At 44.1% G+C, this 126,702-nt stretch overlaps 1 protein-coding gene across 1 annotated transcript; it reads right to left on the bottom strand.

Annotated features, from left to right (window-relative positions):
* Positions 1–5,162: 5,162 nt before the first annotated feature.
* Positions 5,163–94,671, bottom strand: LOC120023998 (solute carrier family 35 member F1-like). Its single transcript, XM_038968088.1, has 7 exons — positions 94,467–94,671; positions 60,389–60,516; positions 35,452–35,611; positions 34,294–34,450; positions 32,732–32,784; positions 26,315–26,469; positions 5,163–5,387 (listed from the first exon to the last, which is right to left on the bottom strand). The coding sequence occupies exons 1-7, from the start codon at positions 94,669–94,671 to the stop codon at positions 5,163–5,165; spliced, it is 1,083 nt and encodes a 360-aa protein (XP_038824016.1).
* Between the last annotated feature and the right edge of the window lie 32,031 nt (positions 94,672–126,702).

The raw sequence follows: 126,702 nt of genomic DNA, 5'->3' as shown, positions 1-126,702 counted from the left end.
TGCTTTTTCAGTTCTGCCCACAAATTTTCAATGGGATTGAGGTCAGGGTTTTGTGATGGCCACTCCAATACCTTGACTTTGTTGTCCTTAAGCCATTTTGCCACAACTTTGGAAGTATGCTTGGGGTCATTGTCCATTTTGAAGACCCATTTGCGACCAAGCTTTAACTTCCTGACTGATGTCTTGAGATGTTGCTTCAATATATCCACATAATTTTCCTACCTCATGATGCAATCTATTTTGTGAAGTGCACCAGTCCCTCCTGCATCAAAGCACCGCCACAACATGATGCTTCACAGTTGGGATGTTGTTCTTCGGCTTGCAAGCCTCCCCCATTTTCCTCCAAACATAACGATGGTTATTATTGTCACGTCTGCTCCTGCCCCCTCCCCCTCCCCCTGGCGCTTCAGGGCGCCAGGCTGCCCTGCTTCACTCACTCCTATCATCTATTACGCACACCTGCCTTCCCTCGTCATGCGCATCAGCGATATTGGACTCACCTGGACTCACTCATCATCTGTTTATTTCCTCCCATATATTTGTCAGTTCCCTTGCTCTGTTCCCTGCTGATGCATTGATTGTTTTTTGTCTTTGTTTTCTTGTATGCTTATGCTATTCCTGTCTCGTTCCATGTCCGTTCCTTATTAAATGTTTGTCTCCCTGTACCTGCTTCGTCTCTCCAGCGTCAACTCATGTGACAGAATGCATCAGCCATCATACGAAGCATCGGGGAGTACTGGCGTTCCACGGATGGAACCGGGGGTGCCTAGCCAGCTCGTCAGGCTTCCACACCCTAGCTGGCTCGAGAGGTTTCCTTGCCCCGGTTGGCACCCATCCCACATCGGGCCTCAGCCGGATCGTCAGTTCTTGTTCGCCCAGCCGGTCCAGGAGGTTTTGTTTTGTTGGTGACATCGGGGTGGATTCCGCCGCCGATGGAACCAAGGGTGCCTAAGCCAGCTCGTCGGGCTTTCACGCCCTGGCTGGCTCGAGAGGTTTCCTTGCCTCGGTTGGCTCGGTGGCTTCCCATCCCACGTCACACTCCACCGGATCTTCGGGCTCCCTCTCTGCAGCGCGATCGACAGGCGTCTTGCCTCAGCCGGATCGTCGGGCTTCCATGCCTCAGCCGGCTCGCCAGGCTCACACTCCTGCCGGTTCGTTGGGCTCCCACGCACCAACCGGCTTGCCCAGCGCCCATGTCTCGGCCGGTTCACCCAGGTGGCGCCCCTAGAGGGGGGGGGGGGGGGGGGGTACTGTCACATCTGCTCCCGCTCTCCCCCCCCTGGCACTTGACGGCGCCAGGCTGCCCTGCTTCACTCACTCCTATCATCTATTACGCACACCTGCCTTCCCTCGTCATGCGCATCAGCGATATTGGACTCACCTGGACTCACTCATCATCTGTTTATTTCCTCCCATATATTTGTCAGTTCCCTTGCTCTGTTCCCTGCTGATGCATTGATTGTTTTTTGTCTTTGTTTTCTTGTATACTGACGCTGTTCTTGTTTCATTCAATATTACATGTTTGACTCCCCGTACCTGCTTCGTCAAATCATGTGACAATTATGGCCAAACAGTTCTATTTTTGTTTCATCAGACCAGAGGACATTTCTCCAAAAAGTACGATCTTTGTCCCCACGATCTTTGTCCCTGGCTTTTTTATGGCGGTTTTGGAGCAGTGGCTTCTTCCTTGCTGAGCGGCCTTTCAGATTATGTCGATATAGGACTCGTTTTACTGTGGACATAAATACTGTTGTACCTGTTTCCTCCAGCATCTTCAGAAGGTCCTTCCTGTTGTTCTGGGATTGATTTGCACTTTTCGCACCAAAGTACGGTCATCTCTAGGAGACACGCGTCTCTTTCCTGAGCGGTATGACGGCTGCGTGGTCCCATGGTGTTTATACTTGCGTACTATTGTTTTTACAGATGAACGTGGTACCTTCAGGCGTTTCGAAATTGCTCCCAAGGATGAACCAGACTTGTGGAGGTCTACAATTTTCTTTCTGAGGTCTTGGCTGATTTCTTTTGATTTTCCCATGATGTCAAGCAAAGAGGCACTGAGTTAGAAGGTAGGCCTTGAAATGCATCCACAGGTACACCTCCAATTGACTCAAATGATGTCAATTAGCCTATCAGAAGCTTCTAAAGCCATGACATAATTTTCTGAAATTTTCTAAGCTGTTTAAAGGCACAGTCAACTTAGTGTATGTAAACTTCTGACCCACTGGAATTATGATTAAGTGAAATAATCTGTCTAAACAATTGTTGGAAAAAGTACTTGTGTCATGCACAAAGTAGATGTCCTAACCGACTTGCCAAAACTATAGTTTGTTAACAAGAAATTTGTGGAGTGGTTGAAAATAGAGTTAAATTTTCTCCAACCTAGTGTATGTAAACTTCCGACTTCAACTGTAAATGCTTCACAAAGTTCAAGTAACAGACACATCTCAACATCAACTGTTCAGAGGAGGCTGCGTGAACCAGGTCTTCATGGTCGAATTTCTGCAGAAACCACTACTAAAGGACACCAATAAGAAGAGGCTTGCTTGGTCCAAGAAACACGAGAAATGGACATTAGACCGGTGGAAATCTGGTTCAAACCAGCGTGTCTTTGTGAGATGCAGAGTAGGTGAAGGGATGATCTCCACATCTGGGGTTCACATTGTGAAGCATGGAGAAGGAGGTGTGATGGTGTGGGGGTGCTTTGCTGGTGACACTGTCAGTGATTTATTTAGAATTCAAGGCACACTTAGCAGCTTGGCTACCACAGCATTCCGCAGCGATACGCCATCCCATCTGATTTGCGCTTAGTGGGACTATCATTTGTTTTTCAACAGGACAATGAACCAAAACACACCTCCAGGCTGTGTAAGGGCTATTTTACCAAGGATAGTGATGGAGTGCTGCATCAGATTGCCTCCACAATCACCTGACCTCAACCCAATTGAGATGGCGAGGGGTGAGTTGGACCACAGAGTGAAGGAAAAGCAGCCAACAAGTTCTCTAACAAGTGCTGATATGTGGGAACTCCTTCCTCATGAAGCTAGTTGAGAGAATGCCAAGTGTGTGCAAAGCTGTCATCAAGGCAAAGTGTGGCTACTTTGAAGAATCTAAAATCTAAAATATATTTTGATTTGTTTAACACTTGTTTTTTACTACATGATTCCATGTGTTATTTCATAGTTTTGATGTCTTCACTATTATTCTCCAATGTAAAAAATAGTAAAAATATAGAAAAAACCTTGAATGAGTAGGTGCCCAAACTTTTGACTGGTACTGTATATAAAAAAATATTGCAATCTGAATTCCCTATGACCAAAGCGCATTTGCTCGTACTGCCAAAATGAATGTTACAATGTTCTACATACTGTATTCCAGAATATAATCAAAATGAATGTTACAATGTTCTACATACTGTATTCCAGAATATAATCAAAATGAACAACTAAATGAACAGTTGACTTTCAACATGACCTGCTCTTCTGCTGTTTTAGTTGTGGACCTGCACAGTGACGAGCTTCATCGTGAATTGTGGATATCTGTATCTGTCCAACCATTCACTCAACAATATTCAGTTGCAAATAGTGCTCATGTTTCTGTGTTTCTTTGCGCGAATCTTCACCGAAACCCCAAATTGCTATGAAAATACTTTGACAAATTTTGTGAGTGTTCCTGGTAACATGTTTTGAGTGGTGTGATTTTTCTTAAAACCGAATTCTCAGCGTTTCAGACAAAGATACTTTATTTTAGGTAACGTTTCTGACAGCAAGTGCTCCAGTACACCAAAATCAAATATAATACAATAAACAGGGAATAATAATACTTTGAAAGAAATCTGTTCCAAATAATTTCATTAATGTGCTTTGGATAAAATCCAGCAGGGAATAAAAAGCAACACACTTAAAATACAGTCCAACAGCTGGACAATCAATAAAAGAGAACAGCACAATTCTGGAATGACAAGTGCATTGTAATCATCACATTTTTACAATCAGTTCTTATTTTTCTATCAACTAGAGTTTAGTGTACAGTACATATGAACAATGAACCAAATGTACAATAATCACTTCACTCCATTAGCAATCCTGATATATTTGTCTTTATACACATTTGCCTCAAGAGATAATGGTTCCAACATGGAAAGTTGTCATATCTGTGGGTAAGTAGTTGTAAGGTCAGACTAGATGTACTGCAGAGAAGCAATCCACAGTGTTCTAAGTATAGTTTATTTAAGCATTTTATTTAACTAGGCAAGTCAGTTAAGAACAAAGTCTTATTTACAATGACGGCCTACCTGGGCCAAACCCTAACCCGGACAACGCTGGGCTAATTGTGCGCCACCCTATGCAATAAGGCACAAGGAGGTACGGTATATGGCCAATATACTATGGCTAAGGACTGTTCTAATGCACGACACAACGCAGAGTGCCTGGATACAGCCCTTAGCCATGGTATATTGGCCATATACCACAAACCCCCGAGGTGCCTTATTGCGATTATAAACTGGTTACTAACATAATTAGAGCAGTAAAAATAAACGTTTTGTCATACCCGTGGTATACGTCTGATATACCACGGCTGTCAGCCAATCAGCATTCAGGGCTCGAATCACCCAGTCTATAAATGAATATAACTGGAGGGGCTGCATCAGTATCCAATGTCCTCAGACAATGCTGGACAGGGAAGGGGCCATTTATAATGTGCAGCTCTAACACACAACAGTAATACATAGTAAGGCACTGACTCATGTTAAGTCTGTGTATTACTTTATCGTACCTCTGGACATGATACTTTAACTGGGTAGTTTTACAAAAAGAGATCGATTTGAAGGAACAATTAAACACTGAAATAACCCACAGCGCAAACTCAAAGCTTAAAATGCAATAACGTTTTGTGCTCATGTAAAAAAGGAAACAGTCACAATTGAGCATTTACACAAGTCTTAAGCACAAAACCTTCTAAACATGTCAAATGTACAGTACGAGGGAACGTGATGGGGTAACAGTATATTTCTATACATGAAACAAATCTTCAAAATCAGAAATAGCCACTGCTATCTATTCACAGTTTGCGATCACAGTGTACTTTTGCGTGTTTGCTACATGTTTTCGATCATTTTTTTAATCATTCAGTGATCCTTCTTTCTGTACAGAATCTGGGGACTCTCAGGCCACCCTGATGCGAGGCTCCTCCTCTATCTCCTGCCTTAGGCTGGTATAGGTCACCGAGGGTTCCAGGGGCCCCAGAGTGGGCGTGTCCGTGATGGGATGGCCGGCGTTGCGGAAATGCTTGTAGACGCGCGGGTCCTGTGCCACGTAGGTGGAGGAGGAGGTGTAGAACACCAGACCCAGGATGATGATGACGAAGGACAGGAGGTAGAGCCCTGAAAACTGGAACAGACACACAAACACTCTCCGTAAACTAAGAAATAGTGAAATATCTCTGTCTGATGAGATGTAACACAGAGGGCATTGTAATAGCAGACCAAGCAGAGTTTCCAAGAGGCTGCCTTGTGGGCTACTCATGGCACAATTCTAGAATGCATTCTCCAAATGCATCAAGTTGAAGCAGTGAGTTTGCATAGTGATGACTATGTCTAGAAACTGAAGTTAGGAAATAGGAAAGTAATGAAATGCACTAGGTAATGAGCATTTTTAGAACAGAATGTCTACATTTGTCTTTCTATTTTTAGTGAACATCTATTACGAGTCACACTGACGTCACATCCTTGGCAAAGCGGGAACCTATCATGTGACAAGTTAAAAACTAGAATCCCGAAAGACAGGGTGATAATCAAAATCAAATCCAATTGTATTGGTCACATGCGCCGAATACAACAGGTGTAGACTCTACAGTGACACGCTTACTTACGAGATCTTTCCCAACAATTCAGTTAAAAAGTTTTTAAAATATAAACAATTAGCAAAAGGGGGAAAAAAGGAAATAGTAACACAATAACAATAAGGAGGCTATATACAAGGAGTACCAGTATCCAGTCAATGTGCAGGGGTACGAGGTAATACCATCTTGTGATTGAGTTGATTGAATGAGGACAAACGACCATATTTCAAAACAGCTATTTTTTGAGAGAAATACACGGTAAAAATGTCTTCCTCGACAGGATTGATGGGGTAAATAAACATAAATGTTTTTTCTGCGCTAAGTATGAGAGTAAAACAGATATTCTGGAATAATCCCTGTTATGATACATACAAAACCAAGCAATATGCTACAAACATGGCTTCACAGACATGGATTTACAGACAAACATGGGTATTGACCCTAGAACTTGTGAGAGACGGAAAGTGTCACTCAAGTACCAACCAGTCATGTGTGTTGACACAGCAAATAGGAAAATATAGGCCAAATGCACACAGTACATCTAAGAATGTAAAGGCCCAAAGCTCCAATGAGAATGTTACATTACTCAGTCTGCATGTCAATTGAGCTTTATGTGATTCATACGTTCTATTCACACACATCGGTATGATAACACGACACATCAGGTCATAGTACAGTGTCCCAATGAGAATTAGTGGCACAAGCTCAAAACAGGCCCTTGACGGTGTGTTCTGATTGGTGTATTGAAGGGGGCTGTTGTTGAAATCAACTAATAACTCAACTGTAACTTTGAACGGGCAATGTTTTGAGGTATTATAATGAGACATGGTCTACTGTAGTAGTCTCCTTGATTATATGCCACTCACTCTGTGGACTGTTGCAAGGGTACTCAAATACTAGCCTTGAAGTTTGCACCACAGTACAGCTGGTTCTCTTTACTTTTTCCTTGGAAGTGAATTGATTGATTACTGGTAATGTATTGTAACTTCTAATGTAATGATTGACCAATGATTCTATTGGCCTGTTTCCCAGGTCTAAATCCCTGATTAGAGATTAAAGTTAGAGCTACTGTACGATTGCTGCAGTGCAATAATAAACAATAGTATGACGCAACATCCTAAATCTAAAACTTCCCAGCTGTAAACATTATTTGTTTAAAATCATAAGAAGAACCTGCTAACATCAAAAGGTAACGCACTGGTTGACATTTAAAATCCAATGCCACTGGGATAACAGGAGTCTGTGTTTTGCTGCAATTTAGGCTGAGTTTTATGTTTGACCCCAGGGGGTGGATATGGGGCCTTCTTAAATATGCTAAGAGGCTGAGACTCATGGAAGTAGCAGGAATAACATCTCCAGTGCCTCTGGTCATAACAGCCTCGTTATCACTATCAGTCTTCTTATCTCAAAACAAACATATTATGTATTATTAAACGTCTGTTTAAGATTTGCATGCTTTTGAGTTGTAAGATGGTTTTTGGCACACAGACCACTGCAGAGATACAGAACAGACATACGGTAGATTCCTTTCCTCTCAGGGCGGCCCCTCAGGACACAAAAGCAGGGTGCCGAAGTAGGCACAATGTCAGTCTCCAGTGCCTGGGCGTTCATGATGCCCATGTCGGTCCCCTATCACTGGGCAGCGTGCAGTGGGTGGCATCTCCTCCCCTGGGTTAACACGATTACCACACCGTTACCAAATTACACATGTCCCTGGGTGCTGAAGCTAGCTGCCATCAGGGATGTGGGACGGCAGGGATGTTGTGAGACGGAGCAGGGAGACATGGTGTTATGGGATGTTAATTATTTCTGCTCCCCTTATTGGTGGGCTGAGCTACAGGTGGACACCCTCTGAGACTGTGTCTCTGTGACTGTCTATCTGACAATGTCCTAGCTGTAGCAGAGGCAGGCCATGCAGAGAGAGAGAGATGGAAAGAGATGCAGAGAGAGAAATAGTGAGTGAGTGAGTGAGGGAGGGAGAGAGGAGGGGAGAGAGAGACAAGCAGGGAGAGAGGAGGGGAGAGAGAGACAAGCAGGGAGAGAGGAGCAAGAGAGAAGCAGGGAGAGAGGAGCAAGAGAGACAAGCAGGGAGAGAGGAGCAAGAGAAGGAGCGAGAGAAGGAGCGAGAGAAGCAGGGAGAGAGGAGAGAGAAGCAGGGAGAGAGAAGCAGAGAGAGGAGAGAGAGAAGCAGGGAGAGAGAAGCAGGGAGAGAGGAGCGAGAGAAGGAGCGAGATAAGGAGCGAGAGAAGCAGGGAGAGGAGGGAAAGGAGTTCGAGAAGCAGGGAGAGAGAAGCAGAAAGAGGAGAGAGGAGAGAGAGAAGCAGGGAGTGTAGAGAGAGAGAAGCAGGGAGAGGAGGGAAATGAGTTCGAGAAGCAGGGAGAGAAGCAGAAAGAGGAGAGAGGAGAGAGAGAAGCAGGGAGAGAGGAGAGAGAGAAGCAGGGAGAGAGGAGAGAGAGAAGCAGGGAGTGTAGAGAGAGAGAAGCAGGGAGAGTGAGGGAGCCCTCTACTCTCTCACGCCACCGCCGCTCGGTGGATGTGTTCCAAGCTTTTGAGGAATGTGTATTAATTAGTAAAGCCCATGCAGGTTTTATTAAGCCTCTCTGTTGCCGTTGGCCTGAAGATGTCTAGATGTGCCTTATGCTGCAGCAATACGGAGCAATCGGTCCGGTGACCAGAAAATAAAACAACTAGAAAAGATAGTCAAAGTACAGTCAATCAAGGAACAAAACAGTTTCTGTCTCGGCACACTAACAGGACTACACAGAGAACATATCAACAATAAAGCTTGAATTTTGACCATGCATTTACAGAAACAACACAAAATACCTGCAGGTAACACCAACATAAACTGTCTTAATAGGGCATTGGGCCACCACAAGCCGCCAGAACAGCTTCAATGTGCCTTGGCATAGATTCTACAAGTGTTAGGAACTCTATTGTAGGGATGTGACACCATTCTTCCACGAGAAATTCCATAATTTGGTGTTTTGTTGAGGGTGGAAAACGCCGTCTCAGGCATCACTCGAGGATCTCCCATATGTTTTCAATTGGGTTGAGATCTAGTGACTGAGACACACACACACCTTTAAACCCCCTATGCTCATTTGAGACCTACAGTATCTTTCAAAGTCACTGAGATCTCTTCTTCTAGCCATGGTAGCCAAAATAATGGGCAACTGGGCAATTTATACATGACCCTAAGCATGATGAGGATGTTAATTGCTTAATTAACTCCAGAACCACAACTGCTTTCAATATACAGAACTTTGTAATCCTCACTTACAAACATTTACTAGCATACCACCGTCCACATCGACGGGGCTGTAGTGGAGCGGGTCGAGAGCTTCAAGTTCCTCGGTGTCCACATCACTAAGGAACTAACATGGTCCACACACACAGTTGTGAAGAGGGCACGACCGTGCCTCTTCCCCCTCAGGAAGCTGAAAAGATTTGACATGGGCCCTCAGATCCTCAACAAGTTCAACAGCTGCACCATTGAGAGCATCTTGAATGGCTGCATCACCGCTCGGTACGGCAACTGCAAGGCATTTTTCAAAGACTCCAGCCACCTAAATCATAGACTGTTCTCTCTGCTACTGCACAGCAAGCGGTACCTTTGCACCAAGTCTGGAACCAGCGGACCCTGAACAGCTTCTACACCCAAGCCATAAGACTGCACAACAAGACTGCTAAATAGCTAATCAAATGGCTAACCGCTCCTGCTACGGTCTATTATATATCCTGTTGCCTAGTCACTTTAATCCTACCTACAGTATATGTACATAGCTACCTCATTTACCTAGTACACATGCATATCGACTCAGTACTGGTACTTTCTGTATATAGCCATGTTATTTTTACTCGTCATTGTTATTCGTTATTCACTGTGTATTTATTCCTCGTGTCACTATTTCTAATTGATTTTTTAAATCATCTTTCACTGTGCATTGAAAAAATTTCCGTAAGTAAGCATTTCACTGTTAGTCTACACCTGTTTACGAAGTATGTGACAAATACAACTGTATTTTAACATTTGATTTGATTCTTTACTCAATGTTTCCTTTTATTTTTTGGCAGTTACCTGTACATCACATAACACATGAATGTCACATGGATATCACAGTCACAGGGATAAAGGGATTACAAAAAAAATACTGGGCATATATGAAACTTCGCATTTCGTCCCACTGAGATATGAATCATTGACCTGACAACCAGGTATTCTCTCTCTCTGGAGGCACATACACAAGCCCCTATTGTAGAGCTGCAATACCTCACACGCAGTGTTTCAATTTAGCGTTTGCTAAAGTAAACACTCCTGAGAGCAATATCAATGTAGAACACGGGAAACAAATTAGGCAGATAGCTCTGTCAAGAAGACTTTTATTAACATGTGGAGTAATGGGCCGAAGAAAGTGCTATTGCAGCGAGGGAGAACATGAGAGGAAAAAGCAATAACTGGGAAACTGAGAGGAATACATTCTACTTAGCATGGTGACATCTCCACATACTCATTTACAGTCTCTACAGCAGCCATGGCTAGAGCCCTGCAAACCGTGATAGAATGTCAGCCGCCTCAGAAGGAGACTTTCACCACCACTGTTCCTAATCTACTGTAGGAAAACCTTTGAGGAGAATGAAAATGTAGCCGTTTTCTTTTAAGCAGATGGTGTGCTATGGCTTGTTGCTCTGTTCTGATTAGATTCCTATCAGGTCATGGTTTCCTTCTACTGTGGTCACGGCAGGTAGAGATAGCATTACATTACATCAGCTACAGCTCATTTGAATGAGCTATAATGGCGCCGGAGAGGATGGCTGCCGTTTCATCGGCTCTTAACCAACCATACTATTTTTTGTTTTTTTGCTTTTTTTTTTACAAGCTAAATGCACGTATATCCTACCAACGGGACATTAAAAACTGTAATATCTTATGCTTCACCGAGTCGTGGCTGAACGACGACATGATTAACATACAGCTGGTGGGTTCCACACTGCATTGGCAGGATAGAACAGCAGCCTCTGGTAAGACTAGGGATGGTGGTCTATGTATATTTATAAACAACTGCTGGTGCACGATATCTAAGGAAGTCTCTAGGTTTTGCTCGCCTGAGGTAGAGTATCTCATGATAAGCTGTAGACCACACTATATACCTTGAGAGTTTTCATCTGTATCTTCGTAGCTGTCTACATACCACCACAGTGGCCGGGGACTTTAATGCAGGGAAATTTAATTCTGTTTTACCTAATTTATATCAGCATGTTAAACGTGCAACCAGAGGGAAAACAAAACTCAAGATCTCCTTTACTCCACATACAGAGACGCGTAAAAAAGCTCTCCCTCACCCTCCATTTGGCAAATCTGACCATAATTCTATCCTCCCGATTCCTGCTTACAAGCAAAAATTAAAGCAGGAAGCACCAGTGACTCGGTCAATAAAAAAGTGGTCAGATGAAGCAGATGCTAAGCTACAGGACTGTTATTCCAGCACAAACTGGAATATGTTCCGGGATTCTTCCGATGGCATTGAGGTGTACACCACATTGTCACTGGCTTCATCAATAAGTGGATCGATGGCTTCGTCCCCACAGTGACTGTACGTACATACCCCAACCAGAAGCCATGGATTACAGGCAACATCCGCACTGAGCTAAAGGGTAGAGCTGCTGCTTTCAAGGAGCGGGACACTAATCCGGAAGCGTATAAGATATTCTGCTATGCCCTCCGACGAACCATCAAACAGACAATGCATCAATACAGGACTAAGATCGAATCATACTACACCGGCTCCGACGCTCGTCAGATGTGGCAGTGCTTGCAAACTATTACAGACTACAAAGGGAAGCACAGCAGAGAGCTGCCCAGTGACACAAGCCTACCAGACAAGCTAAATTACTTCTATGATCGCTTCAAGGCAAGTAACACTGAAACATGCATGAGAGCACCAGGTGTTCCGGACGACTGTGTGATCACGCTCTCCGCAGCCGATGTGAGTAAGACCTTTAAACAGGTCAACATTCACAAGGCCGCAGGGCCAGACGGATTACCAGGACATGTACTCTGAGCATGCGCTGACCAACTGGCAAGTGTCTTCACTGACCTTTTACAACCTCTCCTTGTCTTAGTCTGTAATACCAACATGTTTCAAGCAGACCACCATAGTCTCTGTGCCCAAGAACATTAAGGTAACCTGCCTAAATGACTACCGACCCGTAGCACTCACGTCTGTAGCCATGAAGTGCATTGAAAGGCTGGTCATGGCTCACATCAACACCATTATCCCAGAAACCTTAGACCCACTCCAACTTGCATACCACCCCAACAGATCCACAGATGATGCAATCTCTATTGCACCCCACACTGCCCTTTCACACCTGAACAAAAGGAACACATATGTGAGAATGCTATTTATTGACTACAGTTTAGCGTTCAACAGCATAGTACCCTGGCCATGTGGTTCCAGGACAAATCAAATCAAATGTATTTATATAGCCCTTCTTACATCAGCTGATATCTCAAAGTGCTGTACAGAAACCCAGCCTAAAACCCCAAACAGCAAGTCATGCAGGTGTAGAAGCACGGTGGCTAGGAAAAACTTCCTAGAAAGGCCAAAACCTAGGAAGAAACCTAGAGAGGAACAACCTCTCCCTCAACGTGATCAAGATTAAGGAGACGATTGTGGACTACAGGAAAAGGAGGACCGAGCATGCCCCCATTCTTATCATCAGGGCTTTAGTGGAGCAGGTTGAGAGCTTCAAGTTCCTTGGTATCCACATCACCAACAAACTAACATGGTCCAAGCACACCAAGAGAGTCGTGAAGAGGGCACGACAAAACCTATTCCCCGTCAGGAAACTGAAAAGATTTCGAATGGGTCCTCAGATCCTCAAAAGGTTCTACAGCTGCACCATCGAGAGCATCCTGACCGGTTGCATCACTGCCTGGTATGGTAACTGCTCGGCCTCCGAGCGCAAGGCACTACAGAGGGTAGTGTGTATGGCCCAGTACATCACTGGGGCCAAGCTTCTTGCCATCCAGGACCTCTATACCAGGCGGTGCCAGAGGAAGGGCCAAAAAATTGTCAAAGATTCCAGCCACCCTAGTCATAGACTGTTCCTCTCTGCTACCGCACGTCAAGCGGTACCGGAGCACCAAGTCTAGGTCCAAGAGGCTTCTAAACAGCTTCTGCCCCCAAGCCATAAGACTCCTGAACATCTAGTCAAATGGCTACCCAGACTACTTGGATTGCCCTCTTTTACGCTGCTGCTACTCTCTGTTATTATCTATGCATAAGTCACTTTACTAACTCTACCCACATGTATATATTACCTAAATTACCTTGACTAACTGGTGCCCCCTCACATTGACTCGGTACCGATACACCCCTGTATATAGCCTCACTATTGTTATTTTACTGCTGCTCTTTAATTATTTGTTACTTTATTTATATTTTCTTTGGTATGTTTCTTAAAACTGCATTGTTGGTTAAGGGCTTGTAAGTAAGTTAGCACTGCATGCTTAGTATTAGGACTTTGTCATGATTGATGATTTTAACCCAAGACAAATCACTGATCACTAAGGAAAGATCATTTAAGCTGTGGGGTTTGTACTATTGATGTGATTTGTTCTGAGGACAAACATAGCTTTTCTAAAAGTAATTCCAGGATACCACTATCATTTCAACATTGGACAGCATGCGCTACTGAGAATGGTATTGTAAGCACATGTACCATAAAGTACATACTGTGTTGTGAACTGCAGACACAGCCATTCAGATGCATTCCTCATGCTGGTCTGGTTGGAGACAAAGAGTACAGTTGTAGTAATAGTGGTCAGGGAGCTAAGACCGAGTACAAAGTCAACAACTTCCCTGTTCCCTCACCTTTCCTAGCAGTGGATTTAAAACTACAGCATTGGTAAACTAACCAACCATTAGATAGTATAGCTGTTGTTAATATCTGGGAGGAGAATGATATGGCATATTCATTCAACGTGGCTCAGCTAAACGCTGCAAAGGTTTTAGCCAAAATACCAGCCAAGGCATTGTGAAAGATCTTATTTTAGAATATTCTATCAATACTAATACTATCAATACAATACTAATACAACTGTCAATAAAAGTACACAACTCCCTGCATCTCCCCTTAGGAGTTCAAAAGCAATTAGTTCTAGTGAGGAAAATAAATGTTTGTGTTGTTCCTAGGCAGTGGCGACCCATCATTCAGGGCAGAACTGTTTTGAGCCCCCCCTGTTCAGCAAAAAATAAAATGTTATTTTGGCATTCATTCGTGTCACTTCAATTTGCAAATATTTGCAAATAAATACAAATAAATCCTTGAGTTAATAAAGCTGCATACAAACATGGTTTCTTTCTTGAGTAAGGCAGTTCCAAAATGCAGGTGTGTCAGCCTAGCTCAGGGCTTTCTGTGGTGGTGGCGCAGCCAGCGAAAATACAGAGCATAAGCGTTGGTAATCTTCTCTAGTTGTGCCGTGATCTGCTCAGTGTTCTGTCACTCATGGTGACACTACGTCACCGCAAAATGTACAGGGAGAGCTAGGCAGTTCAAGCCCCATTGGGTGCTGCCATATATTTACATTAGAAGTATCGGCCACAGATACAATTACATCAAATCATGTTATATCTACCGTAGCTTTGATTGGACTGATCATGTCAATATCATACTTTCAAAGTATTTCATACTTTCAAAGCAAGCTAGCTGACTAGACAAGCAGTCATCATCATGGATCACATCAACAATATACTTGCAAATCCTTTTCAATCCTTGAAGGTACCATACATCCAGAGAATGCCAGACCTTGATGACAAAGATTTATGACGAAGTTTGCCCACAAGACGGACCGCCAAGCCACCTTCCTGTTCAAGTGAACACAGCACAACAGTGAGTCTAAAAATATGTCTTGTATGCTGCTGCATAAATGATGTAATATGCCAGGGAGATACAGTGCATTCAGAAAGTATTCAGACCCCTTACCTTTTTCCACATTTTGCTACATTACTGCCTTATTCTCAAACGGATTAAATAAAAAATGTTCCTCAATCTACACACACTACCCCATAATAAAAAAGCGAAAACAGCTTTCGAGAAACTATTCAGACCCTTTGCTTTGAGACTCGAAAGTGAGCTCAGGTGTATCCTGTTTCCATTGGTCATCCTTGTTTCTACAACTTGATTGGACTCCACCTGTGGTAAATTCAATTGATTGGACATGATTTGGAAAGGCACACACCTGTCTATATAAGGTCCCACAGTTGACAGTGCATTTCAGAGAAAAAAACCAAGCCATGAGGTCGAAGGAATTGTCCGTAGAGCTCCAAGACAGGATTGTGTCGAGGCACAGCTCTGTGAAAGGGTACCAAAAAATGTCTGAGGCACTGAAGGTCCTCAAGAACACAGTGGCCTCCATCATTCTTAAATTGAAGAAGTTTGTAATTACCAAGACTCTTCCTGGAGCTGGCCGTCCAGCCAAACTGAGCAATCGGGGGAGAAGAGAAGGGCCTTGGTCAGGGAGGTGAGTGAGGGAGGAGAGTTCCTCTGTGGAGATTGGATAACCTTCCAGAAGGACAACAATCTCTGCAGCACTCCACCAATCAGGCCTTTATGGTGGAGTGGCTAAACGGAAGCCACTCCTCAGTAAAAGGCCCATGACAGCCCGCTTGGAGTTTGCCAAAAAGCACCTAAAGACACTCACACCATGAGGAAAGAGATTCTCTGGTCTGATGAAACCAAGATTGTACTCTTTGGCCTGAATGCCAAGCGTCATGTCTGGAGGAAACCTGGCACCATCCCTAAAGTGAAGCATGGTAGTGGCAGCATGTGGGGATGTTTTTCAGCGGCAGGGACTGGGAGACTAGTCAGGATCGAGGGAAAGATGAACGGAGCAAAGTACAGAGAGATCCTTGATGAAAACCTGCTCCAGAGCGCTCAGGACCTCAGACTGGGGTGAAGGTTCATCTTCCAACAGGACAATGACCCTAAGCACACAGCCAAGACAATGCAGGAGTGTCTTCTGAATGTCCTTGAATGTCCTTGAGTGACCCAGCCAGAGCCCGGACTTGAACCCGATCAAACATATCTGGAGAGACCTGAAAATAGCTATGCAGCGACGCACCCCATCGAACCTGACAGAGCTTGAGAGGATCTGCAGAGAAGAATGTGAGAAACTCCCCAAAGACATGTGTGCCAAGCTTGTAGCGTCAAACCCAAGAAGACTCGAGGCTGTAATGGCAACTAAAAGTGTGTCAACAAAGTACTGAGTAAAGGGTCTGAATACTTATGTAAATGTAACATTTCTATTTTGTTCTTTGTAAAAATGCAAAAATGTTTGCAAAAATTTCCAAAAACCTGTTTTTGCTTTGTCATTATGGGGTATTGTGTGTAGATTGATGAAGAAAAAAAACTATTAAATCAATTTTAGAATAAGGCTGTAACGTAACAAAATGTGGATCTGAATACTTTCCGATTAAACTGTATGAATACTGTAGCTAAAAAAGTAATACTAAATGTATGTTGTGTAGTAAGCTGTTAGTAGCTTACTACACTTAGTAGTAAGCCTAAGAATTTGGTCCCTCTCCCCCTAAGAACTTAGCCTACTCTTCTGTAAAAAATAAAAGTAACAAATAATTAAAGAGCTGCAGTAAAATAACAATAGCAAGGCTATATACAGAGGTTACTGGTACAGAGTCAATGTGCGGGGGGCACCGGTTAGTCGAGGTGATTGGGGGGGCAATACAAATAGTCTGGGTAGCCATTCTATTAGCTGTTCAGCAGTCTTATGGCTTGAGGGTAGAAGCTGTTAACTTCTTGACGCTAGGGGTCAGATTATTTTTTTTTTTTTAAACGTTCCCAAGGTAAACAGACTATTTCTCAGGTCCAGATCGTAGAATATGCATATAATTTACAGATTAGGATAGAAAACACTCCAAAGTTTCCAAAACTGTTAAACTATTGTCTGTGAGTATAACAAAACTGATTCTGCAGGCGAAAACCTGAGAAAATATAACCCAGAAGTGATATTTTTAAAACAAAATCTGTGTTTCCTGGCCAGTCTTTCTTCCATTTAAAGGGGTATCAACCAGATTCCTTTTCCAATGGCTTCCTCAGGCTGTGACCAGGCTTTAGACATAGTTTCAGGCTTTTATTTTGAAAAATGAACGAGATTTTTCAAAAGTAGTCAGGTGTTCTCTGAATAGTTCCTGCGCGCCAGAGGGGAGCTCTCCATTTTCCTTTTCTCTCTTATTGAATAGGTTACGGTCCGGTTGAAATATTATCGATTATGTTTGTTAACTTCTTTGGGATAGGGGGGCGCTGTTTTCACTTTGTAAAAAATCGTTCCCAAATTAAACTGCCTCGTACTCAATTCTTGCTCGTACAATATGCATATTATTATTACTATTGGATAGAAAACACTCAAGTTTCTAAAACCGTTTGAATTATATCTGTGAGTAAAACAGAACTCATTTTGCAGCAAACATCCTGTCAGGAAGTGAAAAATCTGAAATCGAGGCTCTGTTCCAGGGCCTTCCTATTCATTTGCTTCAAATCTATGGATATACATGCACTTCATACGCCTTCCACTAGATGTCAACAGGCAGTGAGAGGTGAAATGGGGTGTATAGCTTGATCTGAGGTCAAAAGAGAGCTCTTGGAATGACATGACCCCAATTTCCTTTGTTCAGCAAGGCGCGGGAAGGAACTCTGGATTGCCTTCTGAAAAGCTTTCGTTATAGACGGCTAATATCTCCGGCTTTGATTTTATTTGATAAATGTGATAATATCATCGTAAAGTATGTTTTTTCAATATAGTTTTATCAGATTATTGAAAGTTTATCGGGAGTTTTGGCGTGTTCCGTTCTCTGCGTTTGGTGGAGATGGACAGCTTCGAGCCACTTGGCTAGCTTTGGTTGCTAATTCGACAGGAAAAAAGGACATTCTAAAACCAAACAACGATTGTTCTGGACAAAGGACCCCTTGTACAAGATTCTGATGGAAGCTCAGCAAAAGTAGGAACCATTTATGATGTTATTTCGTATTTCTGTCGAAAATGTTTAGTATTATTTTCCGCCCTGATTTTGGGCGCTGTCTCGCTATAACGTAAGCTGTATGTCGTACTAAAGTTATTTTTAGAATTCTAACACGGCGATTGCATTAAGAACTAGTGTATCTTTCATTTGCTATCCAACATGTATTTTCTAGTAAAGTTTATGATGAGTTATTTGGTCAGATTAGGTGAGTGTCAGAAATATATCCGGAGATTCTGGAAAAAAGTTGCTACGTTTTCACAATGTATAACCACGGATTTCAGCTCTAAATATGCACATTTTCGAACAAACCATATATGTATTGTGTAATATGATGTTATAGGACTGTCATCTGATGAAGATTGTGAAGGTTAGTGAATAGATTTATATCTTTTGCTGTTTTTTTCGCTATCGCTACCGTTGCGTTGAATGAATGCGGTTGTGTGGCTGGCTACTGTAGTAAGCTAATATAATGCTATATTGTGTTTTCGCTGTAAAACACTTAAAAAATCTGAAATATTGGCTGGATTCACAAGATGTTTGTCTTTCATTTGCTGTACACCATGTATTTTTCATAAATGTTTTATGATGAGTATTTAGGTATTTCACGTTGGTCTCTGTAATTGTTCTAGCTGCTTCGGTGCTATTTGTGATTGTAGCTGCAATGTAAAACTATGATTTATACCTGAAATATGCACATTTTTCGAACAAAACATAGATTTATTGTATAACATGTTATAAGACTGTCATCTGATGAAGTTGTTTCTTGGTTAGTGACTAATTCTATCTCTATTTGGTCGGTTTTGTGCAAGCTACCTGTGCTGTGAAAGAAATGTCTGTGCTTTTTTGTATTTGGTGGTGAGCTAACATAAATATACGTGGTGTTTTCGTTGTAAAACATTTTAAAAAATCGGACATGTTGGCTGGATTCACAAGATGTTTATCTTTCATTTGCTGTATTGGACTTGTTAATGTGTGAAAGTTAAATATTTCAAAAAAATATTTTTTGAATTTCGCGCGCTGCCTTTTCAGTGGAATGTGGGCGGGGTTCCGCTAGGATTGATTATAAAAACCATTTGACATGTTTTTACGACCATTACGGATACTTTTTGGAATTTTCGTCGAACGGAACGAGGCTGTAGTTTTCTCAACATAACGCGCAACCCAAATGGCGTTTTTTTTGTTATAAAAGTAATATTTATCGAACAAAAATAACATTTGTTGTGTAACTGGGAGTCTCGTGAATGTAAACATCCGAAGATTATCAAAGGTAAGCGATTAATTTTATTGCTTTTCTGACTGTCGTGACCATGCTAATTTGGGGCTAGCTGTTGTAGCATTGATTGATACACTCACAAAAGCTTGGATTTCTTTCTCTGTAAATCATGTTTTCAGAATCTGACATGATAGGTGGATTAACAACAAGCTAAGCTGTGTTTTGGTATATTTCACTTGTGATTGCATGATTATAAATATTTTTAGTAAGATTTTTGAATTTGGCGCCCTGCAATTCAGCGGTTGTTTAGGGAAATGATCCCGTAATCGGGATCTGTGCGCAGAAAGGTTAAGAAGCCTTTTGGACCTAGACTTGGTGCTCCGGTACCGCTTGCCATGCGGTAGCAGAGAGAACAGTCTTTGACTAGGGTGGCTGGAGTCTTTGACAATTTTTTGCGCCTTCCTCTGACACCTCCTGGTATAGAGGTCCTGGATGGGAGGAAGCTTGCCCCCAGTGATGTACTGGGCCGTGCGCATTACCCTCTGTAGTGCCTTGTGGTCGGAGGCCGAGCAATTGCCATACCAGACAGCGATGCAACCAGTTAGGATGCTCTCAATGTTGCAGCTGTAGAACTTTTTGAGGATCTGAGGACCCATGCCAAATCTTTTCAGTCTCCTGAGGGGGAATAGGTTTTGTCGTGCCCTCTTCACGACTGTCTTGGTGTACATATTTGTCCATCTTATCTTAATTTCTTAATTGAAATTATGGCTTGCCTCTTATCCGTTCATCGTTCCCTTATGCCATAGTTTGTACATCTCAATTGTTATATTGCTTATATAGGTCTCTCTCATTAGTATCTTATTCATCATTTCAGGCAATGTTGGAATGATACATTCCATATTTTTTATTAATTTGTGTATTATAAATTAGCTCATGTGCCTTTCTTCACGAGGAGGGGATACTATAATGTTGATGGGTCTGTAACCATGTTTTTTTCAACAAAAAGTTCAGTAGACCCATGTACACTGAACAAAATATAAATGCGACATGTAAAGTGTTGGTCCCATGTTTCATGAGCTGAAATTAAAAAAAACAGAAATTGTCCATATGCACAAAAAGCTTCTTTTTTCTAAAATGTTGTGTACCAATTTTTTTACGTCGCTGTTAGTGAGCATTTCTCCTTTGCCAAGATAATCCACCCACCTGACAGGTGTGGCATATCAAGAAGCTGATTAAACAGCATGATCATTACACAGGCGCTCCATGTGCTGGGGACAATAAAAGGCCACTAAAATGTGCAGTTTTGTCACACAACACAATGCCACAAGTGTCAAATTGAGGGAGTGTGCAATTGGCATGCTGACTGCAGGAATGTCCACCAGAGCCGTTTCCAGATTATTTAATGTTAATTTCTCTACTATAACCTCACTAGGGTAGGGGGCAGCCTTCGGAATTTTGGATGAAAAGCATTCCCAAAGTAAACTGCCTGCTACTCAGGTCCAGAAGCTTGTATATGCATATAATTGGTAGATTTGGATAGAAAACATTCTAAAGTTTCCAAAACTGTTACAATAATGTCTGTGAGTATAACAGAACTGATATGTGTCACGCCCTGACCTTAGAGAGCCTTTTTATTTCTCTATTTGGTTAGGCCAGGGTGTGATTTGGGTGGGCATTCTAGTTTTCTATTTCTTTGTTGGCCGGGTATGGTTCCCAATCAGAGGCAGCTGTCTATCGTTGTCTCTGATTGGGAATCATACTTAGGCAGCCTGTTTTCCATCCTAGTTTGTGGGATCTTGTTTTTGCACAGTAGCTGTTTAGCCCTGCAGAACTTTACGTTCGTTTATCCTTTGTTGTTTTTTTTGGTGTTCATCTAAATAAAGTAAGATGTACACTTTCCACGCTGTGCTTTGGTCTCATTCCGACGACGGACGTAACAGAAGATCCCACCACCAAGTGACCAAGCAGTGTGCCCAGGAGTGGAGGACATCCTGGACCTGGGAGGAGGTAATGGCAGGGGACAAGACCCTGCCATGGAAGCAGGCGGAGGCAGCGAGAGAGGAACGGCGACGAGACCAGGAATCAAGGACACGACGCAAGCACGAGAGGCAATCCCCCCAAAATTTGGGTGAACCAGAGCCAGGGGTGGGGTGAACCTGAGCCAGTCAGGGAGTCGAGTGAGGAGCTCGACGCAAGATTCCGGAGAGAGGTGCTGGCGTTGAGAGCGCTGCAGAGCGGGCGTGCTGAGGAGCGTGACATCAGTCCGGTGTCATGTGCACCGGTTTCACGCATCTGGCCTCCGGTGTGCCTACCCAGTCCGGTGCGTCCTGTGTCTCCTCCGCGCACTCGACCTGGGGTGTGTGTCACCGTTCAGGCACCATGTTATGCGGTTCTACGCACTGTGTCTCCAGTGCACCTTCACAGCCCAGTACGTCCTATGCCTCCTCCCCTCACTCGCCCTGAGGTGCGTGTCATCAGCCCGGTGCCACCTGTACCGGGCCCACGCATCAGGCCTCCAGTGCGCCTCCACAGTCCAGTACGTCCTGTGCCTCCTCCCCGCACTCGCCCTGAGGTGCGTGTCATCAGCCCGGTGCCACCTATATCGGTCCCACGCACCAGGCCTCCAGTGCGCCTCCACAGTCCAGAGCTTCCGGCGACAGTTCCCAGTCCAGAGCTTCCTGAGATGGTCCACAGTCCGGAACCTCCTGAGACGGTCCGCAGTCCGGAACTTCCGAGCCCTATGGCTTCACCTACATTTCGCCAGTCTTTAGGCATTGTTTCAGGCTTTTACTCTGAAAAATTAGGGAGATACAGCATTTTCAATGAGAGGACAGTGGAAATTACCAGACATGAGTCCAGCGCATGACCGGGAGTGCGCCTTTCTTGTTTCTCCTTTTCTATTGAAGAAGCTATTGTCCGGTTGAAATATGATCGATTATTTATGACAAAAACAACCTGAGGGTTGATTTTAACCATCGTTTGACATGTTTCTACAAACTTTTCTGGTACTTTTTAGATTTTTCGTCTGTCTGTTGTGACCGTGCTTTGTTCCAATGGATTACTGAACTAAAACGCACCAACAAAACTGAGGTTTTTGGACATAAAGAGGAACATTATCGAAGTCTTCGGAGTGCAACCATATGAAGATCGTCAAAGGTAAGTGATACATTTTATCGCTATTTCTGACTTTTGTTACTCCTCTTGGCTGCTAACGGTTTGTAATGATTTGTCTGCTGGGCGCTGTTCTCAGACAATCGCATGGTTTGCTTTCTCCGTAAAGCCTTTTTGAAATCTGACATAGTGGTTGGATTAACAAGAAGTTTATCTTTAATCTGGTGTATAACATTTGTATATTTTATGTAGGTTAATTATGAGAATTTCTGTTTTGTTGAGTTTCACGCTCTGCAATTTCACCGGATGTTGTTTGAGACAGTGAATTACTGAACAAAACGCACTAACAAAACTGAGGTTTTTGGATATAAAGAGGGACTTGATTGAACAAAATGAACATTTATTGGGTAACTGGGAGTTTTGTGAGTGTAACCATATGAAGACCATCAAAGGTAAGTGATTAATTTTATCGCTATTTCTGACGTTTGTTACTCGTCTACTTGGCTGGTTACTGTTTGTAATGATTTGTCTGCTGGGCGCTGTTCTCAGATAATCGCATGGTTTGCTTTCGCCGTAAAGTCTTTTTGAAATCTGACACCATGGTTGGATTAACAAGAAGTTAATCTTTAAAAAGATGTGTAACACTTGTATGTTTCATGAATTTTTATAATGAGGATTTCTGTTTTTGAATTTGGCGCTCTGCAATTTCACTGGATGTTGGCCAGGTGGGACGGTAGTGTCCCACACCCCCTAAAATGGCTCCAACGTCATTTTAGAGAATTTGGCAGTATGTCCAACCGCCCTCACAACCAGACTACATGTAACCATGCCAGCCGAGGAGCTCCACATCCGGCTTCTTCACCTGCGGGATTGTCTGAGGCGATGCAGAGGAGTATTTCTGTCTGTAATAAATCCCTTTGTGGGGGAAAAAACTAATTCTGATTGGCAGGGACAGCTTTATGTAGGCCCTAACAGCTTATGGGCACCATTTCTCACCGTTAAAGTGTAATTAATGTATTGTTTACTGTTGTGTTGTGGCTTTGCTGGCATGCATCTAAAAAAAAGGCAATTTCATTTGAACAAGTATTAATGCTGACTGTCACGTGTGCGCCCTCTCTGGCCTCTAGGTCACCAGGCTGCTCATTATGGCGCACACCTGTCACCTTTTTTACGCGCACCTGTGGACTCCATCACTTCCCTGATTACCTTCCCTATATATGTCAATGTCTTTGGTTCCTTCCCCAGGTGTTAAAATTTCTGTTTCAGTTTCATGTCGGTGCGTTGTTCGTGTTTTGTATTATGTTGCGTTTATTTAGTAAAACACTCACTCCCAGAACTTTCTTCCCGACTCTCAGTGCACCTCGTTACACTGACTCACTGCAGCTACAATAAGGACATCAGATGAGTATGAATCTGTGTTTCAAACAAATTCTGAAAACTGCTATGATTCATCTTTGAATAATGGCCATATACATTGGGTTAGTACAGTTGTCTCAGATGTTGAATGGAATGCTTTCTTCTCTACAAAGACTGGCTACCTTGAGATATTTACTCTTTCAGTGCAGCCAGGACAGACATATTGTCCAAAGTACAACTCAATCACTTTCTTATTCTTTGTAGATTGGTTCTGTCTGGTCTGTAATAGCTCTTGCCTTCAAAGCAGCACAGACATTGTAAAAATGCATCCAGAGGCCAAGACAATCTGAAGTTCACTTCTCTTTCGTCCCACAATAACTGCCTGCAGGGCCAGATTACCGAACAGGCACGCATGGCATGTGCCCCAGGGTCCATGACCTCCAGGGGGCCACCAACCCCCCCAGAATAAAAACATATTTTTAGGTCAGGGGCCCCCCAAATAGCATATTAACACGTTATAAGCAATAGCCAAATGTGTAGAATAACAGGAATTTAGCTATAAAACTGCCACATTTTCTCTCTGCCTTATGACAAAATGTGTAGAATAGCGTTATAAAATTGCAAATTTTTCTCTCTGGCCCATGGAAATATGTGTTGAAATGCAATGGATTACAGGTGCAGAAGAAGTCATCCATGCACAGTGGGTAGGGGAACATGTATTATAGAGAGGGATCACAATGGGCTGTTTGGGGTGGTGGTCTGCAGTAGACATGGCTATTTGTCAACGCAGGACCAACTTGAGGAAGCTTACAGAGAGAGGGAGGGGGGAGAGAGAAGGGAAAGCGAGACAGAAAAATAGAGACAGAGGTGTGAGACAGAAAAAGAGAGGGAGAGATTTGAAAAAAATACTGTGTATCTGTTCTCTCACGCTGCATGTCGCCACAAAGATAAAGTACAATGGGTGTGTGGACTGCTTATACTTCTCCATTGCACTGTCTGCTGCTGGCCCAACATAACATATATGACAAGGTAGAGAGAAGGCCTAATTATATTAGGAATGGTTTAAGCGTTAATTTCATGTACAGACCATAATGGATACTTCCTGAATTCTGCTACCACTCGTAGCATTTGGTAATAATCTCTCCAGCCTTTCTGAGCACGGCACAATGAAGCTGTTTTACCCAAAACATGGACAAGAATATAATTCATTATTCTCAGGGTCAGTAATACCCCATAGAATCCGGCATGGGGGCGAGCTAACACAAAGGAACTCACAACAGGTTTAAACTCCATTTGTACAATTAAAATGATCGGAGTGAATGATTTAGCCAAGTACACCACAGAACGTTCCATTGAATACTCCGTTTTCCTCTTGGATTGGTAACCTACATTAGACAATAGCCCACAAAACCTGTTTAATCACAACTTTCCCACTAAATTGCTAGAACAAAAAAAGCCTCTCCCTGCGATTTCATAGATAAATATTGCAAGGTCGACTCCCTCTTGTCTTACCCCTTCAGAGTGATGATACAACAACCTTTACCAACGTCATCTGCTCATCTCAGAGCTACCCTGGTCATGTCCAACTGTGTGAGTTGGCCACCCGATCAGCAGACAGCATCTCTTGAGTGTGATTGGGGCAAAGTGATTGTGGTGAGGATGGAAACGAGGCCCCTTAGTGACAGCACAAGGGCCTGATTAAAACAGAGGAGAGGGAACAGCCTTGAGCTGCCGAGAGTGCTAGCTACTATAGACCCTGCGCTCCACTTCACATTCTCCAATCACAGGGCAGGCTGGATACCGTGACACAGACCCCAGGGCTTAATGGCATTTCTGGGCTGAAGGAGGCTGTCTCACACCCCGCCATGCTCATTGTACTGTATTTATTCAGGGGATTGCCACCCGAAGGAGCACAGTAGAAATAAAAGCAGTGGTGGGTTTCTTTTGAAGAAAGGACCTTATTCATGTTGGTATCGGACTCCCTTCTAGGTTACTTACAGACCTAACATGGACATATACAGTAGTAACCTTAAAATAAAGTGTGATCTGCCAGCGTTGTTGACTGCAATCTGCCAGCCATTGTCGATGGCATTATAAACCATGATTCACTTTGAAAAAGCTGCATTTTAAAAGGTAACAAAGACAGGGGTGACTAAGACATACCAGTAAAATATTAGCAATGCCCAAATTCCCTCTTCAATTAGAGTCAACAAGTTAAGGTTTGCTGGGGTGGGAGAGAGAATGCAGAGGTTTGCAGATGTGCAGTTACAAGATTACACGGCATAAGGTCATCCAATTTAATCTCTCTCTTTCTTTTGCAGCAGGCGGTAATCTGCACTACATGAGTCATCTGGGTAAGTGATTAGAGGGCTTTATTTATTGTAAGGCATGACTATTGGGCAGTATTTGGTGGTCTAGCTGCTTTAACAGTAATGATTGTGGTCTGCGTGCTCGCCCACCCGCCCAGTCGGGACGGAGGAAGATGAAGGCCCGCATGGTGTCTGTGGCCTGCAGAAATACAGCCTACTCCGCTCCGAGGTAACTGAAGAGCCTTTCAGAGCAGCGTGAAAGCTGCGATCGATCACTAGCACGCAGCATGCAGGAAGAAAACGCAAAATAATAGGCAGAAAAACTAAAAGGCAATATGTGGAATAGGATTGTCTGAGGTAATAGCGATGTACAATCTCTTACAATCTGAATCATTATGATAGATGAAAGTGCTTAAGGATGAGGGTGTGTGTCTGTGGTACTCACGTTGTACTGGAACAGAAAGAGGCCGCAGAACAGGCTGTAGAGGTCAGCGGTCAGCAGAGAGAGATTGACCGACGTGGCGCTGGTCCTTCTAATGACCACGGGCATGAAGCTGTACAGGCCAAACATGCAGGCACTGAAGCCGATATACAACAACCCTGGTGAAAGACATATACACACACACACACACACACACACACACACACACACACACACACACACACACACACACACACACACGATGAGTGACAGAGCTGCAGGGGCAGACTGGACCTAATTAACAGCAGAGTGCTCCGCAGAATACCAACTAGCCAGCAAAAAAAATCATTCACCTGCCTGTCTATCAATGCTTATATAGGATAGTTTTCTTCTTGTGTCCATGTAAAGATAGAAGGACCTTGATGACAGAGTAGGGAAGGGCTCATCTTCTCCATTCATCAACACATTTGCCTATTACAGGTGGTGGATCTTAATTTGATCACCTTGTTGCAGGAGAACTTTCCAGGAGAACATTCCACTTTTCAGACTTGATTTTCACTTTTGAAAAATGTATCAAATGTCCATTACTTATAATCCACATTTCCTGTTGCTGCAAGATTATTTTTCTGCAGTAGCAAACTGACTCAAATTAATATCCTACATCTGTACATGTGCATTGATTTGTCCAATGACCTAATATTTTGTTGGATCCTGTGACATTCTTCCTGCACACCAAACTGATATAAATGGGAACATAGTCATGGCAGCATTTCCTCCTTCACCTTTAACCAAAAATGGTTCTTTAACCAAAAAAGGGAGAGGAGGATGCAAATATCATTAAATATATGCCATATAAGGTCACTGTAAAGTGGGCGACAGACAGAAAATCATGACATAATGATGGGCATTTCAGAGAGATAGTTGTCATGTATGGACTAGGGACATTCTGATTATATTTTGTCATGCAGAAACACAGTAATGGGATTTAGTGTTACTATGAAATTAAATTACCTGCTCATCTAGTTTCAGGTTCATTTAAAAAAAGAAAAATGTATTTATGAAGGACACGACTTTTACGGCCTCAGATTAAATGACAACACAGACAGATATTGGTAATTTGTCTCAAAACAAAACGTAAACAGCACTTATCTGGCAGATTCTGCTCTCAGAGATGTTATGAATGCTGCCAGGGCCATTTCCGTCTCCCTCATTCCACTAAAAGCAATCAGGATCCTATTCAATCGCTTTTCATTGTCATAGATACATTACATATCAGGGGAGTTGTCCTCAGGAGAGAAGGCAAAAATATCCACCTGCTTCTCTGCAGTGAGAAAGTACTGAAGGACAGCTGACAAGTGATAGGTGAAGAGTGGATACGTTCAAACACTGTTTAAATACATTGTAAATCACCAATCCCAATTCATAGTAGTCTCTTCACTGCTCCAGTTCACTGCTCCAGTTCACTGCTCCAGTTATCGCTGAGCAACTATTTTCAATTACTCCCGTTACGGCCGGTATGTACTTCCAAAAAAGGTCTAAATAAAAATGTACAAGCATTTATAATACAGCATAAAATAAAACAAACAAATAAAACCCAGAAGAAATTACTCATTACTGTCATGGATAGGTCAGAAGTGAACAACAGCGCAATACATTGGCTTGCCGGAGAGTAATTCTTTCACAAGTACATTCCGGCCGTAACGGGAGAAAATGAAGATAGTTGCTCAGTGAAACTCCATATTTGGTGAGTAATTAACGCATTTTGACATTATGATGCTTGCAGAGCTGTCTAAAGGGAGTTTGAATCATCATATATAATGAGGCAGCACTCACCATGACAGTCCCAAGCCATTGCATATATCAGAATCTGACTACCGAAGATGTACTATGCAATATTAAAACCTCAAATATTGAAGATCTGAGCCCTACACTATAAATCAGGTTTGAGGAGTTAGCGACGTAACTTTGGTCAACTCTGAGTTCAACTCGGGATAACCAGTACCATGAAAGTGGTACTCAGCCTGGAGGTGTGTTGGGTCATTGACCAAGAAGGAGAGTGATGGAGTGCTGCATCAGATGACCTGGCCTCCACAATCACCCAACCTCAACCCAACTGAGATGGTTTTGGATGAGTTGGACCACAGAGTGAAGGAAAAGCAGCCAACAAGTGCTCAGCATATGTGGGAACTCCTTCAAGACTGCTGGAAAAGCATTCCAGGTGAAGCTGGTTGAGAGAATGAGTGTGCAAAGCTGTCATCAAGGCAAAGGGTGGCTACTTTGAAGAATCTCAAATATACACTTATTTTGATTGGTTTAACACTTAGTTGGTTACTACATGGTTCCATGTGTTATTTCATAGTTTTGATGTCTTCACTATTATTCTACAAAGTTGAAAATAGTAAAAATAAAGAAAACCCTGAAATGAGTAGGTGCATCCAAACTTTTGACTGGTACTTTATGTGTAATATTAGTTTGATTTAGAATGGACCATTATCATGCACCGGTCTCGGAACAGAGGCAAGGAAGAAAAAAAAACAACGTCATCTATGCACTTAAATAGCGAATGGAGGATGCTTTTCCCATGGTTCCTTTTCACGCCAGCCAGGTAGGCTATACTCCTGTTGTAAAGAGAAGCAATGTGCTTAATATTAGAAAGTTGATAAATAAATAGAGTAGACCTAGCCTATAGAAAGCTGATGGGATCCTCCTCTTTTTCACTTTTTAATAGGATGACATTAAATCTCTGTTTTATCATACAGTTGCATAGCATATAGAAATGTTGCGCAACATGAGCTCCTGGGCTCTCGAAGTGTTTTCGATCACAATTGCATTGATGTCAGAGTGATGAGAGGAACAATAGAGTGCTGAGTACCAGGCAGTTAGCAAGTTTGGTAGACTACTAATGACCATCAGCAGTATCAGAGCTTGGAGAAGCCTAGTTACTGTGACTAAACGGTCACATGCAACTGAACTGCAGACCATGACTCGTGACCGCCGGTGTGGCGGTAATACGGTCACTGTAACAGCCCTAAGCACAGCGCTACATTCTGGAGGTTGGTTACAATGCACTCACTGTATTCAGTATGCTTTTATGAATCCGATCCTCTCAACAAACATAGTAAAAAAAAATTGCAATGGGCAAGCACACAGAATTGCTAACCCTTGAAGTTTCACTTGACTTCCTCACAGGCTCACATGGTTTTCTCCAGACACTGTTGGTAGTCGGTTGGATAGCTGAACAGAGGGCCTCATGCGTTATTCAAATGCCTTGTTTACTATGTCTGGCAGCATACACACCAGAGAGAAATATGACCATCACCTGCTTTTCTTAACTAAGTTGAAGTGTATCTCCAGGCTACGTTTTAATGGTGTAGTAGGATGATGATTTTAGAAACACATCAGCAATCTGAACCCATGAATATTGAAATCCCTGTTATTAGGAAGGATGAGCTATACTTGTATGGGAGTCAATGATTACCACCCCAAGAGCATTATTCCCAGATACAGTACAGTGCCTTCAGAAAGTATTCACACCCCTTGACGTTTTCCAATTTTCTTTGTTACTGCCTGATTTTAAAATAATTACATTAAGATTCTGTCATTAGCCTACACAATATTAACAATAATGTCAAAGTGGAATAATGTTTTTCTAAACTTTTACAAATTAATAAAAATGAAAAGCTGAGTCAATAAATATTCAACCCCTTTGTTACGGCAAGCCTAAATACGTTCAAGAGTAGAAATGTGCTTAACAAGTCACATAAGTTCCATGGACTCACTCTGTGTTCAATAGTAGTGTTTAACATGATTATTGAATGACTACCTCATCTCTGTATCCCACACATACAGATAATTGTAAGGTCCCTCAGTCGAGCAGGGAATTTCAAACACAGATTCAACCACAAACACTTTCCAATGCCTCACAAAGAAGGGCACCTATTGGTAGCTGGGTAAAAAAAGCATACATTATATATCCCTTTTGAGCATTACACTTTGGATGGTGTATCAAAACACCCAGTCACTACAAAGATACAGGCGTCCTTCCTAACTCAGTTGCCGGTGAGGAAGGAGACTGCTAAGGGATTTCACCATGAGGCCAATGGTGACTTCAAAACAGTTACAGAGTTTAATGGCTGTGATACGAGAAAACTGAGGATAGATCAACAACATTGTAGTTACTCCACAATACTAACCTATTTGACCGAGTGAAAAGAAGGAAGCCTGTACAGAATAAAAATATTCCAAAACCTGAATCCTGTTTGCAACAAGACATTAAAGTAATACTGCAAAAAATGTGGCAAAGCAATTCACTTGTTGTCCTGAATACAGAGTGTTATGTTAGGGGCAAATCCAATACAACACATTACCGAGTACCACTCTCCATATTTTGAAGTATAGTGGTGGCTGTATCATGTTATGCGTATGCTTGTAATCGTTAAGGACTGGGGAGTTTTTCAGGATAAAAAATAAAGAGAATGGAGATAAGCACAGGCAAAATCCACCAGACACTGGGAGATGAATTCACCTTTCAGCAGGACTATAACCTAAAACAAGGCCAAATCTACACTGGAGTTGCTTAAATCTACTTGAAAATCTATGGCAAAACCTGAAAATGGTTGTCTAGCAATGATCAACAACCAACTTGACAGAGCCTGAAGCATTTTTAAAAGAATAACTGGGAAAATGTTGCACAATCCAGGTGTGGAAAAGCCTTAGAGACTTACCCAGAAAGACTCACAGTTGTAATCACTGCCAAAAGGTTATTCTACAAAAAATGGACTCAGGGGTTGTTGAATACTTATGTAAATTAGATATTTCTGTATTTCCTTTTCAAAAAATTTGCTACATTTTCTAAAAACATGTTTTCACTTTGCCATTATGGGGTATTGTGTGTAGATGGGTGAGGGAAAAAATATATTTAATCAATTTTGAATTCATGCTGTAACACAACATGAGGAATAAGTCAAGGGGTATGAATACTTTCTGAAGGCACTGTAAATGACCCTTTGTTTTCACCTTCCTTATGACCAATAAGTGATTATTAAAACACACAACTCTCCATGTGGTAAGCTTCAGGATGGAAGAAACAATATGATCACACCAAGTCTTTGGAGGACGCACACATTCCTCCAATACATTTTACATGACCAAGTCCTCCTCATTTTTATAGGGTAGCACAATCTTAGCTGAGCAGATCTCTCTCCTTCTGGCACCTGCTGTGTTGCCCACCATGGCAGTGACAGTTAATGACGTGCACCTCAAGCCACCACAGACTGGCTAATGCATCTGTGACAAGCTAGCATCTCCTGGGACGCTACCCAAACCCCACTATTGGCATCAGCACACGCCCTCGCTTGCTCAATCAAAAGAAATGGGTGAATTGGAGTGAATTAAGGACCTAGTCACTTGCATTGCTTTTGGAGAGCGGCGAATTGCACGTCATAGATTTGGTTCCTAAGAAAGTAATTGAAAATTGGGCATCTTCATGGGCTACTATATATCATGTTGTCATGATAGTTTATTGTATTTGAAATATTCTTTAACCAATTAACTGAAACTTAGACAACTTCAAGGGAAGATTCTAGAATTAGGTTGCTGTTAAATATTCTGATTTGTGTCTGAACTAAAAGTCCCAATACGACATATCACTTTGACAGAAGTCATGTCAGAAAAGCATTGGGAAAAAGTGACGTACAGAGGAGCACTACAGGAGTGAAGCCACTGTCCACATAAGACGGTACAGACCCACATCAATCCGAATCCTATTGTTTTTGAAAAAATATTTTGGCACTCTGAATAAAGTCAACTTATCATCTGACCATATCTTGTGATTTCTTTAGTCTTTATCAGCCCCAAATGTTTTAATCACTTCTACAGCGGGCAGACTTTTAGCATAGCCCCTTGTACACCCCTGCTGGCTTACTCCTACTAGCTAACCAACAGCTGCTGTATGCTGTACAATAGCACCCTGTCTGGCTTGTTTGTTGCAAATCAAATATTAAGTGAACCGTTGATGTTATAAGTAAATAAAGTGCATCCATATATCAGTTAGACACCTTCATCTCCTACCTGTAATTCATGCAGCACAACAAGACCTTCGTAAAGGTTGACACCACCCCTTAGCCGGCCTGTACACTTTTACTGTACAGCAGTGGCCCATCCATCTTAGCTCAGGGCCCCATCTCTGTCACCACCACTTCATTTGCAGAGTGATCTTCCAGTGACACCCCTTACAGCCTAACTGATTGTGTGAGGAGGATCTGACACCGCAGTGGAGGGGAGGAGGAGGTGTGGGAGGGCATCTCCGCTAGACAGGACAATCAATTCCCCCTTTGCCAATGTTTAATCATCCCTGTTTCACCCACTGCCACTTACTTCCTTCCCACATGCACGCACTTCCCTTCCTCACACAAATACACACCCACAGTAACAGTAGCTTACCAATCTGCCAGTCCCACTGCACCTTTAACAGCTCCTTGTGTTCCATGATGGCCCTGAAACAGAAAGAAAATTACACAATTCCTGTCAGGCACAGGTGAGATTTGTGAGATGGGGGGATAAACAGTGTGAGTGATGGAGGGAGGAAAGTAAGATAGGAGGATCAAAAGTCTCTTGACAGGAAGCTCAGTTTTGACAACTCAGCACCTGTGATTCTGACGAGGGACAAGTCCGTCCTATCAGAGCGAGGTGGGGGTACAACCCACTGACCCTACGGAATGGATCTTGGGAATTCTATTGACGGAATCATCTGACTCCAGAGGGGCACTTACAATAGAAACAACATGGCAGACCATTCACCCCCCCCCCCCCCCCCCCCCCGGTCTAAAAAGAACACCAGCAAGAGACAGAGACAGGTCCCCATGCACCCACTGGCATGGGCGATGTCTCATAACCAGGGGGTTTCATCATTCCTCTTTAAGCCTCATAATGAGCTTATTAAAAAGTTAAAGAGTCACAATCTGATCTGGAGAGAGAGAGAGGCGTAATACTATAGAACCTGCTGGTGGGAGTATATGTTGAATATGGGGCATGTCTGTAGATATGTAGCTGGCATCAACGGCTGTATAAGATCAGATGGCAAATGCTACAGAACGTATACACTAAGTATTCAAAACATTAGGAACACCTGCTCTTTCCATGACAGACTGAACAGGTGAATCCAGGTGAAAGCTATCATCCCTTATTGATGTCACTTGTTAAATCCACTTCAATCAGTGTAGATGAAGGAGAGGAGACAGGTTAAAGAATGATTTTCAAGCCTTGAGACAATTGAGACATGAATTGTGTATGTGTGCCATTCAGAGGGTGAGTGGGCAAGACAAAAAATGTAAGTGCCTTTGAACAGGGTATGGTAGTAGGTGCCAGGTGCACCAGTTTGTGTCAAGAACTGTAATGCTGCTAGGTTTCTCACGCTCAACAGTTTCCTTTGTGTATCAAGAATGATCCACCACCAAAAGGACATCCAGCCAACTTTACACAACTGTAGGAAGCTTTGGGGTCAACATGGCCAGCATCTCTGTGGAATGCCTTCGACACCTTGTAGAGTCCGTGCCCCAGCAAATTGAAGCTGTTCTGAAGGCAAACTCAATATTAGGAAGGTGTTCCTAATGTTTAGTATACTCAGTGTAGATGAGGTTAATTTAAGGGTTCCAGCTTGCTAATGTTAGTGTTGGAGTGTTAAATATAGATATAGCTATAAATATAGATATAGCACTACAGTTCTGAGTTTCTACTGGCTGCTCTTGTGGTATTGGTGAAGAGGGATGCTCTGTCCAGTATAGTATCAGTGAGGAATGACACACTAGACCTGAGTTCAAATACAGTTTGAATCTTTGAAAGACTTTGACCGTTTGCCTGCCTTGAGTGACAGATTTTCAGAGTTTGCCATTTTGGGACTATTCTATTGGTTCCATTGTACCAGACAAGCTCAAACAAGCTAAATATATTTGAAATGATTTCAAACAGTATTTGAAGCCAGGTCTGACACACACAAACACACTCACAGCTGAATGCCGCTGAAGAAAGAGCCGAACAGTCCCATCATGCCCAGGAACTCCACCCTGCTCAGGTTCTTAACGATGAACTCCTCACACACGTTAGAGATTCCATAGAGCATGGCCCCTCCCAGAACCAGCAGGTCCCCCAGGAGCTTATGTTCCCCTAGGCAGACAGAGTGCGAGAGCGAGGAGGAAATTACTAGAGCACAACATTACAATAGCCTATCATATGAAAGAGCTATCCTTGAGTTATCCATGACAAATAGGTTATCATATGAAACGCTCTTCAGTAATATCAGACTAAGTGGCTAGCCTATAAAAACCCATTAGTAATGGATGACAACAAGGCAGTGAAAGACATTGGCTGATAAGAGAGGTACAGACAGCAACTGGGCTGCAGCAACTTTTCTTAATTGGAGTTAATAAACTAAGGAAATTTCAGATACTGTTCACTTTATTGGGTTTGAAATAACGCTCTTCTTAGTAACACTACTGTGTAGCTGGTAAGACAAATGGCCATTATTGATTGTAACCTGATACCAAAGTATTGCATTATCCCATTATCCCTTTATGAATAGTCATGTAGGGATCAACCGTGCCCGATCAAACAAAGATCTTACAGATACTCAGCACACATTTGAGATATAATATAACTATTCTGTCAATTCTGAGACAGAAATGAAACTCTAGCAGTTTGTTTGTAATGAAACTCTAAACTCCTCGGATCCAGAACATGTAATATGATTTGGATTGGAACATTTATTATTCATAGTGAACCAAAAGTCTGTCTACTGGAAATCCAGGGGGTAATTAATGCAATAATGAGAGGGGGAGGCTGTCCATAGATGTGAAAGGCCCACCGCACCAGGGATAACACCGGGGAGCTGACTGTGTTGTTGCTAAAGGTACTGAGGTTTAAACACAATGAGACAGTGATGGTGAACTGCACAGTGAGGACACTGTGTGTTGGGGTGATCGGGGTATTTGCGTGAAGGACACAGCAGACTGAAGGTCTCCAATGAGTCAGAGCAGTACACATTTATTATGAGTCTTTGTAAATGCTTAATTAAATGGTTATTCAATAACACTGTGTTATTGGCCCTTGGGGCAGTAAGGGTATTGTTTGTGTGTGTGTGTGTGTGTGTGTGTGTGTGTGTGTCTTACCTAGGCCCTGCTGTCTTCCCACCAGGACATCTGCCCCCACCATGCAGCCGATGCCCAGCAGACACACCCCAACGCCCACAAAATGCACGGCCTTGTACCTCACCAGCAGGAAGAACCAGGACAGCAGCAGCACCACGGGGATGGTGAAACAGTCTAAGAGCTGAGAGGCAGAGGAGAGACATACAGGGTTAGAACGGACACAATGAACTGTGGTTAATAAAGACACAACAGAACGAACATGGTTAAAAATCAGGGATGGGCAACTGGCCGCCCTTTGTAGGCCCCCGGATCAATGTCCCCCTCCCCCAACATAATTTTTTAGGAACTCAGTCGGGGTCTCAACTTAATGTTGAGAGTTAGAATATCCAAGGTGCAATTTTGAAATTTGGTTGTGCATCATCAGTTTCTTTCTTGTTATTAAGTCACTCACAGTCAGTCACTCAATAACCTCATGTCAAGTAAGTAAGTAAGTCTAGACAGCTATCTAAACTTGTAGTAATCATGGTAGAATTACCGACCAGGAGGCCCCATTGATTTTATTAGTCACTCTCACTCAGATATCACCCCCGTCAAAGTTGCCCATCCCTGGTTTAAATGGAGTTCCAAGATACTGTACGCCACATAGACAAGAGAGACACACGTAGGGGGATGGTATCACAGTAGAGCTAAAAACCACCCCCACACAGAGGCAAGGGGCTGACACATAGGACACACACTGTACTAGAGGACAAGGTCAGAGGACAGTCCAACACTAATGGTGATGAGAAAGAATGAGGATGGAGAATTAGGGGTGGAGGATTTTGCGTCAGGCAGGAGAAAGGGTCATACCGGAGGGAGGAGAGGTAAGGTTTACGATTGCCTAGGGGACCATCAGGCCTCCATTCCGGGAAGCCTTTCTGGCACTTAGTGGTAGAAGTATGGGCTCACCCTCGGGGACAAGTAGTGCACAGGAGAACAAAGTGCTAAATTCAACCGTAGGACAGCAAAATGCCCCCCCATCACAGGCAGAGTACACAGAGGAGAAGAGAAGAGGTGGTGGAGTGGCTCTCCTGACAGCTCACAACATTGATGTGCGCAATTAACGTTTTGACACCTAGGACAACCCTGGCATAATAATGTGTGGTTTAATCGATTTGTCTAAACACCAGCCCAGTATGTCTCAGTCTCTCCTCACACCAGTATGTCTCAGTCTCTCATCAGACCAGTATGTCTCAGTCTCTCCTCAGACCAGTATGTCTCAGTCTCTCTCATCAGACCAGTATGTCTCAGTCTCTCTCATCAGACCAGTATGTCTCAGTCTCTCTCATCAGACCAGTATGTCTCAGTCTCTCATCAGACCAGTATGTCTCAGTCTCTCATCAGACCAGTATGTCTCAGTCTCTCATCAGACCAGTATGTCTCAGTCTCTCCTCAGACCAGTGTGTCTCAGTCTCTCATCAGACCAGTGTGTCTCAGTCTCTCATCAGACCAGTATGTCTCAGTCTCTCAACAGACCAGTATGTCTCAGTCTCTCTCATCAGGCCAGTATGTCTCAGTCTCTCTCATCAGACCAGTATGTCTCAGTCTCTCATCAGACCAGTATGTCTCAGTCTCTCATCAGTCCAGTATGTCTCAGTCTCTCTCATCAGACCAGTATGTCTCAGTCTCTCATCAGACCAGTATGTCTCAGTCTCTCATCAGACCAGTATGTCTCAGTCTCTCCTCAGACCAGTGTGTCTCAGTCTCTCCTCAGACCAGTGTGTCTCAGTCTCTCATCAGACCAGTATGTCTCAGTCTCTCAACAGACCAGTATGTCTCAGTCTCTCTCATCAGACCAGTATGTCCCAGTCTCTCCTCAGACCAGTGTGTCTCAGTCTCTCATCAGACCAGTATGTCTCAGTCTCTCAACAGACCAGTATGTCTCAGTCTCTCATCAGACCAGTATGTCTCAGTCTCTCCTCAGACCAGTGTGTCTCAGTCTCTCATCAGACCAGTATGTCTCAGTCTCTCAACAGACCAGTATGTCTCAGTCTCTCATCAGACCAGTATGTCTCAGTCTCTCATCAGACCAGTATGTCTCAGTCTCTCATCAGACCAATATGTCTCAGTCTCTCATCAGGCCAGTATGTCTCAGTCTCTCCTCAGACCAGTGTGTCTCAGTCTCTCCTCAGACCAGTGTGTCTCAGTCTCTCATCAGACCAGTATGTCTCAGTCTCTCAACAGACCAGTATGTCTCAGTCTCTCAACAGACCAGTATGTCTCAGTCTCTCATCAGACCAGTATGTCTCAGTCTCTCCTCAGACCAGTGTGTCTCAGTCTCTCTCATCAGCCCAGTATGTCTTAGTCTCTCATCAGACCAATATGTCTCAGTCTCTCATCAGGCCAGTATGTCTCAGTCTCTCAACAGACCAGTATGTCTCAGTCTCTCAACAGACCAGTATGTCTCAGTCTCTCAACAGACCAGTATGTCTCAGTCTCTCCTCACTCATCAGGCCAGTATGTATCAGTCTTTCCTCTCTCATCAGGCCAGTATGTCTCAGTCTCTCCTCAGACCAGTATGTCTCAGTCTCTCTCATCAGCCCAGTATGTCTTAGTCTCTCATCAGACCAATATGTCTCAGTCTCTCATCAGGCCAGTATGTCTCAGTCTCTCCTCTCTCATCAGGCCAGCATGTCTGAGGTCTCTCCTCTCTCATCAGGCCAGCATGTCTCAGTCTCTCCTCTATCATCAGGCCAGCATGTCTCAGTCTCTCCTCTCTCATCAGACCAGTATGTCTCAGTCTCTCATCAGACCAGTATGTCTCAGTCTCTCTCATCAGACCAGCATGTCTCAGTCTCTCCTCTCTCATCAGGCCAGCATGTCTCAGTCTCTCCTCTCTCATCAGGCCAGCATGTCTCAGTCTCTCCTCTCTCATCAGGCCAGCATGTCTCAGTCTCTCCTCTATCATCAGACCAGCATGTCTCAGTCTCTCCTCTCTCATCAGACCAGTATGTCTCAGTCTCTCATCAGACCAGTATGTCTCAGTCTCTCCTCTATCATCAGACCAGCATGTCTCAGTCTCTCCTCTCTCATCAGACCAGTATGTCTCAGTCTCTCATCAGACCAGTATGTCTCAGTCTCTCCTCTCTCATCAGACCAGTATGTCTCAGTCTCTCTCATCAGACCAGTATGTATCAGTCTCTCATCAGACCAGTATGTCTCAGTCTCTCCTCTCATCAGACCAGCATGTCTCAGTCTCTCCTCTCTCATCAGACCAGTATGTCTCAGTCTCTCTCATCAGACCAGCATGTCTCAGTCTCTCCTCTCTCATCAGACCAGTATGTCTCAGTCTCTCTCATCAGACCAGCATGTCTCAGTCTCTCCTCTCTCATCAGACCAGTATGTCTCAGTCTCTCTCATCAGACCAGTATGTCTCAGTCTCTCCTTTCTCATCAGGCCAGTGTGTTTCTAATGGAAGGCTTTTTCACCGCTTGGTTATATTAACCGGTCTGTTCCTGTAGCATGCCCTTGAGAGAGAGGGAGAGAAGGATAGAAAGATAGAAGTAACAGAGCAGGAGAGAGAAAAATATAGAAAAATAAAGAAAGAGGGAACAAGGGAGAGAGGAAAAGGAGCACAGAGGAGAGGGAGCGAGAAAGAGAAGGAGAGAAAGGGAAAAGTGACAGGAAACGAGATGGAGAGAGATAAACAGTGTAGGCCAGGGATTTTTCTTGAGCGGATGGTCGGGTGGACTGGCATGCAAACTGACCGCAAGAAGCCCAAAGATTTGACTAAAACAATAAATACTGTTTCTCAGAAAACTTGGGGGGGGGGGGGGCCAAATAAAACCGTGGGTCAAATTCGGGCCCCAGGCCACCAGTTGGGGAACCCTGATGTAGGGTAACAATAACCATGAGAGAACCCTGAAAGTGAGTGAATGATTGAGGTTGAGTTCTGTTACTCTCATCTGTTCTCTCAGTGCTATCTGTGTAACAGCTATGGCAGGAAACTGACAACTTCTACAGTGAGTTATTGGCAAAATAATAGACATGACTTGGTAATGAAATTATCTGCTCCTCTTTACAAATACCAGCCAACAAATGAAACCCCTGGCTATTTAGTCAGTCCCAATAAGACTCTCTGCTTAACTCTACCGAATAAATCTTCATTTAATTCCTCAGTTTTAAAGTGTTATGTCCCCAGGCTGGCTACCTGCATATCTCTAACTGGAAGAGTGTGAATAGCAGTGAAGATAATGTCCCTAGCCAGCTGTTATAATGAGTTGATGAAGAGGCGTTTTCTCCAGATGTACCCACTGATCTCCTCATACTGGAGCCTAGCCAGACTCCATGACCATTCATAACAACTAATCATTTCCCCCTTAATGGGAAAGTCCTTTATAGCACTGTTTTATGCCTTGTTCTCTCCATGACGGAAATATTAATATTGATGAGGCATTGTCTAACCTCGTTATAGTTTATAAAAAACTGTTGAGAATTGTTGTGCCTATTTCTTTCCTCCACCCTCCCTAAAGAATCAGTGGGAGAGCCAATTCAATTAAATACCAACATCCCCTGCACAGAGGAACAAGAGAAGTGTCTGACTTGGCCTTAGAGTGAGAGGGTCCATTGATCAAGTCTCCAACTAACACCAAACTTACTTCATTTGAGATCACTTGACCTGAGCTGCTCTCTTTTTCAGTGTTTCCCCTATATTCATTTAGCCTCTGCTTAACGCCATTTTATTTATTATATTACAATATGATAATATATATTTTATTTATGATAGTTGCCGCCACTCCCCCCAAAAATAACTTAAACGACTAAAACCAGTTAAAAAGTATGTAGAAATGATAATGGAGCTATACACTCAGTGTTCAGTTTATTAGGTACACCCATCTAGTACTGGGTTGGACCCCCCTTTGTCTCCAGAACAACCTGAATTCTTCAGGGCATGGACACGTTGCTCAATTAGTAACATGTGCCAGGAAAACATTCCCCACAACACTACACCACCACCACCCAGTACCGTTGACACCAGGCAGGATGGACTGCTTATGCCAAATCCAGACTTTGCCATCAGCATGATGCAACAGGAACTGGGATTCGTCGGACCAGGCTATATTTTTTGCCCACTGGGGCCGCTTCTTGTTTTTAGCTGATAGGAGTGGAACCCGGTGTGTTCGTCTGCTGCAATAGCATATCTGTGACAAGGACCGAAGAGTTGTGCTTTCCAAGATCCCATTCTGCACACCACTGTTGTACTGTGCTGTTATTTGCCTGTTTGTGGCCCGCCTGTTAGCTTGCAAGATTCTTGCCATTCTCCTTAGACCTCTCATCATCGAGCTGTCATGGGGGCCTCATTGATTTTGTTATAATGTTTGAGTCATTCAGATGGCTTATGTCGTGTTCATATGCTATGACGAAACGTGTAGAATTGAAGAAAACTATTATACTGTTATCTCCACCCCTTAGCAAAATTTGTAGAATTACAGGAAATTTGCATTAAAACAAAGATATTGTCTCTGCAACAAAGACGAGGTCCTCAAAAAATGTCCGGTCCGAGACTGCGCCAATAGCCCCGCCCACTACCAGGCAACCCCTCCCACGCTGACTTTGCCACCACTGCGGAAAGAAAATCGCAGGGGAAACACTGCTCATTATCAAACCAACTTGCACAGCAGATCTGGAAAAAAATCTATTTATTTCAAAATATTTGTACCAGTTTGAGTTATAGCTGTTTACTGAGTCAATATTTACAGTGATTCCTTGAGCACACCTTCCTCTGAATGTTTAATCACTTTCACAATATCCTCAGACTGGGTTTACTTTGAAGAGAGAGCTACTGCTGTAGTCTGCTACTCTCAAATATCCGTCTCTTCACTGTGGAAGAGAGTCACCCTATCACTCTCCTCACCTTCCAGCCTAGTCACTCAGTGACAGTCACACCATGCGGATAGATAGATCCATCCATGTGTGAACGGTTGCTGCAGGCCACCCGTATGCTTGTCACATCAGTACGTTGGGCTGACTCTGGGTCAGCAAGGCATGGAGGTACTGATCAACTCGTCCATGCATCCTCCAGTCTGTCTGTCTGTCACAGGGCCAGACCACCAATGAGGGGATTATGTTACCGTTTACACTCGACTTCCACCACTTCACTTCAGCAGAACAATCAGTGCTCCACACCACTGGCCCTGACACTCTGTGAGACCGAGGTTCCGGGCTTGTCATCGATTGCCCTTCTTGAAACAACGATGAAGCGGAGTGGTCTCGAGTGGCAGACGGGGGATGATGTAAGCAGAGCGGTACCTGATGGAGATAGACCCTGACACTCCATCTGTTTTCTGTCTGGCTGAGTAGAGGTGGGGGCAGTGACAGAGGAAGAGACAAAGACAGAATCCCACGATGTCACAGATCCCTCTGGAACTTTCATTGCGCACACCTGGCCCCTATTCCCACTGATTGTGTTTATATATATGTGCCCTTTGTTCACCATGGTGCTGTCCATTATTGTTGCTATGTCCGTTGGTGCGTGTGAGTACCTGTGCTGTGTGTGTTTTGGGCTTTCGTGCCTTTGTGGATCGCGCAGATGATTACGGGTCTCGTCCCGTGTGATAATCATTGTGCGCTAGTGTTATTTATTCAAGGTACTCCTTGGTCTTTTGTTTGGGTTTCAACTCTGTGTTTTTGTTACGTGTTTGTTTGGTCTTCGTCCCCGTGCCCTGACATGGCACGCCGTAATTTGGGGTATAATAAAAAAAACTATTACGCATTCCTGAACCTGTCTCCTGAATCATTCATGCCAACGTGACACACGAGCCGATAATAGACACATTTAAATATGTTTTTCTTCCAACTTCTTTCCACATGGCTCCCTCTGTCTCGATACTAGGAAATTGAAAATGCTGGATCTGCACTTCTAGGATCTGAAGAAAGAATCAATCTATATTTATTCAGATTGTTGCTGATACCTTATATTCTCAGGCTATCATAGACTAGGGTAAATCTATTTGAGATAAACGGTTGAGATTGATATAATTTAACAGGGTTGTCAAATTATTTAATAATTTCTTTGAAAAAAAATATTTTTATAAAACGTTTTTTTTTTTAAACCTTAAAAGTAAATTATAAACGCATAAATTGTAGCTTAGACAAATTTTACATTATCTGAGGTGTTTGTGTTGTGCCCGTCATCGGCTGAGACATAACATGCTCTTGAATACATATGAAAAATATTAATAACATTCCAGCCATGAGGTCAAATAGGGGGCTTTTGGTCATTGACTGTAGGGAAGGACTACTGAATGACAATGACACCACCACACGCTGTATAGCCTATTTGACTGATATGGCTGTATACACAAGCTATACCCATTATCACAACTTTGCAGTTGGCACTGATCTCATTTCTCCGCTCTCATCTCAAATCAAATTTTATTTGTCACATGCGCAGAATACAACAGGTATACAACAACCTTACTGTGAAATGCTTACTTACAAGCCCTTAACCAACAGCGCAGTTCAAGAAATAGATTTAAGAAAATATTTACTAAATAAAATAAAGTCAAAATATAAAGTAACACAGTAGAATTACATAACAATAACAAGGCTACATACAGGGGGCCCGGTACCGAGTAAATGTGCGGGGGTACAGGTTAGTCGAGGTAATTTGTACATGTAGGTAGGGGTAAAGTGATAGTCTGGGTGTTCAATTGATTAATTGTTCAGCAGTCTTATTGCTTGGGGGTAGAAGCTGTTAAGGAGCCTTTTGGACCTAGACTTGGCGCTCCGGTACCGCTTGCCGTGCGGTAGCAAAGAGAACAGTCTATGACTTGGGTGACTGGAGTCTGACAATTTTGTGGGCCTTCCTCTAAGTGTCAGGACTACTAATAAAAAACAAATAGAAATAAAAACTAACATAAAAAAGCAAAACTATAATAACCTGTGTGAGCAGGAAGTACCATAAAAGTCCAGGTAAGCCAGTGAAGTACTAATGGAAGTGTCTGTTCCCGTTCAGCCCTGACTACTGAGAGAGGAGAGTGTTTAGGTGCCTGATTTAAGACTACAGAGGGGATACCAACACACTCCTCACTGTCTGTCTCCCCAAATCACTCAGCCCTGAGGCCCCTGGATGGATCCTGAGTCCTGGCTGGGCTCCGGAGGGGTGGAGGGAAATGCCAGATTTAGCTGAGATTAGAGGAAATGAAGAGGGGGAGAAAAAAAAATCTATCCTGCTCTCAGCAGGACTCTCCTATAATCTTCCCTCTCTCCATCCCTCCCTCCACTAGCAAACTGATGCCTTTCGGGTGGATATGAGTAAGGCTCCTTTGGCACTAACCACATTTTAATGAAGATAAACTGACACATGGAACGAGAGTCAGCCAGTGCACCTTTAATTAGCCCCCTTATCATGTAGTCTCAACCAAAAGTGGATTCACGGCAGGGCCAGGCCGGGCAGAGGGCCAGCCAATCAAGATGGCTTTATTTATATATATTACAAACAACAAATCAAATTCATTTATTTCATTTTATATATACACATAACATTAAGTACATGAATTTGATTTGTAGTTTGTATTTTCTCCTGACTAAACAGAAATGTTGAAAAATGCAGTAGGAGGCTAATTTGTTTTATCGCAATCATATGGTACCACTACCCACCCCCCCACCCATGTACCTACTAGCATGCTAAGTGTGGGAAAATTGTTTAGACCCTCTGCAATTCTTTGCTAATGCAAACTAGCGCTAGCAGCAAAAAGCCACAGATGGAGGATGAAGACAACACCTGCTCCACTACCTCCATTGGCTTAACCAAATCTGTCAGAGTCATCATCAGCCCATGAGGTTAGCTACTGCTTTGACTTCCACAGCCTAGCTCAACATCGCCCAGCCCGGCCTTGTCATGATGAGCATGTCATCACGAGGCCACCTGCGCATTTGTCTGAACTGTAGTTGACGAACCACCCACACAACCAAAAATATGAGTCTTCCTCGTTTTGGAATACATTTTTTAAAAACCTTTATTTAACTAGGCAAGTCAGTTAAGAACAAATTCTTATTTACAATGACGGCCTACCCCGGCCAAGCCCTAACCCGGACGACGCTGGGGCAATTGTGCGCTGCCCTACGGGACTCCCAATCACGGCCGGTTGTGATACAGCCTGAAATTGAACCAGGTCTGTAGTGACGCCTCAAGCACTGAGATGCAGAGCCTTAGACCGCTGCACCACTCGGTATGGACAGTTTTATTGGCTGGCATACAGTTCGACAAAGCACGCTGTAACGGCGGCCTTCCCTCTCTTCACTAGAAGAGGGGGTGAAACAGGGATCGGACCAACACGCAGCGTAGCCAGTGCTCAACATGTTTAATTAACAAAAACTACTGTGAACACTAAACAAATACAAAATAACAAAAGTGGCAAACCGATACAGACCTATCTGGCGCAGAATACAAACACAGAGACAGGAAACAAACACCCACAAAACACACGTGAAACCCAGGCTGCCTAAGTATGATTCTCAATCAGGGACAACGATTGACAGCTGTCTCTGATTGAGAATCATACCCGGCCGAACACAAACATCCCAACATAGAAAATCACACATAGACAAACCCACCCAACTCACGCCAGGACCAACTAAATAAATACAAGAAAAAGGAAAACAGGTCAGGAACGTGACATAACCCCCCCCTTAAGGTGCGAACTCCGGGCGCACCCGCATAAACTCTAGGGGAGGGTCTGGGTGGGCGTCTGTCCACGGTGGCGGCTCTGGCGCTGGTCGTGGTCCCCAACCCACCATAGTCAAACCCCGCTTCCGTGGTCTCCTCCCAATGGCCACCCTCCATGTCAAACCCACTCTACCAAAGGGCAGCACCGGACTGAGGGGCAGCTCCTGACTGAGGGGCGAATCCTGGCTGGCTGGCTCTGGCGGATCCTGGCTGGCTGGCTCTGGCAGCTCCTGGCTGGCTGGCTCTGGCAGCTCCTGGCTGGCTGGCTCTGGCAGCTCCTGGCTGGACGGCTCTGGCAGCTCCTGGCTGGACGGCTCTGGCAGCTCCTGGCTGGACGGCTCTGGCAGCTCCTGGCTGGACGGCTCTGGCAGCTCCTGGCTGGACGGCTCTGGCAGCTCCTGGCTGGACGGCTCTGGCAGCTCCTGGCTGGACGGCTCTGGCAGCTCCTGGCTGGACGGCTCTGGCTGGTCCTGGCTGGACGGCTCTGGCTGGTCCTGGCTGGACGGCTCTGGCTGGTCCTGGCTGGACGGCTCTGGCTGGTCCTGGCTGGACGGCTCTGGCTGGTCCTGGCTGGACGGCTCTGGCTGGTCCTGGCTGGACGGCTCTGGCTGGTCCTGGCTGGACGGCTCTGGCTGGTCCTGGCTGGACGGCTCTGGCTGGACGGCTCTGGCCATACGGACAGCGCTGGGCAGGCAGACAGGTCGGACAGCGCTGGGAAGGCAGGCAGTTCAGACAGCGCTGGGAAGGCAGGCAGTTCAGACAGCGCTGGGAAGGCAGGCAGTTCAGACAGCGCTGGGAAGGCAGGCAGTTCAGACAGCGCTGGGAAGGCAGGCAGTTCAGACAGCGCTGGGAAGGCAGGCAGTTCAGACAGCGCTGGGAAGGCAGGCAGTTCAGACTCAGGCTGCGCTGGAGAGGAGGAAGGCTCTGACAGCGCTGGACAGGTGGGAGCAGCTGGAGAGAGAACCCGGAGAGACAGCCTGGTGCGGGGGGCTGCCACCGGAGGACTGGTACGTGGAGGTGGCACCGGGTATACCGGACCGTGAAGGAGGACACGCGCTCTTGAGCACCGAGCCTCCCCAACCCTACCAGGTTGAATGGTCCCCGTAGCCCTGCCAGTGCGGCGAGGTGGAATAGCCCGCACTGGGCTATGCTGGCGAACCGGGGACACCATCTGTAAGGCTGGTGCCATGTACGCCGGCCCGAGGAGACGTACTGGAGGCCAGATATGTTGGGCCGGCTTCATGGCACCCGGCAAGATTGCCCAACCTAGCCCTACCAGTGCGGCGAGGTGGAATAGCCCGCACTGGGCTAAGCACGCGTACTGGGGACACCGTGCGCTTTACCGCATAACACGGTGTCTGACCAGTACGACACCCTCTCACTCCACGGTAAGCACGGGGAGTTGGCTCAGGTATCCTACCCGGCTTTGCCACACTCCGCGTGTGCCCCCCCCCCAATAAATTTTTGGGTCTGACTCTCGGGCTCCCAACCGCGTCGCCGCGCTGCCTCCTCATACCAGCGCCTCTCTGCCTTCGCTGCCTCCAACTCCGCCTTGGGACGGCGATATTCCCCTGGCTGAGCCCAGGGTCCTTTGCCGTCCAGGATCTCCTCCCAAGTCCACGAGTCCTGGGTCTTTTTCCGCTGCTGTTGCCGCCCTTCTCCACTCCGCTTGGTCCCTTGGTGGTGGGTGTTTCTGTTACGGCTATCGTCATATTATTCCTCCTCCTCGGACGAGGAGAGGCGAGACGGATCGGACCAATACGCAGAGTGGTTAGTGTTCATAATGATTTATTAAAACGAAACTGAATACTGAATTACAAAACAAATAAACAAAGTGCATAAACCGATACAGTACCGTGTGGTGCAACAAACACAGAGACAGGAAACAAACACCCACAAAACACACGTGAAACCCAGGCTGCCTAAGTATGATTCTCAATCAGGGACAACGATTGACAGCTGTCTCTGATTGAGAATCATACCCGGCCGAACACAAACATCCCAACATAGAAAATCACACATAGACACACCCACCCAACTCACGCCAGGACCAACTAAATAAATACAAGAAAAAGGAAAACAGGTCAGGAACGTGACACACGCTCTTTTCTGTAAAACTGTGTACACATTTCTCCGAGGCCACTATGGAAGGCTCATTTGTTAGAGACATATATCAAGATTGGAAGCATCTTTGCGAGGCATGCTTCAACACCAGGCTAGCAAACCCCACTCTTTTGCACTGGATAAATGTGAAGGCTATAGTGCAAAGCCATCACAATCAATGCCAGGGTAATGTTTTAAATCAACTTAACCGCGAGTTCATAGCACTACATAGACATAGAGAATAGTGAAGAGGCCCTTAAAAAGTGCAACTTTTTGAACATTTCTACGTAATTAACCAAATATGACAAAAGAAATCGAAATCGTCTCTAACAGCTGCCCAAAAATGCTAGACTCATCGTCCGGAACAGACAGCTGACTGAGCTGCATACTCGGTTCCAGGAGGATCAACATGGAATAATGAGAGTAGGGCTGTCCCCGACAAAAAAAAATCTTAGACGACCGAAAGTCGTCTGTTCTTTCGACCAATAGATGGGTTGGCGCCCCCCCCCCCTTGGGTTGTGCCGTGGCGGAGATCTTTGTGGGCTATACTCGGCCTTGTCTCAGGATGGTAAGTTGGTGGTTGAAGATATCCCTCGAGTGGTGTGGGGGCTGTGCTTTGGCAAAGTGGGTGGGGTTATATCCTGCCTGTTTGGCCCTGTCCGGGGGTATCATCGGATGGGGCCACAGTGTCTCCTGACCCCTCCTGTCTCAGCCTCCAGTATTTATGCTGCAGTAGTTTATGTGTTGGGGGGCTAGGGTCAGTCTGTTATATCTGGAGTATTTCTCCTGTCTTATCCGGTGTCCTGTGTGAATTTAAGTATGCTCTCTCTAATTCTCTCTCTTTCTTTCTCTCTCTCGGAGGATCTGAGCCCTAGGACCATGCCTCAGGACTACCTGGCATGATGACTCCTTGCTGTCCCCAGTCCACCTGGCCGTGCTGCTGCTCCAGTTTCAACTGTTCTGCTTGCGGCTATGGAACCCTGACCTGTTCACCGGACGTGCTACCTGTCCCAGACCTGCTGTTTTCAACTCTCTAGAGACAGCAGGAGCGGTAGAGATACTCTCAATGATCGGCTATGAAAAGCCAACTGACATTTACTCCTGAGGTGCTGACTTGTTGCACCCTCGACAACTACTGTGATTATTATTATTTGACCATGCTGGTCATTTATGAACATTTGAACATCTTGGCCATGTTCTGTTATAATCTCCACCCGGCACAGCCAGAAGAGGACTGGCCACCCCTCATAGCCTGGTTCCTCTCTAGGTTTCTTCCTAGGTTTTGGCCTTTCTAGGGAGTTTTTCTTAGCCACCGTGCTTCTACACCTGCATTGCTTGCTGTTTGGGGTTTTAGGCTGGGTTTCTGTACAGCACTTTGATATATCAGCTGATGTAAGAAGGGCTATATAAATACATTTGATTTGATTGGTCTAAATTTGTTAACCTGTATTTTTCCATATATAGACACACCCTATGTGTTTTAATAAAATAATTTACAGTGGCAAGACAAAGTATGTGAACCCTTTGGAAATACCTGGATTTCTGCATTAATTAGTCATACAATTTGATCTGATCTTCGTCTAGGTCACAACAATAGACAAACACAGTCTGCTTAAACTAATAACACACAAACAATTATACGTTTTCATGTGTTTATTGAACACACCGTGTAAACATTCACAGTGCAGGGTGGGAAAAGTATGTGAACCCTTGGATTTAATAACTTGTTGACCCTCCTTTGGCAGCAATAATCTCAACCAAACGTTTTCTGTAGTTGCGGATCAGACTTCCTCTTTACAAAACTGTTTCAGTTCAGCAATATACTTGGGATGTCTGGTGTGAACTGTTCTCTTGCGGTCATGCCACATCATCTCAAATTGGGTTGAGGTCAGGACTCTGACGGGCCACTCCAGAAGGCGTATTTTCTTCTGTTGAAGCCATTCTGTCGTTGATTTACTTCTGTGTTTTGGGTGGTTGTCCTGTTGCGTCACCCAACTTCTGTTGAGCTTCAATTGGCGGACAGATAGCCTAACATTCTCATGCAAAATGTCTTGACAAACTTGGGAATTCATTTTTCCGTCGATGATAGCAAGCTGTCCAGGCCCTGAGGCAGCAAAGCAGCCCCAAACCATGATGCTCCCTCCACAATACTTTACAGTTGGGATGAGGTTTTGATGTTGGTGTGCTGTGCCTTTTTTTTCTCCACACATAGTGTTGTGTGTTCCTTCCAAACAACTCAACTGTAGTTTCATCTGTCCACAGAATATTTTGCCAGTAGCGCTGTGGAACATCTAGGTGCACTTAGTTTATTTGGACAGCAGTGGCTTCTTCTGTGGTGTCCTCCCATGAACACCATTCGTGTTTAGTGTTTTATGTATCGTAGACTCGTCAACAGAGATGTTTGCATGTTCCAGAGATTTCTGAAAGTCTTTGGCTGACACTCTAGGATTCTTCTTAACCTCATTAAGCATTCTGCGCTGTGCTCTTACAGTCATCTTTGCAGGACGGCCACTCCTATGGAGAGTAGCAATTGTGCTGAACTTACTCCATTTATAGACAATTTGTCTTACCGTGAACTGATGAACATCAAGGCTTTTAGAGATATCTTTGTAACCCTTTCCGAATTCATGCAAGTCAACAATTCTTAATCTTAGATCTTCTGAGATCTCTTTTGTCCGAGGCATGGTTCACATCAGGCAAGCTTCTTGTGAATAGCAAACACACATTTTGTGAATGTTTTTTATAGGGCAAGGCAGCTCTAACCAACATCTCCAAATCTCGTCTCATTGATTGGACTCCAGGTTAGCTGACTCCTGACACCAATTCGCTTTTGGAGTAGTCATTAGCCTAGGGGTTCACATACTTTTTCCAACCTACACTGTGAATGTTTAAATTATGTTTTCAATATAGACAGGAAAATTCAATAATTTGTGCGTTATTAGTTTAAGCACACAATGTTTGTCTATTGTTGTGATCTGATGAAGATCAGATCAAATTTGATGAGCAATTTATGCAGAAATCCAGATAATTCAAAAAGGGTTCACATACTTTTTCCTGCCACTGTATGTATGGAGCTTGTCTGATGCTTAAAGCTTACGGTTTGATGAAATAAGACAAATGCCTCAAGAGAGAGATCTAGATTACCAGAATAAAAAACCTGACCTAACTATTCACCTCTCGCAGATTCTGCAATTACTATCCTGAAGTTGCCAATAATAGGCTACACGAGGAGTCTGCAACCTTTCTCATGTGGAATGCCAATTTATCTTACCATTTCTACCGATCTGCATGCCAGTTTTGTACATTTTCATGAAACGGTTCTGTTTAATTTATAATATAATAATGTCTTCATATCTCAAAAATTGTGTTGCGGTTCATCAAAATTCTATCCAAATCTAAATGAAAATTATACAAACCTAAAAAGTAACTTCTATAGCCTACTATGTAAAATTAGCCTACAGACAGCCAACACATAACATTGCAGCCTGCAGGTAGAAAATATCAAAATAAAAATAAATATCCTATAAATCACATTGGCAACTGTCACGACTTCCGCCGAAGTCGGTCCCTCTCCATGTTCGGGCGGCGTTCGAAGTCACCGGCCTTCTAGCCATCGCCGATCCACTTTTCATTTTCCATTTGTTTTGTCTTCGTCTTACACACCTGGTTTCAATTCCCCAATTATTTGTTCATTATTTAACCCTTTGTTCCCCCCTTTGTTTGTTTGTGAGTAATTGTTTGTATGTAAATCAGTCCGTTATGTGGGCTCGCTTTATTGTATTATATTTGTCTATTTTGAGTAAATTACGTTATTTACTCATATCTGCTGTCCTGCGCATGACTCCTCTACACAAGCTACACACAGACCACATTACAGAATTACTCACCAAGAATGGAGTCAGCAGGAGCAGACAAAATGCAGAATAGTTTACCTTTGTTGTACCACAATTATAGAATATGCTATTTGTTTATACAAAATGCATAATAGGCCTATATAAAGCACTTATGATAGCTTGGTTCTCGTAACTAAACGTTTTTTTTGGTACCCGTTTCTCCTACGGACCTGTAAGTTTCACTAATGCACAATCATTGCGAGCTATCGCAAACATGACAGTTTCTCTGTGGCAATAGAGGCCCACTACAGCAGGCCCCACTGTCCTCCCATCCTTCACCCGGTCCCAGCGGGATTCGGCTCGCGCTCCCGAGGGAGTATGACGGGACGGCTGCCGGATGCCAGGGGTTCCTACTCCAGCTTGAACTCTACCTGGCGACCGTCCACCCGGCTAGTTTGGGACGTGAGAGCGTGTCCGCCCTCGTCTCCTGCCTCTCAGGCAAAGCCCTGGAGTGGGCCAACGCCGTATGGAATGAAGGAGACGCGGCGTTGGACCATTACGCAGAGTTCACCCTCCGCTTTCGGGCAGTTTTCGACCACCCGCCTGAGGGTCGAGCGGCGGCTGAACGTCTGTTCCACCTGAGGCAGGGGACGAGGAGCGCGCAGGATTTCGCTTTGGACTTCCGGACCCTGGCCGCCAGCGCGGGATGGAACGACAGGGCCCTGATCGATCACTACCGGTGCAGTCTGCGCGAGGACGTCCGTCGGGAGTTGGCCTGCTGAGACACCACCCTCACGTTGGACCAGCTGGTGGACCTGTCCATCCGGCTGGACAACCTGCTGGCTACCCGCGGACGTCCGGATCGGGGCCTGTCAGTTCCGTCCCCCAGCACCTCCGCTTCGATGGAGCTGGGAGGTGCTGCACTTAGGGCGACCGGAGGAGGGGCCATTCCCTGCACCATCTGTGGCCGCAGAGGGCACACTGCTGGTCGGTGCTGGGGGGGTTCCTCAGGGAGTCGAGGCAGCAGGCAGGGCACTATCGTGTCACCCCAGGTGAGTCGGCACCAGGCTCACCCAGAGCCCCCTGTTGCTCACATGTATGTGTTTATTAAATTTGCTGAGTTTTCCCCGCATTCCCAGCATAAGGCACTCGTAGATTCAGGCGCAGCTGGGAATTTTATCGACCATTCATTTGCCCATAGTTTAGGGATTCCCCTTGTTCCTGTGGATATGCCGTTCCCTGTGCACGCCCTAGATAGTAAACCATTAGTGTCAGGTGCTGATTAGGGAGGCCACCGTTCCACTAAGCATGGTTACGCAGGAGGGTCACAAGGAGAGAATCAGTCTCTTCCTTATTGATTCTCCTGCGTTTCCCGTGGTGCTGGGCCTACCCTGGTTGGCCTGTCAAGACCCCACTATTTCGTGGCAACAGAGGGCTCTCAAGGGGTGGTCATGAGAGTACTCAGGGAGGTGTGTAGGGGTTTCCATCGGTGCGACTACGGTGGAATGGTCCAGACCAGGTCTCCACCGTGCGCATCCCCTCAGAATATGCCGATTTGGCTCTCGCCTTCTGTAAGAAGAAGGCGACTCAATTACCACCCCATCGACGGGGGGATTGTGCAATACATCTCCTGGTAGACGCAGCACTTCCCAGGAGTCACGTGTATCCTCTGTCACAGGAGGTGACGGCGGCTATGGAAACATATGTCTCCGAATCCCTGGGGCAGGGATACATTCGGCCCTCCACTTCACCTGCCTCCTCGAGTTTATTTTTTGTGAAGAAGAAGGATGGAGGTCTGCGCCCGTGTATTGACTATCGGGGTATCAAATCAGATCACTGTGAGGTACAGCTCTAATCGCCAGTGTGATCGAGTCAATGCACGGGGCATGCTTCTTCACAAAATTGGATCTCAGGAGCGCTTACAACCTGGTGCGTATCCGGGAGGGGGTCGAGTGGAAGAAGGCATTTAGTACCACCTCAGGGCACTATGAGTACCTCGTCATGCCGTACGGGTTGATGAATTCTCCATCAGTCTTCCAGGCCTTTGTTGACGAGATTTTCCGGGACCTGCACGGGCAGGGTGTAGTAGTGTATATCGACGACATTCTGATATACTCCGCTACACGCGCCGAGCATGTGCCCTGGTGCGCAGGGTGCTTGGTCGACTGTTGGAGCATGACCTATACGTCAAGGCTGAGAAATGTCTGTTCTTCCAACAGTCCGTCTCCTTCCTAGGGTACCGCATTTCCACTTCAGGGGTGGAGCTGGAGAGTGACCGCATTTCAGCCGTGCGTAATTGGCCGACTCCCACCACGGTGAAGGAAGTGCAGCGGTTTCTATGGTTTGCCAACTACTACCGGAGGTTTATCCGGGGTTTTGGTCAGGTAGCAGCTCCCATTACCTCACTGCTGAAGGGGGGACCGGTGCGGCTGCAGTGGTCGGCTGAGGCGGACAGGGCTTTTGGTCACCTGAAGGCTCTGTTTACCTCGGCTCCCGTGATGGCTCATCCGGATCCCTCTTTGGCGTTCATAGTGGAGGTGGACGCGTCCGAGGCTGGGATAGGAGCCGTGCTCTCTCAGCGCTCGGGCACGCCACCAAAGCTCCGCCCCTGTGCTTTCTTTTCGAAGAAGCTCAGCCTGGCGGAGCGAAACTATGATGTGGGGGACCGGGAGCTGTTGGCTGTCGTCAAGGCTTTGAAGGCGTGGAGACATTGGCTCGAGGGGGCTAAACACCCTTTTCTCATCTGGACTGACCACCACAATCTGGAGTACATCCGGGCGGTGAGGAGACTGAACCCTCGCCAGGCAAGGTGGGCCATGTTCTTTACCCGTTTTGTTTTCACTCTGTCCTACAGACCAGGTTCCCAGAACGCTAAGGCAGACACACTGTCCCGGATGTATGACACAGAGGAGCGGTCCATGGATCACACTCCCATACTTCCGGCCTCTTGCCTGGTGGCGCCTGTGGTGTGGGAGCTGGACGCGGACATCGAGCGGGCGTTACGCACAGAGCCCAGTCCCCCCCAGTGTCCAGCTGGGCGCATGTATGTTCCTTCTGCTGTCTGCGACCGTTTGATCTATTGGGCCCACACGTCACCCTCCTCTGGTCATCCTGGCATCGGTCGGACGGTGCGTTGCCTTAGTGGGAAGTACTGGTGGTCCACCTTGGCCAAGGACGTGAGGGTTTATGTGTCCTCCTGCTCGGTGTGCGCCCAGTGCAAGGCTCCCAGGCACCTGCCCAGAGGGATGTTACAACCTCTACCCGTTCCACAACGGCCCACCTGTCGGTGGACTTCCTGACGGATCTTCCTCCCTCACAGGGCAACACCACGATCCTGGTCGTTGTGGATTGGTTTTCTAAGTCCTGCCGTCTCCTCCCTTTGCCTGGTCTCCCTACGGCCCTACAGACTGCGGAGGCCCTGTTCACTCACGTCTTCCGGCACTACGGGGTGCCTGAGGACAGTCTCTCTGATCGGGGTCCCCAGTTCACGTCCAGGGTCTGGAGAGCGTTCATGGAACGTCTGGGGGTCTCGGTCAGCCTTACCTCAGGTTTTCACCCCGAGAGAAACGGGCAGGTGGAGAGAGTAAACCAGGATGTGGGTAGGTTTCTGCGGTCATATTGCCAGGAGCGGCCGGGGGAGTGGGCGGCGTTCATCCCCTGGGCAGAGATGGCCCAAAACTCACTCCGCCACTCCACCACTAACCTCTCTCCCTTCCAGTGCGTACTGGGGTATCAGCCGGTTCTGGCACCTTGGCATCAGAGCCAGATCGAAGCTCCTGCGGTGGAAGAATGATTTAAGCGCTCGGAGGAGACCTGGGACGCCGCCCATGTGCACCTGCAAAGGGCTGTGAGGCGGCAGAAGGCGAGCACCGACGGCCACCGCAGTGAGGCCCCGGGGGACCGGGTCTGGCTCTCGACCCGAAACCTGCCCCTCCACCTGCCCTGCCGGAAGCTGGGTCCGCGGTTTGTGGTGCCATTCAAAGTCCTGAGGACACTGAACGAGGTATGCTACAGGTTACAGCTTCCCCCAGATTACCGTATTAATCCCTCGTTCCATGTGTCTCTCCTCAGGCCGGTGGTGGCTGGTCCACTCCAGGAGTCTGAGGTCGAGGGGGCCCCGGTGTATACTGTTCGAGCCATCCTGGACTCGAGGCGTCGGGCGAGGGGCCTTCAGTACCTCGTGGAGTGGGAGGGGTACGGTCCGGAGGAGAGATGCTGGGTGCCGGTGGAGGACGTCTTGGACCCTTCGTTGCTGCGGGGGTTCCACCGTCTCCATCCGGATCGCCCTGCGCCTCGTCCTCCGGGTCGTCCCCGAGGTCGGTGTCGGCGCACTGCTGGAGCCGTGCGTCAAGCGGGGGGGTACTGTCACGACTTCCGCCGAAGTCGGTCCCTCTCCTTGTTCGGGCGGCGTTCGGCGGTCGACGTCACCGGCCTTCTAGCCATCGCCAATCCACTTTTCATTTTCCATTTGTTTTGTCTTTGTCTTACACACCTAGTTTCAATTCCCCAATTACAATTATTTAACCCTTTGTTCCCCCCTTTGTTTGTGAGTAATTGATTGTATGTAAATCGGTCCGTTATGTGAGCTCACTTTATTGTATTATATTTGTCTATTTTGAGTAAATTACGTTTATTTACTCATATCTGCTGTCCTGCGCCGGACTCCTCTACACAAGCTACACACAGACCACATCACAGCTACACATGGCCTGTCTGCAACTTACTTGAAACATTGCATCAACTATTAACTAGGGACCGGCCCGAAGCTTGCGCTAGCATTGTATAAAATATTCTGGGCCGTTAGAATTTCCAGCGCCAGTGAGCTCAGGACAGACACAGTTGTAGGCTATTTGCGCAAGAGATAAGAAACATACCGGAGCTGAGTACCAGCACCTCAAATTTTCTACTGCTTGAGCTCATGTTCCTCTTATAGAATATTAGCTCAACAGTATTGTGGAGCTCCTACACCTAAATATGAACAGTACCAGCACCCAAAATGAGTATATATTTCAGTCCAAGTCAAGCACCGATAAGCATTTATGAGGTAGGCCTATTTTATGACGTTTCCACTGGATCAGAGCATCACATTTTTCCCTTTCACGCTGAGTGGTTATCGAAAGGGAGAGAGCTGGAAAGATTTTTCAAATACATTGCGGGACTATTGTTATTCTCAATGGATGTAAAAACAGACTTTGCTTGCTGTTTGAGGTGAAGAAAATATGACTTTGAGAAGCTCCATAGGTCATTAATGGCGGTGCGTTAAGCCAATCAGAAATACTATCCGATCCCCAAATGAGCACATTTATATGCCTACATTTGTGCGCAGGCCAGGTGGCCTATAGGCCTACTTCTATGCGTGCGCGTCCTTACTCAACATTGACAGCAGGCTCCAAACAAAAGACCAAGACTAAATTGACACCTCGTAAATGGAATGAAATAAACCAAAACTTGTTTCTCACAAGTGTAGCATTGGTTATGCATCCTGCAAAAAAAAAAGGGTCCACTCAGACAATGAGAACGGGAATACTTGAATAATAATATTGAATGCATTAAAATAAATTACCATAACCAAATTAACAACATTGTAGATTATAAATTATGGGAATTAACGGTAAATGTACTAATGGCGATATATGTAATGGGGAATTGATCTACACTAACAAGCAAAGCAAACAATTCACACAATGAAGTTATGAAACAATGAATGTGCACAAATTGGCTGGAGTGAGAAGTGCATTGTGCATCTGGGCGCATGATCAATCCCACGTCTGCATTGGCCATGTGGCATTTATGGTGATATGGCCTCAGCAGAAGTCAAGGCATTCATACTTATTGCGCTTCGCTGAGCAGTGCAGAGCTGTTTTCAAGGTAGTGAGCTACTGCCCCAACCTACCGTCAACTAATTATGCCAATGCGGAGCTATACAGAGCCCTCCGCATTGTTACAAAATTTGGTAGGGCAAGGTGCTTGATTTGGCCTCTGCATGCCTCTGAAGGCTCCGCATTTGCGTCACACCATCCCTATTGAGCATCCGATTACATTTTTTTTCGGATCAAACATAAATTGGCTTTTAGTCTAGGCCTCCACAATGGATTAGTTCACTGAGATGGACACAAATATATATATATTTGTTACTGCACGACGACAACAATCAAGGTCGACCAACAGCCTTATGACCAAACAATTTGCCAGTCACCTAATTGGGGTCAGACCTAGATGAAAGCAGCAGCGCCCTGTCTGGCAGGGTCTAGGACTTTTCCACTGAAATAATCACTGCTGGCCCCATGTGGTCACTACCATATCTCTGCTGAAGATGCTGAATGAAGCATGTTTATGAGGTCAGGAATTCCCATCCCTTATTGAAGGTTTAGACAGCTGTAGCCCTGACATTTCTCCTAATATCAATAGACAACTAAGAGCCATCATCACACTTCCTATGACTTACTGTTGAGAGAGACTTCTCCACTTGCCTGGCTATGTAGACTCCTTGCTCCGGCCAAATGCCACACCAATAAACTTAGTTTCTTCTCCACAATGAGTCTGGATCATTCGGGGCAGTCTGATTGGTCCAGAAACCGATGGGTTGGGCCAGAGCCAGAACACATGTGGGTAAAGTGGCAGTTTAAAAATGTGTCATTAGCTTTGATATTCTGATTGGTTAGAGACGATCCAATCACTGATGACTTCATTTTGTACAACACCCCTCCTGCCCCTCTTCACCACAAACGACTTCAATGACGGCAGTCTCAGACTAAAGTATGTAGCAAACGAAAGAGCAGTGGAAGAATTTTGTGCAAGTGGTCAGGCCATTTTTTCACTACAGGCCGTATCAAAACATCCATCAGATCTTGCATGCTGACTGCACGTCTCAACAATTATAGCCTGGTTGTCCTTTGAAACGGAACTCAGGGACTTTTTGGACTATGATGATATAATCTCCACCTTCAACACCATGCCTAGGCATCTACACTTGTGCTGTAAAATGTGAAACACAAGAAAGTTAAGTCTGGATACTGTTTATTTTCAATTTAGCCTAATGTTTTCATGCCTGCCTTGGTAGGTCAGGCCTATGTGTTTGATTCAAAGTGAGCTACTGTATTCATACCCACCGTGATATTAGTCTATGTATGATGAGTTCATGTTTTAATGCCTGCCTTGGTAGGCCATGGTTTATGTTTGCGGATTCAAGTGAGCTGTTGTACTCATACCCGCTGTGGTATTATGCATAATGATTTCATGTCTGAATGCCTATAGAGTAGTGTTTGTTTATTCAAAGTGAGCTATTCATTTCATACCCATACGTTTCATAGCCGTACAGTTCAAGATATAGGCCTAAAGTGTTTGTATTGTGTTGTGTGTGGCTGTTTTCATATGGCAAAAAGTGGGCACTTTTGGGCTATTGAGCACCACACGGGCAGGTAAAGCTGAGCCTGCGAAAGTCAAATCAAATATTTCAGCACCAGACAGCTCCGCCCTCCGCTCTGTTCTCTGACTCCTGATATTCGCATTCACAATGAGAATGATTCGCATTCACAATGAGAATGATTCGCATTCACAATGAGAATGATTCGCATTCACAATGAGAATGATTCGCATTCACAATGAGAAGTTCTACAGTTTAGCCTCTTTATTTTGCTTCTCGATAGAAGAACTTTAGGGACAGGTTATGAGGTTCAGGCCAGAGGATCAGACTCGATCCGGTAGCGATCATCAGTTCCCCTATACACGAAATAGCCTAGGCCTACAGAAATCAGGTGGCAAAGACTAAAGCATAAAACAGTTATACAAAAATAGTAATATTAGGGTAGGAATATGTGGAAACCATGGTTGGCGCCCCCCTTGGGTTGTGCCGTGGCGGAAATCTTTGTGGGCTATACTCGGCCTTGTCCCAGGATGGTAAGTTTGTGGTTGAAGATATCCCTCGAGTGGTGTGGGGGCTGTGCTTTGGCAAAGTGAGTGGGGTTATATCCTGCCTGTTTGGCCCTGTCCGGGGGTATCATCGGATGGGGCTACAGTGTCTCCTGACCCCTCCTGTCTCAGCCTCCAGTATTTATGCTGCAGTAGTTTATGTGTCGGGGGGCTAGGGTCAGTCTGTTATATCTGGAGTACTTCTCCTGTCTTATCCGGTGTCCTGTGTGAATTTAAGTATGCTCTCTCTAATTCTCTCTCTCTCTCTCTCAGAGGACCTGAGCCCTAGGACCATGCCTCAGGACTACCTGGCATGATGACTCCTTGCTGTCCCCAGTCCACCTGGCCGTGCTGCTGCTCCAGTTTCAACTGTTCTGCCTGCGGCTATGGAACCCTGACCTGTTCACCGGACGTGCTACCTGTCCCAGATCTGCTGTTTTCAACTCTCTAGAGACAGCAGGAGCAGTAGAGATACTCTCAATGATCGGCTATGAAAAGCGAACTGACATTTACTCCTGAGGTGCTGACTTGTTGCACCCTCGACAACTACTATGTTTATTATTACTTGACCATGCTGGTCATTTATGAACATTTGAACATCTTGGCCATGTTCTGTTATAATCTCCACCCGGCACAGCCAGAAGAGGACTGGCCACCCCTCATAGCCTGGTTCCTCTCTAGGTTTCTTCCTAGGTTTTGGCCTTTCTAGGAAGTTTTTCTTAGCCACCGTGCTTCTACACCTGCATTGCTTGCTGTTTGGGGTTTTAGGCTGGGTTTCTGTACAGCACTTTGATATATCAGCTGATGTAAGGAATGGAATTTAATGTAGCCTAAGCCTTTTTTTGTAATCCATAAATGTCCTCCAGCAAAACATACAATACAGAGATGAATCAGTAACAACTAGCATCCTCTTATCTGGCCCCTTAGCCTAACATATCAGCCATAAGGGCCTTTTATTTCATTCTGGATATCATGCTGGATGTATTTTGCATTGCCATGACTTTAGGTCATTCAGAGTAGCATCTGTTTTTCATAGATTTCTTTTACACAGGGTGCCTATTCATTCACCAGGCAGGCCGTTTGGGAAATGTTTGGAAAATGTTTTCCATGCACCACTTTTCCATGCACCACGACTACACCACTGATGTCTGTGTATTGTTGCTGGAAAATGTTGGCCCAGTCACTTTTACTCAGGCCCAGCCACACGGCAATTTCTGCCTACGCCTCTGGACTCAAAGGCCATTGCTGTCTTACCGTCTTATGGCTGACCAGTCAGGGGGATGTCTAGGGACCGGCAGAATAATATAGTAGACACACAAACACCTACACACATGTTTGTACCCACACACCCATTGCACACACACACACCTATGGGTTCAGATGTGATAGATGTAAACAGACTCACCTGTACGCTGGTTAGTGTGGTGTATTGGTAGGCTTTGATAACCAGGTAGTTAGCCTCGATGTCTATTAATCCCAGAATCATATACTTCCACCATCGCCTCTTCAGTATAGCCAGCAGATTCTCCTCACCTGTGAAGAGAATAAGAGAGACATGTTATAACAACGTCTGTTCGCACAGGGAATATAACTGTACGCTCATGAGATATTGTGGGTTGATATACACTATATATCCAAAGGTATGTGGACACCCCTTCAAATTAGTGGATTTGGCTATTTCAGGCACACCCGTTGCTGACAGGTGTATAAAGTCGAGCACACAACCATGCAATCTCCATAGACAAACATTGGCAGTAGAATGGCTTTACTGAAAAGCTCATTGACTTTCAACGTAGCACCGTCATAGGATGACACCTTTCCAACAAGTTAGTTCGGCAGATTTCTGCCCTGTTATAGCTGCCCGATCAATTGTAAGTGCTATTATTGTGAAGTGGAAACGTCTAGGAGCAACAACATTTTTCTGTCCTCGGTTGCAACACTCACTACCAAGTTCCAAACTGCCTCTGGAAGCAAGTCAGCACAAAAACTGTTAGTCGGGAGCTTCATGAAATGGGTTTCCATGGCCGAGCAGCCGCACACAAGCCTAAGATCACCATGTGCAATGTCAAGTGTCGGCTGGAGTGATGATAAGATCGCCACCATTGAACTTTGAAGCAGTGGAAACGCGTTCACTGGAGTGATGAATCACGCTTCACCATCTGGCAGTCCGACGAGTCTGAGTTTGGCGACTGTCAGGAGAACGCTACCTCGTTGAACTACCGTATATAAGATTTCCCTTTCAGCTTCAGTGCATGGCTAACATTTCCAAATTAATTACAAGACAGATACAACAAGGGAAGCAATTAACATGACAAAACAAACAGATAAACAAAACCACCCTTGAGAGAAGTCAGCCTCTTCCCAAGGATCATGGGAGGGGAAAAAACTCCTGCAATCTCAATAGAACAATGCGGCTAGCTAGTTATTTGTTTTCAGTTATTATAGCTAGCACTGTGTGCAGTAATCTCTTAGCACAACAAGCCCAACATGAGAGCATTCTAAAATGTCAGCTTTTTTAATGATCATAATTGCCAAAAGAAAGCTCTCTGGGATCAGAGTGTGGGTAGAGTGAGAGAGAAAGAGAGTCAGGCCAAAGAGGAGGAATAATTGGAGACAACAAAGAAGCGAGTTCAGACCTTCAGCACAACACTATTTACAGAGGAGCAGGTAGGAGGCATCCAAAAGCTAATTATTCATTCATGCTCAAAAACATCAAACTGTCAAACAGGTCGGTGGGGTTATTACTACGGTAGCTACAGTATAGTCTTGTACACTCATACCATTAGAGCACTGATAAATGTGCTGGTACTTTATGAGAAATCTAAGCTAATACTGTAGCTATGAGCGAAGAGTCTGTGTTTGTAAAACAGTTGATGTAACCCATTTAGCAGTGCTTGAATAATTACATAAACTTGTAACAGATGCACTGAATTAAATTGTCTAATTACTATGCATTTGCATATATTGACAGTCTTTCTAAGCACACAGAGATATGCCACCAGTTGTACAGATTCCTGGAGTTAAACATTTGTAGGGAAAAGGTTCAAAATGGCTTCCTTTCCTTGACTGGCGGGATTGCAGAGTGCAGTGCTGTGATGGGGAGCTGTTTCCTTTCCCAGATTCTGGATGGTTCTGTGCTCTACTATAAGTCATTACAATCACCGGGTAACGGTCACACAGCACAAAAAACAGCCAGCCTGCCACTGTTCACGGAGAAAGGTTGTTTCCTAAAAGTACAGGTGTATTTACCTAGTTTTATGTCCGTAGCTTAGCGTCCAGCTTCAAGAGAGGTTATCTGTTAGGTTAAACAGGGATGTCACTGTGTGTTCTTTCTCTATACATACCTCTAAGGACCAGGGAAGTCACCAGGATCTGGCTTTCGGGGCTTTAGTCCTACATGATTTTGGGTCATTCCCAAATCTTTTGTCGTGCTGCGATGATGTAAAAAGTGGTTTGAGATAAAACTCCCAGAAGTCAGCCAACCGTTATAAATCAGGGGTGTAGTGCCACTTCCATGCTCCGCCACTTCCAGAATGGTGCCATGTCTTGCAAGATCACTTTATATTTCATTTGTATTCTACATAACAAACCAAATATAATAGCATAGATAATGTTAGGCTACTGTCATACCAAAAACACCACATCATTTCTGATGAAAATTTAGATGATTGTGCTGAAATGTTTTTTTTCTCATGTGGACAGACCTCAACAGCAGGTGCCATAGGCTAAAATATGCTTTGACTAAAATGAGATTAAACAGCTATGCTACTTAGCCTACTGTCACGCCCTGACTTTAGAGAGCCTTTTTATGTCTCTATTTGGTTTGGTCAGGGTGTGATTTGGGGTGGGCATTCTATGTTTTGTTTTCTATGATTTTGTGTTTCTATGTTTTGGCCGGGTATGGTTCTCAATCAGGGACAGCTGTCTATCGTTGTCTCTGATTGGGAACCATACTTAGGTATCCCTTTTTCCTCCTTTCGTTGTGGGTAGTTGTCTTTGTTTGGGGTACTATAGCCCTCTTAAGCTTTGCGGTCGTTTTGTATTGTTTATTGTTTTTGTTGGCGACATTATCCAAATAAAAAGTAATGTACGCTCACCACGCTGCACTTTGGTCCACTTCTTTTGACGGCCGTGACACCTACGTCATTTAAGAAGATCGAAATGCATATTACCATGAAACTGAAATCAAATGGTTGGCATGCAGGCAACATGGATGCTTCACCTGTAAAACGTGAAGAATTATCATTCACAATTGACAGTGATGATGGCCTAATTTCTAATAAAGGTAGGCCTAATTTATAATAAATGTAGGCCTAATTTATAACAAGGCAGGTCTAATTTGGTGTTTTAGGATTTTAAACATAGAACATTTTCAATGAGACACTTGTGTAAGCATAGGCAATCATGCAACTTGGATGATATAGGCCTATTGTATGTACAGTGGCAAGAAAAAGTATGTGAACCCTTGGTCATAAATTGGTCATAACATTTTATCTGATCTTCATCTGGGAATACATTTTTTCATCAATGATAGCAAGCTGTCCAAGCCCCGAGGCAGCAAAGTAGCCCCAAACCATGATGCTCCCTCCACCATACTTTACAGTTGGGATGAGGTTTTGATGTTAGTGTGCTGTGCCTTTTTTTCTCCAAACATAGTGTTGTGTGTTTCTTCCAAACAACTCAACTGTAGTTTCATCTGTCCACAGAATATTTAGCCAGTAGCGCTGTGGAACATCCAGGTGCACTTTTGGTGCACTTTTGCCTACTACAGATGTGCAGCAATGTTTTTTTTGGACAGCAGTAGCTTCTTCTGTGGTGTCCTCCCATGAACACCATTCTTGTTTAGTATTTTACGTATCGTAGACTCATCAACAGAGATGTTAGCATGTTCCAGAGATTTCTGTAAGTCTTTAGCTGACACTCTAGGATTCTTCTTAACCTCATTGAGCATTCTGCGCTGTGCTCTTGCAGTCATCTTTGCAGGACGGCCACTCCTAGGGAGATTGGCAACAGTGCTGAACTTTCTCCATTTGTCTTACCTTGGACTGATGAAAATTAAGGCTTTTAGAGATACTTTTGTAACCCTTTCCAGCTTTATGCAAGTCAAAAATTCTTTAATCTTAGGTCTTCTGAGATCTCTTTTGTTCGAGACATGGTTCACATCAGGCAATGTGTGAATAGCAAACTCAAATTTTATACCCTCTCTGTGTGTTAGTTCAGCCTGGGCGTGACATTATACCCTCTCTGTGTGTTAGTTCAGCCTGGGCGTGACATTATACCCTCTCTGTGTGTTAGTTCAGCCTGGGCGTGACATTATACCCTCTCTGTGTGTTAGTTCAGCCTGGGCGTGACATTATACCTTCTCTGTGTGTTAGTTCAGCCTGGGCGTGACATTATACCCTCTCTGTGTGTTAGTTCAGCCTGGGTGTGACATTATACCCTCTCTGTGTGTTAGTTCAGCCTGGGCGTAACATTATACCCTCTCTGTGTGTTAGTTCAGCCTGGGTGTGTGTGTGTGTGTATCACCACTAGGCCATATATTAATCTTAGAGGTGTGGGGGTACGGCGAGCGGGCGGGGTGTCATAATCAGATTATTTATTAGCTTGGCCGACACGTCTGTTTGACTTTCACTGGATTGTCTCACATACTGTGTGACTGTGTTGTAACTGAGGTAGTTCAGGTGAAATGGGAATCCTCAAGGGCACTCACTGTGTGTGTGTCCCAGCCTTCTTCCTCCATTTACCTTCTGATCTGTGTCTGTTAGACTAGAGACAACAAACATCACATCAGACACAAGGCAAACAGAAGGCCAGGTGATTGGACGCCAATGATCTGTGTGACTTTGATGGGCTCTCTCCCTCCTATGGCTCTGTGCGTAAGCAATGAGAGTTTATTTGCACACCTCGGGCAAAGAGCTGCGCCTTCATTAAGTGGGACTTCCAGTGTTTGAAATGACAGCATGGGCGGCCCAATCTCTCTCCTCTGTTTTGAGACAGTCAGCGGTTCACCGGGGCAACCCTCTTCACGATGATAAATCACACTAACACTAAGCAGAAAGAAACCTCTCTAATCTTGGATGATGTCGAAGTGTTTGAGTTTGCAAGGCAAGATTTGTTCGTTTTCTTTAACACTTGAGCTAGTACTAGAAGTTCCTTCTATTCTAAGTATCCTTGGCAGGGGGGAGGGGCCTGAAAGAAACAATAACATCCAATGGTCTCGTTATTCCTCATCCAATTATAGGACTGGCAGTGCTTTAAGTGGTAGAGTAAGTTAAATGCAGAGCACTGCAGGATCTATTCCTATAGTAGCATTATTCATTGTTTTTACATGGCCAATCAGTGTGTGCGTACCCAGAAGCTCCAGGGGACCTGTGCTAGCTAGCTTCATTTGCACTCTGTCACTACCCAGACAGGCTAATGTTCTCTTATTCTGTCCTTGTTAAAAGCTGCTGACTGCTACATATCCTGCCTCATATACTTATCTCCTCTGCATCTCTAATCAGGTCTGGAGATGTTTTCTGATTTCCCCGGATACATTTAAATTGCTTTTCAGTGTCTGAAATGGGGAAAGGGAAAGGGGGATACCTAGTCAGTTGTACAACTGAATGCATTCAACTGAAATGTGTCTTCTGCATTTAACCCAACCCCTCTGAATCAGAGAGGTGTGGAGGGTAACTGCCTTGCTCAGGGGCAGAACAACATATTTCTACCTTGTCAGCTCTGGGATTTGATCTAGCAAACTTTCGGTTAATGGCTCAACGCTCCTACCCGCCAGGCTACCTGCCACCCCTATTCAATACCACTCGATCCAGACTTAATGGAATCATTGATTTCATTGGTGTAGAGCTTTCTTCATAGGCCTAATTCTAAATCAAGACTCCTATTTTCTTTACAGCCTCATAGCTCTCAAAAGTCTCTCAATATAGCCACGTGTGTGGTTAGATAGGCGAGGGTAGGCTAGTTGCTCTCCGCCTCCCCTACCTGCTCCCTCAACCCTAGTATAGACATACCTTATTATATTATTGATTATGTGCCTATTGGGACAGAAGCACAATCCAACGCATGTACATCAGCGGTAAGAATTATGTTGTGACCATCCCTGCAGCAAGGTCCTGTAGCTCAGTGAGTCTCCTCTGCTGTCAATAGGCTGGGATGGGCAGAGCCTCCCTCCTAAAAAACAATAAAAGAGCTCTCAGAGGCAATCACCAACTGGGAGGACAAAGGTATTGACCTGACTATGTACCTGCAGGCTCCTGAAGGAAAATACCACAGGAGATATTGAAGAGTACTGACTCGAGACAACTTCACCAAACTGTCACCAAAACACACACACGCACACAGTACCAGTCAAAAGTTTGCACACACCTACTCATTCAAGGGTTTTTCTTTATTTTGACTATTTTCTACATTGTAGAATAATAGTGAAGACATCAAAACTATGAAATAACACATATGTAGTAACCAAAAAAGTGTTAAACAAATCAAAATATATTTTAGATTCTTCAGAGTAGCCACCCTTTGCCTTGACAGCTTTGCACACTCTTGGCATTCTCTGAACCAGCTTCATGAGATAGTCACCTGGAATGCATTTTTAATTAACAGGTGTGCCTTGTTAAAAGTTCATTTGTGGTATTTCTTTCCTCCTTCATACGTTTGAGCCAATCAGTTGTGTTGTGACAAGGTAGGGGTGGTATACAGAAGATAGCCCTATTTGGTAAACTACCAAGTCTATATTCTGGCAAAGAACCGCTCAAATAAGTAAATGGAAACGACAGTCCATCATTACTTTAAGACATGAAGGTCAGTCAACACGGAAAATATCAATCATTTAGAAATCTTCAACCGCAGTCACAAAAACCATCAAGCGCTATGATCAAAATGGCTCTCATGAGGACCGCCACCGGAATGGAAGACCCAGAGATACCTCTGCTGCAGAGGATAAGTTAATTTGTGTTACCAGCCTCAGAAATTGGAGTCCAAATAAATGCTTCACAGAGTTCAAGTAACAGCCACATCTCAACATCAACTGTTCAGATGAGACTGTGTGAATCTGGCCTTCATGGTCAAATTGCTGCAAAGAAACCACTACTAAAAAGGACACCAATAAGAAGAAGAGACTTGTTTGGGCCAAGAGACACGAGCAATGGACAATAGACCAGTGTAAATTTGTCCTTTGGTCTGGAGTCCAAATTGGAGATTCTTGGTTTCAGCCGCTGTGTCTTTGTGAGACGCGTTGTGGGTGAATGGATGATCTCCGCATGTGTAGTTCCCACCGTAAAGCATGTAGGAGGTGATGTTATGGTGTGGGGGTGCTTTGCTGGCGACACTGTGATTTATTTAGAATTCAAGGCACACTTAACCAGCATGGCTAGCACTGCATTCTGAAGAGATATGCCATCCCATCTGGTTTGGGCTTAGAAGGACTATCATTTGTTTTTCAACAGGACAATGACCCAACACACCTCCAGGCTGTGAAAGGGCTATTTTACCAAGAAGGAGAGTGAAGGAATGCTGCATCAGATGACCTGGTCTCCACAATCCCCAACCAAATTGAGATGGTTTGGGATGAGTCGGACCGCAGATTGAAGGAAAAGCAGCCAATAAGTGCTCAGCATATGTGGGAACTCCTTCAAGACTGTTGGAAAAGCCTTCCAGGTGAAGCTTGTTGAGAAAATGCAGAGAGTTTGCAAAGCTGTCATCAAGGCAAAGGGTGGCTACTTTGAAGAATCTCAAATATAAAATATATTTCGATTTGTTGAACACCTTTTTGGTTACTACGTGATTCCATATGTGTTATGTCATAGTTTTGATGTCTTCACTATTATTATACAATGTAGAAAATAGTAAAAATAAAGAAAAACCCTTGAACGAGTAGGTGTTCTGAAACTTTTGACCGGTAGAGTGTGTGTGTGTGTATATATATATATATACACTGCTCAAAAAAATAAAGGGAACACTTAAACAACACAATGTAACTCCAAGTCAATCACACTTCTGTGAAATCAAACTGTCCACTTAGGAAGCAACACTGATTGACAATAAATGTCACATGCTGTTGTGCAAATGGAATAGAAAAAAGGTGGAAATTATAGGCAATTAGCAAGACACCCCCAATAAAGGAGTGATTCTGCAGGTGGTGACCACAGACCACTTCTCAGTTCCTATGCTTCCTGGCTGATGTTTTGGTCACTTTTGAATGCTGGCGGTGCTTTCACTCTAGTGGTAGCATGAGACGGAGTCTACAACCCACACAAGTGGCTCAGGTAGTGCAGCTCATCCAGGATGGCACATCAATGCGAGCTGTGGCAAGAAGGTTTGCTGTGTCTGTCAGCGTAGTGTCCAGAGCATGGAGGCGCTACCAGGAGACAGGCCAGTACATCAGGAGACGTGGAGGAGGCCGTAGGAGGGCAACAACCCAGCAGCAGGACCGCTACCTCCGCCTTTGTGCAAGGAGGAGCACTGCCAGAGCCCTGCAAAATGACTTCCAGCAGGCCACAAATGTGCATGTGTCAGCATATGGTCTCACAAGGGCTCTGAGGATCTCATCTCGGTACCCAATGGCAGTCAGGCTACCTCTGGCGAGCACATGGAGGGCTGTGCGGCCCCACAAAGAAATGCCACCCCACACCATGACTGACCCACCGCCAAACCGGTCATGCTGGAGGATGTTGCAGGCAGCAGAACGTTCTCCACAGCGTCTCCAGACTCTGTCACGTCTGTCACATGTGCTCATGTGCTCAGTGTGAACCTGCTTTCATCTATGAAGAGCACAGGGCGCCAGTGGCGAATTTGCCAATCTTGGTGTTCTCTGGCAAATGCCAAACGTCCTGCACGGTGTTGGGCTGTAAGCACAACCCCCACCTGTGGACGTCGGGCCCTCATACCACCCTCATGGAGTCTGTTTCTGACCGTTTGAGCAGACACATGCACATTTGTGGCCTGCTGGAGGTCATTTTGCAGGGCTCTGGCAGTGCTCCTCCTGCTCAAAGGCGGAGGTAGCGGTCCTGCTGCTGGGTTGTTGCCCTCCTACGGCCTCCTCCACGTCTCCTGATGTACTGGCCTGTCTCCTAGTAGCGCCTCCATGCTCTGGACACTACGCTGACAGACACAGCAAACCTTCTTGCCACAGCTCGCATTGATGTGCCATCCTGGATGAGCTGCACTACCTGAGCCACTTGTGTGGGTTGTAGACTCAGTCTCATGCTATCACTAGAGTGAAAGCACCGCCAGCATTCAAAAGTGACCAAAACATCAGCCAGGAAGCATAGGAACTGAGAAGTGGTCTGTGGTCACCACCTGCAGAATCACTCCTTTATTGGGGGTGTCTTGCTAATTGCCTATAATTTCCACCTTTTGTCTATTCCATTTGCACAACAGCATGTTAAATTTATTGTCAATCAGTGTTGCTTCCTAAGTGGACAGTTTGATTTCACAGAAGTATGATTGACTTGGAGTTACATTGTGTTGTTTAAGTGTTCCCTTTATTTTTTTGAGCAGTGTATATATATACATATATATATACACACACACAGTGCCTTCGGAAAGTATTCAGACCCCTTGACTTTTTCCACATGTTGTTACGTTACAGCCTTATTCTAAAATGGATTAAATAAAAACAAATTCTCAGCAATCTACACACAATAGCCCATAATTACAAAGAGAACTGTTTGACATTTTTGCAGATGTATTAAAAAAAATAAAACAGAAATAACATATTTACATAAGTATTCAGACCCTTTGATATGAGACTCTAAATTGAGCTCAGGTGTATCCTGTTTCCATTGATTATCCTTGAGATGTTTCTACAACTTCATTGAAGTCCACCTGTGGTAAATTCAATTGATTTGACATTATTTGCAAAGGCACACACATGTCTATTTAAGGTCCCACAGTTGACAGTGCATGTCAGAGCAAAAACCAAGCTATGAGGTCAAAAGAATAGTCCGTAGAGGTCCGGGACAGGATTGTGTCAAGGCACAGATCTGGGGAAGGGTACCATAATATGTCTGCAGCATTGAAGGTCCTCAAGAACACAGTGGCCTCCATCATTCTTAAATGGGAGAAGTTTGGAACCACCAAGACTCTTCCTAGAGCTGGCCACCCGGCCAAACTGAGCAATCGGGGGAGAAGGGCCTTGGTCAGGGAGGTGTGACCAAGAACCCGATGATCACTCTGACAGAGCTCGAGAGTTCCTCTGTGGAGATGGGAGAACCTTCCAGAAGGACAACAATCTGACACTCCTCAGTAAAAGACAAATGACAGCCCGCTTGGAGTTTGCCAAAAGGCACCTAAAGACTCTCAGACCATGAGAAACAAGATTCTCTGGTCTGATGAAACCAAGATTGAACTCTTTGGCCTGAATGCCAAGTGTCACTTCTGGAAGAAACCTGGCACCATCCCTACAGTGAAGCATTGTGGTGGCAGCATCATGCTGTGGGGATGATTTTCAGCGGCAGGGACTGGGAAACTAGTCTGGATTGAGGGAAAGATGAACGGAGCAAAGTACAGAGAGATCCCTGATGAAAACCTGCTCCAGAGCAATCAGGACCTTAACCTGGGGGCGAAGCACACAGCCAAAACAACGCAGGAGTGGCTTCGGGACAAGTCTCTGAATGTACTTGAGTGGCCCAACCAGAGCCCGGACTTGAACCCAATCGATCATCTCTGGAGAGACCTGACAAAAGCTGTGCAGAGACGCTCCCCATCCAACCTGACAGAGCTTGAGAGGAGCTGCAGAGAAGAATGGGAGAAACTCCCTAATTACAGGTGTGCCAAGCTTGTAGTGTCATACCCAAGAAGACTTGAGGATGTAATAGCTGCCAAAGGTGCTTCAATAAAGTACTGAGTAAAGGGTCTGAATACTTTTATAAATGTGATATTTCATACATTTGTTTTTTATAAATAAGCAACATTTCTAAAATCCTGTTTTTGCTTTGTCATTATTGTGTGCAGATAGTTTTTTTTCCCTCATCAATTTTAGAATAAGACTGTAACCTAACAAAATGTGTGAATACAACTAAACGCACAAGTGTACAATGCCTGAGAAAGTGACTGACAAAAACCAAAGTCAGAGTCGACAGTCAAGGACAGTCGGGGGAGATAAGGAGATGTTGATGAAGGCTATTTGTCCAATTGATTGCTTGACTATTCCATAGAGAAATAAAGTTAAAACATTGATGAAAAAAAAGAGGTGGGCTGTGGGTATTGCCACATTGTAATAGAAGGGCATTAAGTCATTGCAGGTGTATTGCATCATTCAGCCTGAAAAGTCAGTTTTTTCCCCTTCTAACACTTTATTACGGTACACGCAGAGTGAATAATGTTGTGTTAAGGCTATTTCTGAAGAGAGCTAACATCTCTACCCTAGCAGCCAAGTCATTATAGTCCCTCAATGTCTGTGAAAATATGGCAACTGGATAGCTGTTAGAGAATAGCCTACCCCACAGATAACACGTACTATCACCTGTTCGGTCACCATGCAGTATATTAGAGAATCCATTACGACCTTGACATTTCATCTCTGTCTGTGTTTCTATAGAAGAGACCATTAGTGGAGGCTTTCCAAGCTTTTTAGCCTTCATGGTAAATAAATCTATTTCAATAAAAAATCTATGCATTGAATTTCACTTAGAGGTGATTAATTAGGTAAAGGTCCACATGAATAAAAGAAATTAATACAAAAAATGAATATTCTTGGTTTCCATCATGAATATATCTGTGAACTATCAACAGAGAAGAGGATGATGCTTATGGTTCCCTGACTGCTTTTTTTCTGGGCACCAGTTCAACCAGTTCAGCACAGATGGACGAGACAGGGCAAACACAAATAGAAATAATGTTTCTGCACATTTCTCCCCCCACCCCAAACCAGTCCTCAGGTTCTCCGCTCTGCAACGGTTTTGAGAGTTTCAGTGATTCTAACCATTATGGCTGTTCAGTCATTTCTTTTGGACAGGCTCCACCTGGCAAAGCCTGTCTCGCTCTCTCTGCTCTGACAGATTGGTACAGACGAATGCTGGCAGCCATTCCCATTAATCTGTGAATCCTGAAAAACAATGGCTTAACCTACTGGGCCATATGCTTGGGAGACATTATTGTGTTAGAGAAGAGAGCGAGAGAGAGCCTGCCAGGCATGTTGGTCCCCATGGTGGCAGATGGGAGATTCTGACACAAGGTGGCATTTGCTGTGTTGGGTCTCTGTGTAATCATAGAAGGAGAAATTGGCGTGCTTATCTCAAATGTTTGTAGCGACAAAAGGTCTTCGGGTGCCAGGTTCAAAAAGCATATACTTGAAGAAAGGAAAAAACCTCAGAGGTCAAAAACAGACAATAGGCATGCACCCATATTTTTAGATGACGTCACATTGCAGTACTGCTTCTTTATTTTTTCACAATCATTATTTACATACATTATTTACAGACATTTTCTGTAAATTACAATAAACAAAGAAATAGGCACCTTGTTGCTCACAGGAAGCAACTTAACAGAAGTTCTTCATTCAGGACTCTAGGGCTCTCTATAAGACATGGATTTAATATCTCCCTCTGTAACAGCAATTTATCACCTACTATCAAACATGCTGACCACAACGCTCGCGTCGAGTGCATTGCAAAATAAATTTACACATACAGTTGAAGTCGGAAGTTTACATGCACCTTAGCCAAATACATTTAAACCCAGTTTTTCACAATTCCTGACATTTAATCCTAGTACAAATTCCCTGTCTTAGGTCAGTTAGGATCACCACTTTATTTTAAGAATGTGAAATGTCAGAATAATAGTTGAGAGAATTATTTATTTCAGCTTTTATTTCTTTCATCACATTCCTAGTGGGTCAGAAGTTTACATACACTCAATTAGTATTAGGTAGCATTGCCTTTAAATTGTTTAACTTGGGTCAAACGTTTCAGGTAGCCTTCCACAAGCTTCCCACAATAAGTTGGGTGAATTTTGACCCATTCCTCCTGACAGAGCTGGTGTAACTGAGTCAGGTTTGTAGGCCTCCTTGCTCGCACACGCTTTTTCAGTTCTGCCCACATATTTTCTATAGGATTGAGGTCAGGGCTTTGGGATGGCCACTCCAATACCTTGACTTTGTTGCCCTTAAGCCATTTTGCCACAACTTTGGAAGTATGCTTGGGGTCATTGTCCATTTGGAAGACCCATTTGCGACCAAGCTTTAGCTTCCTGACTGATGTCTTGAGATGTTGCTTCAATATATCCACAGAATTTTCATTCCTCATGATGCAATCTATTTTGTGAAGTGCACCAGTCCCTCCTGCAGCAAAGCACCCCCACAACATGATGCTGCCACCACCGTGTTTCAAAGTTGGGATGGTGTTCTTCGGCTTGCAAGCCTCACCCTTTTTCCTCCAAACATAACGATGGTCATTATGGCCAAACAGTTCTATTTTTGTTTCATCAGACCAGAGGACATTTCTCCAAAAAGTACGATCTTTGTCCCCATGTGCAGTTGCAAACCGTAGTCTGGCTTTTTAATGGCGGTTTTGGAGCAGTGGCTTCTTCCTGCCTTTCAGGTTATGTCGATATAGGACTCGTTTTACTGTGGATATAGATACTTTTGTACCCGTTTCCTCCAGCATCTTCACAAGGTCCTTTGCTGTTGTTCTGGGATTGATTTGCACCTTTCGCACGAAAGTACGTTCATCTCTAGGAGACAGAACGTGTCTCCTTCCTGAGCGGTATGACGGCTGCGTGGTCCCATGGTGTTTATACTTGTGTACTATTGTTTGTACAGATGAACGTGGTACCTTCAGGCATTTGGAAATTGCTCCCAAGGACGAACAGACTTGTGGAGGTCTACAATTTATTTTCTGAGGTCTTGGCTGAGTATTCTAGATTTTCCCATGATGTCAAGCAAAGAGGCACTGAGTTTGAAGGTAGGCCTTGAAATACATCCACAGGTACACCTCCAATTGACTCAAATGATGTCAATTAGCCTATCAGAAGCTTCTAAAGCCATGATATCATTTTCTGGAATTTTCCAAGCTGTTTAAAGGCACAGTCAACTTAGTGTATGTAAACGTCTGACCCACTGGAATTGTGATAGTGAATTATAAGTGAAATAATCTGTCTGTAAGCAATTGTTGGAAAAATTACTTGCGTCATGCACAAAGTAGATGTCCTAACCGACTTGCCAAAACTATAGTTTGTTAACGAGAAATTTGTGGAGTAGTTTAAAAACGAGTTTAAATGACTTCGACCTAAGTGTATGTAAACTTCCGACGTCAACTGTACATGTTATTCAATCATTGCACCCACACCCGCACGTCAACAAGCGTCTGCGTAGCCAGGCACTAAAATAGAACTCGGTTCTATTTGTGATGTTCAACTCCTTGCAAGTCCTGCCTCTCCCATCTCCTCATTGGTTTTTAGGAGCATATACCCACGTGTGTGATTGAAAGATGAACTGAGGTCCACACTCCAATCCAGTTGGTTGTGGTAATGCACCTTAAAGTTGGTTGCCAACCTCCATATAAAGTCTGAAGAAGAAGAAGCCCGAAGGAGGAGAGATTACTAGAAACAAACTCGGTTTACCATTTTACCTGTGGATTAATTGTCGGATTAGAGGACCTTGTGCATTTCAGGTAAAATAACAAACCAATGTTTATATACCATGACAAGTTAGCTAGTAACAGCAAGCTAGCTTGCTAAATTGCCATAAATGTTTAATGCACTTCGACCTGTCCCCAAATGAATATAATTGGTTCAGAGTTTGTTTTGATATTTCAACCTGCGTGTCCTGATCGCATCTGGTGTGGGTGGACAAAATCAACTTGTGCGCGGTCTGGTCAGCATGTAATACCTGTTAGGTGGCTGTACAACTTCTATGCCCTGGAACCTCAGTTGGCACACATCATGTCCCACCGCATTAAAGTGTCTGGACACAGGGGACTTCTCATCACCAGTTCTGATGTTGCTCTGTAATTCGAACTTTGAATTCTCTCCCAGACTTTCCAACATAATAATTGCCACCTGGACACTTAAGCAAAATAAACAACACATTTAATTTGACAAGAAAGGTCTTTGTGTAAATCACATTAGCACCCATGGAGTCAGTGGAGGGATGGTTTCAGTCCTTCAGATATTAGATAATTTGCCCTCTAGCTGCTAGCCGCGCCCCGCTAGCTGCTAGCCGCGCCCCGCTAGCTGTCTAGAGCATATTGGACTTTAAGCTGAATAGATCAATCGGCCAATTTCTTGGGCCACTACACCTATTTTGCAAATTGGACTTGGACCCCTCTGCTACTCGGAACCCTACTAATCCATCACGACTGGTCAATCGACGTCACCGCATGCGGAGGATAAAGCAGTCTTTCCTCCGTCGAGACATCCCTCTAAGGCCCTTCTGCTATCCCCGGCCTGTTAGCTGTCTGAATCACCGTGTCTCCAGCCAGCCCAACCACTCACTGGACCCCTATGATCACCCGGCTACGCATGCCTCTCCCTAATATCAATATGCCTTGTCCATTACTGTCCTGGTTTGTGATTATTGTCTTATTTCACTGTAGAGCCTCTAGCTCTGCTCAATATGCCTTAACCTACCATTTAGTTCCACCTCCCACTTATGCGGTGACATCACCTGGTTTAAACGTCTCTAGAAACAATATCTCTCTCTAATTACTCAATGCCTAGGTTTTCCTCCAATGTACTCACATCGTACCATACCTTTTGTCTGTACATTATGCCTTGAATTTATTCTATCGCGCTGAGAAACCTGCTCCATTTACTCTCTGTTACGAACATACTAGATGACCAGTTCTGATAGCCTTTAGTTGTACCCTTATCCTACTCCTCCTCTGTTCCTCTGGTGATGTAGAGGTTAATCCAGGCCCTGCAGTGCCTAGCTCCACTTCTACTCCCCAGGTGCTCTCATTTGTTGACTTCTGTAACTGTAAAAGCCTTGGTTTCATGCATGTTAACATTAGAAGCCTCCTGCCTAAGTTTGTTTATTCACTGCTTTAGCACACTCTGCCAATCCGGATGTCCTAGACGTGTCTGAATCCTGGCTTAGGAAGACCACCAAAAACCATGAAATTTCCATCCCTAACTATAACATTTTCCGACAAGATAGAACTGCCAAAGGGGGCGGAGTTGCAATCTACTGCAGAGATAGCCTGCAGAGTTCTGTCTTACTATCCAGGTCTGTACCTAAACAATTCGAGCTTTTACTTTTAAAAATCCACCTTTCCAGAAACAAGTCCCTGGACACCATATGTGAATTGATTTCCCCCCATCTATCTTCAGAGCTCGTGCTGCTAGGTGACCTAAACTGGGGCATGCTTAACACCCTGGCCATCCTACAATCTAAGCTTGATGCCCTCAATCTCACACAAATTATCAATGAACCCACCAGGTACAACCCCAAATCCGTAAACACGGGCACCCTCATAGATATCATCCAAACCAACTTGCCCTCTAAATACTACATCTCTGCTGTTTTCAACCAAGATCTCAGCGATCATTGCCTCATTGCCTGCGTCCGTAATGGATCTGCGGTCAAATCATCACTGTCAAACGCTCCCTAAAAAACACTTCAGCGAGCAGGCCTTTCTAATCATCCTGGCCCGGGTATCCTGGAAGGATATTGACCTCATCCCGTCAGTAGAGGATGCCTGGTTATTCTTTAAAAGTGCCTTCCTCACCATCTTAAATAAGCATGCCCCATTCAAAAAATGTAGAACCAGGAACAGATATAGCCCTTGGTTCTCTCCAGACCTGACTGCCCTTGACCAGCACAAAAACATCCTGTGGCGTTCTGCATTAGCATCGAATAGCCCCGTGATATGCAACTTTTCAGGGAAGTTTGGAACCCATATACACAGGCAGTTAGGAAAGCTAAGGCTAGCTTTTTCAAGCAGAAATTTGCATCCTGTAGCACAAACTCAAAAAAGTTCTGGGACACTGTAAAGTCCATGGAGAATAAGAGCTCCTCCTCCCAGCTGCCCACTGCACTGAGGCTAGGAAACACTGTCACCACTGATAAATCCACTAAAATTGAGAATTTCAATAAGCATTTTCCTACGGCTGGCCATGCTTTCCACCTGGCTACCCCTAGCCTGATCAACAGCCCTCCCACCCCCTACAGCAACTCGCCCAAGCCGCCCCATTTCTCCTTCATCCAAATCCGGATACCTGATGTTCTGAAAGAGCTGCAAAATCTGGACCCCTACAAATCAGCCGGGCTAGACAATCCCTCACTTTCTAAAATTATCTGCCGAAATTGTTGCAACCCCTATTACTAGCCTGTTCAACCTCTCTTTTGTATCGTCTGAGATTCCCAAAGATTGGAAAGCTGCCGCGGTCATCCCCCTCTTCAAAGGGGGGGGACACTCTTGACCCAAACTGCTACAGACCTATATATACCCTACCCTGCCTTTCTAAGGTCTTCAAAAGCCAAGTTAACAAACAGATTACCAACCATTTCGAATCCCACCGTACCTTCTCCGCTATGCAATCTGGTTTCAGAGCTGTTCATGGGTGCACCTAAACGATATCATAACCGCCATCGATAAGAGACATTACTGTGCAGCTGTATTCATTGACCTGGCCAAGGCTTTTGACTCTGTCAATCACCACATTCTTATTGGCAGACTCAACAGCCTATGTTTCTCAAATGATTGCCTCGCCTGGTTCACCAACTACTTCTCAGAGTTCAGTGTGTCAAATCGGAGGGCCTGTTGTCCGGACCTCTGGCAGTCTCTATGGGGGTGCCACAGGGTTCAATTCTCGGGCCGACTCTCTTCTCTGTATACATCAATGATGTCGCTCTTGCTGCTGGTGATTCTCTGATCCACCTCTACGCAGACGACACCATTCTGTATACCTCTGGCCCTTCTTTGGACACTGTGTTAACTAACCTCCAGATGAGCTTCAATGCCATACAACTCTCCTTCCGTGGCCTCCAACTGCTCTTCAATGCAAGTAAAGCTAAATGCATGCTCTTCAACTGATCGCTGCCCGCACCTGCCCGCCAGTCCAGCATCACTACTCTGGACGGTTCTGGGACGGTTCTGACTTAGAATATGTAGAGAACTACAAATATCTAGGTGTCTGGCTAGACTGTAAACTCTCCTTCCAGACTCACATTAAGCATCTCCAATCCAAAATTAAATCTAGAATCGGCTTCCTATTTCGCAACAATGCTGCCAAACATACCCTCGTAAAACTGACCATCCTACCGATCCTCGACTTCGGCGATGTCATTTACAAAATAGCCTCCAACACTCTACTCAACAAATTGGATGCAGTCTATCACAGTGCCATCCGTTTTGTCACCAAAGCCCCATATACTACCCACCACTGCGACCTGTACGCTCTCGTCGGCTGGCCCTCGCTTCATACTCGTCGCCAAACCCACTGGCTCCAGGTCATCTACAAGTCTCTGCTAGTTAAAGCCCCGCCTTATCTCAGCTCACTGGTCACCATCGCAGCACCCACCCGTAGCACGTGCTCCAGCAGGTATATCTCACTGGTCACCCCCAAAGCCAATTCTTCCTTTGGCCGCCTTTCCTTCCAGTTCTCTGCTGCCAATGACTGGAACGAACTGCAAAAATCACTGGAGCTGGAGACTCATATCTCCCTCACTAGCTTTAAGCACTAGCTGTCAGAGCAGCTCACAGATCACTGCACCTGTACATAGCCCATCTGTAAATAGCCCATCCAACTACCTCATCCCCATACTGTATTTATTTATTTATCTTGCTCCGTTGCACCCCAGAATCTCTACTTGCACATTCATCTTCTGCACATCTACCATTCCAGTGTTTAATTGCTATATTGTAATTACTTTGCCACCATGGCCTATTTATTGCCTTGCCTCCCTTATCCGACCTCATTTGCACATACTGTATTAGACTTTTTCTACTGTATTATTGACTGTGTCTGTTTATTCCATGTGTAACTCTGTGTTGTTGTATGTGTCAAACTGCTTTGCTTTATCTTGGCCAGGTCGCAGTTGCAAATGAGAACTTGTTCTCAACTAGCCTACCTGGTTAAATATTTTTTTTTATTCAAATTTAAAATTCGGTTACTTACTGTGCTTGCCAAGACCTGTTCTGTTTTCATCTACATTGAGCACAAAACATACCTCTACAACAATAAAATCTCATTGTAAAATCAATTTGACATTGTATGACATTTAAAAAAAAACTTCTGCTCTAGATCGTCATCAGTTACTCGAGTTAATAAAACGCTAAACGCATTCTTTGGCACATTAGAGCTAGCTCTGTCTGTGTGTATTTAATATCCTTCCCAATCAGTGGGGCTCAGTGCTGGGTAATTGCTGTAAAATGAAGAGGGAGAGGCAGCCACCACTGATGGTACAGCCTGAGAAAAAACCTGCTATCAACCATCAGCATTAACTCAATGTAATTAATAACCAGCTCAGCGTATTAATATGAATAATCACCTCGCCTCACTTCCTGTGATAAGTGATGCACTTGAGAGAGTGGGGGGAGGAGAGAGAGAGGCGAAGAAAGAGAGAGAAGCCTTGGGGGAGTGCCAGCTCGGCCTTCCTGCTGACACCAATTCAGCTAGGCCACAGCGTAAATCTAATTTGAGTGGGGACGAGGGGGTCAGGAAGCCTTATTGGGAGCAGGGATGAAGGACAGTGAAAAGCTACCTAGCTGCCGGCGGAGAGGAGCTGAGCACCAATTAATTTCACAAGTCAGGAATAATAGAGTAGAGGCGCTGCTGCTGCTTACCCTTACACTTACAGTAGGTGGTGGTCAAAGCCAAAGGTTAGGAGGAAACCTGTGGACTAGTGGATAGTGAATTCTGTTAATCCTATACAAACCAGTGGGGCGGTGGGTTGTAAAAGCACTATGAGGTCAAAGCAAATAAGTGGTTGCAGTTTAAGCACTGTTGGTTAGGCACAAGGTTTGTTGTCGATGTTTTGTTTTTCAGCGCAGCTCAGAATAAACTGGTGGCTTGATCAAAAAAACAGTGTTGGTTATGAGAGGGTTATTAGTTTATTTATATTACTGATCTGTTACTCTAATAATTTTAGATACAAGTGAGTGAGACAACAGAACTGTTGGGCTGTTGGCTGCAGAGCCGGGGTAGGCAGCTGCTCCTGTTGTAGTCTCCCTTCCAGTAAGGCACTCAACCATCACTATTCATTCTGTGCATGGTCATGCTTACCGCTGCTCCCTATTACAGCCAGACTCTGACTATGGCCTTACACAACAAAGAACGGGACCAATTTGGCAGAGGTGCCTCTTGGAAAAGTAGCCACGCTGTCTAACAGTGAACAGCTTGCTCAGAAATAATATGTTTGTATGTTTATAATTACGTATATTATAACTACTGACAATGTCACACCCTGATCTGTTTCACCTGTCCTTGTCTCCACCCCCCTCCAGGTGGCACCCATCTTCCCCACTTATCCTCTGGGTATTTATACCTGTGTTTTCTGTCTGTTTGTCTCAGCTCCTGTTTTTCCCCAGTCTCTCATTTTCTCATCCTCCTGGTTTTGACCCTTGCCTGTCCTGACTCTGAGCCCGCCTGCCTGACCAGTCTGCCTGCCCCTGACCTTGAGCCTGCCTGCTGCCCTGTACCGTTTTGGACTCTTCCCTGGCTATGAACGCTTGCCTGTCCCCGACCTGCCTTATGTCTATGCCTTGGATTGTAAAAATACCAGAGCTCAAACCATCTGCCTCCTGCGTCTGCATCTGGGTCTCGCCTTGTGTTGTTATAGACAACTGCATACAGTACCAGTAAAAGGTTTGAACACACCTACTCATTCAAGGGGTTTTTCTTTAATATTGTATACATTGTAGAATAATAGTGAAGACATCAAAACTATGAAATAACACATATGGAAACATGTATTAACCAAAAAAAGTGTTCAAAATATATTTTAGATTCTTCAACGTAGCCATCCTTTGCCTTGATGACAGCTTTGCACGAGCGAGCAGTGTGGGTGCAATAATTGAATAATATAGATTTCAAAATTTATTTTCCAACACTCGCACACACAAAAATTAAAACATAAGTTAGTTGAAATCAAATAATTTAAATACAGTAAGACATTGTTAGTTTGGCAAAAAAAACCTAAGCCAACATTTGTGGGTTACATCTTTTGTCCAATGGAAAATAATTGCAAAAAAGGCAGATGACCTATGTAGCAAATTAGGCTAAAGTTTCATTTGAGCGGTGTAGTCAGCCTGTTATAGGAACGCGCTCACCGGCCAAGAACACGCACTGTCGTGAGTGCAAGGTCCGATCACTTCTGAAACCAATGTAATGAAACAGGCAGGGAGCAGGTCTCGAACCCTGGACCTTCTAGCCTGAAGTCCAGCGCGCTATCGACTGTGCCGCAAAAGCATGCTCCAGCGGCACAGTCGATAGCACGCTGGACTTCGGGCTAGAAGGTCGAGGGTGTCCGTCGTTACAATAACACACATACATTATTAATTTCGGTTGCCTATCCTGACAAAGTATTTGACTGATGTGTGTCACAGAAAGTATTTGACTCTAGCCACAAAATTAAGCAAATTATTGGGGGGGGTGGGGATTCTGACAGGAGGGAGATTTTCAGCACAACGCTGGCTCTAGCCTTTTAGGGCTCTGTCATGCCAAATAGTGTCCCCCTGCTAAAAAGTGTCCATCCCCCCACATCACAATGGGATTCGATGAGTTCTAGCTTCTGTTGCTAGGGCTGTTGCTAGAACTTGCAAAATTCTGACCGGATTACATAATGAACCGAAGCGTCCGTTGCTATGCTGGTTCCTTGGCTCTATTTTACCGGGTAGCAGCTGCAAAGGAAGGAGGACGCGGGCAGTTCTAGTTCTATTTAACTCACAAACGCTCGCTCAGTCTGCGCAAAATTATTACCTTAGAATTACTCTCCAAGGACTGTGTTTTTGACGGTGACTACCTGCTGCTTCAGAGGACCGAAAAGATGGAAAGAGAACACTCTTTACCATATATAAGTAAATATCGTTAAATAGGAGTAAATAATTTAAGTGTTTTTAGATTGACGTTGTTAACTACTTACCTCACCCTGCCTAGTCAACTAACTAGCTAGCCAACCAGACAGTTTAATTTAGGTAACGTTAGCTAGCTATCTAGCTACTGTAACTGTTATTGTAGCTTTCTGTTTGTATTGTAATGAAACAGGCAGGGAGCAGGTCTCCAACCATTGACTTTCTAGCCCGAAGTCCAGCACGCTATCGACTGTGCCGCAAAAGCATGCTTGAGCATAGTCAATATCCTCGCTTATAAACCCAGGGTTGTTACACTACTCCCTCCTTTCAAAGATCGCGTCCTCGCGCTAGCTTGCAACTCAACGTCTTACACGGAACCCAAACCGGCTGCGAGCGTGTGCCATCTTGCATACATTTATTTTGTCCCCCTACACCAAACGCGATCACGACATGCAGGTTAAAATGTCATAACAAACTCTGAACCAATTACATACATTTGGGGACAGGTCGAAAAGCATTAATGGCAATTTAGCTAGTTAGTTTGCACTTGTTAGCTAATTTGTCATATTTAGCTAGCTTGCTGTTGCTAGTTAATTTGTCCTAGGATATAAACATTGAGTTGTTATTTTACCTGAAATGCACATGGTCCTCTACTCCGACAATTAATCCACACATAAAACGGTCAACCGAATCGTTTCTAGTCATCTTTCCTCCTTCCAGGCTTTTTTGTCTTTGAACTTATATGTTGATTGGCATCTAAACTTCCATAGTATTACCGCGACGAACGGCAACACAGTTCGTCTTTCAATCACCCACGTGGGTATAACCAATGAGGAGATGGCACGTGGGTACCTGCTTCTATAAACCAATGAAGAGATGGGAGAGGCAGGACTTGCAGCTCGATCTGCGTCAGAAATAGAAAGGACTTCTATTTTAGCCCTTGGCAACGCAGACGCTCGTTGACTCGCGTGAGCAGTGTGGGTGCAGTAATTGAATAACATAGATTTCTAAATTTATTTTGCAATGCTTGCGCACTTTCCAAACAGGCGAAGTACTATGAAAGCACCACTGATCTCAACAAGAGGTGCAACTTTCAGAGAAATTCACAATTTAGGGTAACGTTAAGCAGTTAACTTATTATTATCTATTAGTATCTGGACGGATTTAACTTTGTACAACCATTTTTCATCTAGCTAGTTGGTAATCTACAGTACATGTTGCTAGCTATACATATAGTTCAGTGGATACACTGTGCTTCTACACCTGCATTGCTTGCTGTTTGGGGTTTTAGGCTGGGTTTCTGTACAGCACTTCGAGATATTAGCTGATGTACGAAGGGCTATATAAAATAAACTTGATTTGATTTGGAGGCTGCTGAGGGGAGGATGGCTCATAATGTATGGAATGGAGTAAATGGAATGGTATCAAACACGTGGTTTCCATGTGGTTGATACCATTCAATTGACTCCATTCCAGCCATCCCCTCAGCAGCCTCCACTGATGTAGTTATATGTCTGTCATATTGAGGTATCTAGCTATAAGTTAAACCGGATCAATCAAATGGATAGGTGTAAGCAATTATGGTAATTCCAAATGTCCTTAACTTGGTGTCTTCACTAGACAGAGAGAGAGAGAGATGGGAGGGGGGAGAAAGTTTTTAAAAAGGGTGAAAGTGAGAGAGAGTGGAAGACAGAGAGAGAGAAAGACAGCAGTGCAAATGTATTTTATTTAACTAGGCAAGTCAGTTAAGAACAAATTATTATTTACAATGATGACCTATGTACTTAGACTTGAGTATTTCAACAACTCTTCTCTTACAACTTGTTAGGCAATCATATGTACCTACAGGGGAAGGATGGCCAGCCACATAGGAGGGTGATTTTTACTATTGAGAAGGAGGCCGTGCTGCCAGGGCGAAGACTGTGGCGCCGGTGTTGAAGCCTATCAAAGTTGTTTCACCATGGCACATGATCGGTAAGTGTCCCAATTTCAATTTTAAAATGATAAGTTTCTTTGTAATGGTTTCTTTATTTGACCACAGCAGAGTTCAATATTATAGAGTGTGTGTGTGTCAGTATCCTTACAAATATGAAAATCTGCAGACTGTATGACACAGATACAGGTAAGAATAAAGTAATCTTCTCTAACACTTTAAATGTTAGGAGTGGATCTCATCGGACACTTCACTAAATCCAGGAATGGCAACAGCTGGTGTCTGCCGGCGACCGATCACTTTACCAAGTGGGTGGAGGCAAAATTTTTACAATTTATGTTTCCATGGTACATAAGACATTTTAATATCTTACATTGTCAATAGATATCGCTTTCCTACCCCCTCCTCCAGGTTTGGTGAATGGACCAACCAGACTGCCATGGGCAAGTCCATTGATTGGTACCAGGAAGGGTGGGAGAACAACCTGAAGGTAATTCTCTTTGTACACAACAGCAGAAGATCTTCACCGAGTACGGACAGGAGCCGAAGCTGTTGACTGAGGTAAACAATGCCATTGTATATACAATTATTGCATATACTGTAGTCTTTCAAATGTGTGATTGACTTAGTGTTGTTGTTTGTCTTTTGCTATTTTTGTATAACGTACTTTCAGATCTGTCACGATCTTTGAAATGAGCGGACCAAGATGCAGCGTGGTATGTTTCCATCCTTTATTTTGGAATAGAAAACTTAAAGAACAAAACAAATAAAGCGAACAAACGAAACGTGAAGCTCAGAGTAGTGCTCACAGGCAACTATACCTAGACAAGATCCCACAAAGCACAATGGGAAAATTGCTACCTAAATATGATCCCCAATCAGAGACAACGATAAACAGCTGCCTCTGATTGGGAACCATACCAGGCCAACATAGAAATATAATTCCCCTAGATAACCCACCCCGACCTAACCAACATAGAGAATAAAAGCTCTCTATGGTCAGGGCGTGACAAGATCACTGAAACCCCACCTGATGTGGTGGAAGTTGTGGAACCAGATCAGAACGCCTTCGAGGACCACCTTCAGGCATGGACTGAGAAGGATGTGGAGGTTTTTGACCAGGTAAAAATGATTGTCCGCTGTTAATATATTTTCTGGCCCTCCAAGAGATATATGAGAAATGTATTTGTAATATGAACTATAATTGCATTTATTCCTGTTATCAATCAAGTTGAGACTGAACATCGACAAGGAGCAGGAGAAATCGAATGAGAGCAACCGGAGCAGAATCAAGAAGGGGACCAAGTGCTACGACATCCGGGCGAATGACTTGGTTTGGAAGAAGGACAAAAGGAAGGCAAGACCTGTGAAACCTCGCTGCTCTTTCGCTCCTAGCTGGGGTCACCATCTGTTAAAGTGAACATAAAAAATATCATAACTATTTGCATTTGCACACAATAACCTGAAGCTAGTTTTAGTTTTCCTAACACTGATATATTTTATGACGCCCTACACTTCAGTGAAGCCCAATAGATAAAGTTAGTTAAGCTTTGGTTGACATTTGAGAAGGCAAGAAATTATAGTTATGCTGAGCTTATAAAAATGTACCTCTTCAATTTACCTCTCCAAATGACTTAAGGACCATCTGATTCTCTGGTCTTCTTGGTCGGATGCGGACAAGCTTGAGGTAGGCTGTAACTTCTAAAAGTGTTAAAGTATATATCTCCCATTTATAACACTGCACTAATCAAATCAAATCTTCTCACAGTAAACCTGTGTTTGCTTGTTTACGTCTGTCTTCTACCATGTTCTCTTTAACTCTGCTCCTGTTCTCCAGGACCTAGGGGTTCTGCCCAACACCCAGACGTGGATCCACCTGATGTCCTCCACTACCTGTTCTCCAGGACCTAGGGGTTCTGCCCAACACCCAGACGTGGATCCACCTGATGTTCTCCAGGACCTAGGGGTTCTGCCCAACACCCAGACGTGGATCCACCTGATGTCCTCCACTACCTGTTCTCCAGGACCTAGGGGTTCTGCCCAACACCCAGACGTGGATCCACCTGATGTCCTCCACTACCTGTTCTCCAGGACCTAGGGGTTCTGCCCAACACCCAGACATGGATCCACCTGATGTCCTCCACTACCTGTTCTCCAGAACCTAGGGGTGCTGCCTAACACCCAGACGTGGATCCACCTGATGTCCTCCACTACCTGTTCTCCAGGACCTAGGGGTTCTGCCCAACACCCAGACATGGATCCACCTGATGTCCTCCACTACCTGTTCTCCAGGACCTAGGGGTTCTGCCCAACACCCAGACATGGATCCACCTGATGTCCTCCATTACCAACCATTCTCCAACTTCATTACATAATCTACAGCTACTGTTATTGTCATGTTGTCATCTGCTAAGAAAGTTTATGCTCTATCATACTGGGCACATAATGTGAGATACACATATAAACACTGCAGTCTCCCTCTTCAAATCCCCCTTCTGAGATTGGCTGCCCGTTGAGAACAAGTGACAGGCAGAACCTCCCACCCACACAACAACCACCTGCTCTATATTCCACACACCAGAATTCAGTATTTTAGTCTGATTGCCATGTGAGTGTAGAAAAAATCTGTGAAAATGAATTAATGACACAACTGTACCAAGAACTAAAGTTTGTTTTAAAATCTTAAATATTGCCAGGTTGGTTTTCTCAGCTGTTTCACAAGGTGTTCATTATTGTAAGTTATCCTTTGATTGTATTTATTTGCTCCACATTATTCATTGTTGTGTCCTAGGACATACTAGATACATGTATATTCAACCACAAGGGTGTATTAAGGTGCTATGCGAGATTGAAAAAATATATCATAAGAGAGGACTACTGAAATGATATTATTTCAGTGTAGAGAAGGGCAGGTTAAAATAAAAACATGACAGCCAGACAAACCAGTGTATGAATCAAATGACTTTGCATATGAATGGAGTGGAAATGAGCTGACTTTGTGTTCTGTAAGATAAGTAACTTTAAAGTGTCAAGCAGATTACACATTTCAAATCAAATGTATTGGTCACATACACATATTTAGCAGATGTTATTGCTGGTGTAGCGAAATGCTTGTAACACTGCACTGATCTGTCAAATTTACAAAACGTAACATTTAAAGACATGGAATTCATGTTGTAATTGTCAACAAGGTACCCAAAAGTAGTTCGAAGTAATGTTTTCATTTTATTAGCTTAACAAAACTTGTTAAAACAGTGAAATTATCACAGAAATCAGCCTTGTTTGCATAGCGATGATGAAAATAACGTAATTTAGGATGTAATAATCTAAATTCTAATCATTAGGTCATCACTCCATTGATATAGCAACGGACGCTAATAGTTAATCGAATCCCATTGTGACGCAGAGGGGGACATTATTTGGCATGACAGGCCCGAAGCGAGATTTGGTTCGGGTGGGGAGAATTTTCCTGCAGTTCTACACATTTTGCCCTGGCTTATGCCATATTAATGACAGATCTGAGTGAGAGTGACTAACAAAATCAAATGGGATTTCCCTGGAGGTCAGGGCCCCTGGGCACGTGCCATGCGTGACTGGTCAGTATTCAGCCATGATTACTACAAGTTTAGATAGCTGGCTAGACTCATTTACCAATCTAAAAATTGTTAGCTGATATGGCTAATTGAGTGACTGTCAGTGAGTGACTGTCAGTGACTGACATAAGAGAAACATTGCTGATGCACAACCAAATGTCGAACTTGCACCTTGTGTAATCTACTATTCTAACTCTCAACAGTAAGTTTATTAATTTAATTTGTTTTGGGGGGGGCCCTATGCGAATGCTTATGTTGCTTAAGCTTGGAGCCGGCCCTGGTCATGTGGGTGGAAGAAAACTTAACTTAATTCAGCATGAAATGGTAATGAGGACAAAAAGCAAAAACTCCAAACTAAGAGTACATCTAAACTACCCCATAGGAAACCTCTTCCTCTGTCAGTCTGTTGACTAAAACCAATCAGCTCACTTTTCCACTCTTCTTGATCTGGAGGCTACAATCTACAGTTCTTCAGATAAACAGTGTGACAATGCCCACTCAAGCACAACAGGCAATGCTGAGAGTAGCACTGAAGCATTGACACCCCCCACAGGTGTTCCACTCAGACAGCCTTTCAATGGGTGTACACACACTCTCCACACAGTAACCTGCTGCTTTGTTTTGAAATGTTTCCTGTGAGCACTCCACGGGGTCACCCAGAAAGTCAGTAGATAACACAAACCCAGCTGCAAACTGTCTCCAGTTTATACAAGTCCTTTCCTGTCCAATTCATCTCCAGCTCGTATACCATTAAGCATAGCAAATATATTATGTCATCTAGCTTGATTAGATGCACCGAGAGGACGTTTTTTTTTACAATAAACAGTGCCTTCAGAAAGTATTCACAACCCTTGAATTTCCACATTTTGTTGTGTTACAGCCCAAATGTAAAATGTATTAAATAGAGATTTTGTCACTGGCCTACACAATAAATACCCCATAATGTCAAAGTGGAATTATGTTTTGACAAATTACATAAAAAATATAGACCTGAAATGTCTCGAGTCAATAAGTATTCAACCCCTTTGTTATCCTCTCTTGGGTACGTGAGACGGTAGCGTCCCACCTCTTCAACAGCCAGTTAAACTGCAGGGCGCCAAATTCAAAACAACAGAAATCCCATAATTAAAATTCCTCAAACATACATGTGTTTTACACCATTTTAAAGATACACTTGTTGTAAATCCACCCGCAGTGTCCGATTTCAAAAAGGCTTTACGATGAAAGCAAACCAAACGATTATGTTAGGTGAGTGCCTATTCACAGAATAAGACAGACATTTTTTCCAGCAAAAGAGAGGATTCACAAAAAGCAGAAATATAGATAAAATCAATCACTAACCTTTGATGATCTTCATCAGATGACACTCATAGGACTTCATGTTACACAATACATGTATGTTTTGTTCGGTAAAGTTCATATTTATATCCAAAAATCTGAGTTTACATTGGCGCCTTACGTTCAGAAGTTCACTAAAAGCAGATGAAATGTCAAAAAGTTCCGTAACAGTCAGTAGAAACATGTCAAACGATGTATTGAATCAATCTTTAGGATGTTTTTAACATAATTCTTCAATAATGCTCCAACCGGAGAATTCCTTTGTCTTCAGAAAAGCAAATGGAACGGTAGCAAACTCTCATGTGAACGCGCATGGTCAGCTCGTGGCTGCTGGCAGACCTCTGACTCATTCCACTCTCCTTCGCCCCCATTTCACAGTAGAAGCAAGACAAGGTTCTCAAGACTATTGACATCTAGTGGAAGCCTTAGGAAGTGCAACATTACCAATATCCCACTATCTTCAATAGGAGCTGAGTTGAAATTCGACCAACCTCAGATTTCCCACTTCCTGGTTGGAATTTTTTCTCAGGTTTTTGCCTGTCATATGTGTTCTGTTATACTCACAGACATCATTCAAACAGTTTTAGAAACTTCAGAGTGTTTTCTATCCAAATCTACTAATACTATGCATATTCTAGCTTTTATGGCTTTGTAGCAGGCCGTTTACTCTGGGCATGCTTTTCATCCGGACATGAAAATACTGCCCCCTACCCCAAAGAAGTTATTAAGGCAAGCATAAATAAGTTCAGGAGTAAAATAATGACTTTAATGGCTGTGATAGAAGAAAACTGAGAAAGCAATCCTGTACAGATCAGAAAAAAACTCAAAAACAACCTCACCCGAGCATCCTCCTCCCACTCCTGCTGACTTTCGCAGATTCTGCCTTTACTTTCCTGAAGTTGCCGGTAATAGACTACAATTGGAGTCTGCAACCTTTCTCATGTGGAATGCCAATTTCTTTTACAATTTCTACCGATCTGCGTGCCAGTTATGGTTTTCATATGCACATTTTCATGGAACAGTTTCATTTAATTTATAATAATGTCTTCGTATCTCAAAAGCATTGTCATGTGGTTAATCAAAATTCTATCGAAATCTAAGAGGTCTGTCCATGATAAAGCGCTGCTTTCTTGACATCTACAGTGCCTTCAGAAAGTATTCATACCCCTTGACTTATTCCACATTTTGCTGTGTTACAGACTGAATTCAAAATGGATTAAATATACTTTTTTCCCTCACCCATCCACACACAATACCCCATAAATATAAAGTGTAAACATGTTTTTAGACATTTATTAAAAATGAAATATGGTTTCCTCCATCACCCCATCTAGATTGCACAAGTTCAACCCTGATGTTTTAGATGTGGCTCAGATGAAGGAACATTCCTCCATTCCACTTGGCAGTGTTCAAAATTACACAGTTTCTGGCAGGGGGTATGCGATACCATATCCTCAATTCATGGGGTTCCATTCCCTTTAGTCCCGGAGGTCTGTCTACTGGGTAACTTTACTAATTCCAATCTTAGGCAAAGCCATACTATAAAGCTAACAGAAATATTGCTAGCGATTGCCAAGAAATGTATAGCCTTGAAATGGAAATCGGATTCCCCCCTGCCAGTTGCAATGTGGCTATCAGAAGTTAAAAGTTGTATCTCACTGGAGAAAACCACTTACTGCTTGAGGAATAAGTTAGACATTTGACAGAACTTGGCAACCTTTTGACTATTTGGAGAATCTCCCCTCACATCATATTGCTTGTATCTCTAAATAATCCTCACGTAATTTTTCACACTTAATGTATAATATGTAGCCTACGGCAGGTGACCATATGATCTAGTGTCTCATTATTTTTTATTATTACTTTCATTTATTGCATATATATATATATTTTTTTTACACTTGTCTGTTGTCTTGTAAGGTTATTGTCACTGTTATATTGTCTAATATCTTTTTATTTTTGTTTTGAATGTTCTTAATTGGAAAATGCTAAAATATATATATATATATTTTTTTAATGAAATGCAGAATTCTCATTTACACGAGTGTTCACACCCCTGAGTCAATACATGCTAGAATCACCTTCGGCAGCGATTACTTCTGTGAGTCTTTCTGGGTAAGTCTAGGAGCTTTGCACCACTGGATTGTACAATAGTTAAACATTATCCTTTAAAAAATTATTCAAGCTCTGTCAAATTGGTTGTTGATCACTGCTAGATAGCCATTTTCAAGTCTTGCCATAGTCGATGTAAGTTAAAACTGTAACTAGGCCACTCAGGAACATTCAATGTCGTATTGGTAAGCAACTCCAGTGTATATTTGGCCTTGTGTTTTAGGTTATTGTTGTCCTGCTGAAATTTGAATTTGTCTCCCAGTGTCTGTTGGAAAGCAGACAACCAGGTTTTCCTCTAGGATTTGGCCTGTGCTTAGCTCTATTCCATGTATTTGTATCCAAAAAAACTCCCTTGCTGATGACAAGCATACACATAACATGATGCAGCAATCACCATGCTTGACAATATGAAGAGTGGTACTCAGTGATGTGTTGTGTTGGATTTGCTCCAAACATAACTTTGTATTCAGTGCATAATGTTAATTTCTTAGCTTTTTTTTTTGTTGCAGTTTTACTTTAGTGCTTTAATGCAAAAAGGATGCATGTTTTGGAATATTTGTATTCTGTACAGGCTTCCTTCTTTTCACTCTAAATTTGGTTAGTTTTGTGGAGTAACTACCTAAAATGCTGTTGATCTATTCAGTTTTCCCCTATCACAGTTAATAAACTCTGTAACTGTTTTAAAGTCACCATTGGCCTCATGGTGAAATCCCTGAGAAGATTGCATCCTCAGTTAGGAAGGACGCCTGTATCTTTGTAGTGACTGGGTGCATTGATACACCATGCAAACTGTAATTAATAACTACACCATGCTCAAAGGAATATTCAATGTCTGCTTTTTTTTATATTCCCATCTACCAATGGGTGTCCTTCTTTGCTAGGCATTGGAAAACCTTCTGGTCTTTGTGATTGTTTGAAATTCAATGCTTGATTGAGGGACCTTTCAGCTAATTGTATGTGTGGGGTACAGAGATGAGGTAGTCATTAAAAAATCATGTTAAACAGTATTATTGCATACAGAGTGAGTCCATGCAACTCATTATGTGACTTGTTAAGCACATTTCTTCTCCTGAACTTATTTAGGCTTGCCATAACAAAGGGGTTGAATATTTTTTGACTTAAGACACTTCAGCTTTTCATTTTTTAGTAATTTGTACAAATTTCAAAAAACATAATTCCACTTTAAGAATATAGCGTATTGTGTGTAGGCCAGTGACAAAAAACTACATTTAATCCATTTTAAATTCAGACTGTAACAAAGTCAAGGCGTGTGAATACTTTCAGAAGGCACTGTAAATCAACCAGACAGGTCCTACAGGCCCTTTTGTCACACCTGGACTACTGCCCAGTTGTGTGGTCATGTATGGTAAAGAAGGACATACAGTTGAAGTCGGAAGTTTACATACACTTAGGTTGGAGTCATTAAAAGTAGTTTTTCAACCACTCCATACATTTCTTGTGAACAAAGTATAGTTTTGGCAAGTCGATTAGGACATCTACTTTGTGCATGACACAAGTAATTTTTCCAACAATTGCTTACAGACAGATTATTTCACTGTATCACAATTCTAGTGGGTCAGAAGTTTACATACACTAAGTTGACTGTGCCTTTAAACAGCTTGGAAAATGTCATGGCTTTAGAAGCTTCTGATGGGCTAATAGACATCACTTGAGTCAATTGGAGGTGTACCTGTGGATGTATTTCAAGGCCGACCTTCAAACTCAGTGCCTCTGTGCTTGACATCATGGGAAAATCAAAAGAAATCAGCCAAGAAATCAGAGAAAAAAAATGTTGACCTCCACAAGTCTGGTTCATCCTTGGGAGCAATTTCCAAACGCCTGAAGGTACCACGTTCATCTGTACAAACAATAGTACGCAAGTATAAACACCATGGGACCACACAGCCGTCATTCTGCTCAGGAAGGAGACGTGTTCTGTCTCTTAGAGATGAATGTACTTTGGTGCAAAAAGTGCAAATCAATCCCAGAACAACAGCAAAGGACCTTGTGAAGATGCTGGAGGAAACAGGTACAAAAGTATCTATATCCACAGTAAAACGAGTCCTTTATCGACATAACCTGAAAGGTCGCTCAGCAAGGAAGAAGCCACTGCTCCAAAACCGCCATAAAAAAGCCAGACTACGGTTTGGAATTGTACATGGGGACAAAGATCGTACTTTTTGGAGAAATGTTCTCTGGTCTGATGAAACAAAAATAGAACTGTTTGGCCATAATGACTATCATTATGTTTGGAGGAAAAAGGGGGAGGCTTGCAAGCCGAAGAACACCATCCCAACCGTGAAGCATGGGGGAGGCAGCATCATGTTGTGGGGGTGCTTTGCTGCAGGAGGGACTGGTGCACTTCACAAAATAGATGGCATCATAAGGTAGGAAAATTATGTGGATATATTGAAGCAACATCTCAAGACATCAGTCAGGAAGTTAAAGCTTGGTCGCAAATGGGTCTTCCAAATGGAAAATGACCCCAAGCATACTTCCAAAGTTGTGGCAAAATGGCTTAAGGACAACAAAGTCAAGGTATTGGAGTGGCCATCACAAAGCCCTGACCTCAATCCTATAGAACATTTGTGGGCAGAACTGAAAAAGCGTGTGTGAGCAAGGAGGCCTACACACCTGACTCAGTTACACCAGCTCTGTCAGGAGGAATGGGCCAAAGCTTCCCACAACTTATTGTGGGAAGCTTGTGGAAGGCTACCCGAAACGTTTGACCCAAGTTAAACAATTTAAAGGCAATGCTACCTAATACTAATTGGGTGTATGTAAACTTCTGACCCACTGGGAATGTGATGAAAGAAATAAAAGCTGAAATAAATCATTCTCTCTACTATTATTCTGACATTTAACATTCTTAAAATAAAGTAGTGATCCTAACTGACCTAAAACAGGGAATTTTTACCAGGATTAAATGTCAGGAATTGTGGAAAACTGAGTTTAAATGTATTTGGCGTAAAATGTAAGTAAACTTCCGACTTCCAACTGTAGGAAGATTAAAGTTTGACCAGAACAGAGCAGCACGTATTGCACTTAGATTTACATGGAGGGCGAATGTCAGTGGTATGCGTGTCAATCTCTCCTGGCTCAAAGTTGAGAAGAGACTGACTGGTCTTTGTCCGAGGTGTTGATGGGTTAAAGGTATCAAACTGTCTATTCAAGTTCAGACACTCATCGGTACCACACAAGACTTGCAGCCAGAGGTCTCGTCACAGTCCCCAGGTCCAGAACAGAGGCTTGGAAACGCACAGTATTAAATAGAGCCATGACTACATGAAACTCTGCCACCCCAAGTAACTCAAGCTAGCATTAAAACCAGTTTTTTTTAAATTATAAAAGAACACCTTGCTGGGTACTGTGAAGAGACAGACATTTTTTAATATTTTGTATTGTATTTTGCATTATATTATATTGTATTATATTGTTATGTATATTATTATTTGTGTTTTGTTTCCTTTTTGTACCCCAGGAAGAATTGGGGAACATAATAAAATATTGTGTCTGTGTGTGCTTGCATGACTGCATGCGTGTCCAGTGTCATACCTTGCCTGACGGCGAGCGTGGTGGTGTAGACTAGGAACAGAAGGATGTAGTTGAGAAAGCTCTGGAACACGGGCGTGTTGGCGTGGTATTCATGAGCCAGGTACTTGCTGGTCAGCCCGATGCCACAGACGAGCAGAGACAAGACCTGGCCCAGAGCCAGAGTTACCAGAAGTTCCCTGGAGAGGAGAGGCAGGAAAGAAGACATTACAGCACAGCTACTAAACCACAGACTGGAAAGGGCATTGGAACACAGCTTGTGTACTACAGTACATTCACATAGAGTACATTCGGAAAGTATCCAGACCCCTTGACTTTTTCCACATTTTGTTACGTTACAATTTACTAAATTGTTTTCTTACTTCAATCCACACAATACCACATAATGACAAATCAAAAACAGGTTTTTTATTTTTCCAATCCCCCATATTTTTGGGGTAAATACTGTATATATATATCCATACACGTATGCATACATATACACATATATACATAGACATACCTATATAGACATACATACTTTTTTAAAGAATATACCTTTATTATTATTCCCCGCAAACCCTACCACCGATCCCCCAATTGGAGTAAACTAATAAACGCTTCTGCTTTTACCTTCAATTTATACATCTTATACACATTTTACAGACACAGTCTACTTTACAATAGTTCTCTCTTGTTTGTTCTTAGTCCTTCCGCTATTTCTGATGTCCATCCAGTTTGATTTCTATTTGTAACGGTGCTATTTCACAAAAGTTCCGAACCTATATACATTTTACAGATCCCGTATGCTTTACATTGTTTATCTTGTTATTAGTCCCACCCTTCAGCTCCATTCAACCCCTCCCATCTATATTTGGATGGGAGGGGTAATTAATGCAAATTAATTACTTAAAAATCATACAATGTGATTTTCTGGATTTGTGTTTTAGATTCCGTCTCTCACAGTTGAAGTGTACCTATGATAAAAAATTACAGACCTCTACATGCTTTGTAAGTAGGAAAACCTGCAAAATCTGCAGTGTATCAAATACTTGTTCTCCCCACTGTATATAAACTCCAGTTGTACTTTATCAAAAGCCTTTTCAAAATCAGCTATGAAAACCAGGCCTGGTGTATCATCCATGTAAAAAACCTGTCTGATTAGGATGAATAATATCTGACAATACTTTTTAAATTCTATGCGCCAAGCATTTTGCTAGGATTTTTGCATCACTGAAGTGTAAGAGGTCTCCAATTTTTTAAATGGACTGGATCTTTATATATACCACTTGGGTCCTGTTTCAGTAATAATGATATCAGACCTTCTTGTTGCGTGTCTGATAATCTACCATTTATATAGGAGTGGTTAAAACAAGCTAATAATGGTCCTTTGAGTATATCAAAAACAGTTTTGTATACTTCCACTGGTATGCCATCCAGCCCTGGAGTTTTCCCATCCTTAAAGGTCGCAATTGCATCAAGCAGTTCCTCCTCTGTAATTTGGCCTTCACATGAGTCTTTCTGTACAGATGTTAATTTTACATTATTATTAGGAAAAAAATCTTTCAAAATATAATTTGGTGTATCATGCGTGACTCCATCATTTGTAACAAGTTTTAATAAAAAATTTTTGGTAGCATTTCTATATTGAAGATTGAAAAAGAATTTGGTGCATTTTCCCCCATATTCCATCCAGTTCACTTTATTTTTATAATATATTACACTGGATCTTTCTTGAATAAGTTCCTCCATTTCTTTTTGTTTTTCCTCTAACTTATTCTGTGCCTTTATGGTACCGTTTTTATTGCTATCTAACTGTACTGTTAGTCCTTCAATTTCCTTTGTTGATATGGACTCTTTTGATCTAAATTGCTTTTGTTTTATTGATGAGTACTGAATTGCATTGCCTCTAAAGGCACACTTAAAAGTGTCCCATACAATATGGGGATCTGCTATACCTATGTTATGTCTGAAAAAGTCAGTTATAAATTCTTCTGTCCTAGTTCTAAACAATTTATCATCTAGTAGGCTTTGATTAAATTTCCAATATCCTCGCCCACGTGGAAATTCTGTAAGAGTAATATATATGCCAATTATGTGATGATCCGACCGCATTCTGTCCCCTATCAACACTTTTTAAACTTTTGGTGCCAGAGAGAATGGTATAAGAAAGTAGTCAAGACGACTAGCTTGATTAAGCCTCCGCCATTTATCTCACTAGGTCAGGGTATTTAAGTCTCCATATATCCACTAATTCCAATATATCCATGACATTCATGATTTCCTTAAGTGCCTGAGGGTGATAGTTTGTAGTGTGATTTCCTTTCCGGTCCATAGAGGTATTTAAGACCGTATTAAAATCTCCCACCATAATAATAGTGTTGCTTGTAGAGTTGATAAATTCTTATATATATTTTCAAAGAAGCTTGGATCATCATTATTCGTACCGTATAGGTTAATAAGCCATATCTGTTTATGGTCCAATAACATATTTAAAATAATCCATCTACCTTGAGGATCTGTTTGGACAATTTGCACATTTGGATCAAAATGATTGTTAATTAAAACCATCACCCCTTTTGAATTTCTTTGCCCATGGGAGAAATATATTTCGCCCCCCCAGTTCTTTTTCCACAAAACTTCATCTAAAACTGTTTAATGCGTTTCCTGTAAACAATAGATATTATATTCCTTCTCTTTTAGTCAGGTAAATACTGATCGTCTTTTCTTATTATCTGCTAGGCCATTACAATTGTAACTGGCTATACTTATTTCACCACTTACCATAATGAGACACAACTTTCAATTCTTTTTATCAAAATATATGTTTGTAAACGTACCATTAAAAAGTAACATGATGATTGAGTGTCTATATAGCTGTACCATGATATTTGCATTTCTACTAAGTAAACCTCCAATTGGTCCCTACTATTCCACCCGCTAAAAGCCCTCCTTATCCCGAGTTGGGTTGTCATCCCAATGTCCGGCAGACCACCCTCGACCCCCTGTATCCCATAGCCCTGAACCGACTGGGATCCATCCTTTGAAAAGAGCACACAGTGCCATTTACCGAATTGAAGTAGATCAACTGCCAAATGCATTTCCATCGCCCTCACCTCGATTTGTATTATATATAGCTGTGGATAATCCTCTATAGTCCCTAACATCTTTTACTTCTTCCTTCGCAACAGTTGTGGGATACACACATACACCCACACACACTCAACCCTTACCCCCACACAACCATAAGCTCACTTTCTCAACAATTGCACCATCCCAGAGCCCAACTCAAGATAGGTCTTGATTTACAAATGCACTTGCAGTCGCAGCTGCATGAGAAGGCCTGCAAGACGGTGCAAAAAATGGGCAAAAATTGAGAGATTTTATTTACCATTGTCACATCCTAGATGATGGAGGTAAAATGTACACCTTCCTCCTGAAACACCCACAATATGGTCACCCGTATTGACCATATTCCCAAGCATCTCCATGCAGTCCGACTTTGATTTTGTGCCACCAGGGTCACAATAATATATCCCCTCTCTGAATGTCCGAGTGTGACCCCCTCCCCATGGGTTACTGCAGCTAGTGTTGCCAGCACTGCCACTGCCTGGGTGAGGGCACCCCACCGGAATCCCCACCGGCTAGGTACAAGGTCGTCAAGGTTCTCATTAGCAGCTTTGAGAATTTCCTTGTGTAGTATGCTCTCCCTTTAGGGGGCTTTGGCTTTGCAGGACCAACCCTGACCAACCCAGGCTCAGAATCTTGAGGGGGCAGTGCTGCTCTTGGTCTCTGACCTCATTTTGGCTGCATACAGACCGCTTACAACAGGCACATAAAACAGTTAGGGACTTCTCCCTAGTGTCTGGGTCATTCAGGTGGGTGTCTAGGGTATAGGGTCATGGACCGTACCATTAAAATAGGATCATAAATAAATAATTTGATATAATTTATTTTTTTAAAGTAGTTCCCCATGATAGGACAATAATAAATCAAATGTATCATTTATTTTCAAACTGTTCCACCATGATAGGACAATAAATAAATAAGACGTATAATTCATTATAAAAGTATATCCATCATCTGAACAACATTGAAAGCCCTCTCATACCCCGGCTCACAGCAATACATTGGCTCTGGGATATGCAACCATTTCATTACTCACTCACTCAACTTTCCAAACATAACAAATAAAATAAAAATTAAACACACACCACACCACTTTTTAGAAGTGTTAACAAATTCATAAAAACATTTAAAAATATCACATTTACATAAGTATTCAGACCCTTTAGTCAGTACTTTATTGAAGCACCTTTGGCAGCGATTACAGCCTCGAGTCTTCTTGGGTATGACGCTTGTCGTGGTAATTTTCTAATCAAAAGGAGAGACTTAGATTTCTTCAAAACTAGCAAACTTGATTAATAATTACTGCAGTAATGGAGCGTTAACGTTCACCCAATGATGTAAAGTTAAAGCCCAAATAAACTCTTTATAGTCTTCCTGAGTCCATGTGACATTTTTTTACATTTACATTTTAGTCATTTAGCAGACGCTCTTATCCAGAGCGACTTACAGTAGAGTGCATACATTTTATTACATTTTTTTTTTTTTTTTTACATACTGAGACAAGGATATCCCTACCGGCCAATCCCTCCCTAACCCCTAACCCGGACGACGCTATGCCAATTGTGCGTCGCCCCACGGACCTCCCGGTTGCGGCCGGCTGCGACAGAGCCTGGGCGTGAACCCAGAGACTCTGGTGGCGCAGCTAGCACTGCGATGCAGTGCCCTAGACCACTGCGCCACCCGGGTGACGAAGAACATATGTAGAAATTATACAAAAAAAGGTACATTGTCCACTCATTCAACAGACATCAAGATTTAAATGACACCAAATATCTGTTTCTAGTTCATTTACTGCTTGTTTATACAGAAATACTAATATAACATAGGATACTAGGCCCTTCCCTCAGAATAAGCGAGTCCAGTATTCATCTGCCATGTGGGAGAAATAAACTGGAGGGAGGGTCTGCCTGGCACCGGCAGACAGGCACACAGACACTAATCATAGAATGGAATGCAGTCTTCAGGTTATCACCAAGCCATCGTAAAACTACTTTCAGCGTTAAACCTCAGAGGCTCCCCTCAGAAAAACAGACAGTGTGAATGTACTAATATAGGAATACATTCTAATATAAAAGTAATGTGATTAACATAATGTTGTAATTCTACGACACGCTACAAGCTTGGCACACCTATATTTGGAGAGATTCTCCCATTCTTCTCTGCAGATCCTCTCAAGCTCTGTCAGGTTGGATGGGGAGCGTCGCTGCACAGTTATTTTCAGGTCTCTCCAGAGATGCGCGATCGGGTTCAAGCTGGGCCACTCAAGGACATTCAGAGACTTGTCCTGAAGCCACTCCTGCTTTGTCTTGGCTGTGTGCTTAGGGTCGTTGTCCTGTTGGAAGGTGAACCTTCGACCCAGTCTGAGGTCCTGAGCGCTCTGGAGCAGGTTTTCATCAAGGATCTCTCTGTACTTTGCTCCGTTCATCTTTCCCTCAATCCGGACTACTCTCCCGGTCCCTGCCGCTGAAAAACTTCCCCACATGCTGCCACCACCATGCTTCACCGTGGATGGTGCCAGGTTTCCTCCAGACGTGATGCTTGGCATTCAGGCCAAAGAGTTCAATCTTGGTTTCATCAGACCAGAGAATCTTGTTTCTCATGGTCAGAGTCTTTTAGGTGCCTTTTGGCAAACACCAAGCGGGGTGTCATGTGCCTTTGACTGAGGAGTGGCTTCCATCTGGCCACTCTATCATAAAGGCCTGATTGGTGGAGTGCTGCAAAGATGGTTGTCTTTCTGGAAGGTTCTCCCATCTCCACAGAGGAACTCTGGAGCTCTGGAGTGACCATCAGGTTCTTGGTCACCTTCCTTACCAAGGCCCCCCCCCCCCCCCCCCCCGATTGCTCAGTTCTTCCATTTAAATGTTCTTTCCATTGAAGAATGATGGAGGCCAGTGTGTTCTTGGGGACCGTCAATGCTGCAAAAAAATGTTGGTACCCTTCCCCAGATCTGTGCCTCGACACAATCCTGTCTCAAAGCTCTACGGACAATTCCTTCAACCTCATGGCTTGGTTTTGCTCTGACATGCACTGTCAACTGCGGGACCTTATATAGACAGGTTTGTGCCTTTCCAAATCATGTCCAATCAATTGAATTTACCAAAGGTGGCCTCCAATCAAGTTGTAGAAACATCTCAAGGATGATCAATGGAAACAGGATGCACCTGAGCTTCAATTTCGAGTCTCATAGCAAAGGGTCTGAATACTTCTGTAAATAAGGTATTTAAAAACCTGTTTTCGCTTTGTCATTATGGGGTATTGTGTGTATATTGATAAGGATTTTTTTTAAATTTAATACATTTTAGTATAAGGCAAAAACGTAACAAAATGTGGAAAAAGTCAAGGGGTCTGAATACTTTCCGAATGCACTGTAACCGCATGGCCAGTGAACAGAAGGTTCTGGTCTTTCATTTCAAATATCCTTATGCCTGTGTATTTAGGCTTCCATGGTCAGGTGACATGGTCTGGTAAAAACTCATGGCCCTAGCTACAACAGCAGATCATCATGTGTCCATATCAACCACAGACCCTTCTCTCCATCCCACTGTCTCCCACAGAGTTGTCACCTTCTGAACTCATTACAACCTAGCCTCTCCAGCTGTGTGAGGCACATCCAGGTCTTCCAGTCTGATTTATATTAGGACAGGATTTCCAAACACCCTCCATCTGTCACACCCTCCATCTGTTTCACCTGTTCTTGTGATTGCTTCACCTTCTCCAGGTGTCGCTTGTTTTCCCCAGTGTATTTATCCTTGTGTTTCCTGTCTCTCTGTGCCAGTTCGTCTTGTATGTTTTCAAGTCAACCAGCGTGTTTTCCCGTGCTCCTGTTATCTATTCTCTTTTTCTAGTCTTCCCGGTTTTGACCCTTGCCTGTTTTTTCTGGACTCCGTACCCGCCTGCCTGACCCTTCTGCCTGCCCTGACCTCGAGTCTGTCTGCCACACTTTACCTCTTGGACTCAGAATCTGGTTTTGACCTTTTGCCTGTCCACGACCATTCTCTTGCCTACTCCTTTTGGATTATAATTAAACTACAAAGACTCTAACCATCTGCCTCCTGTGTCTAGGTCTCACCTTGTGCCCTTATACCATCAGCCATTGTGACACTTAGCCTGGCTTCCTCTCCTTCTTCAACAGGTGGTTCGGGACACTGAGCTTCCTCACTGGGCTTACTGTACAGTGCTGTCTCAAATTAACCCCCATTCTCCATAAAATGTACTACTTCTGGCCAATGACATCCTCCTTTATTCCCATATGGTGCTCTACTATTGGCTATAACACTCTATTCCCTTGTTTTGGCCCAAGCCTGAACACACACCACCTCTCAGGCCACCTGTGGAGTCTTTGATTGTGTATGTGCCTGCCCTGTATGCTCCCTCTACACCTACACACAGGCACAGGGACCAGGGAGAACACGCATGGGCACACACACACACTGGAAGAGACATGCACAAATATAAAGCAGCTCCAACGCAATATCTGCATATCCAGTAGAGAGCTGTAGTAAAGGACCAAAAAACAGGCATACACGCAATCCAGTCGATATACATTAATACTTGTTCCGTTGACTCAGTTCATTTAAAATCTCATTAGGAATGACTGGGAAATAATAGGAAGTGTGTGCGTCCTTATAGAGGAAAAGGCCAAAGAAACGAGGTACACAATAATATGATACAAACATGAAGAGGTAAACCAGACAGATGCACAGTCAGCTCAGGGAAACCAATTAAAAGGGAAACCACTGCTACCCCTGGAGCCTGGACTGATAATTTCAGCAGCATGCAACAATTTCAGTGCCACAGACAAGTTATGATATTAAAAAAGGACAAGCACCAACAGTGACCTGATCTGAGTGTTTCATCTTAGTAAATATTCAGAGGTACTGCTTATGAGACACACTACAGGTGGTGTTGTTATCATTGACTATACTTATTTTTTGTATACCCCCTTTTCTCCCCAATTTTGTGGTATCAAATTGGTAGTTACAGTCTTGTCCCATCGCTGCAACGCCGTACGGACTCGGGCCGAGAGCCGTGCGTCCTCCGAAACACAACCCACTGCTTCTTGACCCTCTGCTTGCTTAACCCGGAAGCCAGCCGCACCAATGTGTCAGAGGAAACACTGTACACCTGGCGACCGCCACAGGAGTCGTTAGCGCGCGATGGGACAAGAACATCCCTGCCAGCCAAACCATCTCCTAACCCGGATGATGCTGGGCCAATTGTGCACCGCCCCATGGGTCTCCCGGCTGCGACATAGCCTGGACTTGAACCAGGATCTCTAGTGGCACAGCTAGCACTGCGATGCAGTGCCTTAGACCACTGCGCCACTCAGGAGGCCTGACTATGCTTATCACATAACAGCGTTCTTACAATGTTCTCCCTGTACACCAAGACAGAACTGTAGAATAAATAAAGGGGGCATATAAGCAGACAATGAAAGTTCTTACAATATTTGATGATTACATTTCTCTAAAACAGGTTCTAGGCTACATGTGCTCCACCAAGTCAGAACAGTAGGTGAAATTAAGAGGGGTAAAAATATCAAATGATTAGGGTGAGGCACACGGGCTACTAAAATTTTACTACACAACATCAAACCAAAATCAAATCAAATGTTATTTGACACGTGCCGAATACAACAGGTGTAGGTAGACCTTACAGTGAAATGCTTACTTACAAGCCCTTAACCAACAATGCAGTTTTAAGATAAATAAGGCTATATACACAGGGTACTTAACATACAGTTAAGTTAGTATAACTTTCTTAGCTACAGTATACATATCTCCCTGGCATATTACATAATTTATGCAGCTGCATACAAGACATTTCTGCACTCACCTTGCTGTGTTGTGCTCACTTGAACAGGAAGGTGGCTCAGCGGTCCTTCGAGGGCAAATTTTGTCATCAAACTTTGTCATCAAAGTCTGGCATTCTCTGGATTTATGGCACTTTCAAGACAACTGGGATCTCGCGAAAAAACAAGGTCAAATCATGATGACGTCAGTGATCTTCAGGTCGTAGCTCTAGAAAGAAGCCCGAGTTCCCGACTTAAAATTCAGAGTTGGATGACCGTTCAAAATGTATTTTCCCTGTCGGAACTCATCTTTTCCCCCCCGAGTTCCCAGTTGTCACTGAAGTCAGATTTCCCAGTTCGCAGTTAGCTTTTTGAGCGCAGCAGAAATCATGCTGGATTGACAGCATGGCCAATGTTTATCATTTTAAGCTTGGAAAAGAGACCCTTAAACCCTACTTGGGACCACACAGCCACACTACTGAATAGCAGGCTAGTGATTGCTTTGCCATGTTTGCAGTTAGCCACTAATTCCTTCCAAACCATTCATTGTTGAATTTGCGATTTCCAACTTGTCCACTGGCCAATGAGCACCGACACGTTTTACCTATAATTTCTCTTCATTATTTATTTTCATAATGACAAAGATTAAAAAGCATTTGCCAGTAGATTGTCGACTTGATTCATGATGATGACTGCTAGCTTGCTAGCTAAGATTTTGAAAGTATGATGTTGACATGATCAGTCCAATCAAAGTTACTGTACTTATAACGTGATTTGACGTCATTTGATCTGTTGCCAATGACCTTGAGCCTTCTTGGATGGGCACTTCTAATGTAACTCTATGGCAGCACCCAAGGGGCTTGAATTTTCAAGGACTACCCTTAGATTTGACGGTGACGTAGAGTAACAGAACACAGTCAATCACGGCACAACTAGAGAACATTACCCAATCATGATGCAACTAGAGAACATTACCCAATCACGGCACAACTAGAGAACATTACCCAATCACGGCACAACTAGAGAACATTACCCAATCATGACGCAACTAGAGAACAACTGAAGCACCTGCATTTTGGAGCTGCCTTAAGAAAGAAAATAAAAGACCATGTTTGTATGCGGCTTTATTAACTCAATTAATTTTTATATTGTTTGCAAGCTGATATGTGTATTAATGGCAAAATAACATGCAAAACAGCCCACAACAACAAAAAAGTGTTTTTATTTTACATTTCTAGTAGAAATGTGGGGCTCAAAACACCTGCCCGGAATGACGGGTCACCACTGCATACACTCGAGCCAGTCGATATACATTAATATTCGTTCCGTTGACTCAGTTCATTTAAAATCTCATTAGGAATGACTGGGAAATAATAGGAAGTGTGTGCGTCCTTATAGAGGAAAAGGTCAAATGCCAGCATTTGAAATTAGGTACACAATAATATGATACAAACATGAAGAGGTAAACCAGACAGACGCAGTCAACTCAGGGAAACCAATTAGATCCACTGCTACTCCTGGAGCCTGGACTGATCATTTCAGATGGAGGGGATTAGCATGCAACGCTTCCAGTGCCACAGACAAGTTGATATTAAAAAACTGAGGCGCTAATGACAAGCCACAACAGTGACCTGACCTGAGTGTTTCAACTTAGATAATATTCAGAGGTGCTGCTTATGAGACACACTACTGAAGGTGTTGATATCATTGACTATATTTGCTCTGCTAATCACACGTATGTTAAATATGACCAAAAACCCTAAACATCAAAATGAAATGCAAAGCAGTCTCACCACTCCCACATTTGGTTTACTATCAATTGATGTGTAATGTAGAGTTTCTCAACTCTTCACGGGTTCCGCCAAGGCTGTGTTGGTGTGTAATTCTGAGATAACGACATTATCTGATGGAGCAGAGATATCCAACTGCTCCAAGCCTCTCTTTCTTCCTCTCTGTAGCTACAGAAGCCTATTGTGGAGAGTTTATTTTCCAATTTTCTCACAGACACCTTTAATTACAGCTATAGGCTGTGAGCATTTCTGTGTGGAGCCAGATTCATAACACTAGGAGAAGCAGAGATGAGTCTGGGATGGGCAATGTAATGTTTGTTAGCTTGCATTATCCAGCTGAGCGTCAAAGGGCTTTAGTGTACATAAACTGCTGTGCTGATCATACTGTACTGCTAGGCCATTAGCAGCTGCTGATGGGATTTCAAATCACATTGGCTTAAATCTGCAAATGCACAGGTAGGCCTATACAGGCCCTGAGAGTTACACTCTGAACACCTAAACCAGGGGTAATCAACACTTACCCTACGAGATCTGGAGCCTGCTAGTTTTCCATTCTACCTAATAATTAATTGCAGACACCTGGTGTCCCAGGTCTAAATCAGTCCCTGATGGGAACAATAAAAAAGGGTCCAGGGTTTAGTTTAAGGCACCTAAACATACACAGTATTCAATTTAAAGAGCAAATTGAGAAGTTTATACTACGGATGCATGATAGATCGGTGAACATATCGGAATCGGATGATATTAGCTAAAAGTGCCAACATCGGTATCGGCCAATGTATAGTTTAACGCCCCGATGTGCAAAACCGATGTCAAAGCTGACGTGCATACCTTTATAATGTAGGTACATGACGTGCAACACAGCATTCTTAAACTAGCACACAATGTCTGCTGTGTGAATCGAGCAGTCAACAAGTCGAGCAGTCATTTGAAAGAGTACCAAAATTTCAGCGAGACAACTCAAAGGCGAAATCCATTTAAGCCAAGATCAAGGAATTCATTGCCCTTGACTATCAACCGTTCTCTGTCGTGGGTGACGTTGACTTTCGTTGACTGGTCGAGCACCGGTACAAACTACCAAGTGCACTATTTTTCAGATGTTGCCCTACCGGAGTTACACAGTAATAGCGTCACTGCTATTAGCTTCACGACATACATACTATGGAACGCCATTTGGGTCTTTGTGTGTCAAAAAAGATACAGTAGCACTGTCAAAGCTGTACAAAAAAGTCTGCAAACAAGCAAACACCGGCCACGAACGATGTGTTTACAATACTGCGTTGTAATAAAGCATAATTTGTTTGACCGCAACTTCTGGGGTAGCTAGCTTTAGCTTGGTACCTAGCTAGCACCAATACAACCAGCCTGAAAACAATGACCAGTAGAACCTTGCTCCCAAGGATGAACCAGACTTGTGGAGGTATGCAAAAAAAATTCTGAGGTCCTGGCTGATTTTCCCATGTCAAGCACAGAGGCACTGAGTTTGAAGGTCGGCCTTGAAATACACCCACAGGTACACTTTCAATTGACTCAAATTATGTCAATTAGCCTATCAGAAGCTTCTAAAGCCATGACATCCTTTTCTGGAATTTTCCAAGCTGTTTAAAGGCACAGTCAATTTAGTGTATGTAAACTTCTGACCCACTGGAATTATGATACAGTGAATTTATAAGTGAAATAATCTGTCTGTAAACAATTGTTGGAAAAATTACTTGTGTCATGCACAAAGTAGATGTCCTAACCGACTTGCCAAAACTATACTTTGTTAACAAGAAATTTGTGGAATGGTTGAAAAACTAGTTTTAATCACTGCAACCTAAGTGTATGTAAACTTCCAACTTCAACTGTAGATAGTAACCAATTTAATTTCCTCTAAGGCAATTATATTCAATATGGATATATTTTTATTTTTGTCCAATGACGACTTCTCCAAGTAGTATTACCTTAGTCGAGGCCTAAATTAATTAGGGTTGCATCTCTCTGAGTTCTCCCTTATAGAAGAGGCATCAATCTGCCAAGTCCATCTCCCACTCTACATATTCTCTAGGAGACCCTTGTTTTCCTTTGACTTCCTCTCCACAAACATAGTCCCTACAGAAGCAAAATCATCCTTCAGCATCGCAAGTCCTTGGACAAAAAAACAACACACTGTAGTCAATCCCCTCTTGCCTTCAGTTTAGTAATTATGATCACACAGAGACAAATCAGGTAGAATAAGAATATGGACAACAGAGAGGACACACTTCATCAGCTGAATCACCCAGATTGGGAGACATGGGATTAGATTCAGATTGTTTAATAGGCACATGTACAGGATTAAGGATACAAAAGAGAAAACTCAGGAAGCTACAGCTGCTTCAACACCCAAAAGCAGTGTTAGAGAGTATAAGGTCTATCCCAGACTTACTGTCGAGTTCTAAAACCTACATTATCACTTCATTATGTAGTCAGCTTTGGAGCGGCGACGAGGCAGAATGCCTGTAACTGAACATCTAACAATATACTGAAATTAATTGTGTCAACTATGCTGATGTGGATGTCAAACATATTCATAAATCACTACAAGCATATCTTGAGTGCCCTGTAATTCACATATCTATGATTAAGAACATTTTCCAGCAAAGCTCTGATTCCAGAGAGAGAAAGAGAGAGAGAGAGAATTGTTTTATAAGACCATTTTTGTTGGATTTAACAAGGGAAATAAATGACATTTCTCCTGAGAAAATGACCCTGTCTGCGTTTCAAAGATGAGTCGAAGAGCATATGAAATAGTGCTTCAAGGTGGATTTGATGGGCCGGTATAAGACTACAAAAGAAAGGAGGTCAGGGGCATTTGAAAATGATTGCTTTGAGATATTTTACCACAGATATTTTACCACAGTGAGAGGTTATTGAGAGAGGGTACATGTAATTAAGAAAATAGCGACGACTTCAACACCAAAAAAAAACCAAACAATTAAAGTTCAAACTCATGGGTAAATCAAGGGATAATGTGCATTCAAGTGATTCACCCCGGCCATTAATTTTCCCTGAATCATATCTAGAAGCAACAAAGGCTCATTACTGTTCAGCTCCAGCCCTAGCTCCAGCCCCAGAGTTGCCCCCCCCCCCAGCTCCAGCCCCAGAGTAGCCCCCCCCAGCTCCAGCCCCAGAGTAGCCCCCCCCAGCTCCAGCCCCAGAGTAGCCCCCCCCAGCTCCAGCCCCAGAGTAGCCCCCCCAGCTCCAGCCCCAGAGTAGCCCCCCCCCAGCTCCAGCCCCAGAGTAGCCCCCCCCCAGCTCCAGCCCCAGAGTAGCCCCCCCAGCTCCAGCCCCAGAGTAGCCCCCCCAGCTCCAGCCTAGCCCCTCCAGCTCCAGCCCCAGAGTAGCCCCCCCCCAGCTCCAGCCCCAGAGTAGCCCCCCCCAGCTCCAGCCCCAGAGTAGCCCCCCCAGCTCCAGCCCCAGACTAGCCCCCCCCCAGCCCCAGAGTAGCCCCCCCAGCTCCAGCCCCAGAGTAGCCCCCCCAGCTCTAGCCCCAGAGTAGCCCCCCCAGCTCCAGCCCCAGAGTAGCCTACCCAGCTCCAGCCCCAGAGTAGCCTAACCAGCTCCAGAGTAGCCCCCCCAGCTCCAGAGTAGCCTACCCAGCTCCAGCCCCAGAGTAGCCCCCCCAGCTCCAGAGTAGCCCCCCCAGCTCCAGCCCCAGAGTAGCCCCCCCAGCTCCAGCCCCAGAGTAGCCCCACCAGCTCCAGCCCCAGAGTAGCCTACCCAGCTCCAGCCCCAGAGTAGACTACCCAGCTCCAGCCCCAGAGTAGCCCCACCAGCTCCAGCCCCAGAGTAGCCTACCCAGCTCCAGCCCCAGAGTAGCCTACCCAGCTCCAGACCCAGAGTAGCCTACCCAGCTCCAGCCCCAAAGTAGCCTACCCAGCTCCAGCCCCAGAGTAGCCCCCCCCAGCTCCAGCCCCAGAGTAGCCCCCCCAGCTCCAGCCCCAGAGTAGCCCCACCAGCTCCAGCCCCAGAGTAGCCTACCCAGCTCCAGAGTAGACTACCCAGCTCCAGCCCCAGAGTAGCCTACCCAGCTCCAGCCCCAGAGTAGCCCCCCCAGCTCCAGCCCCAGAGTAGATCCCCCAGCTCCAGCCCCAGAGTTGCCTCCCCAGCAAGCTCTGGGCGATATGGCCAGAAAATCATATAACAATATTTTTCTTGTTTATTTTTTTCATAAAAAAAGTTTTAAATATCCTTCATGAGAAGTGCATGACCCTAGGGTGGCAACACACATTCTACGTGGTTTTAATGGGTCTCAATGGTGTTTTTACACAACCATTGATTTTCCTCTCACCATCCCTCCCTTACTCCCTCTCCTCCATATCCATACCTCTCACCATCATGTGTGTGCACCACCCTCCCTCTCTCCCACTCCATTCTCAAAGCCCAATCAAACACCATTTTACCCCAAATTACTTGAGTCCGTTTCGATCGGAATCGGCGGGATGACCTATAAAAGGCTCCATCTTCTTCCAGGAGTAAATATACAATTTAATTCCCTCCTGTTTGAGACGGGCAGAGAGGCTCCTTTTCAATAGACACTCTGCCTTGCTCTGCAGAATACTGAGAGACACCTCCACCTCCACAGCAGGAGAGAGAGAGATTGAGAAAGAGATAGTGCAGGAAAGTAGAGAGGAGCAATGAAATGACTGAGCAAGAGAGAGCCATCCTCCTGGTAATGAAAGGAGGAAGTGCGGTACACCTCCACAACTTACTCCAGCTTACTCTCTACTCCAGCTCTGGTACCCTGTTAGGCCTTCTCGGAGTGGGGTACCTCACATCCATCATAGTGGCTACACCATGGGTGTCACCGTAGGCACATCTAAAATTTAGAAGGGGAATGGGGGCGGGGGGGTTGTGTGAATGATTGTTTAATCCAAACTAGGTCACCTCCCACTGGAGACAGCCGGCTCAATTGCACAGATAAATGTTTTCTGGGAACAAAACCGTGTTCAATGGGCTTGTAGAATGGATGGGTCATCACCATATAAAGCAGATTACATTTCCGTGCTACCGTAGCAGCAGCTCCCCTATGGCTGCTCTCCCTTTCTCTGCCTGGCTGTCCAGGGTGGGGCTGGGGAGCAGAGCAGATACGGCTGGGGGTAGGGGTGGAGCTCGAAAGCAGAGCAGACAGGGCTGGGGTGGGGTAGGGCTGGGGAGCAGAGCAGACCGGGCTGGGTTGGGGTAGAGATGGGGCTGGGGAGCAGAGCATAGCAGACAGGGCTGGGGGTGGCAGTGGAGGGCACCAGGGGGCCCTGGGCACCATCTGGCCACTTATTGATGAAGCTGGTGACTGAGTTGGTCACCAGCTTGGTCACCAACGTCATCCCCACAGTGACTTGTACGTACATTTCCCAACCAGAAGCCATGGATTAGAGGCAACATCCGCACCGAGCTAAAGGCTAGAGCTGCCACTTTCAAGGAGTGGGACACTAATCCCGATGCTTATAAGAAATCCCGTTATGCCCTCAGACGAACCATCAAACAGGCAATGCATCAATACAGGACTAAGATTGAATCCTACTACACCGGCTCTGACGCTCGTCAGATGTGGCAGGGCTTAAAAGATAAAAATACTACGGACTACAAAGGGAGACCCAGCCGTGAGCTGCTCAGTGACGCGAGCCTACCAGACGAGCAAAATGTATTTTATGCTCTCTTCGAGGCAAGCAAGCATGTATGAGAGCACCAGCTGTTCCGGATGACTGTGTGATCACGCTCTCCATAGCCGATGTTAGCAAGACCTTTAAACAGGTCAACATTCACAAAGCTGTGGGGCCAGACAGATTACCAGGATGTGTCCTCAAAGCATGCGTGGACCAACTGGCAAGTGTCTTCACTGACATTTTCAACCTCTCCCTGATCAAGTCTGTAATATCTACATGTTTCAAACAGCACCATTTTCCCTGTGCCAAAGAAAGCGAAGGAGAACCTGCCTAAATGATTACCGCCCCGTAGCACTCACGTCAGCAGGCATGAACTGCTTTGAAAGGCTGGTCATGGCTCACATCAACACCATCATGCCGGTAATCCTAGACCCACTCCAATTCACATACCGCCCCAACAGAAACACAGATGACGTAATCTCAATCAACACTGCCCTTTCCCACCTGGACAAAAGGAACACCTATGTGAGAATGGTGTTCATTGACTACAGCTCAGCGTTCAACACCATAGTGCCCACAAAGCTCATCACGAAGCTAAGGACCCTGGGACTAAATACTTCCCTCTGCAACTGGATCCTGGACTTCCTGAAGGGCTGCCCCCAGGTTGTAAGGGTAGGCAACAACACATCTACCACGGCGATCCTCAACACTGGGGCCTCTCAGGGGTGCATACTTAGTCCCCTCCTGTACTCCCTGTTCACCCACAAGGGCCAAACATGACTCCAACACCATCATTAAGTTTGCTGACGACACAACAGTGGTAGGCCTCATCACCGACAAAGGTGAGACAGCCTAAAGGGTGAAGGTCAAAGACCTGGCAGTGTGATTATAGGACAACAACCTCTCCTTCAATGTGAGCGAGACAAAGAAGCTGATCGTGGACTATAGGAAAAGGAGGGCCGAACAGGTCCCAATTAACATCGAGTGGGTTGAGAGTTTCGAATTCCTTGGTGTCCAACAAACTATCATGGTCCAAACACACCAAAACAGTTGTGAAGAGGGCACGACAACACCTTTTCTCCCTCAGGAGACTGAAAAGATTTGGCATGGTACCCTAGATCCTCAAACATTTCTACAGTTGCACCATCAAGAGCATCCTGACCGGTTGCATCACCGCCTGGTATGGCAACTGCTCGACTGTAAGACACCACAGAGGGTAGTGCGTACGGCCCAGTACATCACTGTAGCCAAGCTTCCTGACATCCAGGACCTGTCAAATACTCCAGTCACCCAAGTCATAGACTGTTCTCTCTGCTACTGCACGGCAAGCGGTACCGGAGCGGCAAGTCTAGGACCAAAAAGGCTCCTTAACAGCTTCTACCCCCAAGCCATAAGACTGCTGAACAATAAATCAAATGGCCATCCGGGCTATTTACATTGACACCCCCCCTTTTGTTTTAACACTGATGCTACTCGCTATTTATTATCTATGCATAGTCACTTTAAATTACCTCGTCTAACCTGTATCCCCGCACATACCCATTGTACTGTATATAGCCTCGTTATTATGTCATTTTAATTTCATTTATTTTTTCCATTTATTTAGTAAATATTTTCTCAACTATTTCTTGAACTGCATTGTTGGTTAAAGACTTGTAAGTAAGCATTTCACAGTAAGGTCTACACCTGTTGTAGTCAGCACACAAAATTAGATTTGATTGACATTTTGAAACAGCTCGCTAAAGTGGTGTTATTAGAATGTCGACACATGCTAAAAACGTATTCAAGCCTAATGCGGTATTTACAGAAGGCCACATCGACTAGCAAACAAACAGCAAGTCCTCCCGAATCCCCCCACCAAGACATGGATAAACACGTAAACCCAGACAAATCGGTAAATCTGGAGGACATATTTGACCAAATGGGAAAGATGAACACGATTTTGTTGGATGTTGCATCCGATGTCTCCACGATAAAAACAACAACTACCGAGCTAAAGGAAAAAGTTGATGCGATACAAGAAAGGATGGATGGGGCAGAGGGATGGATTTCGACAGTGGAGGATGCCATCTCACGTCTGGAGAAGGGTAATGAGAATCACGAGAAAAAGCTGGACATATTGAGGAATCGTGGCGAAGAACTTGAGAAAAGAGGTAGGAGAAACACGGTGAGATTGGTTAATCTGAAAGAGGGAAGTGAGGCTGGTGATAATCTGGTGTGTACAGAAAATCATTGCAGAAGGATTTGGATTTGACGACAGTCACGAATTAGAAATTGAACGAACCAATCGCAGTTTAACCATGCCCCCGAGAACAGTTCTCATCCGCTTCCTAAGATCTACAGCCCGGGAGAAGGTGGGAAGGCCGCTGGCTGTCTTTTTTCCCGGACCTGTCCAAGGACCTGGCAATGAAGAGAAAGAAGTTTGCAACAGCGAATAAATCACTACACAAGAAGAACATCAGGCACACACTGGCATTCCCAGCAACCCTGGTCTTTACTTGGAAGGGAAAGAAAATGATTTTCAAGGACAACATAGAGGCAGAGAGATTCTCGCTAGAGCAAGGTGTTTAGCCAAGATAAGAAGACGAGACAAGGTAAAATACAAGTTGAATTGTGTGGTGTTCACTATACAAATGAAGGTTGCCTATGTGTTTGCAGGACTCTGGGTAAGTGTTGCTAATTTAACAAAAGCTTTCAAGGGCCTCACAGACCAAAAGGAATTTTGAGTTGAGACTGCAGGTTATCTTCTGCAGCATCAAAGACAGCTCTGTGATGATTGACTCATCGAGAAGCAACGTTACGTTCCTAGTTGCTTTGTTTTATTTTGGAATTGGTTTTCTACATTTATTTACACAGTTTTATTGTACATTTGGAGCATATATTGTGAAATGTTATATAAATGTTAATTCGAGTTTTCGTGTGTTCACGCTCACAGGCTATAACTACTCAGCGCAAATACGGCTAATGGTTATGTTAACATAATCCCTTGGAACATAAATGGTTGTGGTAACCTCCAAGATGGCGTAGCAGTCAGGCGTCTTTTGTCTTCGTCTTGTCATGTCCCGTGTATATATCTTTATATATATATATATCTTTTTTTATATCTTTTTTCTTCGCATATATATATTTTTTTATTTTCTTAACCCCAACTTCAACATACTCTCCTGCAACCCTCCTCACCTAATGTGGTATGGCTCTGCTATTTTCTTTACTCTAGAACCGGAACCCCCAACAGCTACTAGCTAGTAGCCAGCTAGCCACTACTAGCGGTCATCAGCTAACCTTTAGCCAGGAAAACTCCTGCCAGTCTGTACAACGTGTTTCAACCCAGAGCTTATCGGACTCCTTTTTCTCCATATCACCGGATTCCTACCGCAAGCTCTGAACCTCTTCACCTGGATCATCGCAGCTAGCTAGCTGCTATCTGATTGGCTTCTCCTGGCTAACATCCCTGTTCCAAAGCAAGCACCAATTAGCCTGGAGCTAGCCTATGCTAGGCCCATCTCCCGGCTAGCTGAAGAGGTCCATCAACCACTCCTTGGGCTACAATACCTATTTTGCCAATTGGCCTGGACCCCTTTTATTGCCAATACGGAGCCCCGCCAATCCATCACGACTGGACTACCGAAGAAATCCGCCCGAGGGTTTTTTTCAACAGGCTCCTTCGTCGCAACATACCCTGAATGCCCATCTGCTAGCCTGCTAGCCGCGGCCTGCTAGCTGTCTAGAGCATACCGGACTGTTAGCTGAAGTGGTCCATCAGTCAATTTCTTGGGCTACTATACCTATTTTGCCAATTGGCCTGGACCCTTTTACCACACGGACCCCTGCTGGTCCATCACGACTGGTCTGCCGACGTAACCGCACGAGGGGGCTACAACAACAGACTTGTTCTGTCGCAACGTCTCCCTAATGTCAATATGCCTTGTCCATTGCTGTTTTGGTTAGTGATTATTGTCTTTTTCAATATGCCTCAGCTAACCCTCTTGTACCACCTCCCACACATGCGGTGACCTCACCTGGTTAAATTGATGTCTCTAGGGACAACACCTCTCTCATCGTCACTCAATGCCTAGGTTTACCTCAACTGTATTCACATCCTACCATACCTTTGTCTGTACATTATGCATTGAATCTATTATACCGCTGTAACGGCAGTCTAAGTCGTCCTCCTCCTCAGACGAGGAGAGGCGAGAAGGATCAGAGGACCAATACGCAGCGTGGTAATTTTCCATAATGAATTTAATCAAAACAAAACAATACACTATACAAAATAACAAAAGAACATACCGTCACAGTCCTAGCTGGTGCAGAACACAAACACAGAGACAGGAAACAACCACCCACAATCCCCAACACAAAACGAGCCACCTATATATGATTCTCAATCAGGGACAACGATTGACAGCTGTCTCTGATTGAGAACCATATCAGGCTGAACATAGAAACAGACGAACTAGACACACAACATAGAATTCCCACCCAGCTCACGTCCTGACCAACACTAAACAAGCAAAACACATAAGAACTCTGGTCAGGACGTTACAACCGCGCCCAGAAACCTGCTCCTTTTACTCTCTGTTCTGAACGTACTAGACGACCAGTTCTTATAGCTCTTAGCCATACCCTTATCCTACACCTCCTCTGGTGATGTAGAAGTTAATCCAGGCCCTGCAGTCCCTAGCTCCACTCCCGTTCCCCAGGCCCTCTCATTTGTTGACTTCTGTTACTGTAAAAGCCTTGGTTTCATGCATGTTAACATTAGAAGCCTCCTCCCTAAGTTTGTTTATTCACTGCTTTAGCACACTCTGCCAACCCAGATGTCCTAGACGTGTCTGAATCCTGGCTTAGGAAGACCACCAAAAACCATGACATTTCCATCCCTAACTATAACATTTTCCGACAAGATAGAACTGCCAAAGGGGGCGGAGTTGCAATCTACTGCAGAGATAGCCTGCAGAGTTCTGTCTTAGTATCCAGGTCTGTGCCCAAACAATTTGAGCTTCTACTTTTAAAATTCACCTTTCCAGAAACAAGTCTCTCACCGTTGCCGCCTGCTATAGACCACCTTCTGCCCACAGCTGTGCCCTGGACACCATATGTGAATTGATTGCCCCCCATCTATCTTCAGAGCTCGTGCTGTTAGGTGACCTAAACTGGGACATGCTTAACACCCTGGCCATCCTACAATCTAAGCTTGATGCCCTCAATCTCACACAAATTATCAAGGAACCTACCAGGTTCAACCCCAAATCCGTAAACATAGGCACCCTCATAGATATCATCCTAACCAACCTGTCCTCCAAATACATCTCTGCTGTCTTCAACCAGGATCTCAGCGATCACTGCCTCATTGCTTGCGTCCGTAATCGGTCTGCGGTCAAACGACCACCCCTCATCACTGTCAAACGCTCCCTAAAACACTTCAGCGAGCAGGCCTTTCTAATCGACCTGGCCCGGGTATCCTGGAAGGATATTGACCTCATTCCGTCAGTAGAAGATGCCTGGTTATTCTTTAAAAGTGCTTTCCTCACCATCTTAAATAAGCATGCCCCATTCAAAAAATGTTGAACCAGGTACAGATACAGCCCGTGGTTCACTCCAGACCTGACTGCCCTTTACCAGCACAAAAACATCCTGTGGCGTACGGCATTAGCATCAAATAGCCCTCGCGATATGCAACTTTCAGGGAAGTTAGGAACCAATATACACAGACTTCTGGGAGACTGTAAAGTCCATTGAGAATAAGAGCACCTCCTCCCAGCTGCCCACTGCACTGAGGCTAGGAAACACTGTCACCACCGATAAATCCACAATAATTGAGAATTTCAATAAGCAATTTCCAACATCTGGCCATGCTTTCCACCTGGCCACCCCTACCCTGGTCAACAGACCTGCACCCCCCACAGCAACTTGCAAAAGCCTCCCCCATTTCTCCCTCACACAAATCCGGAAAGCTGATGTTCTGAAAGAGCTGCAAAATCTGGACCCCTACAAATCAGCAGGGCTAGACAATCTGGACCCTCTCTTTCTAAAATTATCAGCTGAAATTGTTGCAACCCCTATTACTAGCCTGTTCAACCTCTCTTTCGTATCGTCTGAGATCCCCAAAGATTGGAAAGCTACCACGGTCATCCCCCTCTTCAAAGGGGGAGACACTCTAGACCCAAACTGCTACAGACCTATATCAATCCTACCCTGCCTTTCTAAGGTCTTCGAAAGCCAAGTTAACAAACAGATCACCGACCATTTCGAATCCCACTGTACCTTCTCGGCTATGCCATCTGGTTTCAGAGCTGGTCATGGGTGCACCTCAGCCACGCTCAAGGTCCTAAACGATATCATAACCGCCATCGATAAGAAACAACACTGTGCAGCTGTATTCATCAACCTGGCCAAGGCTTTCAACTCTGTCAATCACCACATTCTGATCGGCAGACTCAACAGCCTTGGTTTCTCAAATGACTGCCTCGCCTGGTTCACCAACTACTTCTCAGAGTTCAGTGTGTCAAATCGGAGGGCCTGTTGTCCGGACCTCTGGCAGTCTCTATGGGGGTGCCACAGGGTTCAATTCTTGGGCCGACTCTTTTCTCTGTAGACGTCAATGATGTCGCTCTCGCTGCTGGTGATTCTCTGATCCACCTCTACGCAGACAACACCATTCTGTAGTCTTCTGGCCCTTCTTTGGACACTGTGTTAACTAACCTCCAGACGAGCTTCAATGCCATACAACTCTTCTTCCGTGGCCTCCAACTGCTCTTCAATGCAAGTAAAACCAAATGCATGCTCTTCAACCGATTGCTGCCCGCACCTGCCCGCCCGTCCAGCATCACTACTCTGGACGGTTCTAACTTAGAATATGTGGACAACTACAAATACCTAGGTGTCTGGTTAGACTGTAAACTCTCCTTCCAGACTCACACTAAGCATCTCCAATCCAAAATTAAATCTAGAATCTGCTTCCTATTTCGCAACAAAGCATCCTTCACTCATGCCGCCAAACATACTCTCGTAAAACTGACTATCCTGCCGATCCTTGACTTCGGCGATGTCATTTACAAAATAGCCTCCAACACACTACTCAGCAAAGTAGATGCAGTCTATCACAGTGCCATCCGTTTTGTCACCAAAGCCCCATCTACTACCCACCACTGCGACCAGTATGCTCTCATTGGCTGGCCCTCGCTTCGTACTCGTCGCCAAACCCACTGGCTCCAGGTCATCTATAAGTCTTTGCTTGGTAAAGCCCCGACTTATCTCAGCTCACTGGTCACAGCACCCACCCGTAGCACGCGCTCCAGCAGGTATATCTCACTGGTCACCCCCAAAGCCAATTCCTCCTTTGGCCGCCTTTCCTTTCAGTTCTCTGCTGCCAATGACTGGAACGAATTGCAAAAATCACTGAAGCTGGAGACCCATATCTCCCTCACTAACTTCAAGCACCAGCTGTCAAAGCAGCTCACAGATCACTGCACCTGTACATACCCCATCTGTAAATAGCCTATCCAACTACCTCATCCCTATACTGTTATTTATTTATTTGCTCCTTTGCACCCCAGTATCTCTACTTGCACATTCATCTTCTGCACATCTATCACTCCAGTGTTTAATTGCTAAATTGTAATTAATTCGCCACTATGGCCTATTTATTGCCTTACCTCCCTTATCTTACATCATTTGCACACACTGTATATAGACTTTTTCTCTATTGAGTTATTTACTGTATGTTTGTTTATTCCATGTGTAACTCTGTGTTGTTGTTTGTGTCGCACTGCTTTGCTTTATCTTGGCCAGGTCGCAGTTGTAAATGAGAACTTGTTCTCAACTAGCCTACCTGGTTAAATAAAGGTGAAATAAATCAAATAAAACCAAGTGAAGAGGAAAAATATTATTTATTTAAATATTATATTTAAAATCAAAACAGGCAGATATTGTGTTCATACAGAAATCATATCTTTAACAGATACAGAAGCACTGAAAGTTAGAGGCTGGGTTGCAAAAGTTTATCACAGCTCATTTAATTCCAAACATAATGGGGTGATTATTCTGATAAGCAAAATACCTAATTTTGTCATGTTGAAGCAACACTCTGATGAGTTTGGCAGGCTTATCTGCATTAAGGCTCTTATAAATGGGATTAAGGTAGTGTTATGTCACACATAGGCTCCCAACAAGGAGGCCCCAGATTTTTTTCATGTGGTCAACGTTATAGTGGGAAATATGGAGGGTCAGATCGTCGTTGCTGGAGACTTTAACCAAGTGATGGACAATATGATTGATATAAGTAAATTTACAGGTAACTCCAAGGATAGACTTGCAATACATATGCTAGTAGAATATATTGGCCTTACAGACATATAGAGATTAGTCCATCCTAATGATAGGGAAAATACTTTTTTCTCCCACTGTCATAAGACACACTCCAGAATAGATTTCTTCTTGATATCTAATTTTATGGTTAATAATGTGATTGACTGCAAGATTGGTCCCATTGCCCTCACAGATCATGCTATAGTAGAGTTACATGATGACTCCGAAAATGTGAGGAAGGGTAGATTTAGACTCAACACCATGCTATTACAAGATGAGATATTTAGCCAATCAATAGTAGATGATCTTAGATCCTTTTTTGAGATCAACATAGGCTCACCTGAAAAGATTTCCACAGTATAGGAAACCTCGAAAACATTAGAGGCAAAATAATAGAACATGCGTCCAAAAAGAAGAGAGAAGGGGCTGAAGCAGTAAAAAGATTAGAAACTGAGATATGTGTCTTGGAAAGGGATTTGGCAAGACATTTCACAGAAAGCACATTTAAAACTGCCTGCAAATTTCAGTTGCATGAAATGCATAACAAAAATGCAGAATATGCACTGTTTAAAGAACCAGTTTTTATGAGGGAGATGAGAAGACAGGCAGGCTACTAGCAAGACAACTAAAAATGCAGAACACTTCTAACGTAATTCCAGCAATTAAGAAGGGCAATTAGATGGTGACCTCATCCAAAGAGATAAAACAGTGTGTTTCAACGTTTTTATGAAGATTTATATACATCCTCCTGTTCAGCGAGCCCCATAGATATGGATACCTTTTTTGTCTGGTATAGAATTACCTAGATTTTCAGATAGCCAGGTTGAGAACCTGGACTGTACTATAACAGAAGAGGAGGTTAGAGCCTCCATTTTATCTATGAAAGCAGGGAAATCACCTGGTCTGGATGGCCTTGCTGTAGAATATTATAAAAAGTATATTGACATTCTTGTACCTGTATTGACAATGGTTTACCAGGAGACATTTAAAAATGCCTCCCTTCCGGACATCTTTAATGAGGATTTGATATCGCTCAAATATATATTATTGTGACTGTTTTGCGCGTTTTGCACTTTTACCTATGGGCTGGAGGTTTTTGACGCAGTTGCGTCCGTCTGTTGGTTTCTCCTGCCTCAATAAAGTGTGCGCCTGTTCACAACTCTCTGCTCTCCTGCACCTGACTTCGCTACCAGTACGCACACACCTGACACCAGCTCAGGAAGGAACATAAGGGAAGCCAGGGGGAAACTTACTCAATATAAGATACTACATAGATCTTATTAGACCCCAACAAGGCTTCAGAAGATGGGTCTGACCAACAGTTCTCTGTGTTGGAAATGCCAAAAAGACACTGGGACATTTTTACACGCAATATGGGAATGTACATTAGTGCTACCTTTCTGAAAGGATGTTTTGAAATAGTTTCACAAAGAATATGTATCTTGGGCGATAGAACAGAGTTACCTAATGTAACAAATTATGAATTTGCACTGATCACTGTTGGTATTGTTACAGCAGCTAAAGTAATCCTTACAATTTCGAAGGGTCATGCCACTCCTACTCTGAAACAAAGGATAGAATCATTGTTGGAGGTAGCATCTTATCTTCTACAAATGCTTGCTATGAGCATTGGTAGAAACAACAATTCTAGAAGCTGGACGCGTTTTATTTGTCATGTTTCTAAGACTGGGAGGTGATTACTGATGCTTGTGAACCCATTTAGTTCTGTATTGTTGCTCGTGAGATACTATTTGACTGTGTACTTTTTATTTGTTAGTTTGTTTGTGGAAAAAAGGAAAATAACAAAAATAATATCCCGATATGTAACTGTATCGATTCCCCCCCCCCCCCCCATCACTACTACACCGATGACTCACTGTCTGTCCCTCTCTACCTCTCTCACCCTCTCTTTCTAACTCTCTCTCTCTGGCATTAATCTGGTGCAGAACACACTGGTGCAGAACAGGTCATTGGAAAAGTCAAAGACAGAACAATTACATTTTAATTGAATTTTAATTTTAATTGACAAACCCATTGTCACGCCCTGACTTTAGTTATATTTGCTTTCTTTATTATTTGGTTAGGTCAGGGTGTGACAAGGGGTGGTTTGTTTAGTTTTTGTACGGCCGTGACAGAACTACCCACCAAAAAAGGACCAAGCAGCATGGAGGAGAGGACTGGACATGGGAGGACATCCTGGACGGCAAGGGATCCTACACATGGGAGGAGATCCTGGCTGGAAGGGATCGCCTCCCATGGGAACAGGTGGAGGCAGGCAGGAGAGCGGAGGCAGCAGGAAAGGGGAACCAGCGGTACGAGGGAACACGGCTGGCAAGGAAGCCCGAGAGGCAGCCCCCCCCAAAAAAATTGGGGGAGCACACGGGGAGTGTGGCAGAGTCAGGTTGGAGACCTGAGCCAACTCTGACTGGCCGACTGGTCAGGCCCCGTGCTATGGGGTGATGCTCACGGTGTCGAGGCGGGGCATTCACAGGCTGGTGTGCTCAGTGCCAGCGTCCCGCATTTGCCGGGTGGAAGCTGGCATCCAGCCAGAACGGGTGGGGCCAGTTCTGCGCTCGAGACCGCCGGTACGCCTCCACGGCCCAGTGTATCCGGTGCCTCGGCCAAGGACAAGGCCTCCTGTATGTCTCCCCAGCCTGGTGAGTCCGGTGCCTTCTCCCATAGACAGGCCTCCTGTGTGTCTCTATTCCAGTGATGATCCATGGCAAGAAGCCTCCAGTGATGATCCATGGCACGAAGCCTCCAGTGATGATACATGGCACGAAGCCTCCAGTGATGATCCATGGCACGAAGCCTCCAGTGATGATCCATGGCACGAAGCCTCCAGTGATGATCCATGGCACGAAGCCTCCAGTGATGATCCATGGCACGAAGCCTCCAGTGATGATCCATGGCACGAAGCCTCCAGTGAGGATCCATGGCACGAAGCCTCCAGTGAGGAGTTATGGCACGAGGCCTCCAACGAAGGCCGTCAGTCCGGAGCCTCCAGCGACGCCCTCCAGTCCGGCGCCGCCGCAAGTCTCCCTCCTGTCCGGCACCGCCGCGAGTCTCCCTCCTGTCCGGGGCCCACTGCGAGGGTCCCCAGACCGGGGTCGGCGGCGAGGGTCCCCGCTCTAGAGGCGCCACCAAAGTTGGCCAAGCCAGGGGTGGAGCGGGGTCTGCGTCCCTCACCAGAGCCGCCACCGCGGGGAGATGCCCACCCAGACCCTCCCATATAGGTTTGCGGCCGGGAGTCCGCGCCTTTGGGGGGGGGGGGGGGGGGGGGGTACTGTCACGCCCTGACTTTAGTTATATTTGCTTTCTTTATTATTTGGTTAGGTCAGGGTGTGACAAGGGGTGGTTTGTTTAGTTTTTGTATTGTCTAGGGGTTTTTGTCTTGTCTTGGGTTTTTTGTTATCTATGGGGATTTTGTATTGTCTAGGGGTTGTAGGTTTATGGTGGCCTGAGTGGGTTCCCAATCAGAGACAGCTGTTTATCGTTGTCTCTGATTGGGGAGCCTATTTAGGTTGCCATTTTCCATGTTGGTTTGGTGGGTTGTTGTCCATGTTTAGTTGCTTGTGAGCACTACGTTGGCGTCACGATTCGTTTGTTATTTTGTTAGTTTGTTAAGTGTTCTTCATGGAATTAAAAGATGTATTCCAATCGCGCTGCACCTTGGTCCACTCCTTTAAACGGCCGTGACACCCATGTGTTTCTTCCAATTACATTGCTAACCCTTACAAAAAGCCTTTCTAGGCATCATGGCTTTGTGTTTCATGTCTGCTTTACATAAATACCACGTACTCAATAGATTTCATTCAAATCTTCAATGCATGGTGAGAATAATGTGGGGTTCAAGAATGGACTGTGTGTCTGATATCTTTGATAAGAATCTATTTTTTTACTTTAAAGGCTCAGTGCATTCAACAAAATTATTTTCCTGTGTTTTATATACACTGAGTATACAGAACATATATAACATAGAATGACCAAGTGAATCCAGGTGAAAGCTATGATCCCTTTTTGATGTCACTAAATCCATTTCAATCAGTGTAGATTAAGGAAGGAGACAGGTTAAAGAATGATTTTTAAGCCTTGAGACAACTGAGACATGGATTGTGTATGTGTGCCATTTAGAGGGTGAATGGGCAAGACACCGGTTTATGTTAAGAACTGCAACGCTGTTGGGTTTTTCCCGTGTGTATCAAGAATGGTCCACCACCCAACTCAATATTAGGAAGGTATTCCTAATGTTTGGTATACTCAGTGTAATATTGTGAAAATTATGATAATGCCCTTTTAGTGTAAGAGGTGTTTGAAAAGGCCACTTGAAATTTGGTAATAGACCAATAAGAAAGGGAGTTCCAAACCTCTCTGCCAATAACAGCTGTTTTTCTGTTTTCCCCTCCTAACTTTGTTTCTTTTTGACCATTTTAATTGAAAACAAATTTTTATTTTAAAAAATGTATTTCACCTTTATTTAACCAGGTAGGCTAGTTGAGAACAAGTTCTCATTTGCAACTGCGACCTGGCCAAGATAAAGCAAAGCAGTGTGACACAGACAACAACACAGAGTTACACATGGAGTAAACAATAAACAAGCCAATAACACTAAACAAGTCAATGACACAGTAGAAAAAAGAAAGTCTATATACCGTGTGTGCAAAAGGCATGAGGTACGCAATAAATAGACCATAGGACCGAATAATTACAATTTAGCAGATTAACACTGGAGTGATAAATGAGCAGATAATGATGTGCAAGTAGAGATAATGGTGTGCAAAAGAGCAGAAAAGTAAATAAAATAAAAACAGTATGGGGATGAGGTAGGTAGATTGGGTGGGCTATTTACAGATGGACTATGTACAGCTGCAGCGATCGGTTAGTTGCTGAGATAGTTGATGTTTAAAGTTGGTGAGGGAAATAAAAGTCTCCAACTTCAGCGATTTTTGCAATTCGTTCCAGTCACTGGCAGCAGAGAACTGGAAGGAAAGGTGGCCAAATGAGGTGTTGGCTTTGGGGATGATCAGTGAGATATACCTGCTGGAACGTGTGCTACGGGTGGGTGTTGTTATCGTGACCAGTGAACTGAGATAAGGCGGAGCTTTACCTAGCATAGACTTATAGATGACCTGGAGCCAGTGGGTCTGGCAACGAATATGTAGCAAGGGCCAGCCGACTAGAGCATACAGGTCGCAGTGGTGGGTGGTATAAGGTGATTTGGTAACAAAACGGATGGCACTGTGATAGACTGCATCCAGTTTGCTGAGTAGAGTATTGGAAGCTATTTTGTAGATGACATCGCCGAAGTCAAGGATCGGTAGGATAGTCAGTTTTACTAGGGTAAGTTTGGCGGCGTGAGTGCAGGAGGCTTTGTTGCGAAATAGAAAGCCGATTCTAGATTTGATTTTGGATTGGAGATGTTTAATATGAGTCTGGAAGGAGAGTTTACAGTCTAGCCAGACACCTAGTTATTTATAGTTGTCCACATATTCTAGGTCAGAACCGTCCAGGGTGGTGATGCTACTCGGGCGGGTGGGTGCGGGCAGCGAACGGTTGAAAAGCATGCATTTGGTTTTACTAGTGTTTAAGAGCAGTTGGAGCCCACGGAAGGAGTGTTGTATGGCATTGAAGCTCGTTTGGAGGTTAGTTAGCACAGTGTCCAAGGAAGGGCCAGAAGTATACATAATGGTGTCGTCTGTGTGGAGGTGGATCAGGGAATCGCCCGCAGCAAGAGCAACATCATTGATATATACAGAGAAAAGAGTCGGCCCAATAATTGAACCCTGTGGTACCCCCATAGAGACTGCCAGAGGTCCGGACAACATGCCCTCCGATTTGACACACTGAACTCTGTCTGCAAAGTAGTTGGTGAACCAGGCGAGACAGTCATTAGAAAAACCAAGGCTATTGAGTCTGCCGATAAGAATACGGTGATTGACAGAGTCGAAAGCCTTGGCCAGGTCGATGAAGACGGCTGCACAGTACTGTCTTTTATCGATGGCGGTTATGATATCGTTTAGTACCTTCAGTGTGGCTGAGGTGCACCCGTGACCGGCTCGGAAGCCGGATTGCACAACGGAGAAGGTACGGTGGGATTTGAAATGGTCAGTGATCTGTTTATTAACTTGGCTTTCGAAGACTTTAGATAGGCAGGGCAGGATGGATATAGGTCTGTCTGTAACAGTTTGGGTCTAGGGTGTCACCCCCTTTGAAGAGGGGGATGACCACGGCAGCTTTCCAATCTTTAGGGATCTCGGACGATACGAAAGAGAGGTTGAACAGGCTGGTAATAGGGGTTGCAACAATGGCGGCGGATAGTTTTAGAAAGAGAGGGTCCAGATTGTCTAGCCCAGCTGATTTGTACGGGTCCAGGTTTTGCAGCTCTTTCAGAACATCAGAACAATCATAGTAGCTACAACTCTACTGATAGTTTTGTCACAAAAACTGGAGCGTTAAATAGCAAATGTGCCTACTCTGGGCTTGACACGTGTGTTCAGGCCAACAGCTTGCAGATACAGTGTGGGTAGGCTGTCTACATTATGAGATTATTATGGATAAGAGCAAGAATATTTTTGTTTATCAAACGGGAGTCAAGCATCGATCATCATGTCACCAGAAAAACACCCTCGATATTCATTGGAAAGGTGCATCAAGCTCATCACCGTGCACATTCACCACCCTGTGAAGTTCATAACTTATTTCATCTGTAGCCTAATAAACAAGTCGTAGTAGGAGGACCACACACACCATATATTCGTGTGACTCCAAGTTTACTTCGATATGATGGTTATTATATAAATATTTGAGCATAAAGGCATTTCCACCGCCATGTCATCACATAATACATTTTAGACACAAAAGATCGCACCATGTCGAACAAACAAATGATCTGCTGTTTTCAACTCTCTAGAGACAGCAGGAGCGGTAGAGATACTCTCAATGATCGGCTATGAAAAGCCAACTGACATTTACTCCTGAGGTGCTGACTTGTTGCACCCTCGACAACTATGTGATTATTATTATTTGACCATGCTGGTCATTTATGAACATTTGAACATCTTGGCCATGTTCTGTTATAATCTCCACCCGGCACAACCAGAAGAGGACTGGCCACCCCTCATAGCCTGGTTCCTCTCTAGGTTTCTTCCTAGGTTTAGGCCTTTCTATGGAGTTTTTCCTAGCCACCGTGCTTCTACACCTGCATTGCTTGCTGTTTGGGGTTTTAGGCTGGGTTTCTGTACAGCACTTTGAGATATCAGCTGATGTAAGAAGGGCTATATAAATACATTTGATTTGATTTGATCTGTCAGCAGTTAGAAAATTGTACCGAAACCTCCTGTTTCATCACAGCTTCAGATGGTATGACTTTACTTGCATAAAAACTGGGGATGGAAACATGGTTAGTAAGGTACTTAATTGTTACCCAGAAATTATTTGATATTGAGATAAGAACGGTTGCATTGGACCTTGAAAATGTATGCTAAACAAAACCCTTTGATTAAAAATTTTAACAAACCATACAACTCTATGCACAATGACTATTTTGAACAATTTACACAGTAAATAAAATATTTTAACTGGAAAAACTGTGCAGATGCAAAGTTTGGTAAGAGAAT

Source organism: Salvelinus namaycush, chromosome 29, assembly GCF_016432855.1.
Source record: "Salvelinus namaycush isolate Seneca chromosome 29, SaNama_1.0, whole genome shotgun sequence".
Lineage (NCBI taxonomy): Eukaryota > Metazoa > Chordata > Actinopteri > Salmoniformes > Salmonidae > Salvelinus > Salvelinus namaycush.
The sequence above is the reverse complement of the archived record's forward strand: the minus strand, read 5'-3'. Positions and strand labels throughout refer to the sequence as shown.

Bases quoted from the DNA above. Each gene is read 5' to 3' on its own strand.
- LOC120023998 (XM_038968088.1), bottom strand. From the start codon at position 94,671: ATGTCTTCTTTCCTGCCTCTCCTCTCCAGGGAACTTCTGGTAACTCTG. The intron at 60,517-94,466 runs GTATGACACTGG...TTCTCTTCACAG, and splicing joins CACGCTCGCCGTCAGGCAAG to GTGAGGAGAATCTGCTGGCT. The intron at 26,470-32,731 runs GTAAGCTACTGT...GTCTTTCACCAG, and splicing joins GCAGTGGGACTGGCAGATTG to GGTTGTTGTATATCGGCTTC.